We start from the raw sequence: 144179 nt of genomic DNA on the forward strand, positions 1-144179 counted from the left end.
GGAATTGCATTTGCAAGATTGCTGCAACAAGTTTTTTACCTGGCTGTAAATAATAAATGCTCAAGATTGGTTAATATTTATAATTTCATACATACTCAGGAATGGATAGGAAACTAATGGACTTCTGGAATAAAGCAATAGGTTAAAAACAAGGCTAGTATGTAATGTATCACGCCCAACCTTCTTTGTGTTTCCTTAATTATACACTATAGCTAAATTTGCTTTCCTTTGTAAGGCTGTTGTAGAAGATTGGGCTGCTAGTGGCCAGCAGATTGCGGGGGAGAGATGGGCAATCTGGCCAATGGGGCAACAGAAATTCGTTCCGGTCACAGGATTTTTCACATTTTGAAAATCTGTGCATGGCCAGAGAGCATAAAAGCAATCTGTCAGATTCCATGCTGGTTTGCTGTGCTGCCTGCTACTGAATTCCTTGGACATTTCTGGAGGAAACCTCCTTCCTTGGAGGTTTTTAAACAGAGGCTAGATGGCCATCTGACAGCAATGAAGATCCTGTGAATTTAGGGGGAGGTGTTTGTGAGTTTCCTGCATTGTGCAGGAGGTTGGACTAGATGACCCTGGAGATCCCTTCCAACTCTATGATTCTAATATCCTGCTCCCTGACTCCTATCCCTTGCTGGAGGAAGAAGACATCTCCTGGTTTGTCTGACAAAGTTTAAATATATTTTTATCTTAGATTTTTTTTTTTTAAAAAAAATTGCCTACTGGGTTAAAAGAAGGGCTGTTATAGGGGGGCTGCTTTGGGTTGGGGGGCAGGCTGCCTTGCCTAGGTGTTTTTTTTTTTAAAGTTTAATTGCTTTGTTGGGGGGGCCTATTGGGGTTTGTGCTGTTTGTTGTACTTTCTCTGTGCGGGGCCTGGCCTGCCCTGGCCTTCTTGAGCTGGTGCTGTGCTGGTGGAATGCCCTGTGGCTGCCTGCCTTGTTATTGATATTATTGAGATTTTTGCATTTTGTTTTTGGGGTTCTGCCTTGGAATTTCTTAAAAGGTTTGAGACAGCAGTGCTCCTGGTTTTCTGTTTTTTGCTGTGTGGGCTGCCTGCCCAGGTTATGTGTGAAGGTCTTCCTGTCTGCCTTCATAGCACTTGTTCATGTGGTTGGCTTGCTTGACTGAGGCCTGCAGTTAGCCTAGATAACAACAGTTGTTTCACAGATTTTTTAAAAAAAATATCCTGTTGGACTTGGACTGTTTCTGAGTCTTAGGTCTAGTTGTGTAATGGGTGACTATTGTGTTTTTGTGCAGATTTATTCTACTGCACTTCACCAGCTGTGTTAATACACGTTATTGTAAGTTTCTCAGTCCTACAAGGTTGCTTTTTCAGGGGGAGGCCAGTTGTAGATTTCTGCTTAGTGGGTGCTGCTAGAAGAGGTTTTTAAATTTTTGATTTCCAGAAGGTTGCTTTTCAGGGGCAAGAACAGCTGGTTGGTCTGCTGCCTGAGACTGTGTGACTTGCTATTTCAGCAACTGCTCTGTGCTGGACCTGACTGAATGCTGTTTGCCTTTTGTATTACTCTGAGGGCGTTTTCGCACTGACTTTAATCAGAAGCGATGCCCCTCTTCACCGTGCAGGATCGGCGCGGTTTTCGCACTAATTGCCACAGAGCACCCGGAAGAGCCGGAAAGTCCCGCGGCTTTTGCGGCGCAAACGGAAACCGCCAAAAACCAGTTTCCATTTGCGCCGCAAAAGCCGTGGGACTTTCCGGCTCTTCCGGGTGCTCCACGGCAATTAGTGCAAAATCCGCGCCAATCCTGCGCGGTGAAGAGGGGTGTCGCTGCTGATTAAGGTCAGTGCGAAAACACCCTACGTGTTGCTCAGTAGGTGCTTCTGGGTTTTTACAACTTAGTTAGGGCTATTATTAGGCTTTTAAAAATAATTAGGGTCTGAGACAGGAAATCTTTTGAGTAACAGTGTTGGCATAGAGCTTTAGCACTTCCCCCATAAGTAGGCCAAATAAGATCTTAAAAGCAGGAGATCTCCAAGCCCCACCTGGAGGCTGACAACCCTAATTTAAGCAGCTGTTTTCTTCAGGGGAACTGATCTCTGCTACCTGGAGAGCACTCCAGCCCTCACCTGGAGATTGGCAACAATGGTTCCCCAGGAAATCCCTCCTACCCAATTTGATCTTTGTCCTGTTGGGTTTTTTGTTGTTGTTGTTTTTTGGCAATGCCATAGTAGGATTGCCTCTGCTGGGCACATGCACTGGTTCTGCTGCTGACTGGAAAAAAAAAAAACTTTTTTAGGTAAGAGATTCTCTTATTTGACATTAGAACAAAGCAGGAGTCAAGTCTACATTTAAGACCAACCAATTTTTATTCAGAACATAAGCTTTCATGTGCTCTCTAAGCACACTTCATCAGACGAGAGGATCAGGTATGATGAAGTGTGCTTAGAGAGCACACAAAAGTTTACATTCTGAATAAAAATTGGTTGGTCCTAAAGGTGCAACTTGACTCCTGCTTTGTTCTACTGCTTCAGACCAACATGGCTGCCCACTTGGATTTATTTGACCTTAGTCATTTTTCCCCACAATTGAAACCAATGGAATTTTCACAGCCATTGATTTCAATTGGGATAGGGACACCCTCTTTGGGTGCCCACAGGATTGGACCCCCTGGTCCAATGTTTTTGAAACTTGAGGGTTCTTTTGGAGAGAGACCCAGAAAATTTTGTGCCTCTCGCTCAAACCCCTTCCCCCCCAGCCCATGGAATGTACTCTATGGAATTTTTCCATTGTCTAAAATGGCCCATAAAGTATAATGAAGCCAAAAAAAATTGGGAATACTGATTTTTTTTTTTGGTTTTTTTCCTTTACCTAATATGAGATTCAGCTTTCCAAGGGAATAACGATTTTTTTTTTGTTTAATCAACCCAAAACTGAATTTTAACATTTTTTTTCCCTACACACCCCTAGCAAAAAGTGCCAAAGCAGAATTACAGCTGAACATCAGGAAGACAAAATTAATGACTAAAGTTGAGAATGAAGAAACTGAAATTGCTTTTTTAATAACTATTCCTTGACTCAATCATCACCCAAAAGGAAGCTAAAATGACTTAACTAAGGCTATCATAATTTGGTCACATTATGAAGAGACAGTAGCCACTGGAAAAGACAATAATGCCAGGAAATATTGAAGGCAGCAGAAAAAGAGGAAGACTGAACATGAGATGGATTGACTCAATTTAGGAAGCCACGGCCCTCAGATCACAAGACCAGAGCAAAGCTATTTGCAATAGGATTTGGAGGTCCTTAATTCATGGGGTTACCATGAATTGGAAGTGACTTGACAGCACTTACACACACACACAAGCTGCTTAAACTAGTAGGCAAGTAGAAAATGGATGAGGGGAAATTAGGGTTGCCCAAGTCCAATTCACACCTTTTAAATACCTTCCCTCCATTGGTAATAAAGAATGATAGGGGCAGCTTCTTTTGGGACTCATAGAATTGGATCCCCTGGTCCAATCCTTTTGAAACTTGGAGGGTGTTTTGAAGCAAGGTACTGGAAGCTATGCTGAAAATCTGATGCTACTACCTCAAAAAACAATCCTCCTAGAGCCTCAGATAACCGCAGATCAATTCTCCATTATTCCCTATGGGAATTGATCTCAATAAGGAATAATGGAGTGACCAAGAGACATCCCTCCCCCACTTTCTGATGACCCTAAAGTGGGGGAGGGCCTCCAAACCGGGGGATCCCCTGCCCCCACCTGGGGATTGACAACCCTAACTCATTCTCTCTCTCTCTCTCTCTCTCTCTCTCTCTCTCTCTCTCTCTCTCTCTCTCTCTCTCTCTCTCTCTCTCTCACTCACACACACACACACACAGAAAGAGAGAGCAGCCAAAATAAACCATCCACAATCCCACACTTGTGTAGTCTCACTGGGGCAATTTACTCATGAGTTGCTGGAGTTCCAAGTTCTATCACACTAACACAGAGAAAGCAAAGGTTCTAGTCCTCCTTTACTATGCAAACGACTTCTAAAAGGATTGTGAAAAAAACAGAGGGTCTGGACTGCTACAGCTTCTAAACTAACTGGGAGCAGCCATCTTGTTCTACCGGCTCACTTGCCCCCGTTCAGCCTGCCTGGGTCCTAGATTTAAAGGCACAGACACACTATCCAGAAAGAAAGCCTTTTCAAGGTTCCTCTAGTTCTAAAGTGGAAAGGCAGATGGGGGCTGTGGGGGCAGAGCTTCCCCCCACCAGCTAGCTGATGGGGTGGAAAGGAGCCTGCAAAATTGGCAAGCCTAGAGGAAATTGCCAATTTCTTTCTTCCCCTCCCCCAAATCCTAACTTGATTGACTATATGTTTATCTGGAGCTCTTGAATCAGTACAGCAGACAGTTGAAGTGTAAAATTCAAGGGGAACTGTATACGTTTTGTGTTTGGAAAGAAAAGCAAAATAAGAGAAAATACTTTTACCCTTCATCTCTATTCCCCCCTGTATGTGTCATCTAGTTTCACTGACCCAGACCTTGGTATATTAGTGCTGTTGTGTTCCTTCTAGCCAGGCCTTGAATTCAGCAGAAGCTCACAGGAGCACAGCTCCTGAACCTTTCTGAGGGTTCCCCCTCCCCACCCACCTACCTTGTCCATTGAATAGTAGGTGCACCTGCATAACAATCCCTGGATTAGGAGAGTGGGCAGCTCGCCAGCCACCAGGGGCTTTGACACACCTCCTCACTGTTAAGTCTCCTGAGGCACTGGTACTACTGTTGGGGCTCAACTTGTTTCCAGTGTATCTGGCCAAGTACAAGTCTCAGCTCACTTTTCTTTGGTTTAACATCACACCTGCATGTTCACGGGTAGATGTATGGTTTTGTTACCTGGCCAAAAATTATTGGCTCCCTATAATCTACTGTATTTTCATCTACAGTAAGCATTTTAGGGTTGCCAATCCCCACATGGATGAAGATATGCCGTCGAAACACGCCCATTACCGAATGTAAGCCGAAATGCCCTCAAAACGAGGTTGGGGAATTAGTTAGGTGGACACCCGGCTTAATAGGAATCTTTTTACCAAATGTATACCAGGTTCAACCATCCAGATAGTAAATGCTCAATAAAAGGACTCTAATTTAATAAAATCAATTGTAATTTATTTGGAATAATAGTTCTTTCACACAAGATAAAAATACAAAACAATCACACATTCACACAGGTCTAGGAAATATAGATAGATCGATAGGGGTACATATAAGGGTAGACATACAGGGCGATATTACCTCTCGCAGACTCCAAGGAAGACTTCGAAGGCGACAGTTGAGGGAATGGGGGAAGGGCCCGAAACTGATCAGGAATCGGGGATGTATCTACACAGTGGTAAATGGGTTGCTGAATAGAAGCACACCTGTGGGTAGCTAGTCCACAGGTTATAAAGAGTCACCTAAGTCCCGAGGGGATGGGAGGTGACTGGGAGGGGAGATGGGAGGTTCTGCTGATGACCACGAAGGCTGGACATCGGCTGAACCAATGGTGAGTCTTTGGTGACACCTGATTGGGTGTTTGCTTTGACCAATGAACTTCACCTTCGTCCTGGGCATCCTGGAAACTTCCAGGTTGCGACAGGGCCTGAGGCGGCTCCGGTGGTATCAGTATGGAGATGGCTGGGTGCTTGGGATGAGATGGGATTATCTGGGAATGTGACAATAGGGAATCAAATATTGGCCTAGGTATCCCCGGTGTAGACAAAAGGCTTGGATGTGGCAGGAGAGATTCTTCCTCTTTTCTCATCATCTCCTAGGCAAGAGTTATTGTTCAGGATATTGCTGAGCAATTAGGATCAACAGTCGGGCTGTTAATTCATTCATAACACGGATGGGTTGCTTGCGGGCTAGGAATGACTCAGGATGCGTATGTGAGATTCCCCCTAGGAGGGAATGAAGTCCAGCCTGGCAGGAAGATGGCTACAAGTGGTGTTAGCGAAACACAGTGGTTTCCATGCTTAGCGCTTCAACACCGGTCGCCTGGACAGCTCCGTGGCGGCGCAGCTTCTTCCTCACCATGGCGGGCCCGCTCAGTGACGGGGGAAACGTTCATGTATGTTGGCAAGCACTCTGTGCCTGTTTAGAATGCCAGCACACTTATGCTGCTCGTACACATGAGTCTTATTTGGTTCCTGGATGGCTTTACTCGCACTCTCTGGCCAGACGGGTGCAAGCTCACTTCTCCAGGCGCCCTGGCAACTGCGCTTGTGACTATAATATTGGGAAAAGAGGGGTCGTTTCCTCACACGAAAGCGTGTCCAACTTGTAGTTTTTCTGGAGCATATTATTTTGTTACCTTGCCTAATACTGATTTTTGTGAATACACTGGACTTTTAAACTCATGTATAGGCATTGTGGACTTACAAGGTTGCAACTATGTATATGTATTGTACATTTTGTTACACTTACGTATGTTCATAAAGAAGTATTAGCAGCTTGCTGGAATTCATGTTGTATTGTACATAGTATGAATTATTTTATTAAGACTGGTGCATTTTGAACGATAGAAGCACAGTTTTCTCTTGGGGCATTTTCGCACTCACCTTCAGCCAGCGTGACCCCCCTCTTCACCGCGCAGGATCTGCGCGGATTTCGCACTAAATGCCGCGGAGCAGCCAGAAGAGCCGGAAACTCCTGTCGCAAAAGCCGCGCAAACGGAAACTGCTTTTTGGCGGTTTACGTTTGAGCGGCTTTTGCGCCGGGAGCTTCCGGCTCTTCCGGCTGCTCCGCGGCATTTAGTGCGAAATCCGCGCAGATCCTACGCGGTGAAGAGGGGGGTCGCGCCGACTGAAGGTGAGTGCGAAAACGCCCTTGGTGAATCCCTACGTGGAGGCAGGGGATTCCCCCCATTTTGAGGTCCTCCGCCTGCTTCAGAATTATCAGAAAAAGTGGTGTGGGGGGAGGGAAATGTCTGCTGGGCGCTCCATTATTCCCTATAAATACCAATAGGGTATAATGGAGAATTGATCTGTGGGTATCTGGGGGGGCTGTTTTTTGAGGTAGAGGCACCAGATTTGCAGCATAGCCTCTCATCAAAACACCCTCCAAGTTTCAAAAAGATTGGACTAGGGGGTCCAATTCAATGAGCCCCCAAAAGAAGGTGTCGCTATCATTTATTATTTCCAATGAAGGGAAAACATTTAAAGGTATGCGGTCCCTTTAAATGCGATGGCCAGAACTCCCTTTAGAGTTCAATCATGCTTGTCACAATCTTACTCCTGGCTCCACCCCAAAAGTCCCCAGATGTTTCTTGAATTGGAACTGGCAACCCTAAAGCAGCTGTAGTATTTTAGTTTTAAGCTCCATAGTCACAGACTGTGAAAGGTAAAAGACAGGCAAATTATATCAGTAATAGGTTTATCTAATTAATACAAGTGAGCCAGAGTCACATAGCATTTCTTAACTTTCATCTACAATTTAAGTACAACACTTCCTATGGCTTCCGTCATTAGAAGAAAGTTAATATCCTGTCACTGGGGATCAAAATTTGTATCATTCATAAATTAAAGAGCCTTATTGAAAAGAATACTGTTCTGCAATTGCCTGAACCAGGTCGGAATAATGACACTTTTATTCTGTAAAATGAAGGCTGCTGTTGATATCAGGAAGGGAGCTTAATGTGATGGGAATAGTGTGAAGAACATGGGGAGAACAATGGAGACGTGATAATGAAATCCCAAGACTATTGTATGAAGTGGTAAAGAACATTAAAAGCATTGTTTATGAAAACTATGGGTACACTGACAGAGAGAAAGAATCTCAACCTTGGGCTTTTATTTCTCTTTCTGAGAAGAATGAGGTAGGTCATTATATTCAATCTTTCTGCATTAAAAGTATTACAAATATATAGTTGCTGCTTTATCAGCATGAATTTTTGGTTATGAAGAGAATGTTTTAGTTCTTCTGAAGGACATGATGAAAATGCATTTCTCTGCCATCATTATTATATACGAGAGAAAGCAGACACAGATAAACAGATTGTGCTTGATTTAATTTTAAAGAAGGAAGAGGTTGAGGTGCCATTAGAGACATAATTCATCTTTTCAAACAGATACACATACGGAAATTATATATACTGTGTAATAAAACACATTTGTTACAAAATGAAATGCATATATTTTAGAAAGAAACTGTGGATACACAAAATGAAATATGCCTTCTGTAACATATTTATTCAGAAGCATATCAGAGTGGAACAGGCCTCCAATCTTATCCAGACACACCAGTCCAGGATAAAATATCTAATTGGGTAGAAAATGTGTGTCTTTTTTGAAAACAAAAGTGTAATTCATAGCTTAAAATAAAATAGAAGAGGCTACTGTGTTGGATTGACTTTTAAAAAAAAGACCCTATGGAAACCAGCTGGCTCTTATAGGCAAATATATCCATGACCATTTGGACCAGAGATGCTATTGTCCTCCCAGTCCTTTTTAGGGTTGTCCCTGATTGGTGAGGAAAATTAATTACCCATTCTGTAGGAGGAGCATTAAAAGCATTTTCCCTGCTTCCCCATGCAGACATTTGTTATACACTGTTGACCTACCTACCCTTACTAGGAGCAACATGGAACCTGTTGGTCAAATATGGACTGCTCCATCTATAACTAGTGATGATAATAATAATAATAATAATAATAATAATAATAATAATAATAATAATAATAATAATAATAATAATAAATTTTATTTGTACCCCGCCCTCCCCCGCCGAAGCAGGCTCAGGGCGGCTAACAACACAGTGACCAATGGTACATTAATAAATAAAACATTAATAAACAACATAGTAACCAATGGTGCATTAATTAAAACCATTACATTAAGAACATTAAATTAAGCATTAACTTAACCTTAAAAACCAGTAGAACATTAATTAAAACAAACTATAACATTATCATTGACACTATTCTAGTTAGTGCTAATGGCGGATTTTCTTCGTTGTAAAATTGTACTTCAGCTGTTCATAAAAGCTAATTTAAAAAGAGTGGTCTTGCAGGCCCTGCGGAACTGATCAAGGTTCCGCAGGGCCCGCACCTCCTCTGGAAGTTGGTTCCAGAGATATGGGGCCGCAGCCGAGAAGGCCCGTGAGCGGGTGTTCTGTAGTTTAACTTCTCTTGGCCCAGGGGTAGTCAGTCTGTTTTTTCCTACTGACCTCAGTGCTCTCTGGGGCTCAGAATAGAGGGGATGCTAATTATAGGTAGCACAAATCAGTGAATACCCTGAGGCATCATGCTATCATGGGCTGTTCCTGCAACAATTCATCACTGATTGTATGGTGGGATGGGTTGGGAGGGAATACCCTGGGTGCTAAACAGCATCAACCAAAGGAAGAGGATGATGCTTGGCACTACTTGGCACATCTTATACATAGGAGGATAAACAAAGCAATAACAACATGCTATATGAATTTGGAGTCAGGAAGGAATCATTCAAATGATGGTAGGCAGATGTGGGCTGCCTATCACATCCTGACCTAAAATATTCAAAGACATTGACAACAATGGTCTAAATCTGGGGTGTCAAATGTATGGCCCATAGGCCAAAACTGGCCCACCCAGGGATTTAATCTGGTTTGCAACTCTCTTCTCCCCCCTGCCCATTCCCCTGCCTGTCCTTACCCTTCGGAGTTCAAGCTAGAGCTGCTGCTGAGAACAGGAAGCAGAGAGCAGTGCTGCCAACCTTCCTAGCTCCTCTTCACCAGCAGAAGCTCTTCTGGGTTCCTTTGAAATACACTCCAACGCACCAAAAAGGTTGCAAAGAAAATGTGGAATAGATTTTCTATTCCCAGATTAGTCTATCTGGTCCTAGAAAGCTTAATGGAAAATCCATTAAGTTAACCACAGTTAAAATGTAGAGTTCTACAAACTCAAGGAACTCTAGTTTTGCAGAGGAATATTAGTTTTAACACACACCCCTCCAAATGTGGGACTCAAATGCAGAACAAGTGCTGAAGAGGACAACCAAAATTATTATCTCAAACCACGCTACAAAAAAAAAAAACCAAAACAAAACTGTGACCTTGGGACTGCCACTGCAACTTTGAGTAGACCTGGAGAGAGGGAAAAGCTTGCAATGTCCAGCCATTTCATGTTTTCCTAGGCTTAGATCATTCTCTGTCTCTCTCCATCCTGCTGTGATCCTTGTGCTTTTTCTTGATGTTTTATTTTTAAAAATTGCATTTGCAAACCCAACAATTCCCCCAACTTTGTTTTACAGCTTTTCATTTTAGTCAGCCATCTTTTAAGGGTGGTGGGAAAGGTTTAAGAACATAAGAGAAGCCATGTTGGATCAGGCCAATGGCCCATCCAGTCCAACACTCTGTGTCACACAGTGGCAAAAAAATTTATATATACACACACACTGTGGCTAATAGCCACTGATGGACCTGTGCTCCATATTTTTATCTAAACCCCTCTTGAAGGTGGCTATACTTGTGGCCGCCACCACCTCCTGTGGCAGTGAATTCCACATGTTAATCACCCTTTGGGTGAAGAAGTACTTCCTTTTATCCGTTTTAACCTGTCTGCTCAGCAATTTCATCGAATGCCCACGAGTTCTTGTATTGTGAGAAAAGGAGAAAAGTACTTCTTTCTCTACTTTCTCCATCCCATGCATAATCTTGTAAACCTCTATCATGTCACCCTGCAGTCGATGTTTCTCCAAGCTAAAGAGTCCCAAGCGTTTCAACCTTTCTTCATAGGGAAAGTGCTCCAGCCCTTTAATAATTCGTTTGGTAAGTATCAGCTATCAAAGACTGCTAAACAAAATATTGCAAGAGTGTTACTGTTTTAAATATGTTTATATTTTAAAGTTTTTTTAAAAAATATTTAATTGGTTTATCTGTGTCCTTTATAAAGTTTATATCTCTGCTACCAAGCATTACTTTTTATTATACACATGGCCTGGCCAGACAAAGTTTATGTCCGTTCCATCCCTCATAAGAACATAAGAGAAGCCATGTTGGATCAGGCTAATGGCCCATCCCGTCCAACACTCTGGGCGTTTTCGCACTGACCTTCTAGTGGCATGACCACCATCTTCACACCGGAGGATCTGCCTGGATTTCGCACAAGAAGCGCCGGCGCACCCAAAAGAGCCGGCGACTTCCGTCGCGAAACCCGCTCAAACGTTTTCCTGCTTCTTGGCGGTTTCCGTTTGAGCGGGTTTCGCGACGGAAGTCGCCGGCTCTTTTGGGTGTGCCGGCGCTTCTTGTGCGAAATCCGGGCAGATCCTCCGGTGTGAAGAGGGTGGTCGCACCACTAGAAGGTCAGTGCGAAAACGCCCTCTGTGTCACACAGTGGCCAAAAACCACAGTGGCCTCATAACAAATTTATTTATTTATTTATTTATTTAAGATTTATATCCCGCCCTTCCCACAAGTGGCTCAGGGAAGGGAATGGGGCTCAACATCCCTGCTTTAAATACTAGTTTGAAATATTTTATCATTGCAGCTCATAGGTACCCTTATGCAAGATGGAGGTCCAAGTTCTAGGTTTATTTATTTTTTTTTTTTTGTGAACAGCAGTCCAAACTGGATTTAGCTGAAGCACTGGGGAAACCATAGATACTCTTCCCTCTTTCGGAGCTGCTATTTGCCTCAACAGGAGAAGAATGTGTGTGTTATGTTCTCCTGCTTATGGCAAAGAAAAGTTTTGGAAGAAAGCATTTATGTAAAAGAAAATGAGACTGGGAAAGAACACTGTGGAAAGAATATACTTTAACACCTTAATCCATGTAAATATTAGAACCAGTCAATATTTCTGTATACTTTAAAAAAAAAACTTTTGATTAAATTTAATGACCTTTTGGGCATGTATAAAATGTATTCCTTGCTCTTATAGTTTTGAAACTGCCTATAGTTTAAAAGACAATATATTTTAAAAATCAAATTAAATGATAACTTCATGCCAAGAGACCTTAAAAGAGCCATATAATTAATCAGGAGAGAATTAAAGATATTGGCAAGTGAGGATAAGTTACATACCTAAACTTTTCAAATCACAGGCTCGATTATTCTTATGAAGAAACTTTTAATAGAATAAATTTAAGTAAAGTAGAACTAATATTTTGAATTTTAAAAAGTATTTCCAGTTAGACACCAAGGTAAATGAGGAAGCACATGTAGAAGTTTTATACTACTTTACTATTAATATTCTGACAGCGCTACTGAATATAACTTCATAAAAAGGCCCCAGACTCTGATATTATAAAGCCAGCTCTGTCTTCGTATCATCATTCTATAAAATAAATATCCTTAAGGTAAAATACTCTTTTCTTTCTAAAGAGCTAAATTAAGAACTGTAGCCATTCATAATGGCGCCTGTAACTGATCTTTTGGTTTTATGATTGTAATGTGTCTGGAATTTCTGCTGTTTTATTATATTTCACTGTCCTTGGAGTGAAGCTCATTGGGCAGATGGCTTTAAAAGAGACACAGAAAGAAAGAGAGCAAAAGGAAAGAGTGCTCCAACTCCCTTTAGAGATACTGAGAAGTATGGCAATAGTCAACCATTTTTACTGTCATTATGGAGATTTGATAGTTCATTTAGTTGAACGAAGGTGCATATACCCTGGTGCTGTGAATAATAATTCAATTCATTGGTGAACCAAAGGCACTGGACAAGCCTCAGAAATAGAATCTTCATGTGCTTGCCTAGAATGAGATTTTACAGAGTTGGGGTACACAGTTGAAGTACCATCATAATGAATTTAGCACTTCAAAGTGTATCTCCATGCTGGGTGGTGTGGTGGATATGAATCCATCTTTTTACAGGGATTTCATTTGTAATGCTCCTTATTTTCATAACTCTAGCACAATAAGCCTCTAACCCTGGACATACTCAAATGGTTCACTCTATTTCACACATTGTGGAAATACAGAGCCCTTATTTTTTATGAACTTTCTGTCGCTCCCTCTCTTTCCCTGATGGAAGTTTTTCATTTCTTTATTTCTAATCTTGAATTATATTTGTGAAAATCAAACAGGAAAAATTTAAAATCACAGCTTTTCTTATAGAGCTGCAACTGTGATTGTTACAATGACTTATACCTGGCTTTAAAAAGTTCATTGTCTGGGATTTTTAAAACTACCAAACTCAATTTGAAGACTAAGCTTCAATTTTGAAGACTGAGACTAATGACTTACAGAATTTGGATGTATCCATTAGTAAAAAAAAAAATGATCTGATGGAGCCATTTAGACATACTATGAAACAGAGAGATTCAAATTAATTAAATTGGAATCTGCAAATACCCTGAATTCTAATCAGGGATTAGGTTCTGACTCTGGTCAGTGAAGGAAAGCGTTCTTCAAGATCCATTAACTCCTTCAAGTATTTCACAAGAATAAGCTTGTTCAGAAGGAAAAGGCTGGCAGGGAGATATCACTGGAGCACTCTAAGAGGTTCAGGCCTAATTCATAATAAGGCTAGATACCTGAATAGGGATTACATTAGAATACCAAAAACCTATTAGCACTTTTTGTAATACAAAGTTCACAAGGTGGCCACCATTATACAGTAACTGGGTCAGAATACTGATACCATAAGGAAGAAAGTAAACAGGAAGAAGGTAAAACACCTAGAAGACTTCGAAATTCAGCCAGTCAGTCAGTTATCCTTTATTGGCATGTAACAACACCATAAGGAATTGTGCTATAAAGATAAAAGCTAGTTTGCATAACCTAAAAAAAAAAAAAATGCAACAAATCTCCTTTTGATATAAATCAAAAAATCTGCTCTGCTACCTGTGGGCATACTTCTGTATTAAGTATGAAGAACTAACTTTAGTCCTTTATATTGTTAGAAAAATTATATTCCACCTAACTAGGACCTGCTCAAGGCAACACATATAAAAGAGCCCTGTGGAGCAGAGTGGTAAGCTGCAGTACTGCAGTCCAAACTCTGCTCACAACCTTAGTTCAATCCTGGCAGAAGCTGGATTCAGGTAGCCGGCTCAAGGTTGTCTCAGTTTTGCATCCCTACAAGGTCGGTAAAATGAGTACCCAACTTGCTGGGGGGGGGGGCGGGGAGTGTAGATGACTGGGGGAGGCAATGGCAAACCACCCCATTAAAAGTCTGCCTTGAAAATATGAAAGCATTGTCACTCCAGAGTCAGAAATGACTGGTGCTTGCACAGGGGACTACCTTTATCTTTATTATTTTTTATTTATAGCCTGCTATTTCCCAAATGGGCTCTGAGCGGGTACCAACAATCAATAAGGTTAAAATCAAATACATATAATAAAACAGTATACTATCTAAAAACAATATAACAGTCTAAAAACAAATGGGTATCAGGCTAGGACTGGACTGTAATATTTTTTTAAAAAAAAAAATGCAACACCCTAAAAGTTTATGCAGAAATATTTTGTCTTGGCACTTAAAAGACAATTGAGTAGATGTCAGCTGAGCCTCAAGAGGGAAACCATAACACATGTATGGTGCCACCATTGAAAAAGTCATGTCCTTGGTCACTACAAAGCTCACCTTTGCAAGAGGGAGCACAGGAACAAGATCTGTGAGAAGGATCTTAACTGGCAGGCTGGACAATATAGGCCCCAAATTATTTAAGGCCCAAGAAGAATTTTGCCTTGAAACAAATAGGCAGACAGTACAGATCTTTCAGCATAATAATAATGGGATCCCTGTATCTATCTAGCCTCCTCTTTCAAAGTGTTTGGAATTATACCATCTAAAAGAGAGAGCATTTATTACCTCCTGGTCACCCGTGACCCAACCTGTCTTGACAGTATGAAATGCAAGGGTTGAGCATAGAAATTGTGGGCCATACATTTCTAAGCTGTTTGTCCACTTTTTCAGGTCTCACCAACTAGAAGTCACTCATATAATTAGGACCAGACTGCACTCCAATAGCAACCTGAGATTAAACCAAGCTAATCATGGCATTTAGGCCATGGCAGATAGACGTGATTTTATGCACTGCAAAAAGTGTTAAAGTGGATCTGAACATTTTCTAAGTCTATATCTCCAGAGGCACAGGATGAAAGCTCCTCATAACTTGAAAAAAAACTTCACTGGACAGTGTGGTATGGAGATACTCTGTGTTTGGTCACATTCATTTTGAGTTCTCCTGCAGTTGGTCACATTCATTTTGATTTTTTCTTCAGTTGCATTCAAATTTTCTGCCCAAACACTTTATCACCCACAGCTCTTCAGTAAACCTAGATGCATTATTGATTCTGCAAGATGGAAGAGCATACTCTGAAATACCAGAAAATTCCACAGTTAAACAAGGAATGAAACTAGTTAGCCATCCTTACTAACTGAAAAATCATCCAGATCTATCAGCTTCTTGGAGCTGACCATCTATCCAGCCTTACTGGCTCACATCTAATTAAGAAATATGCAGGGCTTTTTTGCAGAAAAACCCAGCAAAACTCATATTGCATATTAGGCCACACCCCTTGACATCACTGTTTCATAAGGAACTTTTTTGTAGAAAAAGTACAGCAGGAACTCATTTGCATATTAGGGCACACCCTCTGACACAAAGGCAGCTGGAACTGCATTCCTGTGTGTTCCTGCTCAAAAAAAGCCCTGGAAATATGTAGTCCACACACATAGTAACACTTGGGAAGGGAGAGCACTGGAGCCTAGGGTTGTCAGTCCCTGGTAACTGGCAGGAGAGCTGTGAATGAGAGGGAACATGGGGTCCCCACAATGCTTGCTGCAGCATCACTTTTGATTTAAAAATTGAAGTAGCTGTAGGAATCACCTAAAACACTATCTGGCAATTCCTAGAGTTACCCTTCAATTTTGCTTCAATTTTTGATTGAAAGTCACATGATGCTGCAGCTGGCATTGCAGGCTTTTTAAAAAAAAAAAAAAATTCTCCCACTGTCACTTTGGGCTGTGGCAGAAAATGGAGGCAGGAGATTTCCTGCCCCAGCTAGGGTCTGGGCAGCCATACTGAAGCCTGGTGGCAATACAAGAATCACATAGGTCAGGGGTGGTCCAGATGTTTTTTGCCTACAACTCCCATCAGCCCCAGCCAGCATGGCCAATGGCTGCGGCTGATGGGAGTTGTAGGCAAAAAACATCTGAAGAGCTACCATTAGCCACCCCTGACATAGGTCAAGGGAGAAACACGCTTAAATTAGGTTGATCTACTACTCCACATATCCCAAGAAAGAAAACAAGAGTTCCTGTACCACCATTATGTTTCAGCATACACATACCACTCTGTCTGCCCCTCTGTCTCTTCAAATCTTGCTACCCCCACCCCAACACACATGTATTCATCTAATCAGAGAGTATGGATCACCTTCTTCAAGTAGCCATAGATACTTAACAGAACTACTAGGGGATAACTGAGAAAATGTATAGAAACATCTGGATAGTATGTTTTTATTTTTATATAAACAATCCAAACATTTAAAAAGGCTAGATAAGACAAATACCACAGAGTTTCATTTATACATAAGCAGTCTTATTTTGGTCGACAAAAGCATACAAAGAGAAAAGCCATCATTTATAATCATCAATACTGTCTAATAAATTGTAACTAATAACATTTTTCTATCCATAAAGTTGTTGAAAAGCTCTTAATTTGTTATGTACAAATTACTTATATACTTTTGGTTTGGTCTGCATACAATTATTCTAACATTTCTGACCTTGGGACATTGTAAGCATAAACATTTTAAACCTATGTTGCTCAATGCTGTCTCTTAATCCTTTTGGACTTTATCCTTCTGGGCTTCTGGGCTTTATCATTTTATTCTTATTTTAATATTTAAAGCTTTCCAACATAATTTTGATCAATATGTGCAAAAAATGCATTTCATTTTTCTTGAAATTTAGATTCCTGTCTGTTGTACAAGTAAGATGTTAGCTTTGCCATTGTCATATAATCAGTTAATTAATTTTTCCAGTCAATCAATTTTGGGTATATTTCAGTTTTCCATTTAGATGCACTCTTGCCTTTGTCACCATGTATTTTAAATAGTTCAGTATTTTTGATACATTAGACAGTAATCTAGTAGCATATTTTTTTGATTCATTGGGAAGTTAACTTTTAATATCTTTTGTATTTCTTTATGGATCTTTAGCCAATATTTTTTGGCTTTGTTGCAAAATCACCACATAAGATAGAATTCGGCCCTACCCAGGCGAGCAGCCAATCGGCTGCCTTAGGCTGGGGGCCGCCCATTGCCTCCCCGGAAGGAGGAGACAGTGGACGGTTCCTTTGGAGGAGGAGGTGTGGGCAGCCTTTTAAGGCCGGCCCCGCCTCTTGTGGCGCAGTTCATGCTTGCGCTCTCGGCCGGTCAGCCGCACATCTGCTGTGCGGTCTGCTGGCCCTGAGCGCGGGTGGGTTTTCGGCGTGTTTTACACGCCAGGGAGTCGTGCGTGCCTGTGCCGCGGTTCGGGAGCCGCGGCCCAGCTGATTTCTCCCCCCCCTTTTGCGGGGGGGTTATCAGCGCTTCGAGGAGCCGCGGCCCAGCGAATTCCGCCCCCCCCTTTTTGTGGGGGTTTATTTCGGCGCGTGGCAGGAGAAGCGGCGTGCTACCGAGGCTCGGTGGAAAGGTTTGCCGGACCTGCAGTCGCTGGTCCGGAAGGTCCAGGACTGCCGTTAATTAGGGGTGGGACATCTGCTTGGTATAGAGAGGGCCAAGGGTTCAGCCCAGGCATCTCTAGTTAAAGTGGGACTGCGGCGTGGAAAGCCGTGAAGCCTGGCCAATTTGAAAGGGGGAGCCTTTAATATACCCCCCCCCCTCAGCTCGTATCAGGCCTTTCCCAGGCAGTGAGGATATCATCGGGGAAGTTCATGGTAGCCTTGTTGGGGCTGAAGCGGCCTCCAAGGAAGGCCAGAGTTATGATGCTGGGGTGGTCCCTGGTGTAGGCGCCGGTTGCTTCCAACTCTGGGGGCGCCGTTGCACCGCGGTGTTTGCACAACATGTTTTAAACAAACAAACAACAACAACAACAACAACAAAACAAAAAACCTTTATTCATGGCCACAAAAGCGTGTTGGGTGTAGGCATAGGGTTTAGAGCACCCCCCCCCCATTTACACCCTATCTATAGTGCCTGCTGGGCATTTATTAGGGGATTGTAGCCATTTTGGTTGAAGATTTAGCATGTACAGGGGGCCTGAGACAGGACGCAGGGCCACCCTAGGCGGGCCCATCCACGTAGCCAACGTGCCTGTGGTGGTGGAGCATCTTGGCAAGCCGAGGGTCAGCCCTAACCTGCATAGCTCTGGAAAGCCTGACCTGGTCAGAATTCAGTGACCGGGTAGGGTCGTTCTTCGGTAAGGTTTGGAAGGGCGACCCCCTGGAACATCAGGCTTGGGAGTGTGTGGCTGGTTTTTATTCGGCACACCGCTGTACATCCTCCATGCTCCCTACAGGGGTCAGTCTCCAGCAGCCGCCATGATTTCCAGACGCATAGACACAACTTGGATGGCCCAAGCTGGCCTGATCTTGGCAGGGTTCAGAAGCTAAGTAGGGTTGGCCTTGGTTAGCAATTGCATGGGAGACCACCAAGAAAGTCCACTGTCGCTATGCAGTGGCGAGCAATGGCAAGCCATCTCTGAACTTCTTTGCGCAAAACACCCGCCTGAGACCCGGAGAGCCACCGCCATCTTCACCTGTGTGATGCAGGCTAGCCTGATCTTGTCTAATCCTGAAAGCTGGGCAGGGCCGGCCTTGGTTGGGACTTGGATGTAGAAGCCACCAGAGTAGTCAAGGGTTTGCGAAGCAGAGGCAGGCTTCTCTGATTGTCTCTGGCCTTGAAAACTCCATGAAAGGCTGCCGAAAGTTAGTTGTGACTTGATGGCATTTGGGGTTTGGCGTCGATGATTGGATGGACCACGGGTCTGATTCAGTATATTGGCAGCTTCATATGTTCATATATTTTGGCCCTTCAGTTATGACACCAAATCAGTTCAGCGGTTCCCCCCCCCTTTTTGTTTGGGACTTGGTGTCAGGTGGAGTTGGGCAGGCCGGTAGCATGCATGGCCGGGCCTTTGGCGGTGGGGAATGGGCTGCTGGGGGGGGGTTGGAAGGCCCCCCCCTTTTGCCTCATGTTTGGCTGCTCAGCAGTGGGGTGCGTGTTCTTGGGAGTTCTCTTCTCCCCCTGGTCCCTTATACGGAGGTGGCTTCTCATGCACTACTCTGCTGGGAGCCAGCTATGCCGACGGGTGATCATCTTATAGTGCTATATGTGGATGTTTTTCACAGCCTTTTACGTTACCTGGATTCTTCACTTATGCATGTGTTATTGCCAGGGCCCTAACTGGGAGGGTCGTCCCCCTCCCCTTTTTTTCTCTAGTATTATAATATTACTTATTGTAGGAGCAGTTCTGTATGTGAGTGGCCATTAATCCTGGTCCCTTGCGGGAGCTGAGTGGGCAGCGGCTGTGGTGGCTCACCGGTTCAGAAGATTGTTATGCTGCAAGCACTCGCAATTTTGCGGGGCAGCCTGTTCAGCCACGGCGGTTTTTTCTTCGGGAGTTCACCTCCCAAGATGTGTGTGGCAGTAAGGACCGCGTGGGCAGGCTTGGAGATCTGTTGCGGGGTAGCTTATATGGCTGGTAATAGTTCCAAGCCATAAGTTGCCAACAAACGGCCGGGGGTGGGCCCAGGCGGTAATCTGAAAAAGGGGCCCAGCCCCATTCAAGTTAAGGTTCCTGGACAGGGGATGTAGGTTTCCATGTGTGGAGATGAGAGGTTAGTTGGGCACGAGTTAAGGAAGGTTGGAATTCCTATCAAGGCCTTGTCCCCCATTTTCGTGTTCAAATTTATAGTCGGTGCGCGATTTTGATAGCAAGTTGGTAGGCCTAAGAAGAGGTGGGAGTGCCCTATGGGGCAAATTCTTGGTCCTTTCACGGCCCCTCTGGTTTCACATTTGCGGGCATCATTCTTGGGGTCGCCCCTATGAAGGCTGTGGGGAGTTTCTGCCACCCACCGTTTATCCTATCTCAGGGGGCGGTTGGTCAACGATGCCATCCCGTCCGAGTTGAGTTCGCTGGGCCCAGCTACAGTGTTGACTCTTTTGGGGATTGAGCGGTACACAGTGAGCCAGCAACCCCAGTTGCCGCTAGATTGGTTGGGGAATCTGCAGGCGGGGGCGACGGCGGTGTTGGTTAAGCGTGGTCACCCTCTTTGAGCTACAGTAGCTAGCGGGCCTCCTAAACTTGGTTGCAAGGCGGCGGCCCTGGTGCGGGCCTCCCTTCTTCAAAAAATAGCAACAATATGGCAGCCACCGCGTTTACCGCATCACTATATCTGAGTGGCCGTGGGTGTGTGCAGTGACCTTATTGTGGGAAACCTCCCGGAGGGTTTTTTAACGGTATTTCCTCGGTAGAGACGTTCTGCAGTTCGAGGCACAGGGCAAATTGTTTGGGAGGTTGTTGGCTCCACTGGCTTTGGCATATTTTTCGGGGGCAGTGGTGCCGAACATCAGCCAGGGGATGGCTGGGCTCTGAGTAGCCACAAGGTGCGTGTTTGGGCGTGACAACGTGGAGGTTGTCCAGGCGTCAACAATCTTGCCTTAGGTTCCCATCTTAATTGTTTTGTTTGGCTAAGCATGTCCTAGGCATTAGTAACGGAGCGGCGGACGCCCCATCCTGCCGACGGACGTGCGTTTTTGTCAACTAACTCGGACTTCTTCCCATGCGCATCCCAGCGGAATTGCGACGGATTGGACGGAGGAAGTAGAAGGGCAATTCACCATGCCATAGTATCTAGCATGAAGAGGTCGTATAGTTGGGGCGGCTAGTAATTTCTGCTTCAGTTTCGTGTTGGCTGATGTGGGCCGGGCCTTTAGGTGGAATCCATCAAGGGCCAGCTTGCCGGGTGCCTTTCCTTGGCAGGGCCTGGAGCTATCAAAAAACTGGAGATTTCCGTATTGTGAAAGGTTGGAAGGCGGTTACGCGTGGCGAGGTGATCGGCGGACGGTCGTCAGTGATTTTTTCCACCTATCCTCTGTGGGCTCCATGCTACCTGGGTCCTGGTTTGTGGCTCTTTGTTAATCGGCGTTTTTTTTCATGCAGCCACCTTGACAGCCTTTTTTCAGGGTTACCTGGTTGTCTGAGCTAGTGGCGCTCTTCCACACTGACCCGGTGGCCTGAACATTCAGGGGGATGTTAAGCTCTCAGAGGGGCAGTTTTCTTTGCTGGGTCATTGATTCAAGTCTGATCAGAGGCAAAAAGGATTCGCACGGCCACAATAGAACCCTGATCAAATGGAGTTGTGTCCGGTGTTGGCCCTTGAACATTAGGTTCCGTTGAAATGGCTGCTGCAGGGTCCATTATTTATCATTACAACCCCAACCACTTGGCTAAGTTTCAGTTTGGTCCATCACTTGATGGGCTTTTGAAAAGTCGGGCCTGGGTGGCGTGAAATTCAGTATTCATTCATTAGGAGTGGGGTAGCATCAGCTGCTACTGCTATGGTTACGAGGGTGATGCCATTCGTATGGTAGGGCGGGGGAGATCTGGTGATTATCGTACCTACATATGGCATTCATGCTCATTGGGTGATTACACGTTTTCACCTGTATACTGCTTAAATTTGCACTGTTGGGAGGTGTCCTAATGGTTTTTCTTTTCTAGGTGCTGTGGCTGGCGTGGAAAAGAGGCGGATCCTCATTGGTGGCCACAGTATCATCTTCTGGACGGCACATCTTGCTCGTTGGGCATCGGTCGGTTCTCAGTGAGGCCAGAGTGAGCGGGCTGTCATTGAGTCGTGGGGCCGACTGGGCATGAGGTGGTCGGGGCCCAGTCCACTTTGGGGAAGGTTGTCCTCCCCGCCACATCAGCGGTGATTCATTTGGGGTAGTATGATTTGGGCTTACTCAAGGGTAAGGCCCCTTTCATTTCAGGCCCAAGATGGTTTCACTGCGATGGGTTATGATGCCTGGGCCTCCTCATCCTGTGGTCGGACATGCTGCCGCGCTGGCTAGGGCGGGCAGCTTGGGGACCCAGCAGGTTTGGAGCAGGCCTGGAGGAAGGCCAGCGGGCCTTGTGGTAGCCCTGCAGGAGGGTTGGGCTTTGTATGTGTTGCACCCATTCATAAAGGCCTGTTGCGTTGTTTTGCACAGGCATGATGGGGTTCAGTTTTTATTAAAGGGCACAAGGCCTTGTGGCTGATGAAGGCAGGGGCTAGAACATGTTCCTGGTAAGGTGGGGGACAGTCGCCTAAGCTGAGGCTTGGCTCTGTCTGTGGCTGTTTATTTTTGGGAACATGTTGTGTGGGGTATTGGTGAGCTCCCGCGGCATTGCACCATTTGGGTGAATGGCGTCCCTGGGGTGACCGTTAAGCTGTACGGCCCAAGGTTGGCTCCAGGGAGCCTTGGGATCCCGTCACTTGGAATTGTCCACATCCAGGGCTGCACGGCTTGGGGGATGGTGGAGCACAGGTGAATGGATCTTCCGCTGGCCGGCCGGGTTTGAGCCGTTGGGTTGGCTCTCACCCGGGGCCTGGGGCTCGCCCAGTTCCAGGTTAAGGAGGTGGTCTGGTTGACTCCTGGCTTAACCTGTCCCCACTGTTTTTCCCTTGCCATTTTAAGGTAATAAAGTTGCCCTTTAATCCATATTTTGTTGTCTGTCTCATTATTCCGACTGGGGTGGCAATGTTGAATCTATATTCTTGCATTTCCAACATCTGGCATTGTAGGTCTTGTTAGCTTTTGCAATTTCTTTGAGTGTGATGTACCATGTAAAGCAGGGGTGGCCAGCGGCAGCTCTCTAGATGTTTTTTGCCTACAACTCCCATCAGCCCCAGCCATTGGCCATGCTGGCTGGAGCTGATGGGAGTTGTAGGCAAAAAACATCTGGAGAGCTACTGTTAGCCACCCCTGATCTAAAGAACATTTTATACCAGTTCTCCCTTAGAGTTTGGGATTCAGTACACTTGATTTCTTTTGTCTATAAATTTTCCCACTAGCTTATGGAAATATCCTCTCCAAAGTTTTTAATCCATTTGATCATACAGTCCTTCACTTGTTCCATTTCTGTTTCATGTTGCAACAACATTTTATATATTTTTCCTAATAGATGTTTTAGGTCACCTGTGATCAATTGTTCATAAGCGTCTTCTGTCTTAGATGGCCTCCTTCTTTGCTATTAATTCTTTGTACTTTGATGCCATTTGATATGTCAACCACTGAATATTTTCCCTTCACTTTCAATATCTTGCCAAGATTTTTATTCTTCCATGTCTTATCCTGGAGTCATAGGTTAAGTGATCTTTTCCCCCCAGGCACTTGCATCACAATAGACATTGATTGGAGATATCAATTGCAAAGTAGGTGGGCTTATTCTGTGGGGGTTTTTTTTTGCTTTTTTTACATTGAAACCATATTCTCAGTAGTCCGTCCACCATAAAGAAGTATCTGCTAGCCATTCTACCTCATCAGAGTAAAAAAGAATAGGTCAGCCAGCACTCACATTAGAACAAATACACTAATGAAATGTAAAATAGTGTTGATATAGAAATCCAAGATACAGGGCTACTTGTAAAGGGGGAAAAACCCCAAGAACAACAGGTGTTAATTTTAGCAGCAACATTTCTATCAAATTTCAGTCACATTTTAAAGTAATTGATATGTAGATTATTGTTCCAATAACATAGAAATCACAAAAGCATAAAGAAACCTCTCAAGCTGAGCCATTTTTGCTTTCATTGCTAAGATACATGCTGCAATAAAGTGTATTTGGATGAAAGTTGTATTTATTGTGAGGCAAATTCATGACAGAATATGCAGATTTACTTCTGACCCAAGGATCATTTTATCTACATAATTTTAGGTTGCTCAGTTTATATATTATGCTGCTGTATGCCCTGGCTGTTTTAATGGCATTGGTCTGGGTTTTTTTAAATGGTTGTGTTTTATAGAATTGCCTCATTTTTTATGGTTGTATTTTAATGGTTTTGTTTTCAATGGGTATGTTTCAGTGTGTCCTTATTATCTTAGCTGCAAGCCCCATAAAGCAGGTCTCTAAAGAAGCATCATATACTTTTTCTAAATAAATAAATTATATCATTTTAGTAAGGACTGGATTCAAGCTTAAGAGGGTGATGAATCACTGGACTAAAAGCATCCCATTAATACTATTGTACATTGTCATTTCTCATTATTTTCCTTTTTGGTTAAATATATTTTCTACATTTAACTTTGCATGATTTTTCTTAGGGACATTGAATAGAAAGTCACTTAGTGGGGATTCTGGAACAATTAACAATACAATCCCTAAACAGAGTTAAATTCTTTTAGTTATTGGAAGACTTCAACTCATTTGAGAGGTTAGAAACATTTACCTTTGCTTAGGATAGCAGTGTTAATTATTTTGGAAGTACACCAACTTTTTTCATTTAGTGTTAACAGATATTTTAAGTAATACTATAGTGACATGGTATCCTATATTTATGACTAGAAGGATTGTTATCCTTACCCATTCCATCATTCCCAATGAACCAGGTTTCAATGCTTTCTCCTGCCACAGTTGGTAGACTAAGGTTTCATACAAATGAAGCTAACAAATTGTTTGGTTTTATACCAATAATATCCTTAGCAAATGTTTGCCAATTACTGACAATATTCATTACAATAAAATATTCTCATATTCAGAAAATATCCATATAACACTAAAACTCTTTGCAGAATGGAATTTTGGAATTAGGTAAATTTATTTCAGCATAATGTGAAGTCTAAACTGATCCCCAGGGGAAAAGGGCATTCCTAACAAAGAAAACTAATGAAGAACACTGGAGAACAGTGGAAACCTAATATATGTTCAGGGGTGGAATTCAAGCAGGAGCTCCTTTGCATATTAGGCCACACACTTCTGATGTAGCCACTCCTCCAAGAGCTTACAAAAGAGCCTTGTAAGATCTTGGAGGATTATCTACATTAGGGGTGTGTGGCTTAATATGCAAATATGATTTGAAAACATGGCGGCGCGGTGAGGAGCCTGAACGCTGAGGCTCCGGGAAAAACAACAACAAACAAGAGAACAAACTACCGCAAACTTTGAAACACCGAAACCACACAACGAGTAAACGGTTGAACTTACTGTTCGGATAAGAAACGGGTCTGGGAGACATTGACGGAGACTGAGTGACGGAGACTGAGGCGTGTGGGACGTGCCGGAGGCTGAGGCCGCTGCAGCCGCGGTCTGCACCGAACGGCTGGCCGGGTGACTGGGACGGTGAGCCGGGAAGTGCAGCTTGCGTGGAGCGGAGGCTGTTGGCGGGCGGTGCAGAAAGGAGGCCGCTGGCGGGCGACGAAGTGCGCGGAGCCGACGGGGAGAGTACTGGTGGCTGGCCGGTTGGAGTGTGCAGCGAGGGACGCGGCTCTCCCCCCGGGTAGGAGATTGTTCGGGGCTGCGGCCGCGGACCGAGGTGGGCGACTCGGCTGGGAAGCCGAGATAAAGAGCTGCGAGGGGGCAGAGGAGCAAAGACTAGACTCGATCGATGAGCCGGTGGATTTAACACCGAGAAGACCCGCACAAGAACCTGAGGCTGGGACGCCTGACCCTGAAGAGGGGCAGAGGCTGACCCAATCCTGCGGTGAACGAGAAGCGGTCAAGAAAGCTACATCAAAGAAATAGATATAAAAAATCCGATGAGCTTGGACCTGCCCCCTGCTACCTCTGCACTACCTCTGTACATCATATTCTGATACCTTTACACTGCACAGTCACTTTATGGAGATCAGGACCAGCGTATGTTAAATAACTGGCCAGTACTCAATGATTTACAACACATTATACTTTCTTTCTGCACTGACATTTTAAAGAGCGCCTTAAGAACTGCAGTATACTATCCAGCACTTTAAGAATTGCAGCATATTAGCACTTTAAATCTGCCTTCCTGCACCTTGAAGAGACCGAGGACACCTAAGGTCAAAACTAGCTAGCACTGTAAGAACTGTAATACTCCAGCACTTTAAAACCTGCCACCCTACGCCTTAAAGAGACTGAGAACTCTCCTTGCAAAGAGACCAAGAACACTCAGTGTCAAAATTATTCAGCATTGGATGAATTGCAGCATACCAGCACTTTAACCTCCCAACAAACAAACTACTAGCTGCAACCAGCAGCCCACCCCACCTATTAATTAGGGTTATTTTTGGGTCTTAAATTGATATAAAATTTGATTGAATAGTTTTATCTGACCTTAAGGGATTATTATCCACTAAATTGAGGTAGGACAGTGGCCAATTAATTAGAAGAGGGTAGGGGGAGGGGGTGATCAATTAATTAGTGGAGAGTAGGGGGAGGGGGTGAAAAAATAAAAAATAAAAATAAAAAAAAATAACTATTATTAAAATTATTATTATTTAATTGGCAGAGATGACTAGTAGTGGTTAGAAATTTTGAGGTAGAGTGGGCAAGTGAACAGAACACGTTGTGTGGTTGCTGACTTAAGACAGAGACCCAGCTTTCGGAAAATCGTGATAAGTGATGTCAGGCCAGGGGATTCCAGTGCTCCTGGGGAGGGGAAAGTACAGCGGTGGGAACAGGCAGAATGTGAACGGAAGGAGTACGAGACACAAGAGGGCTCGCCCCCCTTCCAGCCTGTATCCCATCCCAAGGATGGCAAGTGGGACGGCCAAGTGGAGGCACTCGCCTCCGTCCCTGGTGATGTGCAACGCCAGGTCCATAAACAATAAAACCTCAGTCCTGCAAGAATTTTTCATCAGGCAGGACATGGACCTGGCTTGCGTGACGGAGACCTGGGTGCGGGAGGGGGAGACAGTTGCTCTCTCCCAAGTAGCCCCGCCTGGGTTCTCCGTCCTTCACCAGGCCCGGACTAGCGGGTGGGGGGGAGGGGTGGCCTTTTTCATGCGGGAGGATTGCTCCTTCAGGACTCTTCCGCCGCCGGAGATCAAGGGCGTGGAGTGTGTGGGCCTGGAGTGGGATGTTGGGGAGAGTTTGGCAATCTGGCTGGTGTACCGTCCGCCTAACGCACCGGCCAGTGCCCTGCCGTCCTTGATGGAGGCTGTAACAGGCTGGGCATTGGAGCACCCTCGACTTATAGTCCTGGGTGACTTCAATGTCCATGCTGAGGACGCAGCTTCCACTCGTGCGACGGACCTAGTGCTTTCCATGGCAGCACTGGGACTTTCCCAATATGTAACAGCGCCCACACACCAGGCTGGGCACACACTAGACCTGATCTTCGCGGCGGGAGTAACAATGGGTCAGATATCTGCTGAGGCAGTGCCATGGTCTGACCACCAGGTCCTGAAGGCCCGTGTGGACATACCACCTCTGTCCCGTTTAGGCGGTGAGCAGATTTTGGCTCGCCCGCGTAGTCAGATGGACCCATTGCGGCTTCAGATGGCCATGCGGGACCCTTGGCCTACCGGCGACTCGTTGGATGGGCTGGTGGAGACCTGGAACAACCGGTTCTCCGAGGCCATCGACGAAATCGCCCCCAGACGTCCTCTTCATCCACGATCCGCCCCGTGGTATACCCCGGAGATGCGATCGATGAAACGACGATTAAGACGGCTAGAGAGACAATGGCGTCGCGCTCGTGACGAAGCTACGAGAACATCATATAGGTCATTTATGAGGGCCTATGAGATGGCTATTCGGACTGCAAAGAAGGAACACTTTGCATCCAGAATCGCATCTGCGACCTCGCGCCCAGCACAATTGTTTAGTATAATTCGGTCATTAACAGAACTGCCGCAGGGCAAACAAAATAGTAGAGAATTGGAAATAGGCTGTGAGGCTTTCGCAGATAAGGTCTCGTCACTCCGACACGACCTACCCGCCATAATTAATACAGTAGATGAACTTGGGGCACCGAGCACGTCTTCTAGTTCAATTCTGGATTCTTTCAGTCCACTCAGTCTGGAGGAAGTCGACAGGACCCTTGCAGCTGTACGCCCTACGACCTGTAGGTTAGATCCGTGCCCGTCTTGGCTTATAAAGGCTAGCCAAACGTGGCTACGTGAACCACTACAGGACATCATCAATAGGTCCCTGATTGAAGGGATCTTTCCCACACCTCTTAAAGAGGCAGTGGTCCGTCCCCTTTTAAAAAAACCATCAGCAGACCCGGCCACATTGGCGAACTATCGGCCGGTGTCAAACCTTCCCTTCCTGGGTAAGGTCATAGAGCGGGCGGTGGCGACTCAGCTGCAGGGATTCCTGGAGGACACTTCCGCACTGGATCCATTCCAGTCCGGCTTTTGGCCAGGTCACGGGACGGAGACAGTTCTGGTCGCCCTCATGGATGATCTTATGCGACATCTGGATCAGGGCGGTTCTGCAGTGCTGCTGTTACTAGATCTGTCAGCCGCTTTTGACACGGTTGACCACCAGCTACTGACTGACCGCCTCACCGATGTGGGGATACAGGGATCTGCCTTGCAGTGGCTGACTTCCTTTCTCCAAGATCGGGGACAAAGGGTGGTGATAGGGGAGGAAGCATCCCAGAGGCACCCCCTTAGTTGCGGAGTGCCACAGGGAGCGGTCCTATCCCCGATGTTATTTAATATCTATATGCGCCCCCTTGCCCAGATAGTCAGGAGGTATGGACTGGGTTGCCATCAATATGCGGATGACACCCAGCTCTACCTAATGATGGGTGGCCAGTCTGACTGTACCCCGGAAAATCTAGACCTGGCATTACAAGCCGTGGCCTCCTGGCTCAGACTGAGTCGGCTGAAATTGAATCCGATGAAGACGGAGGTTCTCTACCTGGGTCGGGGCGGTCCGGGGAGAGAGATCCAGCTGCCGGCCCTTGACGGGGTGCCACTAATACCGGTCCCCAAGGTCAAGAGCTTAGGCGTGCTCCTCGAGTCCTCTCTTACAATGGAGACTCAGGTGGCAGCCACTGTTAGATCTGCCTTTTTCCATCTTCGGCAAGCACGGCAGCTGGCCCCTTACCTGGACCGCAGCGACCTAGCGACAGTAATCCATGCTACGGTCACCTCAAGAATAGATCACTGTAATGCTCTCTACATGGGGCTACCCCTGACGCTAACCCGGAGACTACAACTAGTGCAGAACGCTGCGGCACGGCTGTTAATGGGGCTACCACGACGGGAGCACATTCGGCCAGTGCTGAGAGAGCTACACTGGTTGCCTGTTGTGTTCCGAGTTCGCTTCAAGGTGTTGGTATTAACCTTTAAAGCCCTTTATGCTCAGGGACCTGCCTATCTACGGGACCGCCTTTCCCCATATATCCCCCAGAGAGCACTGCGATCAGGGACAAAAAATCTGCTGTCTGCCCCTGGCCCAAAAGAAGCCAGGTTATCCGCAACAAGATCTAGGGCCTTCTCGGTGGCAGCACCAGAACTCTGGAACACCCTCCCAGAAGCTATAAGGGCCCTGCGGGATTTGTCGGCGTTCCGCAGGGCCTGTAAGACCGAACTGTTTAGGCAGGCTTTTCTGGTTGACTGAAAATGGGCTACCACCGGACATCCTACAGAAGCTGGCGGTCATAGTCAGACCCCAATACCGCCAGACTAGACTGAGATAGCGTATTAGTTTTTAACTTGATAAATGTTTTATGGTTTTATATGTTTTATGGAATTGACTGTTTTTATGATACTGTAAGCCGCCCTGAGTCCGCTTGCGGAGAGGGCGGGATATAAATGTAAAGTAATAAATAAATAAATAAATAAAAATAAAATAAAGGAGCTCCTGCTAGAATTCCACCCCTGTGTATGTTGATAAAAATACTTAATCATATTTTAATCCATAGGTATCCAACCTTTTTAGCCTGCGAGGATCTTTAGAATTGTGATACAGAATGGTGGACATAACTATAAAATGACTGTTGCTGGAGGTTTGGCTATCCACAAAATGGCTGCTACAGCAGGTGGAGCCAACCACAAAATTGTATGGCAGTAAACTGGAACAATGAATAAATACCAACAAGATCAAAATAGTTTAATAAGATTTGGAAAATCAGTTTAATGATAAAATGAACATACTTGCTTAAATAGCATCACATTTTGAAGTGAACAAATTCTATAAAAGATTACTTGTATTTTAATGTACCAGAACTTCAAATTTCAAGCTGGAATCCACCCATGTGTGTTCTTTAGTGTTCTATAACTGATCATATGTAACTAATTTTCATAAATTGTTTTGGTTATAAGAAGTTAGCATTAGTTATTTAATAACTATTATGTATATGAAGTTCCACCAAAACTTATGTTTCCATCCTAAGCAAAGTTACATTCTTCTAACTTAGTTGAAATTAATTAGTATAGAAGAGTGTACATCTGCTTAGAATAGTACCACTAGATTTTTTGCAGAGGAGCACTTTCCTGATAATACTTCTCTACCACAATTTTCTTCTTCTCTACATTTTTTGGCCTCTGGCAAAATCTACAAAACAAATGTGTCCATTTCGAAGAAGTCCATAGCAGTGAATTTTTTTTAAAGAGGTCACTTTCATAATAAGAAAAGAAAATCAAATTGAACAAATCTAACTGTAAGAAGCCCTTTAAGAATATCCTTGACATATTAAGTCTTTGACTTGCTGGAATTGACTCCTGTTCCAAATACAAACTCCTCAGCTACTGTATAGTAGCTTCCAAGGTAATGAGGTGGAAATAGAACCTCTCAGGCATGAGAAACTTTTTTACTGAAGAATCCTTATCCTGCTACATGATGAATTTTTCAGAGAGGTGCAGGGATCTTGTAGGGAATTTCACCCCAGTTTTATTTATAGCTCTCAGCATAATAGCATATACTCGCACTAGTTTTGAATAGTCTAAATAACACCAGCAGTAACGTGGAAAGGTTCGCAAAAAATGAGCTTCCTGAATAACAAACCGATATATAAACATAGACTTTTTAAAGCTTCATGTAATACCTTGCTTTCATAAGCAAGCAAATTATGTCTTGCCACAAGGTGCAAGCACAGGCACTGTCAAACCTTACTTCAAATTGTTCCAAGCAAACCTTCATCCCAGTTTCAGTCTGATGAAACCCACATGAAACATCAATTCTGCTTCCCAGCAACAGGGAGGGAGGCTCTGTTAAAACAAAAAACAAACAAAAAACCCCGCAACGCATTTATCCATCTTTCTACCTTCGCTGGTAATTTCATGCTTACCAGAACTCTTTTTGTGACTCAGACAAATTTGCTTTTTCTCTCTGTTTCTAAATGACTGTACATTCTAAATGGCGGTTCCTACATTGGCTGTACTGTTTACCCATGTGATAATTTGAAAGAATTGTACTATTCCTCTGCTTTCCCATATTTCAACTGTGATTATGGATGTGCAATAAAATTCTGTTCATAATGTGGGCAGAATCTACAGATGATCCCAGAACTGCAGTATTGACAATGACAACAGAATTTTATCAGATCTATTTGCATCTGGAAAACATTTCAACTTATGGCCAACCGGTAAATGGTGACAATGATTGTTAGGTGGCAATCCATATTGACCAGTGTTTCTCACTGTTTTGAAACTCCTCATCAGAGGTACATGGCTGTCCATAGAGATGGACACAAACTGGAAAAATGGTGGTTCATGGTTAATTTGGTCACCCAAATTGTTTGTTCATGTTGATTCATCTTTTTCCTATCTCCTGAATAAATTCATGGTTCATTGGTTTGTTTGGTTTGGGAAGAGGCAGAACAGCCCCCATGTGGGTTAGTGATGCCAAACTTCAGCGGACTCTCCTCTACCTCCTCACCAAATTTGATTAGAATTGGATTTCGGGGGGGAGTGGCCCCCTAAGCAGGTGCCCCAGCACAGTTGGTTTTGGTAAACTGATAGAAAGCAAACATTAAAACAAATGCGTATGATTCAATTATAAAGGTGATGCAGTCCAGCCAAGGAAAACATTTCCCATAATGGCTCAGCAAGTTGGTTTTGAAAGCCAAAAAAACAAAAAAACAAAAACAGCCACACTGGCAGAATAACAACCGCCAGCAGAATCACTAAATTTTGACAAAAGGAAGAGAAAAGAAAGCAACATACATGAACCTCTGTAGCTTAGGTCCCTGAAAACCACAGAGGCACAAGGGAGTTGGTTTGTTCTCTGAGATTAAAAGAAATCAAAGCCCACCAAAATAACAAATTAAGATTTGAAGTAAAAATTGCAGAAGTAAGGCAAAAAATAGAGAGGGGTCCCTGAAACCAATAGGGCACAAACAAGTGTGTTTTGCGATTAAGCAAAACCAAGCAATAATAAATAAGTTCGGAGAAAAACAAACAACAACAAAAAACCCAAATCCAACACAAACAGCTTTCCCTTGGGGCTAAGATCCCTTAAACTGCAAAGGAACAATTGGCAACACCTTCCCAGTTGGGAGAGGTGTTTAAATTGTCCCACAATCTGGGGCTGGAGGACAAAAGGAGTTTTTAAAGTTCTTAGCACACAGAAACAACCAAATCAACAAGCGCACAACACAACTCTCATGCAGAAGCTGCTTGCAAAGTGAAAGCCGCTGACAAAGCATGCGGGAATACAAGCTCCATGATGGGGTTTCAGAGCTGCCAATCAAGCTGTGGACAACTGCTATGGGTGTTTCTAGGGCTCCCAGAAGTCCACCTCCAGTGTTGCCTAGGAATTGGTTGCATTGGCGCCAGGCTATTTGTAAAAATGAACTGATAATGAACCAAACGAACCACCTAGGAAAACAGCCAGTTCATTTTCCAGTTTGAGCATGACATGATGAAATGAACCAGTTCGGAATGAAACATGAATTGGCCATTTTGAGTATGAATCACAATTTGTGGTATGTTTTGTGCCCATGCCCAGATGCCAACATTCCCCTATGATTATTGATGGTCCTCAGTGGACTGACAACAATAAGTAAAGAATTATGACTATCCCACAAGGATACATTGCGCTTAAAAAGAGATGCCTAAAGAGGAAACGAGAAATCTGAAGGTAATCCAATTATAATTTTTGAATTTCATGACTTGGCCATAGAAGGAAGATCTGTTTAAACAGTATAGAATGTAGGGGCTTTTTTTCATCCTGCATTCAATATCCCAGTTCTTTAGAAATCATTAATTGACAACACATAGGACAAGGGAGAGTATAATTGAATGTGAACAGACAGAGATTTCTCAGAATGTTTAAAAGTTCACACAGAATTAACATAGCTAGAATTAACTCTGCTCTAATGAAAGTAAGATTTTGACTAAAATAAAGAACTGAAGACTACAAGAACTGCTTTGCTAAGTCACAGTAATATCAATCTGCCCCAGCATTCTATTACAAGCAATATCAGGAGATGAGTTATAAGTATGGAACAGGAGTATTGGCCTATTTTTGTTCCCCAGTCATAATATTTCAGAGATATATTCTATGAACTAGTAAGAGGAATATGCATAATGGGTAGTATAAATCAAAGACAGATACTATAATCCCTTCCTATGTCTTGTATGTACAAAGACACCATGGGAAATGCAATTTGATTATTCCAGAAGGTTCATTGGTCCCAAGAGGTCACAGACAAATGGAACATAAATTAGAAGAATCCTTACTTGCCACCAGAATACATTAATGAACAATTTAATAGCTGTGGCATTTGAGGAATCTGGTTTATACCAGAGCTACCTTTGCCTACAGACATTATCTCCTAATTTTTGGAAGACTGCTGTGAGCAATCTTTGAGATTCTATTCAAGTAGGGATAAGCTCTAAAATGATGCAAGAGATAAAGATGAAGGAACTCAAAATCTGAATCACAAAATGCTGTAGCAAAAAATGATAATGTTTTATGAGGGAGATATCACTACATGGACATCTCATTTTGTTTCCTTTTGTTTTGTTCTTCATTGTCACAGTGCAGCTCTTTGTATTGTTGAAGTTTATATGTGCCAAGGGCAGCAAAAGGATAATTTGAAATCAGGAAACAAAGAAGAATGAAGCCAACTGATTTTGAATACAGAAAAGACGTTATGATCTTCTCTTCAGCATATGTATGACATATCCTGATACATAGATGTAAATATGTCTCTGTATTCAGATAAGTTAATAATCCTTTATCCATCTTTACTTCCTTTCTTCATATTCTGACTGATATGAGATAAAGCAATTAAAAGAGTAGTTGGTAGAGTTTGTTATCAATTGTTTCAATAGATCTTAAAAAGAGATGGAATCTATAGACTGTAATAAGACTTACTGTATTTGTTTGCTTATGTATACATGTGTTGCCTGTTTGGAAACAATGACAATTATAAATCTTTTCCATTCCCACTGTTTTCTATCAAGAAGACTTGTGTCCCTGTGAACATGCATAGACCTAGACCCTAGTTCTCAACAAGATAGCCAGCCAAATATCTGACTGATTTTTCCAGACTGGCTTAACTGAATCTATAAGGCCCTTCCTTGGGTTTTCACATGTCCCCTCTTGTAAAACTAAGCTGTCTATGCTTTAAGTGGTTCTAAGCAGTGTTCAGTAGCAGCAATATACTCCACATAGTTCAAAGTGCAATGATATTGTTCAATTGCATGTCCATAGTGTCAAATATAATTTAGAATGTCCCCAAAATTTATTATGCCCATAACTAGTCCAGGAGAACTCACCCAGGAAATGTGTGTCCCAAATGGGACAGGGAAAACTAAGGGATAAGTTGGCTGGAAGGAAGGGACGAGTCAGCTAGAAAATGGAGGAGGGAGGGTCGAGAAAGGTGATGGTGGGGTGCAATAAATGGGATATGGAGAAGCAGCTGTAGGTTGGCGAAGGAGGCCAAGGTGAGTGAATTTGGAAGGCTGCACCTCGCTAGAGGCAGAGTACAGTCAGCCATAAGCAGTGCAGAGATGGGGAAGGTCTGAGTTGATAACAGGTGGAGTGAGATAGAGAAGGAATGGAAGAACTTAAGTTCATACTCTGCCTATTTTGAATAATAGGCATTAACTCATGTTGGTGATAGAAGAAATTCTAGGGGTGGGGAGACTACTCAAAATATCAGGGGTCAATGGATTTTCCTTTGTAAATTAAATTTGTGGTCCTTCTACCAGTGACAGTGAGACAACACCCAGAATACTTATGTGGTATGCAAAGGAAGCAGGAGATGAGATTGTCCTGACTGAGGATTTGCTTTATTTTATGGGCAATTGGCACTGTGAGAAAGATTTTTTATGGGACTGAAATGCTGTGTTATTGTCCTGAAAACACCAGTTATTTGTCACAAAAGGAAAGGAAGAAAAATCAGATGGATGGAAGACTAGGCAAGTGGAGGGAGTGGAAACCCAACAGAGAGGGAATGATGGAAAAATGGAACAGTATCACATTCTAGTGTATATTTTCTTATGAGTCATGGAATTCAAAGATATTTAGAACAGTTAATGATTTGTTATTACCAGAAAGTTCAGCCTTTAAACTAACCCTCAAGCAATATCTTATAAGTTTCTTTTTGTATAATATTGAATGAACATTGTATCAGTGTTCGTAAGATAATGATTAAATTAATGGAACATTAATGGAATTATCAGAAACATACACCAGCTGATTTTTATAGGGCCAAATCAAGCTAAACTGAGTGACGTACAGTCAGTTACAACTCTACAAGATCTTAATGAAAGGTCCCCCACCCCATTATTTCTGCAATTTAATTTCGACATTTACTTTAAATCTGATTTCAATTCAGTTCCATAGGGCAATGTGAAATACAATGATGATAGTATTAACAGATCTGCATTATTAACAGAATAGTATTAAGAGATCTCCATTATCAAATACCTTGTATCAATTTTTCATACACACCGTAGTAACTAACATAGATTAAAATGGAAATTACACAATGTGCAATATTTGCTAATGGCAATAAACAAACAGGATAATTGATGCTGGGATTTTGGGACCACATATGCATCTCTCTCTCTCTTTTTTCCTGAGGAAATAGCTGCATTTTGTGATGTTTTAGAATCTGTATATTCAGGCTTGCCATATGGCATGCTGGTGCAAACCTGGCTTTTCTACTGACTGAAACCCCTGGGGACACATCATTGTTGCCTAGGTTCTTGTATGTCAAAACAACATTAATTTTAACTGAAGGTGAATGTATGCCCTTGAGCACTGTTTTGCTTAATAATTAAATAACACTTTCTTTGCGTTTGTTTTGTAGTTGGCTCAGCATCCTACTCTAGTTTCTCAACTTTGGGGTGATCCCTTAAAATCTAATTCTCCACTGAAGATTTCCAGATACATTCCCAAATGTAGCTAATTTCTTCAGACACAAAACTTAATATTTTGCAACCTCACACAAAGAATGTTCTTTGTATACTGATGAGGCAGGTCCGGCACATCCATTGAGCCACAGTGGGTGGCTGCCAGGAGTGCCGAGCTTTGAAGAGAGTGCTGGTTTGGGCCCTCCCCCTGCCCGTGCTTCTAAGCAGACTGAAATAGTCTGCTTAGAAGCAATAGCGAGGCTCCCGGCGTCAGTGTGCATGCTGCTGCTGCCCGCCGTCCCTCTGCCTCTCACGTCACAGATGCAAGAAACAGAGAAATGGTGCGCCACGATGGTGCGTATACTAACAGCGGGAACCTCACTGCACCTGCGCTCACCCTTCCCAGTGCTGACGAAGGGGCGGTGACAGTGCCTTGCCTGAGGCGCTGGCCTCGGGCTGGTGTCCTAGTACTGCCACTGTGATTAGGGTGTTAATATTTAGCAAAATCCATGATGGGGTTTTCAGAATGAACTCTCTAGCACAAGGGTGGCCAACGGTAGCTCTCCAGATGTTTTTTGCTTACAACTCCCATCAGCCCCAGCTGTTGACCATGCTGGCTGGGGCTGATGGGAGTTATAGACAAAAAACATTTGGAGAGCCACCATTGGCCACCCCTGCCTAGCACATTTTAATCCTATCATCCCATCAAGAAGCTGAGGGTAGTGTACATGGTTCTTTTGCTCTTTCTAGTTTACCTTTACAGTAGTCCTATGAGATAGATCAGAATAAGACTACATGGCAAAAGGTACTGAGCTCCGTGGCTCAGTAAGGATCTGAACCTCTCCAGGTATAAACCAAATCACAATTCACATCTTATTAGGACCAACCAAAATGAGACAAAACATTGTGCAAGCTTTTGAGTTCTCCAGAAATCAGGCTGGATGTTACAAAACAAAAAGAGGAGGTAGTGGAAGAAAATGAGATGTTTCAGGCTACGATTGTAAAAGCCAGGTGTTTTTTTTGTAGTAGGAACTCCTTTGCATATTAGGCCACACACCCCTAATGTAGTCAATCCTCTAAAAGCTTACAGTAGGCCCTGTACTAGGAGCCCTGTAAGCTCTTGGAGGATTGGCTACATCAGGGGTGTGTGGCCTAATATGCAAAGGAGTTCCTGTTACAAAAAAAGCGCTGGTAAAAGCCATATCTCATCAGCATCCCTGTGCCTAATACTGATGATTTTAGTGTAGGGTTGCCAATCCCCAGGTGGGAGCAGGGGATCCCTTGGTTTGTAGGCCCTCCCCCTGCTTCAGTGTCATCAGAAAGTGGGGGTGGGGAATGTCTGCTGGGCACTCCATTGTTCCCTATGCAAACCGATTCCCATAGGATATAATGGTAATTCTTCCCTCCTAGCAATTTGCATAAATTCATTGTGGATACTAATAAAATAGTATCAATTTTTTTCCTGTATCAGGACCCTATGATTAACTGATCAACTAAGCATTTAGCTAAACATCTTGCCTATCTTCTGAGTAGACATTACACTACAAGTGATCTGAAAAATGTAGAACATATCCTTTTGCATGCAGAGTGGTTTTTGCTGCATTTTTATTACCATAGAATTTCTTCATTAATATTAGCTAATCAGAGCTGACTGAAGAGGTATATAATTATTCCAGTAAAATTCTCTTGAATTAATAAAAATCTAGTGATGGCTGATGTTCCTATAAAAAGGCGGCACAGTGTAAGAATAATTGCTAAAGGCAGGTCTCAGACCCTTATTGGTTTTAGTTCACCTCTACCCCTGGAAAAATATAAAAGATAAAAATCAGGTGCAGAATCAATCAGCTAAACTGCAAGCAAAAGTGCAATCAAAAACAGATAACTTTCCTTATGAGTCAGTTGAAAACAATCTGTTATCTTTCTTTGGTGTGCTTCCCACTGAAAAACAGAATATACTTATCTCTTGCCTACATCAACTACTCCAGAAATTAGTTAATATTAGCTTTGGACATAATATGAAGATTCATTTAGATCCTGTTGAACAAATTTGCACATTTCTCCTTTCATATCATTCTAATTCTAAATTTGTCTGGGAAGAAACACCCATAGAATATCACCAGCACAGAGTTTAAAGAGATTATAAATCTAGACAATGATAATATGGAGTGTGCTAATACTGCAATCCCTAAAAATCAGCCTAAAATTAGGTGTAGCCCTCTTGGCAGGCAGTGCTATGGACCTTGCACAATAACGACCTCCCTGATTCCTGGTCGGTAGAATAATGTCATTCTTCCTTTGAACATCCCTGCCCACCTTGACAAAGATCTTTTAGGCACTGAAGGTCAATATAGCCAACTAGGGTTTTCTTTGTAGAAAAAGCCCAGCAGGAACTCATTTGCATATTAGGCCACACTCCCTGACATCACCATTGTTCCACACGGGGCTTTTTTGTAGAAAAAGCCCAGCAGGAACTTATTTGCATATTAAGCCACATCCCTTGACACCAAGCCAGCCGGAACTGCGTTCCTGCTCCAAAAAAAGCCCTGTAGCCATCCATTCTAATGCCTTTATAGACCTCCTACACTCCTGCTGGTTTCCAATCAGGAAAATGACTCAATACTTCAAAAATCTTGTCTTGGATTGACTGGTGGGAAAGAAAGATTCAGCCTGGGGTTGTCAAGTGCTTCATGGCTAAATATATGTTGGTACTACAGGAGACCTGGGCGATTGATAAACTAACTTTCCCAGAATATATGTCTTTTTCACTCCCTGCCATAAGAAGTAATGGGTGGCTGCCCATCATCTGGGCTATAAATCTTTGAGTGACAATCACTGAGCTCCCCTGTGAACCCCAGCTAGCCATGGTTTTCCTATTAGAATTTGAGAAAAGTAATCTCTTAGTCATCAATGCCTATATCCCTCCAGAACAAAGTTTTTGAGTCCAGTGGCATCTTCAAGATCGACAAAGTTTAATTCTGGATGTAAGCTTTTGTGTGTATGCACAGTTCATCAGATACCTTCAGTTACATGAGATTCAGTTTGCTTTCAAATCTGGAAATCATTCAAACTGTTAATCCAGTGAACTGTTCAACTTTCTCCTGCAATACCAGTCTGATAGCAGGAGATTTTAGTGCCTGCCCAAGATATAGTAACGAATGCTTATATACTAAAGTTTATAGAACTGAGCCACCAGAGAGCCTGTTGGGGCATGTTATAGTATTTAGAAGGTCACAAGATGCTAAAATAAATCTGGTAAGAAATAAATTGTTTAATGTGGTATTTGATAATGGGCTGGTGATTCTCAGTGAATGCCCCATTTTTTTGAAAATGGAAGGGACTTTATTTGTGTTAATGCTGAAGGAGCAAGTATTATTGATTATTTTATTGTCTCTTCAGAGTTCCATCAGAAAGTGAACTCCCTTCAAGTAGGAAGCTACCAGGGGAGTTATCATCTACCCCGTTCTATAACAATTGAAGAGGGTAGTAAATTAATGTCATCCTCCCTGTCTGGTAGCTATGCTCAGAGGGGAAAAATTCTAAGGCCAATTAGATGGTAATAAGCTATCTGAGGCTTGAAATAAGGCTCGAAAACAGATAAATAGGAAGACAACTAAGCTGCTGAATGAGGGGTCAGAGCAAGAGAAAGCCATGGAAAACTGATACCATTGGGGGCCATTCACAAAAAGAATCAGTGTTGTGGCTAGTATGTACTGGTGTCAATTAGGGGTGTGCAAAAAATTTTTTGGATGTAATCGGATTCGGAAATATACGGGGCCAAAATATTTGGAATACCATATATTTCTGAATACCAGTATTCGGAATAGCCATATATACTGAAGATATTTCCAAATATACGGCCCCATTATACCCTATGGGCCATTGAAATCAATGGCAAAATAGCGTATATTGGAAGCCGCCTGAAGGGGAGGGGGTTGAAGGAGAGCCCCCAGATTTGCAGGGGGCCTGCAGGAGACTCTCCCCTATGAAGCCCCCAAGTCCCAAAAAGATTGGGCAGGGCTTCCCTGTCTTTGGGCTCCCCAAAAGGCCCATTGCCACCAATGCTGGGGAAAGCCCAATTAGCCACTTCCTCCACTATAATTGCTGTGGGAAAAATGGCTAGAGGGGGGTTTGAGGGAGAGGCCCCAAAACTGCAGGGCAGCTTCAGGGGACTACCCACATGCAACCCCTCTGGCCCAAAAAGACTGCACCCATCTGTGGGCACCCCAAAAGCAACACTGTTCCCAATGGTGAGAAAAAAAACAATTAGAGTCACTTCCCCCACTGTAATTATCATGGGAAAAGTGGTTTTGGGGAGCAGGGGGTTTTGAGGAGAGCCCCCCAAAATTGCTGTGCAGCTTCAAGGCACTGTCCCACACAAAACCCACAAGGCCAAAAAAAAAAATTGGACCAGGGGGTCCAATTCCTAAGGCACCCAAAGCCAAACCTAACCACATCAGAGAATCTCTATAGGACCCAAATGCACTACATCCATCTATCTACTCTATGAACCCTGCTGACCTGGAACCAATATAAACCCAGTTGCCAACATCACTGCCACACAAAACACAATCTGCTCAAGGTCTGCTCTGCAGACCTGGCTACAGCAAACCCAGATGCCAGCTCTCCAATTCTGCCCCAAACAACGCAGGGAGAGCGTTGCACACTGAAAATGGAAGCCCATGGGTGAACCAACCTGGCAAGGTTCCAGGCGATCACCCTCCTGCCGTACCTGATTCCCCCTCTTGACACACAGGTGCCAACCCCACCAAACATCCCAGGCAGAGATGCCTGGTGTCCCTGCCCTGTCGTGGAACTCTCCTGGAGAGCTCTGGAGGTAGTCGTGGTGGGAAGGACCTCCTGGCTGGGTGGTGTTGGCCTCTTGGGCACCCCAGCACCAGCCTGCTTCTCCCCCTTAAGAAACACCACCTGGTGGTGCTTCCACAGGTGGTTCCACATCCCCCCCCCCCCAGAGTCAGTTGGGCAGGGTCCCGCCCATGACTGATCCGGGCCCTTCACAGCTGGCACTGAGCATAGTGTGGATCCTCCATAAGTCAGAAATGCTTCCAGACTTCAGAGGTGTATGGATGCCCAAGCTGACTGGCAGCTTGGGTGTCCAGAGCCACCTCCTGTGAGGTGCTCGAGACAGACACATCATGTCTCAGGATGGCAGGAGGGGCTGGCTGCCGGGGGGGGGGGAAGTGGGCAGAGATGGAGGCACCTCATGTGTCTCCATTTCTTCCCCCTCCACCCCATGTGGCCTCCCCTCCTGGTCATCCCCTGAAGGACTGCTGGTGCCCGAAGGAACTGAAGAAGGGGGCTCAACCAGCTTCTCCTCCAGCTCCTGCACGACACTCTGCACCCTCCTTAGGGTGATGGTTTTGGCAGAAAAAGCTCATCTCCAAAGAGAGCTGCTCTTGCTGCCCCTCCTCTGGCTGCTGAGGCCAAGCGACATCAGCTGCAGAAGAGACTGCCCAAGCAGCAGATCCCTGCTCAGTGCCAGCACCTAATGGCACCTCTGCTTGGGGCGCCCCAGCAGCAGCCTCGATGAAGGACTCAAGGCGGGACTTCTTCATCACACTCCGGCCAGAGGTCGGAGTGCTGGAAGGCGGCTGCGGAGTGGCCCTACACACAGGTTGGGGGGGACTGGGTCCTCCCCCTCCCCTCCACCCCTCTAGTCTTCTCCTTGGCCTTGCCCCCAGGGCCCCTCTTCTGCTGCCTGTCACTCATGTCACCCTTGGCCAGTCTCACACAACCTGAACTGAGAGTGGGGTTTTTTACAAACCTAACTCACTACACTATACCCTGAACCAACAAGTGCCCTGACTTCTTTTTAAAAACCCACCCACCAAAACTTGTTTGGTTTTTTTGGTCCATAACCTTTGGGTTGGTGTAGTAGTAGTCTGGTAAAGTTTAAGAGACTAGGTGATCCTGCCTCTACCTGGCTACAGTTTTTAAAAGGCTACCTTGAGATGAAGGCAATCTTTGTTAAATCCTCCTAGTTAAATTTCTCCTAACCAGATCCTGGGACATACCGGATTTCCTTGCAAACTAGAAATCAGGTGACCCCTATAACTAGAGAGAAGCTGTGGTTTACCCTATGGAAATCTAAGGATGCACTGGCTTTCAGTGGCTGAAAGCAAGATGCACTGCAACCCTAGTCTCTTTAAAAGGGAGCCTGATGTGGCCTAGTAGTCACGCTGCCTTTTATAAGAAACCTAAAATCTTTTTAAATTGTCCCTATCTGGCCTAGTCGAATTTTGAAAGAAGATAAAGCCCTAAACTGGATTATTTTTTTTTAATTTCAAAAAACATAATCCCTAAAACCACCCTTATTAGTGGGGCAGCCTATTTAGTGGCTCTAGCCAAAATGAAAGCACCCTCAAACTCCAAAAATAGCTCTATAAAAACATGAAAGTGACCCAGCCCACACAGCCCACACACCAAACCCCTCACACCAACCAGAGGTAATTAAAAAAAACCAAAATGTGACAGAAAGAAACTTAACTATTAACACACACACACACACAAAAAAAAATCAGGAAAAGGGACAACAGGACAGGATGCAAAACCAGCAGCAACCGATCCAAACAAATCCAACTGGGAAAAGGCCAACAAAATCAACTGTTAAAAAACTGAACTTTTTAACAATAAAAAACCTCAGGTCAAATCAGTCAACACCCCCTCCCCAAAAAAACCAAACACACACCAGAACCAGGAAAAGGGACAACAGGACAGGATGCAAAACCAACAACAACAGATCCAAACAAATCCAACTGAGAAAAATTAGGCCAAACAGCCCCCCCCCGCCAAAAACCAGTACCAGAAGAGAAAAGGAACAACAGCAGCACAACACAGCAGCAACAAATCAAACACAGAATCCTTTTAAAACAGTAAAAAACTTGACTTTTAACAATACTTGTTAAATCTTAAGCAACCCCACCCCCCAAAAAAACCTTCACCCTAACCCCAAGAAATCCAAACCACCCAAATCAGGAAAAGTAAAAAGACACAGCACTTTTAAAAGTCCTCTCACTAAAGTAAGATATAGGCAAATTGGCAACCCCTGCCCCAGGTCCCCACCACCAGCAGAACCCCCCAAACCCTAACCCCAAATAAGCTACCCACCCACCCAAATCTGGATAAGTAAAGGGACTCTGAGTCTTACAAGTCTTTTTACTTTTATCCTAACTAAAATAAAAACAAGAACCCCAAGACTGTCTTACCTTAGATGTCTTCTCCAGGCAGGTCAGGCAAGGCTGAGAGAGAGCAGCAGCAGCTGAGGCCAATGGCCAGCTCAGCACAATCTCTCTCACACACCAACACAGCAGCAATGGAATGGAGTCCAGCCAGGCAGACTACCTTAAACAGGTTCTCTGGCCCTACACAGAGCAGTTTCAAAAAATACCATTGCTCTGTGATTGGCCGGAGAACAGTGTTTACTTGGATACCCAAGTAAACAAAAGAACAACAATGTTGCTGATGGCTGGGGGATTAGCCCAGCCATCAGCTACACAACAGCTACATAATTTGCAAATGCATGCTTTGGATTGGCTGCTGGGGCTCCTCTCCCCCTCCCTCCCTGATCTCAGGGAGGCTATGGGAGAGGCGGGAAAAGGCTTCCGAAGACGGGAAAGGAGGCAAGCAGCTTCCCTAAGGCTGCAGAAGCTCCTTTCCCACCTTTTACATTGAGTTCCATATACTTCCAAATATTGATTTGGACGTATAAGGGGAGCTGTATAAAGCTCCCGTATAATGCCTTCCAATTGGATTCAGAAGTATACGGCGCTATATTTTTCTGGATCAGGACATTCGTCGGTCTATTCGGTTCAGCTGAACCGAATGCACACCCCTAGTGGCAATGCCAAAAATGGCAAGCATAAGAAAAATGGTAGTTGCTGTGGGTGCTGTGGCTGGTCTCGGACACTTGTTATCCATGCCAGGGCCCTCAGAGCTAGAGGCACACACCCTTTCTGCACAGGATGGCACCATGGAGGAATCGGCTATCCACAGAGATGACCAAGTCCTTTCATGTACCAGTGCGGCTGGACACTCAGAAAGAATTCTGTCTCTGCTGATGTCTTCTACTAGCAGAAATAAATCCACAGCCTGCTCTTGCAGGATAGCTTAGGGGCACAGAAATGTGGGAATTCCAGGCTGTAACGTCAATGTCACCCTTCTCCTTTTCAGGGAAAACCCAAATAGTTTTAAAAAAAAAGAAAAATTCAAACCCCTAGAATGATCAATGGAAGGCACTGCTCTCTGGTGGTTGTGTTTCACTGCCCATTGCTAGCACTCCTCTGTGCCAGATGCCTTAAGGTGGCATAAAGTTGCACGGGGACTTTTTCTTGGCCACTGCTGCAGCTTGTTTTTTCATCACCCCAAGGCCATGCCCATGTGTGTGGGGCCAGGTACACTGGTGGCAAACTAGGGGAACATTCATGATGCTCCCACCCCAGAATGTGGCTACTCTGTTGATGTGGTGGATATTCTATCTCTTTGGCTACAGCAAGACATCTGGTGGGACAATGCTTGCCAGGGGAGGACCCCAATGGACAAGAGAATGACAGTGAGGCCACTGTATGCCAGGTGAGCATCCTTGCCCAGGGGCTCCTGAGGTCTAGAACCCCCAAAGGCAGTCTGGATGGCACAACCCTTTGGAAGGATCTGGTGGCCAGGAACCTGAGGGACGGCAGGTTCTTTTGAAGGATATGGATGGTGTGCAGGGAGGAACTTGGCCCTGGAGGGCTGGCCCAACTCCTTGCACAGGTTCTCAATGGCTGCCCTGTACAAACAGAAATTATCCAGACAAAGGCTCCCTGACAGAGCATACTGACATAGAGCACTAGACATACCTAGACATAGAGCACTGGCAGCAAGTGGATGTGTTGAACACCTAGCAGAGGTGGCAGACACAGAAGGGGACACAATATCAGGGCAGGCTGGCTAGGGCCTGCTGAGAGAGGGGGCTGCATTCAATATAGTGAAAGGTTAGTGGCAATTTAAGCCAGAAATAGTTTTATTGAATATTTTTCCTAGTAATTATACAAAGGAAACAAACATTTGATGGCACATATTATTACAACAACAAGGATCTTAGTTGCGCAAAGTTGGATGTAGGAATGATCACTCGACACGTGTTTCGAGAGAAAAAGCCTGCTCAGAGGAGAAGAAGCTTCTCTTCCCTCTCAGCAAGATTCCTTTTATTTTTAAACATGCTGCAATCACACTGAAGTCACTCAAACAGGAAACATCTGCCCAGTTACCAGGAGGTCGTGTCTTCATAATTTATAGAAACTAATACAAACTCAGCAATTATCAGGAATAGATTTATCTAAGGGAGCAGACATAAAGTTGAACATGGATGTAAGGATTTTGTGCTCTTGTGTCTGCAGATGTTGCAGAATATAGCAGAACCAGGTGGCATGCTGAACACATGATCCTCCCACAGTTGGAAACTTCAAGAAACACATAAAAAGCAAAAACTAATTGAGAAAATACTAGAAACAGAAGAACTGGACTTGCTTTCATCATTATTGAAAGGACAGACCCTTCAAGATACAAGACATCTTTGGAATCCTTTTTATATGTGGCTTGGTACACTGATCTAATCATATGCTTTGTATGGGATATAAGTAGAAGGGAGTTATCTATTTCTGAATATTTTAGGTTTTGAAATGTCAACTTTAGGCCATAAGGTATGGTATTGTATGACTTACAGATTTCATTTACTTTTTATGCACAATAGATTCTTTCTTTGTGATGCATATTCATAATACATAATGTAGATACATGACAATTCCCCTTATCCCGTTCTGATTCCTTTGAAAGTCTTATAAAATTCTAGGGTCAGACCATTAAGACCCAGCACTTTATTAGCTTTTGGTAGCTTAATAGACTACCACTACAATGGAAATTTGACTTGTTGGATTCCATTAGGGATATTAATTTTCTCTAGATAGTACTTGCCTTACCTAAACCATATAACCCAGGGGTGGCCAAACTGTGGCTTGGGAGCCACATGTGGCTCTTTCACACATATTGTGTGGCTCTTGAAGTCCCCATCACCCTGTCAGCCGGTTTGAAGAAGGCAGCCAGTGGCTTGGAGAATGCATTTAAAATGATCCACGCTACGGTCACCTCGAGGTTGGATTACTGCAATGCCCTCTACATGGGGCTGCCCCTGTGCCAGGCCCGGAAATTGCATCTGGTGAGAATGCCGCGGCCCGGCTGTTATTGGGCCTCCCAAGGTGGGGGCACATTCGGCCGGGTCTCCGGGCTCTGCACTGGCTCCCAATAACATACCGAGTCCGGTACAAGGTGCTGGTCATTACCTTTAAAGCCCTATATGGCCTGGGACCTGCCTACCTGAAGGACCGTCTCTCCCCACACGTTCCCCAGAGAGTACTGAGGTCTGGGACTCAAAACCTTCTCACCATCCCCGGGCCTAAGGAAGTCCGTCTCAAGACAACCAGAGACAGGGCCTTTTCCACAATGGCCCCTACATGGTGGAACCAGCTGCCAGAAGAGGTGAGGGCCCTGCGGGACCTTGCTCAGTTCCGCAGGGCCTGTAAGACAACCCTCTCCCGGTTAGCCTACGCCTGACTGGGAAATAAATGTAGCTTATTAGACTTCTGTGACTCATATGGTATAGATTTAATGTTAAAATTTTAAGGTTTTTAGGTTTTTAAATGTTTTAACTTTTAAATGTAATAATTCTGAACTCTGTTTTATTGTTTTACTGTTGTTGTGAGCCGCCCTGAGCCACTTTGTGGGAAGGGCGGGATATAAGTTATAGAATAAATAAATAAATAAATAAATAAAATTGCTTTCTTTCCACCTTTCCTTCCGCATCTGTTAGCTTTCTTTCCACCTTCCTTTCAGTCCTTCCTTTCAATCCTTCCTTTCAATCTAACCTTCCTTTCAATCCTTCCTTCCTTCCTATGCTCAAACATCTGATATTCATGTCTTGTGGCTCTCAAACAACTGACATTTTATTCTAGGTGGCTCTTACGTTAAACAAGTTCGGCCACCCCTGATATAACCACTCAAGGAATATTTTAAATTATTCCAGTATCTCCTTAGTTAAAATGAATTTCCTTTAGCAAATTCTCACAGATGTAATAAGATTTCCTCTTCTTTCTTTCTGGCTATCAGGGAATGGAAAAATCTCAGTATTGCTGAGCCAGTTTGGTATAATGATTAAGAGCAGCAGACTCTGAAGGTTCTGGGTTTGATTCCCCACTCCTCCGCATGCATCTGCTAAGTGACCTTGGGTCAGTCACAGTTCTTGAAAGAGCTGCTTTCTCAAGAACAGTTCTAGAAAGAATTCTCAGCCTCAACTACCTCACAGGGTGTCTATTGTAGGGAGAGGAAGGGAAAGGAGATTGTAAACCATTCTGTGACTCCAAGTGAAGGGTGGGATATAAATTCAATCTCCTCCTTCTCCTTTCTGGGTTCAAAACACTGGTTTGGTATTCAGATCTGGGTTTTATTTGAGATTGCAGTACTATTTGGCTTCATTATTCCCTAATGAAAATTTTTTTGAAGGGCTGCTTTTGACCAGATTGCACCAAAATTGCAACAAACCTGCTGTTGCCTGCTCTTCAATAACCCCCAAATTTCAAGTAAATTAGACCAAGAAGTCCAGTTCTCTGGACCTCATAACAATGCACCCCCAGCCATGCTCCAATGTTTTCTTTGTGGGAAAACATCCCATGCTTTTTATGAGTGAAGAGTAGCCAAAGACACAAGACCAAGCAAAGCAACTACTGGCCAATAGACTCTTGAAGGAGGTTGAACCAATGCAGGACGAGGGAAGCATGGGGCAACATGACAAGCCTAATACAACAAATGTACTACCCAAGAATCTGACCCCATGTCAAACCAGAGAATCCTCCAAACCAGACCAAATAGGAATGGTCTTGCAAGCCCAACAAATGTAAGATCAGTGAATCCAAGCTAATGCAAAGCCCAGGGCTTTTTTATAGCAGGAAAATTCAAGAAAAAATAATAATCCTGGATGACTGGCTCCAGATATTCCAAATTCCTGGCATCATGGAAAATTCCAGGTACCGTCTGGATATACATTTAGACTGGATATATACATTGCTAGTCAGGTGAGAACGAAAAGCCTGTGAGTGGCCCCCTTCCTTGGCTTTTGCCCAGGGCCCCAGAATTACTAAGAACACCTCTGACTTCATTAGATTTTGCTGAAACCCAGCCTCTGTCCACAGCACTTTCCATGAGGCCAACTAGAACGTTTCTGTGGACTGGAATATGCATATGAACCACCAGTTGCCATTCCCCATTTTATATGCTACCTGTTCTGGGCTCATAGCTTGCAGCAATATACAGTATACAGATATACCAGAGTTTCAAGTGATTTTCATTGCTTATCTTTTCATTTGCATTTCTTTCCTTCAGTGTTAAAATGATTGCAATGGCATCTGAATTTTCTGATTTGCTTGCAGGAGCCATTCCTAAATGCACAAAAAGTTCTACATCAGCTGCAGCTGGTGGTATCATCTAGTGAAAGACATGAACAGCCTCTGAGGCTTTTTGGATGTCAACTGAATTTACAAGGACAGAATAATATTGAGCTGTCATGATGGTTGAGGAAAGCAGGATGAAGTTTCTGCTACTGTACCCTTTAAATTAGCTAGGAGCCATTTTTAAAAAAAAAAATACACATGGAAAACACTTGAACAGTATTTTGTGCATCAATATTCCTGCAAGCCAGTGAGCCTGAAGTCTTTACTACCTCCACCAGTGAATTCATTTTCAACCCTTTTATGCTGTCAAGCAAGCACTTACAATTTCACTTTCCTGGAATACGAACAACAGCAAATGATACATGGTAAAACACTATAGATTTTTGCACTTTCCTTTTAATGGCAAATATTATTGATATGCTGATGGTGCTACATTTATTCACTATAATTCGTGTACACAACATAATAACAGATTCAACCCAGCTAATTACTTGCATGATATACAGCTTCGAATTGAATAGATATTCCACACTTTCCTCTGTAAAAGTATGTGTAGGGTTATCAGGTGGTACTACAATTGGTTTACACAGAGAAATGTCCCAATAAATATTTTTTTAAGCTCACAAGCTGTGAAGTGCATTAAGCAATATAAAAATATGGAAATAGTTTCTTGGGATAAAAATATGTAAGTAATAAGTATTTCATTTTCAGTGGCATGTTTAAAATTAAAGCTCCACTTCATGTAGATTAGAATAATTTTCCCCACTAGCTGCTTCTATCTCTACTACGTTATTTTAAAATAGCATTGTTACAGATAATAGAATTTATTTTTAAAAATTCACCTTAAAGGTATAGCCATTGATTTTGCTTTTTTTTCTCTCCCAAAAGAAGACCTTCTTTTCTCTTTGTTTTCTCTTTGTAGTTTTCTGTTGCGCCCTGTTACAAGTTCAGCCCTTGCAGATATTCTAAATTAAAACCCATAGCAGGGTTGCAAAGTTTGGGAAGGTTGTCTGCCTCTGAGAATCTGTAGAATGAAATTCTGAAATTTTGTAGAATATCCCTTTCTGCCCCTTTTTTCTTTGAATTTTACTATTGATCAAAATCAATTGAAACAGACTCCACATTCCTAAAAAGGACAAAAGAAACAGATTGTTTAATTGCAGGGGAAAGTTGTGCAAAGGGGAATTATAAGATTTCCTCTTAATTGTTCAATTTTAAATCATATGCACCAATCCATCTGTAAGGGGGGACCTGAAAAGCATGAAGACAGTCAGTAGCTGCAAATCACAACTGTGGTAATTCAAGCCGCAACAATCTGTGTCTCTTTGTCAAGGCTGCCCCAACTTGCTTGGAGTGAATTGTTTCCCTGATCTCAAGCTCAAGAAACTTGAACAAGATCCTCCTTTCCGAATGTAACTGCAGTTACCCTGGGTAAGGGACTGATCAACTCACAGCAGCAAACATCATTGGGTAGTGAAGGGCAGTAAATCCAATCTCCTCTTCTTCTTCTTCTTCTGTGTAATAAGCTTTATTATAAAGAAAATGAAAAAAAGGTTTAAAAACTGTACAGTTCCAGAGAGGGTGCACAATACATTAAAAAACAAAGCTAACTTGCTATATATACCTACTGAAGGTTCTTGCAGTATGGATGTTAAGTTCTTGGAGCACTGACAGATACAATTCACATTCAAGCAGCATAATCCAAAGTGGAAGCAATGGCAAGATAAAAGCAGAGGCAAAAACACAGGTGTTGAAGGAAAAGGACATTGAAAAAGGAAAAAGTGAAAGTGACACCTAGCAAAATAGTCTACATTTATAGAAACTTAGACGACTGACTTCCTACAACCAATCAAGACACAGTCCAGAGAAAGCTTGCTGAAAGATGAGCAAAATTTCTTCCTCCCAACCTGTACAGGTATAATTATTGAATTAATTAGCAGGGCTGCTGGATGTCTGCACCAGGTGAGCTGCTCTCACCAGTTGCTGACACCTGTTATTCACTGAGCTGAAAGGGGAGGGGGGGAAGCAGATGGACTTTTACTTTTTAAAAAAGTTCATTCCCTTGGCAGCCCCAAGTTCTCATGCTATCAGCGTTAGCAGTACAATCTTAGAGTTATTCCCCTCTAAGCCCATTGAATGTAATGTAATGGAAGAGGAAGAGGAGGAGGAGGAGATTGGATTTATACCCTACCCTTCACTACCTGAAGGAGTCTCAGAGTGGCTTACAATCTCCTTTCCCTTCCCCTCCCCACAATAGACGCCCTGTGAGGTAGGTGGAGCTGAGAGAGCTCTCCCATAGCTGCTCTTGAGAGGAATAACTCTGCAGGAACTTGTGACTGACTCAGGGTCACATCAGCTAGCACAGGTGGAGAAGTGGGGAATCAAACCTGGTTCTCCCAGATAAGAGTCTGCAGATTTAACCACTACATCACACTGGCTATCTCGCCCACAAGTGTAGCTCTGCTTAGGACGGCAGTGTAGATTTATCATTTGGTGTTCAGCCCTGTCCAAAACAGGGAATTTTGTGGTTCTTCCTGATATCAATTTATTTGATTTGCTACTGGTTCTGTATTGGGGTGGCTATTGTTGAAACTATTTTTATATGTGGCTGTTTTTAATCACAGTTGAATATCACTTCAGGTGCCATTTTGATTATGATAATATGTAAACTTGGAGGAGTTGAGGGTAAAACCAAACAAAAAGATTCTGGTAAGGTTTAGAAAATACTAAAAATACTAAGTTAACATTAAAAAGGCATTGCAGAACTGGTATTAAAGAAAAGCAAAAAATGATAGTTCAGTTTGCATTTACAAAAGGTAGCTAATCACATAGTAGAAGAAGATATTGGATTTATATCCCGCCCTATACTCTGTATCTCAGAGTTTCAGAGTGGTCACAATCTCCTTTACCTCCCCCCCCAACATCAGACACCGTGTGAGGTAGGTGGGGCTGAGAGAGCTCTCAGAACAGCTGCCCTTTCAAGGACAACTCCTATGAGAGCTATGGCTGACCCAAGGCCATTCCAGCAGCTGCAAGTGGAGGAGTGGGGAATCAAATGCAGTTGTCCCAGATAAGAGTCCGCACTTAACCACTACACCAAACTAGCAGTCTATGTGCATATGTGCTGGTCTAACATGATTATAATTTCATCAGTTTGGTAAAATCAGTCCAATTAAATGATAACACAGCAAGAACTTGTGACTGACTCGGGGTCACATCAGCAAGTGCAGAATTTTCAAAACAAAATGTTTAGGGATTTCATTTGAAATGCAGTTACATGGACATAGATTCATACAGCAAGTTCCATGGAATGGATTTCTGTAGGGTTCCAGCAACTTCAACTGCACCAGTGCTATCCATCCACTTTTGGGAGGGCAAAGGGTAATGCAAATCCTGTGTGCATATGGCTTGCTCATACATGTTGCTCACAACATTGTAAATGTGGTAGGGGTGCATGAGAAACCAAGTTTATCCAAAGTTACTATATAGAAGCCATAATAGAATATATATAATAGAATAGGCCAGGGGTGTCAAACATCTGGCCTGGGAGCCAAATCAGGCCCTCGGAGGGCTGCTATCAGGCCCCTGAGCAACTGGCTGTCATCTGCTTTCTTCTCCTTCTCTCTTGCTTCCTTGTGTAACAGCTTGTTTTGCAAGGCTTGCTCAATCACACAGGAGCTACAGAGCAAAACCTCTATTTTCTCCATTGGCTGAGGCTCTTCCCTTTGGGGAGGAAAGCCGGGGGAGGAAGAGCTTGCTTTACCAGACTATTACAACCACACAGCAGAGTTACTGAGCCAACCCTTTCTTCCTTCTATTGGCTGAGGCTCCTCACCCTCCTGGTACCCTGGGGAAGGAAGGAAAGAGCCAGAGCTTCCTTTGCCCAGTTCCCTGGATCCCATGGAGAAATACAAAGAAAACACCTTTAAGACCAATGAGCGCTAATGTTTTAAGCATGTTTTAATTGTTTTTTTTAAAAAACTTTAATTGTGTTTGTGTCCCTTATAAAGTTTATATCTCTGCTATCTAATCTTAAATAGGTACACATATGGCCCAGCCCAACATGGCCTGGCCCGACAAGGTCTCATTTATGCCATATCCAGCCCTCATGACAAATGAGTTTGACACCCCTGGAACAGACTATATAGCATAGACTATATAATAGAATAGACTATATAGAAGCCATAATAGGAGACCATATCATCTACCAGGCTATTGTCTCACTTGTATGCTCAAATCGAGTAGTTTAGCCACAATCAAAGGCTACTTGTTTACCTGTTAAGATTTTGATTTTCTCATCTAGGTTTTGTCGCTGAAAACCAAGTAGCAAGACCTTGGTTAAAGAAATCCCTAGGACAAGCTAGAAATGCAGTGGGGGTATGTGTGTACATGTATGTGTACACACATCTGTGTGAATGGAACAAAGATTGGTTTCCACATCACTAGGAAACATTTTCAAGCGTCTTTTGAAAAGGGACGGTATCAAATTACTGGATGGGCAGGAAAAGTCCATGCTACCCAACCAATCAAGAGTGCACTTGATGCTGTCTGATTACAGTAAGCACACTGTCACCTTCCTGTCTTTTGGTGGAAGAGTTGCTCTCATCTCCCTTGTTTTAAATGCAGCATGGGATTAGCTGATTTATTCTGGATCAAACAGGATTTTTGGGGATTTGTCTCTGATTGACCTTGAGTTAGTCCTTTATTGCTGGCTTCATAGTGTTTATAATTAAATAGTTCAGAGGAGTTTAGAATAAAATAGGCTTGGCCATTGACTGGTAAGACCCAAACTAAGGTGACAAGCTTACTGCAGGCACATTGTGTAATGCTTAATTATATTTGCATGTGCCCTCCCTCAGTATCAAGGGTGAATTGAACATTCATGTTGACTGGTGTAGGAATGCCCTTGATTGGAAGTAGCTCTCTGTACCGTTTTGATGTCAAAGCACGGACAAATGAATGGCAACCAGGTAGCACTTAGGGATTGCCAACAGCTTTCAGTTCCTGAGGATTTGAGGTGGCTCCTGCAGAGGGTGGAGTTTGGGGAGGAAAAGGAGCTCAGCAGGGAAGTAATGCTGTAGAATCCACTTTTTATATGGATTTTCTCCAGGGAAAGAGATCTATGTGGTCTAGAGATACTTATCATTCCAGGATATTACTACATGCCACTTGGAAGTTGGCTAACGTAGTAGCACTCTGGACTTGGAGCCAAAGTGGGATTACCCAAGTGCTGGTGAACCCATCAGGTTGCCTGAATTAATAGGGTAAATAATTTACCTGTTGTAGTTTGCCCTTTTAAATAATGAGGTCTTAGTTTAATCCAGCTGAAGTTTGTGCCTTCGTTTTTGGGTGGATGACTGTGACAGGCCTTATCAACAGGGCTTTTTTTTTTTTTGAGCAGAAATGCACAGGAACACAGTTCTGGCTGGCTTGGTATCAAGGGGTGTGGCCTAACATGCAAATGAGTTCCTGCTGGGCTTTTTTCTACCCAAAAAAGCCTTATGTGAAACAATGGTGAAACCAGGGAGTATGGCCTAATATGCAAATGAGCTCCTGTTGTTTTTTTTCTACAAAAAAGCCCTGCTTATCTACAAACTGGGGGACCAACCCACATAGTCTCCAATAGCTTTTGGCAAACCAGGTTTTTAAAAAACTATAAACCTTCCCCTTAGTTACCAGGTGTTCTAAAGGTAGGCGTTGGGTTTCCTGCTATTACATAAGTTTTATGGTGAGTAAATAGAATATGGAGATCACTGAGGCAGGAATGGTATATAAACAACAGAGAAGATTGATTTATTTATCAGCTGGTTTTAAAAAAACATATCAGCAGCATAGGTCTCTAGGTAGACAAAGGAGAAACCTGGCTGGGGCACATAAATTTAAACTAGTTATGGCTTCAGTTAATAGACTGACCTTTCTCTAATGCTTCAAGGCACAAACAGGCTTTTATTGATCAGCCCCAAGGATTCCATCCCACCAGCCTGCTCTTTCTCAAGAGTCAGACTGAATAGTACAAGGTCTGCTCATTACCAGAAACCAGCCTAACAATCAGGCACTCTGTTCTCTCTCAGAGGTAGAGCTAAACCATGCTGGCACACTACCAAGAAGAGCTACCCTTCACTCCTCAATAAGAAGAAATGTTCAGAGAAGAACAAACACTAAACATAAAAGAGGTCCTGCCTGTAAATTTACCATCTAAAGTTGTACACACATCCATTAAAGCTTTTCAGAAAATATAATAAATATTTGTTCACTCTATGGTAGAGAAGCTCACAGGAAATTTCAGTTTTATGGGTATTTTATTTGTTTTTCACAAGCACTGAACAAATGGTAACCACCATCTCCAATACAACTATCAGCTGAGCTAATCTTCTGAGCTAATTTGACAAATCTTTGCACATCACCCTCATATCAGGTGGTACCAAAAAGATAGATGTGAACAAATATTTCTGTGGCTGTTCAAAATTAATTTTTTATTATAATAGAATTTGGTCAAGCATGAGTCTCCAGAAGACAATGCCATTCAATAATTAAATGGAGGGCACAGAGATACAATGGTGACCAGATGAGACAGATTCTCATAAGGGAATATTTTGGGTAAAATCTCCTTTAGAAAGGAAAAATTGCCTGTTGAAATTGTTCCTCTTGAGCAAATAACTTTGAGTACAAAACAGCACAAACTCTTCAGGCCATTATCACAGTCTTGGGCAGAATTATTTATTTATTATTCCTACAGCAGAGTTACACACGGGAAGCCTATAATAATATAACATACATAACCAAGTTGATACAATGGGTATGTGGACTGATCGGGCCAATCCTCCTAAATACTAATATCTAAATTTTCAATCCACTCAGTCACAGCTGGGGAGACTTCAAAGAGCTCCATAATATCATGACGGTCACATTCCTGTGACAGATTGAAAATAGCTCAGCAGGCTGCACCACAATCACATTCAGGACCTAGTATTTTGTCCCATTTAAACAACAGGTCTGCACAACTGGCAAAGCCTGTTCATATTCTATTAGCCATCTTCCATGTTTTATGTGGCAAGTCAAATCAAGTGTATGGTTGTGTGCAAATCAGGTGTCATTAAGGTAGACATTCAGGCAGGGCCAGACCTAGACTGTTTGGCACCCTTGGCAAGGCTAACGATTTGTGCCCCACCAGCATTAATAATCAATCCTATTCTATCCCCCCCACATGCACTGATAACCAATTCTATCCTTTGAGGAAGGGTTTTAAACTTTAAACTCCTTCTCTAGGATCATGCTGCAATAGTGGCCTGATCTCTACATTCTATCCTATGGACCATAGGATAGAACATAAGAACATAAGAGAAGCCATGTTGGATCAGGCCAATGGCCCATCCAGTCCAACACTGTGTCACACAGTGGCCCCAAAATTTATATATATATATATATACATACATACACACACACACATACATACACATACACACACACACACACATATATATACATATACATACACGCACACACAGTGGCTAATAGCCACAGATGGACCTCTTCTCCATACTTTTATCTAACCCCCTCCTGAAGCTGGCTATGCTTGTAGCCGCCACCATCTCCTGTGGCAGTGAATTCCACATGTTAATCACCCTTTGGGTGAAGAAGTACTTCGTTTTATCCGTTTTAACACGACTGCTCAGCAATTTCATCGAATGCCCACAAGTTCTTGTATTGTGAGAAAGGGAGAAAAGTATTTCTTTCTCTACTTTCTCCATCCCATGCATTATCTTGTAAATCTCTATCATGTCATCCCGCAGTCGACGTTTCTCCAAGCTAAAGAGCCCCAAGCGTTTTAACCTTTCTTCAAAGGAAAAGTGTTCCAAACCTTTAATCATTCTAGTTGCCCTTTTCTGGACTTTTTCCAATGCTATAATATCCTTTTTGAGGTGCGGTGACCAGAATTGTACACAGTATTCCAAATGAGACCGCACCATCGATTTATACAGGGACATTATGATACTGGCTGATTTGTTGTCAATTTCCTTCCTAATAATTCCCAGCATGGCGTTAGCCTTTTTTATTGCAATCGCACACTGTCTTAACATTTTCAGTGAGTTATCTACTACAACCCTAAGATCTCTCTCTTGGTCAGTCTCTGCCAGTTCACACCCTATCAACTGGTATTTGTAGCTGGGATTCTTGGCCCCAATGTGCATAACTTTGCACTTGGCCACATTGAACTTCATCTGCCACATTGACGTCCACTCACCCAGCCTCAACAGATCCCTTTGGAGTGCCTCACAATCCTCTCTGGTTCTCACCACCCTGAACAATTTAATGTCATCTGCAAACTTGGCCACTTCACTGCTTACTCCCAACTCCAAATCATTTATGAACAAGTTAAAGAGCGTGGGACCCAGTACTGAGCCCTGCGGCACCCCACTGCTTACCGTCCTCCACTGCAAAGACTGCCCATTTATACTCACTGACCGTTTTCACACACAGCTCACCTCGCAGTCACAATCCTGTTCACTCCGCAGCGTCTGGTCGGATTTCCCACCATCTGCGCTGAAGTTACAGGAAGTGCCGCAGCTTCTGCGTAGCAAACATAAACTGGGTTTTAGCAGTTTACATTTGCTATGCAAAAGCTGCGGCACTTCCTGTAACTCCGCCGCAGATGGTGGGAAATCCGACAGACGCTGTGGAGGGAACAGGATTGTGACTGTGAGGTAAGCTGTGTGCGAAAACGGTCACTTTCTGCTTCCTATTAATTAGCCAGTTTTTGATCCACAAGAGGACCTGTCCTTTTACTCCAAGACTCTCGAGCTTACTAAGGAGAAATCAGGCTGCTGCTGTGGTCTGAACCCAGAGAAGGGGTTGCGCCTCTCAGAGACACTGAGAGGTATGTTGGGGGGGGGGGGGAGAGATCTTTTCCCCAGGGTGCAAAAGCAAGATGAAAGCCCCAGCACTCGTGCCTCTTGGAGACCCCAAGAGGTGCAGGGGGGAATCCTTGCTGCCCATGCCTCATGGAGACTCAAAGTGGGAGAAAAAAAATCTTTTTCCTGCTTTTGTATCCCGAGCTGCAAAAGCAGGAAAAAAGCCCCACCGATCCAGGAAGTCCAATTTTTCACCCCTGAGCCAGCAGTGCCCTAGGCAATAGCCCAAGTCTCCTCATGGGAGGTCTGACCCTGTATTCAGTTCACAGTTGGCAAGATTGTTATTGAGATGGAAACAGAAGGATTCTGTTTTTCCTGGACTTGGAATAAGCCACCATTTATGGTAGTAATCAGTCAAAATTTTGAGGTCCCTAGTCAGTATTTCCTCAGTCCTTTTAATTGATTTCTGCCTCATTGCAATCACAATGTCATTGGCATAAGCAAACTTCCTGGATACTGTCTTGGGAACATCAAAGATGCATAAATTGAAAAAAAAGAACTGGAGCAAGGGCCAAGACCTGGAGTAGACCATTAATCAGTTTCTTCTGCTTGCTGATTGACTGGCCTATGATTACTTGCAAAGTTGTATTGCTCACCATGTTATTTAGGAGTCAAAATAATGTTCTGCAGGGGAAAATGTGTACATCACTCCAGACTGTGCCATAAGTGGCAGTCAGATCAACCAAAACTGCTGTTAAGCTGAGAACCTCATCTTCATAACTATGACAGGGTCTAAATCCTGCTTACTCTATAGGAACCTGTTTGCTAATTATCAGTGACTAGGAGTAAGGCCTGTTGTGAAGAAAAAATACAATGGGCTCTAGATGGAGGGTCTGGGCAACCAATTAACTGCATTCTATCTAATTAAGTAATGATTTACACATGTGAGAATGACAGAGCTATGCTGCAGATAACTTCATCATTTCCTTCTATTCCAACCCCTTCTTTTAGGTCACATGGTTAGCAACAGGGTCAATTCATCAATTGACATCACAAGCTAGGATATTATTGGTCTAAGGGATTTTCCCCAATTTGGATTTTCAGTGATTAAAAAGTTAGCTTTTGTAACCTGAAGTGTAGCCTTTGGATAACTCTTGTGTGTGGCTCTCCTTTTGGAAGCTATCATGCTTTGGTTCCTGGTTGCAACATCAGAACCATCTTGAATGGTTGCTTGCTTGTTGAGGGTTTGGCACTCTGCTTGTCGTATGCTTACTTTAGACAAAGTGGACTTTTGAGTGCTGAATGTCTTCAGCTGAGAAGGGTAACATCCAGGGCTTTTTTGGTAGAAAAAGTCCAACAGGAACTCATTTGCATATTAGGCCACACACCCTGATGCCAAGCCAGCCAGAACTGCATTCCTGCTTAAAAAACACACACACACAAAACAAACAAAAAACCAAAAAAACCTGGTGACATCTGGTACTTTTGAACCAATGTCTTAGTGTGTAGTTTGTCTCTTGAATTTAGTTTTGTTGTTTTAATTCTTCACTGCTAATTTTTCTTTTGAAATATTCTTGCCTACTTTAATGAATCCATTTTAATCAGATTTTGGGTGTTTTGTTATTCAGGTGGCTTAAATCCTAACTCCAGCACCTAGACCAAGAGTTCACCTACCTGGTGAATTGTTTTGTGAACACTCATTGTGCAAGTGACCTATCTTGCAGGGCTGGCATTCTTGTTTAATTCCAGAAGGGTCAGAAGCTTGCCCCTTGGCTTCTGGCTCTTGGGATAATCAAAGGGGTTGGTGACAGCTACTAAGACTGGTGTACAAGAGGATTCACACACCCAGGGTTTTGTGATTTTGTGTTCTGTGGCCTCATCCTGGCAATCTCTTGGACTAGGGGGTTGTTGACACATGGAACCTGGTGCAGCCCAACCAATGAGAATGGGAATTAGAGACCAGCTATGTAAACTGCTTCCCCCCCACTATTCAGGGTCAAACAGGCATTTGGGGGACATCCTTCAGACTAGGTTGGAAGGGAACCTTTCTTGTAGCCTTTACAATGTTTCTAGGTATGTATGCATCAATTAGGCTCTGAACTTAGAGATAGGTTAGGTCCCAACTAGGGATGACAGGAATAGTGTGGGTTGCTAATGCATAGGTAGAGATACTTTGTAAGCATTCTAAGACATCTAATGATGAAGAGGGGCTTCCAAGTCACTAGTCCAGTGGTTTTTTATGATCACGGTATTGGAGAGGTCCTTAATTCATGCTGAGCTGCTCAGTGAACCTGTTTAGGCAGTATACTGGAAAAGGGGATGATACTTGATAACTTCTGATACAGCTTGTCTAGTTGTTAGTAGAAACCAGGACTTTTTTTTTCTGGGGGAACATGGTGCTACTGAGTTCTGAAACCTCTTGGTGGAAAGAAAATTCTCCAAAAAAAAAATGTTTAAAAGTTCATGAGGGGCATCCATGTGTTTCTCCTTCATTTCCATTTCTGAGAGTTCCAGCACCCCTTTTTCCAGAAAAAAAGCCCTGGTGGTAACTATGCTAACAGGGGAAGGAAGTGTTTAAAATTATTTATTTATTGTGGCTTATATCCTGCCCTACCCTGCAAGTGGGCTCAGGATGGCTCACATCATATCACAGCATAGCAGCATTTTAAAACATTAAATAATCATTTAAAAAGTAAAATATTAAATAAATAAAACATTAAGTAATCTACACAATAATCTGAGTTTCTTAACCAACAGTTTAGCAATTGATTATAACTAATGTACACTTACCCCATGATAGAAGGGGTGATGGATCAAGATGGATCAGGTTGGCCATTCCTGGCAACAGTTTATATATGAACGCCATGGGCAGTCGATGCAGAGGAGTCCAATGTTATTGGACATCTGTTGCCTCAACCAAAGGCCTGGCAGAACAGCTTCATTTTACAGGCCCTGCAGAATTGTAACAGGTCCCAAAGGGACCTGATCTCATTTGGGAGTGTAGCAGCAACCTTAGCTGCTGGTGGTCAGGCAGAAATGAGGCCACAGACGAAATCAGGAAGAAACAGCCATTTATTTAATGTGTACACAGACCCCAGACCAGACTCATGTCTAAACGAATCTGGGAGCCCCGATTTCAGGAAGGTCTACAGTTTTATAGTCAGACAATCATTTCCAGTAAACACTTGCTCAGTTACAGGAAAGGACCACACCATATCCCATACATCATTACAAGCGTCACATTACTAAAGGAACAAGGAGGAGACAGGGAGGGTCTTTCCATACATGGTGTAGAGGAACGCCATCTTAGTTAATGTTGGTGCTTCATTGGAAGGGAACATTAAACTACTAAAGCAGGCTTTGGCCTAGCCTCCCTTCATCCCCTCCTCCCTTCCAGAGTTAACCCAGTGCCTCTAGGGGGAAAGCCTCCTAGAGGGGCAGGAAGTTCTTTAGCCTTCCCCATTGCCTCCCCCCTTCTGGAGTTAAGCCAGCAACTCTAGGGGGAAAGCCTCCTAGAGGGGCAGGAAGTTCTTTTGTTTTATTTATTTGAGTTAGGCGGGAAAAGGCCAGTTCTCAGCTGACGCTCAGGGAGATAGGTTGCCAGCCTGTGGGCTCCTGCCCGTGGGAGAGGCGGAGTGGCCCCCAGGCAGTAATTCACAAGGTAGGGCTAGTTTACACCAGGGATGAGAGGATGCGTTTAAATCCACCTTTTATTTGTCCTTCTTGTTGCTGTTCAGGTGCTGTGCTAAACTTTTACATGTAACTGTTTTTGTTTTTATTTTTTTTCTCTTCTTATTAAACATTTTTACTGTTTTGAATGCTGGCAGTCAAACTCTGTACCACATAGATCCCCAACCGCTTAGTCCACGCTGCTTTATGAAGGGGGCCCTGGGGAAGGGGGAAGGCATGCAGTTGGATAAGGTGCCAATCCTCCAGGGGTTCCCCAAAGAAGTGCTGTGGTCTCTGTGATACCTAAGTACAGGGTGGCAGAGGACCTTGAGGCCTGGCCTCATAGCTGGAGAGGGGGGTTGGGAGTCCTGTTCCTCTCAATCTGAACCCCTAGACTGAGCAGGTGGTGGCAGCGAGCCCAGGTGGCCGGAGGGGAAATAACTCCCTCCAGGAGTTGGCGGTGGGATAAGAACAAACAGAGAACTTGATTGGCCAGGCATTTTTTTTTAAGTTGGCATTTTGAATTTGAGACGTGCAAGCACCCAGAGGAAGCAACAGAGGTTTTGTTTTATTTTGGGGTCAACTGGAGTAGGAAAAGTTTCGTTTAGTTAGGATGGAGCGTGCCCAGAGATGGGACATCCTGAAGATGACAAAGCCACAGCTCCAGGAAGAGTGTGCAAAGCAAAAGCTGGAGTGTGACAACATGACTGTAGCAGATATGCAAGACCTCCTGTTGGAGCATAATCAGCATGCAGGGGCACCTGCAGAAGTGCACCCCACCCAGTCAGAAGCAACCTTACGGCTACAATTGGAACTGGAGAGAATGCGTATCAAGGCGGACCGAGACCGCAGACGGGAGGAAAGAGAGAGGGAAAGAGAGAGGGATGAAAGACAGGCAGAGATCCGCAGCCGGGAGGAAAGAGAGAGGGATGAAAGACAAGCTGAGATCCGTAGACGGGAGCAGAAAGAGCAACGTCACCATGAGCTTGAGGTGCTACGTCTGAAAGCTGAACAAAGCAAAAAGATCAAAGTCACCCCCAAAGACTTTGCAGTGTACAAAGAGGGAGAAGACCCCTCCATATACCTCTCCAACTTTGAAAAGGCAGCCAAACAGTGGGGAATTGCAGAGGAAGACTATATGTCTTACCTCTGTAGCATCCTGACTGGAGAACTTGCAGCCATCTTTAACAGCATGCCTATGGAAGATGGGGGGATAACTTTTGCAACCTATAAAGCCACTGTCTTTAAAAGGTTTAGACTGGGGGCAGACCACTTCCGAAAGCAGTTCAGGGGTTTAGCCCCACCAGAATTTAAATCCTATTCTGAATTTGGGGTAAAGCTGGGTGATCTTGGGAAGAGATGGGTAGAGGAAGAAAAAGCCCAGGATTTTAAGGCTTTGTTTCAGTTGTTGATTTTAGACCAGTTCTACTTAAGACTTCCCAAAGAGTTGAAATGCCTGGTAAAAGATAGGAAACCTAAAACCATTACAGAGGCCTCAGAACTGGCGGACGAGCTGGTGCAGAACAGAGAGGGATTGGATTGGATCCCTTCCCAGTTGGGTGGGAAGGAACACCCGGCACCCAAAAGGGAAGGGAAACCTGCCCAGGAAGAGGGTAGGAAATCCCCTGATTTGACTAATCAGGATCGGCCCCAGATTCGAACGTGCCACAACTGTAGGAAGGCTGGACACCTACGGTCAGTCTGCCCAGAGTTGCAAGCTGAACCCCCCAAACCCACAACAAAAGCACCAGTCACTCCAAAGGTGAAGGAGGAGAATGTGGCCGTGGTAAGCCATGAATGTCTTTTCACCAGAATGGAGCCTGCAGAGGCCTGGAGTGATTTTGTTGAACCAGTAAGGCTTAAGGACCGGTTGGTTTTGGGATATGCTGACACTGGCTCTTCAGTCACCCTTGTGAGGGCAGATCTGGTGTCAGAAGCTGACATTGTCCCTGATATGGCATTCAGAATCAAGGGGGTTCTGGGACCACCCGCCAAGATTCCTGTGGCCCGGATGCCAGTGGAATGGCGAGGATCAGCAGGTCTTATGGAGGTTGGGGTAATGAAGGAACAGACAGTTCCAGTGTTATTGGGCCAGGATTTGTTGGTTGGCCAGTACTCTATCAATGCTGTAACCCGCAGCCAAACCCTCAAAGGAAAGTGGGAGGAGGAAGGCAACTTTAGGGAAGCCACCTCACCACCAGCCAGGGAGGGGGAAATAGCCCAGGTTACTGAAGACGAAGAGAGGTCAGTCACCCAGGAGGGGGAGGACCAGCCTGTCTCAAGCCCTGGAGGAGGCTGTTCCCAAGGGGAAGAGGGGTGTAGCTTTCCCCAAGTGCAGCAAGAGGCTGTAGATGTTCCTAGCGAGGAAAGGAACCTGTCTAGTGTAAAGGATGTGCATGCTGAAGAGACAGAGGTGAAGAGTGGAGATTTCACAGGAGGTTCTGAGAGCAGCAAGGCTAATGTGGGCTCAGAGGAGCACATAGCTGAAGGCTTGGGGGAATGGGAGTGGTTCCAGAAGGAGGTCCTGAGTGACCTTAGGTTGGAACCAGTTCACCAAGTAGCTGTGGATAAGGAAGTGGGATCTTCCGAGACTCTCTCAGAACAGGTTGTCTTGAAGCAGGGCAGACAGGAGTCCTGGGAAGCTGTGGGACCTTCCAGGCAGGAAGGGGGTCAGTTGGGTAGTGCTGAAAAACCAACCGAGGGGACTGAGAACCCAAGCCAAACCTTTGCTGAGGATTCTGGAAACAGTGGGACTAGGGGTGGCTTGAAGGAAGAGATGATGGAAAGTCTGGGGGAGCCAGAAATGTTCCTGTCTGAGGTTCAAAGTGACCCTAGGCTGGAACCACTGTGTGAGGTGGCAAGGGACCAGAAAGTGGAGTTCTCAAAAGCTGAGACAGGGGATAGGGTGATGGTTTTCCTACCACTTTATACTGATGAACGGAAAGCGGAATGGGAGGGACCCCATGTGCTTGTGGATGACCTGAACGATGCTACTTATGTGGTGGCTATGGAGAAGACTGGAAAGACAGTTAAAGTGGTGCAGGTGAATATACCACAGCCATTCTCTGCGAGGTCCATGGTGTTGCATATAAGTAGGAAGGAAGGAGACAAAAAGAAGCCAGAACAACAATTGTTTGGAGCACCAGAGGTGGTTTTCTGGGAGGACAGAGTGGACAGAGGGAACATTCCACCAATGAGGGATAAAGAAGCAACTGTGTGGGGACTGGGCAGTTTCCAACCTCATATGTGGGGCCAGGAATTTCCTCCTTTGATGGACCACTCATCCCAGCAACAGCAGCAACTGAGGGAGAGCACCAAACTCCAGAGGTGGTCCTGGGAGATGGAGGAGTACATCTTAAAGACTAGACATTCCTTCCGAATGCAGCAATGCGACTTTTTGTCCAGAAAGGACATGGACACCTAGGGTGGTGGACTTTGTGTATTGTTGGGAAAATTCCTAATCTTGGTATATTTTTTGTTTTGATTAATGGGTTTCTCCCTGGTTTGTTTGGATTCTGCTACGGGGTCACCTCTGTCGGAGGCAACCCCTCCGGCTCAGAATTTAAGGAGGGGGACGTGTGGAGGAAAGCCATCTTAGTTAATGTTGGTGCTTCGTTGGAAGGGAACATTAAACTACTAAAGCAGGCTTTGGCCTAGCCTCCCTTCATCCCCTCCTCCCTTCCAGAGTTAAACCAGTGCCTCTAGGGGGAAAGCCTCCTAGAGGGGCAGGAAGTTCTTTAGTCTTCCTCTCATTGCCTCCCCCCTTCTGGAGTTAAACCAGCAACTCTACGGGAAAGCCTCCTAGAGGGGCAGGAAGTTCTTTTGTTTTATTTATTTGAGTTAGGCGAGAAAAGGCCAGTTCTCAGCTGGCGCTCAGGGAGAGAGGTTGCCAACCTGTGAGCTCCTGCCTGTGGGAGAGGCGGAGTGGCCCCCAGGCAGTAATTCACAAGGTAGGGCTAGTTTACACCAGGGACAAGAGGATGCGTTTAAATCCACCTTTTATTTGTCCTTCCTGTTGCTGTTCAGGTGCTGTGCTAAACTTTTACATGTAACTGTTTTTGTTTTTATTTTTTTTCTCTTCTTATTAAACATTTTTACTGTTTTGAATGCTGGCAGTCAAACTCTGTACCACATAGATCCCCAACCGCTTAGACCACGCTGCTTTATGAAGGGGGCCCTGGGGAAGGGGGAAGGCATGCAGTTGGATAAGGTGCCAATCCTCCAGGGGTTCCCCAAAGAAGTGCTGTGGTCTCTGTGATACCCAAGTACAGGGTGGCAGAGGACCTTGAGGCTTGGCCTCATAGCTGGAGAGGGGGGTTGAGAGTCCTGTTCCTCTCAATCTGAACCCCCAAACTGAGCAGGTGGTGGCAGCGAGCCCAGGTGGCCGGAGGGGAAATAGCTCCCTCCAGGAGTTGGCGACTCAATAGGGAGTTGACGGGGCCGGGTCTGAAGGCAGAATCGGGCCGGTTCCATCACACATGGCATTGATGTTGCTAACACTCTTGCAGCAATATCCTTCATAAAAAACATATTTGCACCTTTGACCTGCTCCCAAGACATTTTCCAAGGTATATTGCTCAATGCTTATTCCAGCCAGTTTCTAGTTCCTCTTTTCGGCAGGTGCGGCAAAGCCAGTGGATGAAAGATTAACTTCCTGTTTTCCTTACTTTCACAATTTAGAAGGATTATTTCACAGAGGCACCTAGCAAGCACTTTTAAAATCTCTTTGACCTTTTGTTTCCTTGCCCTTGTGCCTAATTAATGGCTTTCAATTTACCTAATTTAATATCTTTTTATTTCAGCCCTGCTTCAATCCCCCCTTCCAAACTCGCATAAATACTTACTGCGCAGCTTGGCTTTCCTTATACCTTTGTCGGTTCGTCAGCATCACCTCATACACAGGGTCTTGGGCCACCGGTTCTTCCTTTAAGGCCCTGAGGGATCCAAGATGTTCCATACATGCAAGAAGGCAATGAATGCAACAACATAGCAAGATGCATAGCAGTATTAAAACCCATGATTACAACAAAACCCTTTCACAGCCAGCTAAACTAGGAAGCCAGCTTGTTAACCACTTGAATAAATTTCCACCAGAGTTAAACTCTGTGTCATCTGCCTCAGCTCTCTTCACCAAGCTTCTCAACATTTTTACTCCAGTCAAAATCTGACCAGACTCATCTGGAATCTACGTTCTCTCTTATACAATCTCCCACACAGAGTAATATAGCAAATATCAAACAACTGATTGCTCCTCCAACCAGCTACATACACAACAACACCTACAGCAGACATCTGTTAATTCTACACTCCCAGCACAAGTTATTCCATTGAGGGGGACTTCCTCACATTATCTAGGTCTGGGCGGGGCAACCTTCTCTTTTGCCTTAAAACCCACCAGAGTTTCCACTTGCTTCTTGTACCTATATCGTGGATACTTTTGGCTATATAACAGCAACACAGCTGTGGCAGGTGCTCTATAACCCCAAACCTGCACACAATAATGGGGACAAAGTTGTTCCTGACTTTCTAAAACCAAAAGGTCTGTGTTTGACGAGGCCCTAGGTGTATTTAGCCAAGGCCTACTCAGAGTATTGAATCAGGGTTCATGATCCCATTCCTCATCATCTTTTACGAAAAGTTTATAAGACAATGACATTTCCCATTCACTCCAGTTCACGGGGGTCTAACTCAGCCAATGGGCTTTCCAAATCCTGATTGCTAAAATACTTTTCCCTTAACCTCTAACCACAATCCCAATTATTCAAATTTGGGACAGCAATATTTACAGACAAATCCTGTGTTTTCCCAAAACTCTTAGCTTTCATTTAAGTGTGGCCAAATCGCAGAATCCAGCTCCAGTATCTGCCTAAACACAAGTAAAGAATAAAAAACCCACAAAACATTGACTAGGGCTTATTATAGGTCTACAGCTTGATCAGCTAGTTGCTCCTTTGATGGCTTTTTCCTCCTGAGCGTTGAGCATCTCAGCTAGCGTGACGGCAGCTAGGGGTCATCTAGTTGCCTGTGAACCCCACCATTGCCGGTAAGTGGGGCCCAGAGGTCGGTGGTCGGGTACGTTTTAGGCCCAGGAACAGACTGTATCTGGGGAAGGTCATTTAAGATGAGTCCAGGTTGGAATTCATGCATAGGATGGTGCACCTGGAGAGGGAGAGTTTCTAACACATATTTAGACACATAATTCATAGATCTTCCTAACGACTGAATCTCTTGAAACCACACAAGAGTCCCTACTTGAGCCAGATCTCCCTTACTCCCTGTTATACTAGGAGGGGCCTTCCATGAATAATCTCTTAAAGAACTTAATTTCCAGCCCTTTTCTGGGTAAGCATTTCAGTTTGAACAAGGCAATGGGCAATGTGTCAGGTTACTTAAAGCTAGTCCTCTGACACATTTTAGCTACTTAATTCTTCCAATGAACAAATGTGCTCTCTCACCTTCCTCTGGGGCCGATAGAGGCCTTCTTGGTTCTGATGGGAAAGGCCTTATTCCAATTGGAGTAAACACACAAAGACTACTGAGTACTTAGTGATCTGGGCAGCTCAGTGAAATTGACTATCATAAACTTAAATGGGGTAGTTTCTACATGCTGCACCCCTGGGGCTAATTTAGGCCCTGTCTTGGATTATTTCTGGTTGCAGCTGTAGCACACAGTCCACAACACCTGTCTATCTAGTAGCCTTGCTATGGCAGAGTCTCCTATAATGTGCTCTTATAAGTTTGCTGCACTAGGGCCAAGCTGTAGCTTTGAGGACAAATAAGCTTGTTATCAGATAGCTGTCCTTGATCATGATCGGTAGGTGCTCCCTGGGCTTTCTCTCCTTCTTCTTGGGTATAATGGTGAAACTACTCAGATGGCTTGACTTGAAACACTGGGCAGACAAGTTTTCTGCTGCTGCTGTTGAATGGCTTTGATGTGCTGTACAGTACAGCTTCCAAAAGTCTCAGGATCTTGGGGCTATATTCGGTAATCTCTTCTGCTGTGTGAATTAATTTCTTCTCATTAGATAGGGTTTCATAGGCATAGAGGGTCAAAACATATATGTTAAATTGGTGCAGATGCTTGCTCTGGCTTCAGCTGCTAATTCAAGTGTTCTGGTCAGGGCAATTGGCTCTGCCTTCGCAGGATGATCACAGCATATTCTGCCTGGCACACTCCATTTGGTACAGAACTCCAACTGCATCCCATATCTTTCAGGAATGAGGAGGGTGGCAGCCTTGCTGACATCAGGTAGCCCTAGGGTTTTAACAACAGCCTTTTAACTTCTTTAAGGTTTGATGTTACTTAGTGTCTCACTTTAAAGGGTGTTCGCTCACCCTTTGTAACTTCACGCAAGGGTTTGGCAGTTGGGGCTTACTTTTCCTTGGGGAGGCTCCTGTAGGTGCACACCATGCCCTGGCACTGGGCCAGCTGCTTCTTCTGTGCCTCTACTGTTTTCTTGGCCATCTCTCTCTGGTGCAATTTTGGCTTCAGCCTTCAGGCACGAGGCTTTATTGATGGCAGCCAGTTTCCCTTTGAGAATCTGCTTCGTCTTCTGCTTGCTGCCAAGCAGCTTTCCCTTCACCAGCTGCTTGGCCTTTTCGCAGATGCCCAGGAGCTCAGACACCTCATATATCGGGACCTCCAGGTCGATGACCCTCTGCTTCTCCATCTGGACCTGCACCTCTGCAGCAACTGGGGTATCTCTGCAGCAACTGGGGTAGGAAAATGCTATTGAGGGAAGCACTTCAGCCCACAGCTTCCTCTGCAGTTCTTCTGCTTCTTGGGCCAGCTGCTTGGCTTGACGCCCATAGCCTTCCATCTGACTGGCTGAACAGCACCCCTCTAGTTTCCTTCAGGCTCAACTCAGCCTCCTGCCACCTTTGCCTGATATTTGGAGCTGACTGAGCCACAAAGGCACCACTCACCATCTTCTGAGCACCTGCGACTTCGTGGTTGGTGGGCGAATAGATTCTGTGGGCTTCGCATAGGCGCTCCAAAAAGGCATCTGGTTTCTGGAGGACTTCTGCTACCTCACACATATTAATGGGTTTCGTGGCCACCTCCTTCATGCCTGCTGGTAGTGCCTGCCAATATTGGCTTAATAGGCAGATGGGAGCCTCCCTGTTGGCATCCCACTTGAGGTCAGTTCCAGAGAAATGAATTGTAGCCCTTAATGGCACATTATTCCCTTCCTCCTTCAGTTACATCATGACCCAGGAATTGGGAAGCCTGGATCTGCTGGAGAGAGATCACATGGCTGACGAGGACTTCTTCTGAGGTGGCAAGCTGGCCAGAGGCAGGGGGCTTGCTTCTGGAGACTTTCTCTCTGGGGGAGCCCATAGATCTGGAGTTCTTTGGTCTTAACCGATGAAGGGGGCGAGGGTGAAGTCTAAGTGGCAAAGCAGAAAGACTGGGAGCTTTGTGTTGGGCTTGAAGGACCGGCTCCCTGCAAGGGGCAACAGAGACACTGCCCTATGTCCTAATATCTCATTCTTGGGGGTGTTTTGGCATAGATTGCCTTGGCCTGAGACTGAGATGCCTGTCCAAGAGTAGTGTATCTTGCAACTACGTAGTTGATTTAAAACCAAACTATACTAAGAAACAATATACAAGGACTTGTCTAAGTGGTCTGGGTAACTCATAACCTTTGTCACATGAACCCTCAGATGACTGAACAACACCAAATTTAGGTCATTCTAGAATCATAGAATCATAGGCCTGGAAGGGACCTCCAGGGCCACCCAATCCAACCCTCTGCACAATGTAGGAATACACAAATACCTCCCCCCCAAATTCACAGGATCTCCATTGCTGTCAGCTGGCCATCTAGCCTCTGTTTAAAACCTTCTCGTTCACAAAATGTTACAAACACTTCAGGAGCCCTATCTATACCATAGGCTCCACTAAAACCTACGTCAGAATTGCAATCATGCAGTCTAAGGGCGTCCCCTAGACTGTGATCCTCCCATGGTTAACCAGACAGATGAGACATTCTTAGACACAGAAGGGAAAAGGGGGTGGGTGAGAGAGTGGTCTTGACACAGGAAACACACGTCACTTTGTAATGGCTGCTGCCTTCAGCAAATGTCACATCTCATTCACACACAATCTCACCACAAGCCCCTTCCCAGTTCCAGTACTAGGCTAGCACAGCTTCAAGGGTGCTGGTGGTGAGAACTACTTCCCCTTTCTTCAGCAAGCTTTACAAGTGTGCAGCCGAGGGGTGAGCAAGCCCTTCTTCCCTCCGAGACGGGCTGAGGCCAAGCAGTCTCTTATGGAGAGGTTCTATCTACTAAACCACATTCTCATACTCACCTGCGCAGGTCTTCTTACTAGGGCTGGTTCCTGAATGCCTTTCTGTGGTCCGTTTGGTGACCCGTCCAGCCAGGCCAGGCAGAGGCAGACAGAATCCAAGCAGCTGAAATCAGCTGGGAGCTCCTTCCCGGGCCTGAGGCTGGTTTGACCATGGCCCCCGGCTGGTCTGGGGGCCAAAAGGTGGGGCCCAAATCCCCCCTTTCGACTGACCCAATGCACCAGAAAAATGTAGCAGCAACCTTAGCTGCTGGTGGTCAGGCAGAAACGAGGCCACAGGCGAAATCAGGAAGAAACAGCCATTTATTTAACATGTACACAGACCCCAGACCAGACTCATGTCTAAACGAATCTGGGAGCCCTGATTTCAGGAAGGTCTACAGTTTTATAGTCACAGACAATCATTTCCAGTAAACACTTGCACAATTACAGGAAAGGACCACCCCATATCCCATACATCATTACAAGTGTCATATTACTAAAGGAACAAGGAGGAGAAAGGGAGGGTCTTTCCATACATGGCATTGATGTTGCTAACACTCTTGCAGCAATATCCTTCATAAAAAACATATTTGCACCTTTGACCTGCTCCCAAGACATTTTCCAAGGTATATTGCTCAATGCTTATTCCAGCCAGTTTCTAGTTCCTCTTTTCGGCAGGTGCGGCAAAGCCAGTGGATGAAAGATTAGCTTCCTGTTTTCCTTACTTTCACAATTTAGAAGGATTATTTCACAGAGGCACCTAGCAAGCACTTTTAAAATCTCTTTGACCTTTTGTTTCCTTGCCCTTGTGCCTAATTAATGGCTTTCAATTTACCTTATTTAATATCTTTTTATTTCAGCCCTGCTTCAGGAGCATGTTGCACCAGGCTGGGGTCAAGGCCAAAAAAGCCCTGGTTGAAGCCAGATAGACATCTCTTGGGCCAGGGACTGCCAGCTAGTGCTGATCAGCAGAGTACAAGGCTCTGTGGGGCACATATGAGGAGATATGGTCCCACAGGTATGCTGGTTGCTGACTGCTGAGGACTTTGAACCTGATCTAGTATTCGATTGACAACCAATGTAGATGGCACAGTACCGGCTGAATGTACACTTGCACAGGTGTCCCAGACAGCAGACTCACTGCTGCATTTTGTACCAGCTGGAGTTTCTGGATCGAGTTCATGGGTAGGCCTTCATAGAGCAAATTACAGTAATCAAGCCCGGAAGTGACTATTGCATGGATCACCATTGCCAAGCCATACAAGGAAACATAGGGAACTCAGATGATAAATAGATGCTGATCAGCTATCAATAAAAAATGTCTATCTATCCCATAAATGTGTTTCTTGTGTGCTCATTTCTGAGAACAGAGAGAAATGACAATTGGAACAAGCTTTTTGATGGGAAGATTGTCTGTTATGGTTGGATGATGTCCATACTAGTCAATTATTTATTGAGTCACTTTCTACCCTCACTACTCTTTCCACTCTCTACCTTCCCACCTTGCAAAAATGTGACCAAGCAAGGCACTGTAACAACTGTCAAACTGAAAGATTTACGAGCAATTCTAATTGGATTTGGAGTAGTTCCTGCATTTATAAATGGAGATGGTTCAAGCTGATCACCAAGGATCAAACTGCACATCTCCACTAGGGATGGCATATGCTTCCTAATGGTTGGTAGAAGAAAGCAGACCATTCAGTAACACTTGTTAAGTGGGGGGAAAGTAAGGTTCTAAATGCTTTTTGTAGGGTTCTTTGTTTAAATAGTGTGCAAGCTGAACTGGTTCCTGAAATAAGGCAATGGGCAGGAAAGTTGCCCACAGTGCTAAATGGAGCATGAAAAATTCTTTAGTAGTGATAGCTTTGCTAGTTTGCCAGAGGAGTTATTTTGAATGGGATACCTAATTATTTGAACAGTATTAACCCGATTACATTTTTAATGCTATTCCCAGTGAAATCAAGTCTATGTTCAAAGGCAAAATATTTTTGTGTCCCCTGTGGAGGTGTATGGTTAAGCTGTGCTCCTTGGGTCTATGTAATCATCAATGAAGCCATTGTGAGCTTTATTATGTATGTGAGGGTAGAATATGTCCCTTTGTGACTTTAAAAAGCAGTGGATGTAGGTGGTGTTCAGCAGGCATTTGAAATGTCAGCAAGAAAAGGAACAAAAGAACACAGTGACAGCTAGTCTGGCTAGAAGGTTATACTTCAGACATTGTCATTTTCCTTGTCACTGGCTGCTATTTTTGTAAATCTTTCATAAGTAAAGTAGCCTCCAAGCAAAATGCTTCTACAGAGAGCAAAAATTCAATTATTTCCTGCATTTAAAAGACCTCACTTGGATACATGGACCAATTTAATAATATAAAAAAAGAAGTCTGACCTTAACTTGGTTGAATGGGCCTTGGGACAATCAAAAAAATGCCTGGATAGAGCTTCGGCCCAGGGCTCCCACCTATCCTCCAGTTTCCTGCCGCCCTTAATGAGGTCATTGTATGGAGGGCAGTAAGGATCCAGGCAGAATGCAGGTCCAATTGAGAGAAAACTTTTTTGATTTCCAGCTGGAATTGATGAGGCTACCAGAGGAAAAGCAACTCAGAACCCAAGTCTGCATGGAACAGTTTTAGTAATCTGGATTGCCTATTTAATCCCTCTGAGCAACACTGGGAGCCAGTTTTTGTCTGAAAAGAGGGATTAAAAAATAAAATAAATAGCAAGAAAATGATATTGAGTGATTTATCATTCCCCAGCTGACAGAGATTTTGATTGCTATTATTCTATTTAGGAAGAATTCCAGAGGATATTTAAATAAGTAACAAGGGTCTTGTGATGCTTTGATGACTAATAGTTTTACTGAGGCATAAACCTGAGTCAGCCAGTCACACTTTATCAGATGCATTCTGTTTGCACTGAAATTTATACTCAGGCTAAGGTTGCCAACTTGGCTTGGGAAATTCCTGGAATTTTGAGGGTGGTACCTAAGAAGGAGAGGATTTGGGAAGAGAGCTCAGCAAGGATACGATGCCAAACAAGCAAAAAACAAAAACCTGACCTGCAGGTAACATACAATTGAATTTTTAAAAAGGACAACCTCACTTCACAGATATGCAACTTTGCCTCAAATTAGAACCTTTATTTAGTTGTTTACATTATTTATAGTCTGCTTTTCTTGCTGTGACTCAAGGTGAATTACACAATGCAAATCAATGCAATCAATAGGATGATACATCTAATGAGCAACTAAATAGGACTTGGAATTGCTGATATTTTAAATGGAGCTGTCATCTGAACAATGCATAAACTTTAAACATGACATGTTAAACAATGTAGTACATGGTGGTAGGCATTGTGGTAGAAACAGAATGCATGTTCATGGGCCAGTCTCTTATGATGTAGCTCCCCCTCCTTTATAAAATTGTTCTCCTAAACAAAGTTTAAGAAATGCCAGTAGCATGGCCTGCGTAAAAACCCAAATGTCACTCCCAAGTTCTGAATGCCATCCAAGATATATAGATGACCTTTGTGGGGAATATATGGCCTCAGTCAGGGGTCGTTTTGTAGAAAAAATAGGTGGTGGAGTTCATCCAGGATTGTTATGTAGCTGCACCTACTATTCAATGGACAAGGTGGAAGGAGGAGGTGGAACTCTCAGAAAGGTTCAGGAGTTGCACTCCTGTGAGTTCTCGTTGAATCCGAGGCCTAGTTAAGAATCACTGAATGTGCATGAATCAATAAGAGGAAACAATTATTTTCAGTAATGAGTTAACCATCCCAAATCTCTACTGAGACCAAGTCCAGCAGGATCAAATCTGCATATGAATTCCAGTTCAACTATTTCTCCACTGAGTCTCCCTTTTCCAAAGTTCTGCTAAAGTACTGCAGCCGTTTTATTGGATGTCCAGGGAAGTTTCAAAGAGTTTGCAGGGAGAAATAGTCTGTGACAAGGGACTTAAAAGACAAGAGTTAACAGACATTCATTTTCTGGTACAGAATTCCAGGCATAAGGGACAAGGACGAAGGAGAGAAAGCTGAGTGACAGGCACAAGGGCCTCATGTATGCGGCGACAACAGTAAAAACTGAAGTGAGATAACCATGACGTGCCTTTAAAGCAAAGAGAAAGACATAAAAGGAGAAGGGGGATTAGCAGGAGGGGAAACTTGGAAAATCGGAGGCAAGATTACCAGTTTCAAATGTAAAGTGATAAGCAATGCAGCCAATGACATGACAGGCGACCCCAGAGGAACTAAAGAAGCCTGCCATTATTTTATTGCTCAGAATTTTGCAGGAGAATCAGATGATATGGCTGGCTAGCAAGGTATCTTCAGCTGATATTATTTTGGATGATACCGCTTAGTTGAAGAAAGAAAAGAAACATCTCCACTTCCCCTTAAAATGTATTTATGTTTGAACAGATGGATGGAGTGGGCAAACTATTTGTTAGAAATTTGATGCTGCATTCTTAACATTACTGTACTTTGGTGACAAGTTTTAGACTAAAATCTAAAAAATGTTTTCTGACATTTCTTCTCTTTATAATAGGCAAGGTGACTGTGTTTTGTAAACACTGCTGACATTTATTTATAAGTGCATAGAGAGAACTGTTATTTTTGAAAATAATAACAAGAATGATATTTAGTAAAAAAATACATATATTAGGTCATATTTGAAAAGAAATTAGTATAGCTCCATTATTACTCATTTTTATATTATTATTTTTATGCACCACAATATTATATTACAAAAAAGGCTGGTACCACAGTTCCTTTGAAAATGTTACTTTTTTATGGGTAACTACAGACCATTTTAGTACCTCTAAAAGAGTCTGGTAAATATTAATGATGGACAAGAGATCATATTTTGAAAATTCATTGGAAGGGAAGTCTAATTAAATGCCCACCTGTACTGGAAAATTAGCTCCATGCCCCTGCACCCTGGATTACTGTTTAAGAAGCAATCTGAAGAACAGATGACAATGTAAACTGGGTTCCATGACATCAAAAACAATAGAAACACTTAAATAGCAAATCTCAACTCAAAAATCTGAGAGTGATTGATTTTCTTTTGATGGTATGCCTTTTAGTAAATGGAGATGATGGCAGATATGTTGATAATGTTGATGATGTTAAAAAAAACAATTTTGTTACAATTTCAGAGTGAAAGTCTTCCTATTACTTTTGGATGATGATGCCATAAAAATATATATAAAGGACTGCCCCCTTGTAAAGGTAAAAGTAATCCCCTGTGTAAGCACCATTTGTTTCCAATTCTGGGTGTCGTGCCTGCCCCAGACCCAGCCCTTGCTAACTCAGAGCAGGAGCCACCTGAAACTGATCAGGCCACACCGGGCCCTAGCTCAGCCCCCGCCCTTGCTAACTCAGAGCAGGAGCCACCTGAAACTGATCAGGCCACACCAGGCCCTAGTGCATCCCCTCCTGAATCACCACCTCCTGTAAGCCGGCTACGTGAGAGGAGGCGACAGGAGTTCAGAAACAGACGGAGAGATGCACGCATGCATGGGAGGAGAGATCTCAGCCCGGAGTACTAACAAGTTAACAAGCCAGCACAGTATATCTGTAACCCTGACCTCAAGGCAAACTGTGCTGGCAACGAATGACCCTCCTGGGACGTGACTACGCTCTGCACCCTCTTGCTTGCTGCGAGAACCCGTGTAACTCCTGACCCGGCCTGAACCTTGGACTTGAACTTCTGGACTCTGACTTTGCTTTGTGGACTGACCTAGGTAATTGGCGTTGTTTTCTCTGGCTTTCGACCCCCCTGCATTCCTGTGACCAAGCTTTCTGTCTCCTCCTTCGGCCGGACTGATTTACGGTGTTGAAATAATTGGACTGTTTAACGACCACCCCTGCGCTCCTCCCCAGCCGGCTGACAGAGTTCTGGCCAGCTGCCGGACGTTGGCAGCCGTCGTTCCTTATCAGCCACCCGGGCTTTGACAGCTTGCCAGCACCCATATAACTCACCCGGCTCCCCCATGACTGACCAAGCGGCAGGAGGCGTGGACCCCCTGTCGGGGCTTCTCGACCAAGTGCAACAGCTGACGCAGGATGTAATTACACTCCAGCAGCAGACTGCTTCCAATGCTACAGCTCTGGCTGCTGCGGCCGCGCCTCGCGCCCGCTGCCCGGTGAGTGTCCCTGACAAGTTTGAAGGAAGCCTGGAAGCGTTCCCTGCCTTCCTTGCTCAATGTGAACTGTACATGGAGATAAGGCAGGGCGACTTCCCTACAGACAAGACCAAGGTCTGTTTTGTTTTGAGCCTGCTTAAAGGGCAAGCGGCCAAATGGGCCACTCCCCTACTGCTGGAATCTTCACCGCTGTTAGCAGATTACCCCCGCTTCAAGGCACATTTCACGGCTGCCTATGCCAACCCTGTGCGAGCTGAGACGGCCAACCGCAAGATACGAACTTTGCAACAAGGCCAAAACTCTGTCTCCCACTACACCACCGAATTCCAGTTGTTGGCTCAGGACCTGGCCTGGAATGAAGCTGCCCTGGTGGACCAGTATACGGAGGGGCTCTCCGATGCCATCCTGGACGAACTGGCCCGCAGCGACCGACCAGCCGCCCTACAAGACCTGATCCGGTTGTGCATGCGCATTGATGGGTGGCTACAGAGCCGCCGCCAGAAGCAGAAAGGAGGCCACGCCCCAGCAAGGGTCCCCACAGCCGCTCCACCGCCAGGTTCTCCGGCTCTCCCCCCCGCTGCAGAACCCATGCAGCTGGGCATCGCCCACCCTCGCCTGACTCCCGAGGAGAAGACCCGTCGACGCGCCCACAACCTGTGCCTGTATTGTGGCGGAGCTGGACACTTTGCAAGTACCTGTCCAGCCAAAGCACAGCGCCCTGCAAGCTCCGCTGGCCCGGTAAAAGACCAGCCCCAGGTTTAGTTGGAGCCCCTGACCTGGGGCATTTCTTGAGGGCCTCCAGCTCCGTCGACCCCCCACCTACCCCGTTCCTGGTCCCGATTCGTCTGCAGCTCCCTGACGGCTGGTGGATCTTCGTGCACGCCATGTTGGACTCAGGGGCCGCCTGCTGCTACATGGACCACCTCTTCACCAAGAAACATGGCATCCCCATCCGGGAAAAGAAGACCCCTACCCTGGTCAAGGTTGTGGACGGTCGCCTGCTGCGCTCTGGGCCCGTCCGCCATGAGACCCAACCACTCGCCCTATGGGTCCAGCAACACCAAGGGGAACAAACCTTTGACCTTTCCCGCATGCCACGCTTCCCCGTCATCCTAGGCCTGTCCTGGCTCCAGGCCCACAACCCTCATGTGGACTGGGTGCAACGAGAACTGCAATTTACCGGTGCCCCTGCGCCATGCTCCACGCTACAACCAGACCCGGCTCTGGTGTCTCCTGATGCTCGACCCAGCTCCCTGCTCCCCACCAGCCTCCTGGGGGCCGCCACCACACCCCCAGCTCCCTACCAGGAGTTTGCAGACGTCTTCGATGAGAAGGAAGCAGACCAGTTTCCCCCACATCGGCCCTATGATTGTGCCATTGACCTAATGCCCGGCGCCCCGCTACCCGCTGGCCGCCTCTACCCCATGGCGGACCCGGAGCTGGCTGCCCTACGGGAGTATTTGGAGAAGAACTTGGCCCGAGGGTTCATCCGACCCTCCACCTCGCCCGTGTCCTCGCCCGTCCTGTTCGTAAAGAAGAAAACCGGGGACTTGAGGCTCTGCAATGATTACCGGGCACTCAACAAAATTACCATCCGGAACCGTTACCCGCTTCCACTGATTCCGGAGCTCCTCGACCGTGTGAAGGGGGCCACCATCTACACCAAGCTCGACCTTCGAGGGGCCTACAACATGGTTCGCATCAAAGCCGGAGACGAGTGGAAGACCGCTTTTGGCACCAGGTATGGTCAGTACGAACACCTGGTCATGCCATTTGGACTCACCAATGCCCCCGCCGTGTTCCAACGGTTCATGAATGACGTGTTCCGCGACCTGCTGGACCGGTTCCTGATCATTTACCTGGATGACATTCTGGTCTACTCCACCTCTGAGCAGGAGCACGTCCAACATGTCCGACAGGTGCTACAGCGGCTCAGAGCTCACCGCCTGTACGCTAAACTAGAGAAATGAGCCTTCCACCTCCCGTCAGTCGATTTCTTGGGGCACATCATCTCCCCCCAAGGAACTCAGATGGATCCAACGAAGGTTGACGCCATCCTCCAGTGGCAGGCCCCTCGCAATCGGAAGGACATCCAGCGCCTCCTGGGCTTTGCCAATTACTACCGGCAGTTCATCGCTGGCTACGCCGATCTAACTAAGCCCTTGACTCGGCTCCTCCGCCCCAAGGAACCCTTCCAGTGGACCCCGGAAGCTGACCAGGCTTTTCACGACCTCAAGCGCAGCTTCTCCTCCAGTCCCCTCTTGCGGTACCCTGATCCCCGCTTGCCTTTCATGGTGGAAGCAGACGCCTCCAAAGTGGCCATCGGAGCCGTGCTCTCCCAGCGGGACGACCCCAGTCAGCCCTGGCAGCCCTGCGCTTACTATTCCCGGCAGCTCTCCGCCGCCGAACGCAACTACACCATATGGGAGAGAGAACTCTTGGCAATCAAGGTGGCGTTCGAGGTGTGGCGGCACCACCTTGAAGGAGCAAGGCACCCGGTCCAAGTACTCACAGACCACCGGAACTTGGAACACTTACAGACCACTCGCCGGCTGAACCAGCGACAGATCCGATGGTCCCTGTTCTTTTCACGTTTTAACTTCACCATCTCCTACATCCCGCACACCCAAAACCAGAAAGCCGACGCTCTGTCCCGCCGGCCAGACCATGACACCCCTGGTGCTACTGAAGCCCCCAAGGCTAGCATCCTGCCACCCACGGTCTTCGCCGCCGCCCTGACTGCACCCGCCTTGGTGGCCGAAATACAGGCCAGTCAGGCCACCGACCCCTGGGCCCAGAAGCACCTGCAAGACCCGCAGCAAGACCCTGCCGGGAAACTGATCACCCGGGATGGGCTGCTCTACCATCGGGAGCAGTTGTACGTCCCTCCAGGACCTCTCCGATCCCGCATCCTCCGCCTCACCCACGATGCACCACCGGCCGGCCACTTCGGGCAACACAAAACCGCCCATCTGCTGACCCGTGACTTTTGGTGGCCTCGCGTCCGAGCAGACGTCAGTCGGTACGTGGCGTCATGTGAGGTCTGCCGCCGCGCCAAAAACGTACCCGCCAAGCCCTCCGGTCTCCTGCAGCCACTCCCCACTCCCGCTGGGCCCTGGGACGTGGTGTCCATGGACTTCATTGTCGACCTACCTCGGTCCCAGGGCCACACCTGTATTTTCGTGGTGGTGGACCTGTTCACCAAGATGGCCCACTTTGTCCCCTGCGCCAAGGTGCCGTCCGGGCCGGAAACCGCCCAGCTCTACCTGAACCACGTCTTCCGCCTGCACGGGTTACCCAAGCGGATTGTCTCGGATCGGGGCCCGCAATTCACCTCGCGCTTTTGGCAGGCGTTCCAGCAAGGCTTGGGGACGGAGCTTCACTTATCGTCCGCCTACCATCCCCAGACCGACGGCCAGACCGAGCGCACCAACGCTACCCTGGAGCAGTACTTGCGCTGCTATACCAGTTATCAGCAGGATAACTGGGCCTCCCTGTTACCCCTGGCCGAGTTCGCGTACAACAATGCGGCCCACAGCTCCACGCAGACCACACCGTTTGCGGACAACTACGGACTGCACCCCCGGTTCTTCCCTCCGCTCGGCCCGTCCGCCGATGTTCCCACAGCGGACAACCGGATCGAAGAGCTCCACGCGCTCCACGACCTCCTGCGCGCCCAGCTCCAGCGCGCCAAGGACGCCTATAAACTGGCCGCAGATCGGCATCGCCAGGAGGGAGCCCCCCTCAAGGTCGGGGATTCCATCTGGCTCTCTACCCGATATCTCCGGACCCCTGGCCGGTCTTCCAAGTTGACCGCTCGCTTCGTTGGCCCATTCCCCATCGAGGCACAAATCAACCCGGTGGCGTTCCGCCTGCGCCTCCCCGCCCACCTCCAAATCCACCCGGTTTTCCATCGCTCCCTCCTCCAACCCGCAGCCGCGCCAGACCCGAACAGGGACGTCCCACCGCCGCCTCCGCCACCGGTTTTAGTGGATGATGATGAGGAGTATGAGGTCGATCAGATCCTGGACTCCCGGCTGCACCGAGGACAGCTCCAGTACCTAGTGGACTGGGAGGGCTACCCCCCCGAAGATCGTTCCTGGGAACCAGCTACCCACCTGCACGCCCCTGACCTGCTCCGGCAATTCCATGCGGCCTACCCAGATAAGCCAGGCGGCTTGGATGAGGGGGGGCCTGAGGGGGGGATAGTGTCGTGCCTGCCCCAGACCCAGCCCTTGCTAACTCAGAGCAGGAGCCACCTGAAACTGATCAGGCCACACCGGGCCCTAGCTCAGCCCCCGCCCTTGCTAACTCAGAGCAGGAGCCACCTGAAACTGATCAGGCCACACCAGGCCCTAGTGCATCCCCTCCTGAATCACCACCTCCTGTAAGCCGGCTACGTGAGAGGAGGCGACAGGAGTTCAGAAACAGACGGAGAGATGCACGCATGCGTGGGAGGAGAGATCTCAGCCCGGAGTACTAACAAGTTAACAAGCCAGCACAGTATATCTGTAACCCTGACCTCAAGGCAAACTGTGCTGGCAACGAATGACCCTCCTGGGACGTGACTACGCTCTGCACCCTCTTGCTTGCTGCGAGAACCCGTGTAACTCCTGACCCGGCCTGAACCTTGGACTTGAACTTCTGGACTCTGACTTTGCTTTGTGGACTGACCTAGGTAATTGGCGTTGTTTTCTCTGGCTTCCGACCCCCCTGTATTCCTGTGACCAAGCTTTCTGTCTCCTCCTTCGGCCGGACTGATTTACGGTGTTGAAATAATTGGACTGTTTAACGACCACCCCTGCGCTCCTCCCCAGCCGGCTGACAGAGTTCTGGCCAGCTGCCGGACGTTGGCAGCCGTCGTTCCTTATCAGCCACCCGGGCTTTGACACTGGGGTGATGTCGCATGACAACATTTTCACAGCAGACTTTTTACAGGGTGGTTTGCCATTGCCTTCCCCAGTCATCTCCACTCCCCCCCCCACCCCCAAGCAAGCTGGGCACTCATTTTACTGACCTAGGAAGGATGGAAGGCTGAGTCAACCCTGAGCCAGCTACCTGAACCTAACTTCCACCAGGATCGGACTCAGGTCATGAGCAGAGAGTTTGACTGCAGTACTGCAGCTTTACCACTCTGTGCCATGGGGCTCTCTGCCCCCTTGTACAGCCTACTATTAATATCATCCTCCCAAACCCTAGTTCAAGTGGTAACCAGAAACAAGGCTTTTTCACTGATGGTGTTTCTCCTCTGGATAGTTTTCCCTCTTGGCTGTCACCTGGCATTTAAGTACCAGTCCAAAACATTTTTCTTTCCCCAGAATTTTAACTGAATCAGTTGCATTTTATAGTCTATTATAATTTTTTATTATTATTTGTTTATTTATATTCCACCCATTCCCTCATTTGAGGGTATTTCATGAATACTAGTTTGCTGAATAGTGTCTTTTATGTTGATTTTATCCCCCTGACCAGCCACTGGTTTATTTTATGCCTCCCCTCAAACACACATACATGATATGCATTCACCCAACCCTCAGGACCAAATTCCAGGGATAACAGGCGATGCTGCTGAAAGAAGAAAGTGGGAAGTCCTTTTAAAAAAAATAGAAACCTACTCATGGTTCCTTAGAGTTCCTCTCCCTCTCCCTCTTGTAAGCCAAAATGCCCTCAAAACCAAGGTGTTTGGTCCCCACCCCTTGAATGAAACCCCAGATGTGAACTAGGCTTTATGAATAGCAAGGTAATAGAACTTCCCTCCTCACTTGATGAAGATTATCTCCTAACTGGCAGCCTCTACCACTCAGTTACTAGCATTTGAACAACAGTATCCTGGTTCCAAACTCAGCTGCAATTGGAAGTATCTGCAGGCAGATTATGTTCTTTGTCAGATTATCTCATTGTTGACAAAAATGAAAATAACAAGATTATGATCAGTGGAATATATTTGAGCCTCTGCAAAACTGCAATGAGCTGACTCATTTTGCCCAAGAATATCTAAACTCTATCCCATCAGCCCTTTAGTCCTACAATTAAAGCCTTTGTCACTGGATTCCCAGTCGGCGCAGTCCCAGTTGCTGGTTGTTAGTTCATTATCTTCAAGACAGGTATAAACAGTTGAAAAATGGGTGATAAACAAAACCATTAGGCCAATTTTGCCATTTACTTTGAGGTTTCTGTGACAGATGTTGCAAAGCAAACTTCATTAAACAGCTGTTTGCTTCATTTCAACCTGCTATGTGTACGGCAGTGATTCATCTTGGTGTGAGCATGATAAGGGTGAGCAATTTGTTGTTATAATTTGCAGTCTTATTTTTGAAAAACTCAGCCCAGAAAGCATTGAGCAACATATGCGTTACAGTGTGGGAAATGTCATGAGCATATCTTCACACAATTTAGTGCTGTGGGGGAAACAAAACAAAACCTTTTTTCCCTGCCACTTTGCCTCTTATATGGTAGCATATATGCACAATTCTTCAATACCGCTTCTGTCAGTTTTAGGTAAATTGGCTGCAGACTCAAAAAATGGATCTCATTTGCTATTGATTTACCTTAGAGGAAAGAAATTATTACAAAAAGTAGGCAATATGGCTGTTTCAGTTGCCTACAGTTTATCAGGATGTGTGTGTATATATATATATATGTGTGTGTGTGTGTGTGTGTATTTGTAAACTGCCAGATTGAGTTGCAGGTAGTTATGAATAAACAAATCTTCCTGGAGCATTGTGATAGGACTTGAAATGTCACAGATATTTAGCCTGGAGGGGAATATTTGGCTTGAATATTTCAATGGAAACTCTTCATATATTAAGAACTATAAAATCACTGAAATGAAGGCAAGGGGTTTAAAGTTGTTCAGTTGTTCAGACATTGTTCACTTGGATGAGCATTTTGTGAATGTGAGCAATTGTGATCCATGACAAGCAGATTCTGTTCACAGGCCAAAAACAAAGCAATTTCATGGAGACACCCAATTAATAAAATGAATTTGTTAACCCAAAAGCAACAAATTATTATCTGCATATTAAACAAATAAAGGATGAAATGCAGAAAATGGATGACAAGCCTTTTCTCTTCAAGCTTTCCAACTTGCAGCTCGTTAATATACCCTCTCAGGATTTCTTATTATGACTATCCCATGTTTTTTTCAGATCAAATTCATTTGAAGCCTGTGGAAATAATGAATATAATATGTTATACAATCTTTTTTTTTCTTGAGATGTAATTGTATCAGCTTCTCTACATTCACCAAACCCCCTGGAATTTATTTATAGGAAGAGGGAATTATGGGATGTTTCCACAGTCCTGTTATTTTCAACTCTATAGTTCCCAAATGGGATGCCTTCCTAGTTCTCACCTGTCATTGCTGTAACTCCATCCACCAGTATAAGCATACAGTATTTTGTCATCATTCTTTGTAGATGCTCCTACCAACACCAAACCACTAAAACTGAAATTTAATTTACTTATCTGTGAGATCAAAACTGAACTATTGCACTTGAATCAGAATTAGGTAATTCAAGATTCACAATGATAAAACGTGAAAAACTACAGCAGATTCTCACCAAATTTTACAAATGCTCAATAACTTAAAGTCAGTGTAGTAGTTATCAGCACAGCAGAAAGTTCAGCAAACTTCCCTGTGTTTGAAAAGTTCATTTATGTACAACCATTCAAGTATTGTGAATGTACTACTTTCCCACAGCTTTCCTGTTTCTGCTGCTTTCCATTGCTGTTACCAAAATTAGTGCCAGGTCCAAGTATGCATGTATGAGCATCCTCAAAATTAGTTTCCATGGGTCTGCACATGTTCAGTATTCCATAAGGCAGTGTTTCCTAGCCTTTATGGTTCAGTGACCTACAAGTACAAATTTACTTTGTATGGTGATCCATCTAGGGTTGGGCAAAAGTTTTCAGGAGCCCTAGGCAAATTAGGACTTTGGCACCCATATATTCCAGCATTTCATATTCTATAGTGCCCATCCAGATATTTTTGAGAAATATCACACAAAGGGTTCAGCTGGTCCTACTATAAAACCCAAGCAAGTGGGAGTTCATCTCTACCTCCTCTTCGGCCAGGGCCAGAATTTTAAGAAGTGTATTTGAAGGGCATTGGGTTGAGGGGATATGTGAAGATGGTGGAGGAGGACGAGGGTGGTGGCAGCAAGGAGATTGGTGCAGGAGCTAGGTAAGAGGTTGGACTGCTGAAGGAGTAGAACCAAGATAGAAGTCATGCATGCACATGCCTCTTTCTATCCTCCTCTGGCTTTCCCATGGTATTCAAAACAGCTCTTACCTAATCTCCTCTCCACCCCCCCTTTCAGATACTGCTGTGAAGTTATTGCCTGACTGCTTTTCGCTTTTCATTGTCATAAAGAGAGTGGAAGAGATGAGAATGTGAGGAGATGAGGAGGAGGAGGAAAGAAAGAGAAGGATGCAAAAGACCAGAGTGGCCATTAGGGAGGGATGACCTGCAACCCACTTTTAGAGGCTTCATGACCCACTTTTGAGTTCCAGCCCAGAGGCTGAAAAATGTTGCCTTAATTCTATGTTCAATATAGCTCCAGCCAAGGGTAAAAGGAGATAAGAAAGATGCTTAAACAAAGTTTATTGTCCTAACCACTGAAGGAAATCTAGGCAGTTCTCATTAAAACAAAGAAGCAGTTTCCTTATGGCAATCCAGCAAAAAGTAAAATCACTTCACAAAGGCTAAAAGTTCAGTATGGATCCAACACAGTGTGTTCTCACATTGCTATCTCAGAGAAGCAACCTACCAAGGGAGGGATGTCTTTCTAGGGAGGGAAGAGATGAAGGAAGGGAATCCCTAACAAGATAAGTGGGACTGGCATACACATGGACCCATGATTTGTGAAGTCATCTCCTTGCTAGCATAGAGCAAACATGTATATTTTGGGTACTTCAATACTTGAGATGTAGCTCATCTCAAGGTCCAGATTCAGACCAACACTCAAAAGAACAAGGAGGAATAAGCTTCTTAAACAGAAATAATTTTTATTCAATGAGCAAAAAAAAGACCAAATTAAGCTAAGAAATTTGCAAATTAAAAGTGGAATTGCAGAAAAGAAAATGCACAGTGACAGATACAATGCAAACCCTTTCCCTAGAAAACCTGCCTACCACCTTGAAGAATAAAACTAAAAGTGGAGGGGAACATGACTGTGATGGACTTCGCTTTTAAAAGCTTAGAAGTGCTAGGCAAACAGCTGAATGACTATGAAGGGCTAATTCATTACAGAGTCAGAGAGCCTTGAGTGATAGGCTGTTCCAAGCAACCTGATAGGTTAGCATCAGTTGAGCAAAGAAAGACTTGAGAGCTGCATGCTGAGAAGACAGTCAGTCAGATTTTGTGTGTTTGTGTGTATTCAAAAGGATAGAATACAGAAAGAATATAAGGAAATTTAAAATTATGTATTTAAAATTTTGTATTACAGGGATAATCAAAAATCTTAGTGAATATATAACATTTAAAATGCTTTTTTTAAAAAACAAATCAAATATACTTTCTATCAATCTCAATACACCTTTAACTGTTGCAATTATATCAACCAAGTGTTTAGGAATAAAAAGGGATTGAAAGGACCATTTCATATAAGCATTTGGCACAAAATTATTACCACATTTAACATTAAATCCCACCATAGCAATATATTGATTTTTACATAATAATTAAGATATTAGCACATCTTACTAATTATATTTAATATATTACCTAGTTGATCTGAATTTAAAGCTTAAACAAGAAAAAATATAGATCATTTCAATAACTACAAGACAAAACCAAGAGTTATTTATGCTACTTCTCTTTATCTATAGTAAGCATACTAGATTTTCCACTAGTCAGTCAGATTGATGGAGTTGAGTACTAACAGCCAGGTTTCTGCCTTAACTGAATTCAGTTTGATTTCAGCCTTAGCTGAGAGCAGTTTATCACAAACAAAAGAACTGGGGAAAATTGTCAAGGTAGTTTGGGAAGCAGATGAAGGGGGGAAGGAGATGGGGTAAGGAGATACAGAGACAGGTCCATAAAGTGGAAAAGGAAAGGAAAGGAAAAGAAAGGTCCCCTGTGCAAGCACCAGTCGTTTCCGACTCTGGAGTGATGTTGCTTTCATAACGTTTTCACGAAAGGCTTTTTATGGGGTGGTTTGCCATTGCCTTTCCCAGTCATCTACACTTTCCCCCCAGCAAGCTGGGTACTCATTTTACCGATCTCAGAATGATGGAAGGCTGAGTCAACCTCAAGCCGGCTACCTGAAAACCCAACTTCCGCTGGGGATCAAACTCAGATCATGAGCAGAGCTTAGGACTGCAGTACGGCAGCTTTAACATTCTGCACCACGGGGCTCTTAAAGTGGAAAAACAAGAGATCAAAGGAGATCCTTCGGTAACAAAATGCATTTTGAACTGGCTACAAAAGTTGGGGCTGAGGAGTAATTATTTATACCTTTTTGCTCAGAATGAGGAGGGAAGGGGTGTAGGTTTTGGAAATTTGGACTAATAAAAGCTTAATCTTTCAAGGATGAACTATCCTGAAAGGAAATCCTTTGTTTGTAAAATGGAGGGGAGTTTACCCATTATTTTCCAAATTTCTCACAGGAACACTTTTGATGCTCTCAAGTATATTATCTGGGAAGAGGCTCTGAGTGTCAGACACTGGAATATAACTACAGTAAACGCTTAGCATCACTGACTCTATTTTCTTAGCATTGATACTAACCATGAGAAAGCTTGCTGCATATCAAAGTAGAGGTCACAGAATGTTACTAATAGTTGGTGTGAACACTCCTTTCCCTGCAAACTAACGAAAGATACTTTCCTTTAAAGATAAGTGCCTCAGGGCTGGCAATTCGGCCATCCCTGTGAAGCAGCTAAACAAAGAGATAAGAGGAAGTACCTGTGTGAAAATTAGCACCCCGACCTAGCAATGTTTAGATGTGTGGGGTTTTGCATGGCAAGCTTTGATGTAGAATTCTTTAAGATATGTGCTCATGTGCAACAATGTATCAGTTCCAATCTCTCTCACATCTGGATCGAGGTGGTGTGGTGGTATTGCTGTTGCTAGACCTATCGGCGGCGTTCGATATGGTCGATCACCAGCTGCTGACCCGCCGCCTCGCCGACGGAGGGATTCAGGGGTTAGCCTTGCAGTGGCTTTCCTCTTTCCTTGAAGGTCGGGGACAAAGGGTGGCAATTGGGGGAGAGCTGTCTCAGAGGCACCCACTTAATTGTGGGGTGCCTCAGGGGGCAGTCCTCTCTCCAATGCTATTTAACATCTTTATGCGCCCCCTTGCCCAGATCGCCCGGGGACATGGGCTGGGTTGCCATCAGTATGCTGATGACACCCAGCTCTACCTATTGATGGGAGGCCGGGCCGCTGATGCCCCTATAGATCTGGACCGGGCACTGCAAGCCGTTGCTGATTGGATCAAGCTGAGTGGGCTGAAATTGAATCCAGCGAAGACAGAGGTCCTTTGCCTAGGTCGCAGCACCCCGGAAGGAGGGATTCCCCTCCCAGCTTTTGACGGGATGCCATTGGCACCAGTGCGTGAAGTCAGGAGCTTGGGAGTGCTATTGGAGTCCTCCTTGACAATGGAGGCCCAGATAGCGGCCACTGCCAAATCCACCTTTTTTCATCTTAGACGGGCAAGGCAGTTGGCCCCCTTCTTGGAGCGAGGTGACCTGGCAACAGTGATCCATGCAACGGTCACCTCGAGATTAGACTACTGTAATGCCCTCTACATGGGGCTGCCCTTGTACCGAACGCGGAAACTACAGCTGGTGCAGAACGCAGCAGCCAGGCTGCTAGTGGGACTACCTCGGTGGGAACACGTGTGGCCTAGGCTGCGGGAACTGCACTGGCTGCCAATTGTGTACCGGGTTCGTTACAAGGTGCTGATTATCACCTATAAAGCCCTATATGGCCAAGGACCTGCCTACCTCAGGGACCGCCTCTCTCCATATGTTCCCCAGAGGGCACTGCGTTCCAGTTCACAAAATCTTTTGGAAATCCCTGGGCCTAAGGAGGCCAAACTTAAAACAACTAGGGAGCTGGCCTTCTCCATAAAAGCGCCCCAATGGTGGAATCAGCTACCGGAGGAGGTGCGGGCCCTGTGGGACCTCAACCAGTTCCGCAGGGCCTGCAAAACCGTCCTCTTCCAAGAAGCCTTCAAGACGTGACCAGACTGAATATTACGCTGCCTGTATAAATAGAGACTGTAGCACCACCATATAGTTTTTAGCTTTTTAATACTAATTTATATTTGTATCTGTATTTGTATTTATATTGTGAATTGATTTTACCTGTATTGTCATATCATGATACTATATCATGACAGATTGTAAGCCGCCCTGAGCCTGCCCCGGCGGGGAGGGCAGGGTATAAATAAAACTTATTATTATTATTTGTTCAGATGCTATGGGTTCTCTAATAAAACCTATACTTTGTATCAAATCGAAGTCTGGTTGATTTGAAGTTCCATTGTCTGACACTGAGGTCCTTAGAGAAATTACCCTTGACTGAATTTGCATGACTGATAGAGGAGTTGCCTTGCCTTGAACCCTAGCATGATTCACTGCCATTTCGATATTAGTTTAATTCAGATTCCTTCAGTTCTAGGCCCACACTGAGATGTGCATGTTAACAAAAGCCTTGTCATCAATGGGACTCCCCAAGGAGTGAGGGCCTCAGGAGCATCACAGGGCCAATCAGGAAAAAAAATATCACATTCTACTGGTTAACTCCTTACAACAGCAAAACAAAATCAAAACACAGATATTGAACCAGCAAGCCTGAAAAGTTCTATTTCCTATTCTCAGGAGATTTTGAACATTACTCTATCTCTCTCTTTTTTTAAAAAAAAAAAAAGTTAACCTAGTCCACTTCATTTAAGCCTATAATGACCTTTAACTGTTGAAGCCAAAGTGATACTTGCTAATAGCTTTCTGGCTTCCCAGGGTACTGCCAAATACAATCTGGCAAGAGATGGCTTTCTGTCTTAGCTTTCAAGATGCCAGCAATTTTATGCAGCATGGCTCCCAAGTAGTAACATGACCATGCTCACTATGCCTACTAACAAAGTATCTCTAATTTATTCCCACGTGGCTGGCAGTAGTAATTGGCATAAATGGAAATTGCTTCTGCTTTAAATGTCAGATGAGAAGAGTTTTAGAGGGAAATAGTACGCCATTGCAGTGCTAGAAACATGGAAGCTACAAGCACATATCTGATACTGAGGGAAGAAAAGAGTTCATTTTTAATTAGCATCTCATGGAAGCAATTAGAATTGCCTGTCAGCAAAAAAATATATGAAGCTTTCTTTTGCTGTTTACTTTCTTTGTGTGTGTATTCTTTATAACAATGATTACGCAAAACGTTCAGCACATATTGAAATTCTTGAGGAGGGGGGCAACCTGTCAGAATTTTTCTCAATTTAAAGCACAAAATAATAGAACTTGTAAAGAAATACCATAACTTCCAGAAGAAATTAAAATGGCAGCCAACCCATATGAGTGCATGAGGTAAACATAAATGTGTTAAACACACTATCACTCAAAGGAAAGTATTCTCTCAAAGGCTTCTCCCAACTAATACAACTCTTTTTGTAGCATGTACAGAACATTAATGGCAACATTTAAATAATGGGAGAAACACCAAAGCGATAAATAGAGCTAGCCTCTATATTTGCTGTTATATCCCCATATAGCACAATACTTTATGAAAAGCAGTATTACTCTTTTATTAAAAGAAATGCATTTAGTGAAAAAAACACAGATTCAGAATCTATTTGCTGATTTAATTGGTCTTCTATTAGTCAGTCTGCAATTGTCAAATCTTATACCAAAGTGAAGATGAACATGACATAAAAAGCTTGTCATCACCAAAACGGAGCCATGGGAAAATATTTTCCTCCCATGTTTGATATCATGTTTGATATCTGATGTCTGCAGATTATATGAAATCAGTCTTTCATCTCTTATAGGTAAAAGGACAATCTTCAGGAACAAAGATGCACTCAGTACTGGGCATAGCTTCCCTTAATACAAAATTTTCCCAATTCTATCCAAATCTTATCCAATGATGTGCCTGGTTCCTGCAGGAAATGAATTTGCTATCACTCCATCTGTGATGATGTAGATGACAGCCATTAGTGTGGTGAGGTATTGGCTGGTTGTCTCATGGAACCTCTGCCAAAGCTTTGCTTATGCAAGGCAATTCCAGCAAGTGCAAATGGAGGAGTGGGGAATCAAACCCAGTTCTCCCAGATAGGAGTCCACGCACTTAACCACTATACCAAACTGGGACGTGGCTATGACTGGACACCGGCCAGTAGCCATTATCCACTTCTTGCCATCTGGCTGCTCTTATTTTATTATTTGAGAGCCAGTTTGCCAGTTTGGTTAAGTGTGTGCAGGGATCATTTTGTAGAAAAATAGGTGGTGGAGTTCATCCAGGGATTGTTATGCAGCTGCACATACTATTCAATGGACGATGAGGTGGAACTCACAGAAGGAGGAGGTGGAACTCTCAGAAGGAGGAGGTGGAACTCTCAGAAAGGTCCTGTGAGCTCCTACTGAAACTAAGGTGTGAGTGTGTGGACTCTTATCTGAGAAAACAGGGTTTGATTCCCCACTCTTCCACTTGCAGCTGTTGGAATAGCCTTGGGTTAGCTATAGCTCTGGCAGAGGTTGTCTTTGAAAGGGCAGGTGCTGTGAAAGCCCTCTCAGCCCCACCTACCTCACAGGGTGTCTGTTGTGGGGGAGAAAATATAGGAGATTGTAAGCCACTCTGAGTCTCTGATTCAAAGAGAAGGTGGGATATAAATCCGCAGTCGTCGTCTTCTTCTACTTATTATTGCCTTTCTGAAATTAACCTTGAGATTTCAAAAGCATGCCTCCTAAACAAGATAAGAAGGGAAAGCAGAAGGCTAACAAAAATCCAAAATTACGCTGTCCTTGACAAAGTTTTTTTGATATAACAAAGGCTGGAAGCTCCTCTGCAGCAGTTTCAGAACTGCTGAAATGCCAAGAGAGACTATGCTCATATCTAACTTCTTATTGGGAGCCCTATCTAAACAGTGACAGGAGTTAAGAGGTGATATTGTTGAGATGTTAAAGCTAGCATTCCAGTAGATGGATGAAACTGAAGAGAATTTAAATCAACTAATCAGACTGTAGATAATGTTTTAGAAGAAAGTGAATGCTCTTGAGAAGCAAATTGACTCTAAAACACTGTATTATTGTATGGTATTATTGCTATACAGCACCTCTATATTTTATTTTTTTTCTCATGTTTCATGGGTTTTTTTTACATTTTCTTACTTTATTAAAGCAAGAATTTAAAAATTAACAACTCCAACAAAATCTTTTACACTATACAAACTTAATATCACGTAAACATTATATCTTCATGTTTTCTTCATCTTTTTCCTTCATTCATCTCTCAAAGATTAAATAATAAGATTTATAAAATTCACTAGCTAATCTTAGCTCATTATATTAGCTTTACTTTATATATTTCAAATCAAGTTTGAGCTAAGTTATTCTACAAATAATATAATATAGCCCAGCCCTGGGAGACCTTAAAAATTAAGGACTGGTGGAGAACAAAACTCCACCTTCCATGGGCTGATTATACTTTGGGGGAACATACCCAGACACTTACAACAGTCCCACCACTCCCTAATATCAGAGAGTTATCTTCCATTATAAATAGTATCCAAAATCTCATTTTTAAAAAGGAGTCAACACCCTCCTCAAAATCTCCCTGATCTTCAGAAATGCATATACAACTTGCTTTAACTGGAGTAGGAGGAGTGCGCTCCTTCCTCTTGTTTGCTCTCGATGCGGGGGGGGGGGGGGGAGAATTTAAAGCAGCCAGCAATAATTCACCAGAGGCAGTATAATAAGTTGAACCTTGTTGGACACAAAGTTAGTCTTCCTGGACCATCCCCCCGAATTTTTGAAGACCAAAAGGGACTTGAAAGCAACTGCAGCCAAACACTATGAACTAGGTATTAAGTATCAGTGGCTCAACTCAGGAAAGCTCTGCATGGAGCACAGGCAGGAGATTTATACTGCATTTGATTACTCATCTGGTGAACTGCCACTTTTGGCTTTAAATTTATCACCACCAGAGCAGTCTGGGAATACAAACAACAAAAGGAAAGAAAGGTTGCCTTTGACCCCTGCTAAGGCAACTAGAATCTGTTTGTCCAAGGACTGTGAAGATCTTGAAGAAAATATGGACTCATTTTAAATAGCAGGTATAAGGCTTCTTTTTTCTTCTTTGATCTGTCTTTGAAATATTTGTAGAGATCAGCCAGGTAGTGGTTTGAGTGTGGATATGTCTCCCCCCTTATGCATTAGGGGGAGCCAGTTTGGTGTAGTGGTTAAGTGGACTCTTATCTGGGAGAACCGGGTTTGATTCCCCACTCCTCCACTTGCACCTGCTGGAATGGCCTTGGGTCAGCCATAGCTCTGGCAGAGGTTGTCGTTGAAAGGGCAGCTGCTGTGAGAGCCCTCTCCAGCCCCACCCACCTCACAGGGTGTCTGTTGTGGGGGAGGAAGGTAAAGGAGATTGTGAGCCGCTCTGAGACTCTTCGGAGTGGAGGGCGGGATATAAATCCAATATCTTATTCTTAGTTCTCATGGAAAAGGCACAGTCCTTTTGGCTTTTGAAGCCTCATCTGGACTAAAGTCAAGTTTGACCATTACCATTTGAAGACATATTGAGGTAAACTAATGAACTTGAAAATTTTGTTATATTTTGTTGTAAGTATATAATTTAATATTTACTAAGAAGAAAGAAGAACTGAAGAGAAGAAAAAGATCCCAGTTATATTAGTATTATACTAAACTATTAAGTTTAATTAAGTTTAATTTTAACTCGTTTATATGGCGTATTGGAGTATGGAGTCATGGAGTAAAAGGACAGGTCCTCTTGCAGATCAAAAACTGGCTAATTAATAGGAAACAAAGGGCGTTTTCGCACTGACCTTAATTGGCAGCGACGTCCCTCTTCACCGCACAGGATCTGTGCGGATTTCGCACTAATTGCTGCGGAGCACCCGGAAGAGCTGCAAAGTCCCTCGGGTTTTGCGGCGCAAATGGAAACTGGTTTTTGGCGGTTTCCATTTGCGCCGCAAAAGCCGCGGGACTTTGCGGCTCTTCTGGGTGCTCCACAGCAATTGGTGCGAAATCCACGCAGATCCTGTGCGGTGAAGAGGGACGTTGCTGCCGATTATGGTCCGTGCGAAAATGGCCAGAGAGTGAGTATAAATGGGCAGTCTTCGCAGTGGAGAACAATAAGCAGTGGGGTGCCGCAGGGCTCAGTACTGGGACCCATGCTCTTTAACTTGTTCATAAATGATTTCGAGTTGGGAGTGAGCAATGAAGTGGCCAAGTTTGCAGATGACACTAAATTGTTCAGGGTGGTGAGAACCAGAGAGGATTGTGAGGCACTCCAAAGGGATCTGTTGAGGCTGGGTGAGTGGGCATCAACATGGCAGATGAGGTTCAATGTGGCCAAGTGCAAAGTAATACACATTGGAGCCAAGAATCCCAGCTACAAATACAAGTTGATGGGGTGTGAACTGGCAGAGACTGACCAAGAGAGAGATCTTGGGGTCATGGTAGATAACTCACTGAAAATGTCAAGACAGTGTGCGACTGCAATAAAAAAGGCCAACGCCATGCTGGAAATTATTAGGAAGGGAATTGAAAACAAATCAGCCAGTATCATAATGCCCCTGTATAAATCGATGGTGCGGTCTCATTTGGAATAATGTGTGCAATTCTGGCCACCTCACCTCAAAAAGGATATTATAGCATTGGAAAAAATGCAGAAAAGGGCAACTAGAATGATTAAAGGGTTGGAACACGTTCCCTATGAAGAAAGGTTAAAACATTTGGGGCTCTTTAGCTTGGAGAAACGTCAACTGCGGGTGACATGATAGAGGTTTACAAGATTATGCATGGGATGGAGAAAGAAGTACTTTTCTCCCTTTCTCACAATACAAGAACTCGTGGGCATTCGATGAAATTGCTGAGCAGTCAGGTTAAAATGGATAAAAGGAGGTACTTCTTCACCCAAAGGGTGATTAACATGGAATTCACTGCCACAGGAGGAGGTGGCGGCTGCAAGCATAGACAGCTTCAAGAGGGGGTTAGATAAAAATATGGAGCAGAGGGGACTAAGGAGGGGACTCTGATGGTGCTAGGCATCATCATTGGATGTTCCATGTTGCCTGGCATAGAGGTTACTGTTGATGAGTAACATGTTTTGGCATAATTTAATGGGGTAAAGAAATGCTCACTTGTACATGGACAGCAAGGTAGTTCTTGGAATCTGAGCACTAATGGGGTAAAATTGAAATAGTGTTTTTAGGTCACAAAGAACATATGACAGTAAAGAATTTTCAGTCCTTGAATAGAGTCCAAAACCTTTCACCTGAGGCAATATCCCATTCTGCCTCATGCAGAACCATCCATATACTGAAACCAGACTCAATTCTTTCTCTCAAAGCCACAGAATGGTGAGTACCGCTGTTTTACCATTAGCTTCCTATTTTTGACAGAGTGTAGTAATCTTTCTAAATTATTTGCTTGTTTGGTCCAAGAAATACATGCGGAAGCAGGTGGAAATTAACCAGGCTGGGCCTTGGGAATGCATTATTTCAGCCTAAAAACACATTGCACCTATTTAGTCTGCCCCTGCATTAATTGCTCAGCCTTCTACTTCTCAGCAGGGCCACACAGTTCTTTAAAATTTCTGTTTAGTACAATCCATTCAAGGAATGGCAAAAGCATCCAGGAACAGGTTGAGAATCCAAAGCTCCATCGCCTACTTTTTTGACTTTCTGTTATACGGAACTTTTGGCATGTATCATGTCATAGAACACTAATGAATGTCTCTACTTGTGATATTCTGATAATAGAATAGAACAGATTGGCTTTAAAAGGTTCACATGTTATACAAAAATTACTAACAAGAGCACTAAACACAAAAAAGAATAGTAAACATCAGTGACTTAGAATGTCTAAGAAAGATTTCATTCTATTATTCAGTTATGATTGCTACAAAGCATCTCAAGTAAGTAAAATGCCAGACGTAATTGCAAATAATTTATAGAGCTAGGTTATATTTCACAAGCATATAAAACTGAAAGGAGGAAAGACCATAAAGGCCAAGTAACTGACCAGTAGAACTATACACTCTTTCAAATTCCAGTCTTTAATGGTTCAGATCATCCACAATTCACTTGCAACTTAGTCAATAACAATAATGTAGAAACTGGTATGTACACTTTTTTTGGCTACTGTTTACATTTTTTAACAAAAATAGATTTACAAAAAGGAGGAAGTAATGTCCATTATTACCAATCACACTAAAGTGAACAATCTGCCAAATCCTGGTCCAATTAAGTCCCATTGGAATCAAATGGATTTCTTCTTCTTCTTTTTCTTCCATGGAGAATGATGAAAATATTTATTTATTTATTTATTTATTTATTTATTTATTTATTTATATTAAGATTTATACCCCGCCCTTCTCACCTAGGTGTCTCAGGGCGGCTTACAACAGACAGATAAACACCTGAAGCATAGCACCTCTGATATCACAATTGTGGGGGTGGGGGGGAATGAGAAATAAGGTTTGGATCATTAACACTGCAATCCCAGGAGACACAGAATAGAAAAGGAAGAGCAGGAGAAGACCATGAAATGCCAAGACCTATGAATATATTTAGAGTGCCTATGGGAGATGACCATTGTGTAAGTCATCATTGTCTTCGAGCAATGCCTAGAAGTCTCAGGAAACACCAGGACATTCTGGGCATTGAACAAATAACACCAAGTCAGTTCCCAAAGATAGTGTTAATTGAAACACCAATATTTTTTAGAAGATACAACTGGAGTCCCCAAGAATTTGGCTAGATCGTGAATTGTAGAATACCATATCATCTATCAGTCAAATATCAGACTGTGACAATATAACAACAACCTCACTTATAGCTCACCTTTCTCATTACTACATTATAAAATATGAAAAGTAATCCAATCAGATGGCAAAAACTTCCAATAAACAATGCAGTAGGACTAAATTTACAAAACTCAAAAACCATGGAAATGAAAAATTGTTTAAGTTTGACGGGAATTCATAATAGGGATGGGCACAAACCAGCTGACAAACTAAAGTTCTTCACAAATTTTAGCCAGTTTGTAATTTATGAAATTAAAGCGTAAAAAATCAAAGCGTAAAAAATTATAAATCAACAATAAATACATGTATGTTGATTTATAATTTTTTACACTTTTTTAATGTTTGGCCCTTTAATTGCATATTAACCTTTTAGGTTTCTTACTCCAGTTTTTGGGTTAAGTTTCTTTCCTTTCTTTGTTTTTCTTTTGTAATTTATGAAGCAATGTTCATGAACTGAAGAACTTCCATGAACTTTCACAGTTTTTGATGTAATTCGTGGCAGTTTGTGAAGAGCAAAATTTTGATGTAATTCATTTGGTGTAGTGGTTAAGAGTGTGGACTCAAATCTGGGAAAACTGGGCTTGATTCCTCAGTCCTCCACATGCAGCTGCTGGAGTGACCCTGGGTCAGCCACAAGTTCTCACAGAGCTGTTGTCAAAAGAGCTCTCTCAGCCCCACCTACCTCACAGGGTGCCTGTTGCAGGGAGGGGAAAGGAAGGAGACTTTAAGCCACTCTGAGTGAAGGATAGGGTATAAATCTAAACTCCTCCTCTTACTTCATAAAGAACAGCTCAGCTGTTTAGTTTAAATGGCTCCAAGCCTGGAACAGGCTGCCCAAGAAAGCCTCTTTAAACAGCTTATCTGCTGGAACAGTTTTTTCTATGCAGCTCAAATGTTTAAAGGGGCTTTCTTGGGCTGCATTGTCTGATCAAGAAAGCTGCTTTAAACAGCTGAGCTGCTGGAGCAGGCTGTCTCTCAGGCTCAGTTGTTTAGATTGGAAGTAGCAGTGTTCTGGGGGCACTTGCTCCCAAAGCTAAGCTGTTTAGAGCCTGAAACAACTGAGCCATGAAAACAGTTTGGCCCCACACCTCTTGGACCAATATTAGAGCTAACTGATTTTGTGAGATTCATGGTTTGGTTCATGGTTCATCCACAAACCATGAACTGAACCACATTTTTTTAGTCTGTGCCCATCCCTACTTTATTAGCCATGAAATAACATAATGGAGTTACAAAGACAAATGAACCTGTTTCTTTGCCAAGGCCAAATACCTATTCAGGGCAATACTTCCTAAAGAGATGAAACATTTTGATGCCTTTCTCAGAAAATATTGGAAATGGGATGCCACTTTTTTCTTTTCTTTTTTTTTTTAAATTAAACTTTTGTTCTAGTTGAACTTTACCCAACACCACATTTTCTTTAATAGTTCATCAATACAAGAGATGCCAGCTTGATGTTATGCTGCAAAGGCTCGTCTATCTTTTCCTTTTTGCATCCCAAAGTTTCAGTGAGCTTTGTACAATCTTGTTTGGGAATAAGAGTTTATGTCTCTTTGAAGGAGTGTTCCAAAACTATTCAGACAAGGAGTATGGATAGGTGACTTGGCTCTCAATTTGTTACCACCTCAGAGCAATGTCCGAGCATAGGATTGTAACAATATTGACCAAGTTAGCTGCCTCATAGTATAACACTTTGTCTGGCAGATCAAGACCACTTTTTGAAGCTGGTTGATGTAGGATAGAAAATGGGGATGCCACTTTTCAAGCATGATGATGATGTTCATGAAACACACACACACTTTCTGTTCTGCCTTAATTGCAGCTAACTTTTGTTGGATTGTGTCCCTAGAGTTTCACACACTGAACACTCCTATATTTTAGACATCTAATTAGTTATTTCTGTATGCATATCCTGTCAGAACGCTACTTGACTAAATTACTTTTACTCACACATATTGTCAGCAGATGAGTCATAAAGAATACTACCAATCCCTTGAATTATCTGAATTTAATATGTCACCAGTGAACAAGAATTTTCTGCAACACTTCTTCCAGTGTCATTTTTTCCACCTTTCATAAAATGTGCTTTGATAAAAATAAAATTGAGAATACTCTTGTTTGCCCATGTCTACTCTGTGAGCATACACTGGGGATTTAATTACATGCACCATTTAATCAAGGGAATTTTCATTTTATCAGCATGGTGTAGTGGTTAATAGTGGCAGAGTCTAATATGGTTTGATTCCCCAGTCCTCCATATGAAGCCTACTGAGTGATCTTGGGCCAGAACTTCTCCCAGAACTCTCTCCACTCCACCTACCTCAAAAGGTGCCTGTTGTGGGAAGAGGAAGGGAAAGGTGATTGCAGGACTTTTTTTGTAGCAGGAATTTCTTTGCAAATTAGGCCATCGCCTCCTGATGTAGCCAATCCTCCTGGAGTTTACAGTAAGCCCTGTACTAAGAGCCCTGTAAGCTCCTGGAGGATTGGCTACATCAGGGGTTTGTGCAAAGGAGTTCCTGCTACAAAAAAGCCCTGGGTGATTGTAAGCCACTTTGAGACTCTTTAAGGCAGAGAAAAGCAGCCAGGGCATTTTATTTATTTATTTAGAATTTATATCCCGCCCTTCCCACGAATGGCTCAGGGCGGCTTCCAATAAACCCTACTCTTCTTCTTCAATCCTGAAGTTATTTCCTATCTCATTGGACAGATCTTACATTTTTGGTATGGCTATAAAACACCTGACTGTTTTATAAGAATGCAAGAGTAGCCATGTTGGATAAGACAAATAATCTATCTCAGCCAGCCTTTTTTTCCCCTATAGTGGCCAATCAGAAGGTTTATAAGCAGGGCATAGAGGGCAAAGTCTCAACCTATTTTTGCTTGTCATGTATTAGTATTCTCAGTATTTCTGAATCTGAAATTGAAGGTTTATTTAGTCATCTTGACAAATAATTATTGTATCTGTCTAATCCCCCTTTAAAGCCTGATAAATTAATGACCATATATATATCTTGTGACAATAATTTCCATGTTAGTCACTCTTTGAATGAAGAAGTACTTTCTTTTGTCTGTCTTGAATTGACTGCCCATCTTGTTATTTAGGTAACCATAATTTCTATCCACCTTGTCCACTTTCTAGGGCATAATTTTATCTGTTTTTTCATGTCCCCCCTCCCCTTAGCTATGCTTTCTCAAAGTTGAAAAGCTCCAATGGTGATGATAGCTGTATATATCCTTATCCAAATCACTTGGTGATATGGTAGAGGTCCTAAATGCTGCCTGACTATGATGGCTAACTGGCTAAAAGTGACCAAATTGCAACTAAAACCTGAAAAGACAGAGGTAATGTCAATTGAGAATGAGGAGGTCTTGAAGGACATAGTACTCCTTGCTTTAGATGGAGTTTAAGTGACCCTTGCACACTCAATAAAAAGCCATGAGGTCATACTAGATCTAGCATGATTACTAGAGAAAAAAGTTAATGCAGCTGCAAAAAAGGCTTTCTACCAATGCATCCTAGTCTGTAAAATGGTCCCTTACCTTGATACAACTGACTTGGCCACCATGCCATTGTAACATCAAGCCTGGACTACTGTAATGCACTGTATATTAGTTTTCTCTCAAAATCAACTTGGAAACTCCAGCTAGTACAGATTGTCACAGTTATTAATTAGAACTAGATATAACATGCATATTTCTCCCATTCCACAGATGCTCCATTGGCTGCCCATCTGTTACTAGGCTCCCTTTAAGATATTGGCTATCACACACAAAGCCCTTCATGGCCTTGGACCCTCTTATTTGCAGAGCCACCTCTTTGCCAATGTTCTGTCATGACAACTTTGCTCAAGTCAGCAGGGACTTCTGCAGGTGCCAACCTCCAAATGGACAAAATCAACAACTGCTTGTATACATGCTTTCTCCATTGTGCTCCCTGCCTTGTGGAATGACCTGTCCAAGGTGGTCAGAAAAGTTTCCACTCTTTGTGGCTTTCCACAAACTATGTAAAACTGAACTATTCAAGAAGGCTTTTCTGCACAGGTAATAGGATTGCACACTACAAAATGGCTTTACAAACTTGTTTGCATAAATGGTTAGGGATTATGGGTTATACTGTTGTGTCTAGCTAGCGTGGTGTAGGGGTTAACAGCAAGTGACTGTAATTTGGAAAACCAAGTTTGATTCCCCATTCCTCCATATGAAGCCTGCTGGGAGACCTTGGACCAGTCACAGTTCTCTCAGAACTTTCTCAGTCCCACCTGTCCGACAAGGTGCCTGTTGTGGGAAGTGCAATGGAAAGTGATTGAAAGCCACTTTGAGACTCCTTTGAGTAGAGAAAAGTGGGATATAAAAACCAACTCTTCTTTTCTTATTGTAAGTAGGATTTTATTTATGCAATTTCTGTGCTGCTTGTGTGTCATGTGAATACTTGTGCTTTGCTTCAGTTCTTTCTGGAGATTCCAGACTTCTAAAATCCTCATGCACAGGTTTTTGGATGTCCCATTTTGTCAGTTGTACTATGAGTACTCTGCCTTGAGTCCCTGTGAGAATTATAAATATGTTTTTAAAATAAAATGATTAGCTTTTCCTTGCTAGAAAAGTACTTCATCCTCTTGGTAAATTTGGGTGCCTTTTCTGTGCCTTTTCCAATGCTACAATACCCATGATATACACAGGTCATCAAATGCAATCACCCCAGGGAGCTATGATACTGACCATTTTCTTTTCAATTTCTTTTCTAACAATCCCAAGCATTTTATCTTTTTCTCTGCTGCCTCATACTGAGTTGATATTTTCATTGACAACCCCAACAATACTATCACAACTCCAACATCTCTTCCCTGATGATCAGTCACTAGCACTTCAATTCTTATTGGCATATATTCCAAGTTAGGATCCCCAACCTGTGTGTACTTAGCCTCATTTGTCACAGTGTTCCTCACTCACCTAATTTACGGAAAATCATTTAGAAGATCTTCTCAGTCGAATATGTTTCTCATCCCAGTTGATAAAACTCTTGCAAACTTATCCAGATGATAAATAGGTGACTATAGAATCTGCCTATGCTTCACCTTTTCCAATGCCAGGAACAATATGATCAAAACCAAATTTTAGATTCATACAGTTGCTACAAACTCAGTTTTGAGTAATGCTCTTAAAATCTGGGACAGACTCGGGAAAAGATTAACTTCCCCACTTTCTCCTGTTTCAAGTGTTTTAAATCTACATTGGTAGATGTACCAATCTACATTGGTAGAGCCAGCTTGGTGTAGTGGTTAAGTGTGCGGACTCTTATCTGGGAGAACCGGGTTTGATTCCCCACTCCTCCACTTGCACCTGCTAGAATGGCCTTGGGTCAGCCATAGCTCTGGCAGAGGTTGTTTTTGAAAGGGCAGCTGCTGTGAGAGCCCTCTCAGCCCCACCCACCTCACAGGGTGTCTGTTGTGGGGGGAGAAGATACAGGAGATTGTAAGCTGCTCTGAGTCTCTGATTCAGAGAGAAGGGCGGGGTATAAATCTGCAGTTCTTCTTCTTCTTCTTTCCTCATGGTAGTGATTTTAAGTCTCTCTTATCATGGCAACGGCAGGTCTTGATAAACCTATTCAGTGGTTTAAAGCTAAAGCAGTGTTAACTAAGGAAGTGGTGGAATCAAAATTACAAAAGCCGGTTCATTGGTTTCAATATCTTCAAATTCATAATATCATGCTAGAAATTAATCCCAGGAAACTCACCCTTAAACCTTTGACTGCTTTCAAGACCATTATAAATAATTACAGTTCAAAAACAAGAGGTCTCCTCTCTTGCATCTATAAAATTCTTTTAGACACTTATCTGTCATCTCCTTCATCATATGTAAGTAAATAGGCAAAAATCCTCCCATCAGAATTGTCTTTAGATGACTGGGACAACATATGGAGGTGTCCGCCTAATTTATTTTCAATCTTTAGTACCAAAACTCAATTTTTTAAACTTATAGCAAATTGTTATATGATACCCAGCTGACTTCATTGGATTGATACAAAGCATTCCCCTTATTTTTGGAAAAAATATGGTCAGTTGGGAGTGTACTTTCATCTGTGGTGGGAGTGTCAGGAGGTGGTGCCTTTTTGGTCAAAAGTCAGGATTCGAATTTTGGAGTGGACAGGGGTGAACATCTCTTTCAGTCCTGAATTTCTGCTTTTAGATCACTGGCCAGATATCTCAATGCTAAAATCCAAGAGAGATTTTATTTCCCAGCTACTAGCAGCTGCCAGAGATACCATTGCCTCCTGCTGGAAAGATTCATCTAAACTTACACTCGAAAAAAGGTATGGTAGAATTTGGGAAACTTTCATTATGTCTGAAATTACTCAAAATTTAAATTTATGTATAACCTATTGTATGGATTGATATGTTGTTAGCTGCCCTGAGCCTGCTTCTGCGGGGAGGGCAGGATATAAATAAAATGTTGTTGTTGTTGTTGTTGTTATTATTATAAAATGTATTCTTTTTAGGAGACTCTTTATTATCAAAAACTAATTATATGCAATACTATCAGGATCCAGTTATTGGTTATCTTAAATCCAACAATGTTCTACCAAATCAATCAGATTATAATATGTAGTTGTTTACATAAATATTTTTATTCTATTCCTTATCAGTATTACATAAATGTGTTTATTCTATCCTTTATCAGTGTTTTGAATATTGATATTAGATTAATGATCATTAGCTTTTCATTAACTATTCAGGAAACCTCAAATGTAAATTGGAGTCATCAATATATTAATATGTAACTTCCTTTGTAACTTTGTTTGAATGTTGGTTTATGGATACATATGTTGATTTCACATACTAATTGTTTGTAATGCTAGGAATGAAACCCCTATGTTCATTATGTCAGTTAAGTTTAAAAAATTCAATAAAATTTAAACTGGAAGAAAACCCCTAATATGTTTCTCACTCTTGAATAATTTGGTATCAATCATGTGAGATCAGGTTTGCCTGTGCTACCCAGGTAAGAGCCTCTAGTTAGCTATATAATGAACTCATCCAAATTGTCTATAAATTTTGCCTTTTTCTTATGACATGAGCAGAATTGACTCTGTGAATGTGAGAATAGTTGAAGTCACCCAGCATCCTAAATGTCGACTGCAAAACCTTAGGAAAAATACCACAATGTATAAGAAAAGTGACTACTGTGAAAAGAGAAGCTAGACTCTTTGATCCAAGACATGCCTTTGTCATAGATTGACCATTACTAGGTAAAGTTTATATTCATGGATGCTTGGAAACCCCAAAAGTATGGGAGACCAGAAAGGATAGTGAATCCCAGAAGACTGATGAATAAGGATGTTTTCTAAGGTCTCTTTGTGATTTTCTGGTCAACAAGTGCTAGAAGCCCTGGTTGATCTCTAGAATATGGAGATGACCCAGGCTGTGGACACAATCACTTCAACCCTTTTGTCACCCAACCAGGAATGCTCCATGGTTTATCAAGGGTCTTGGAGGGATGAAGTGACTGGGCAGAAAATTGGAGTGCAAGTGTAAGAAAGCTCAAAGTGAATGTGACTGAATATAGGTAAGATAGTGCCTACTTTATGGCAGTAAAGGCAGTGAAGACACAAGTCAAGCATCAGCTTGTCTCTGTAATACAATTCCCTGGAACTTTACTGATCCGTGAGGGGATTTTATCTCAGGACTGCTATGCCACTTTTGCAATGCATTTTGTGGATAAAATTGCTCACATTTACCACAACTTAGGATGCAATCACATAATGGATTTGATCTGCCACCCCCACCCCTGGATTTAAAATGTGCTTGCAGATGCACTCATCTGTCCCCCACAATGGGCTGCTCCTTATCCAGTTGTAGAACGAATTGCCACTGTATTAAAGAAACACTGGGAACTTCCTGGTACACTGGCAAAATTCCTGGTACACTTCAGTGATGCATTCCTGGCCATCTGATTGGCTGGGGCATGCCATGGACTCACCACACACGCACAGGAGTATTGTGAATGTTCCTTTCAGCAGATGATTATGCCTGATGAAGTGAACAAGCTGCTTAGGAGTGTGTGGTCCACCACATTTTGACTTGATCTTCTTCATTGTGGGTGTTGGTATTAAACAAGGCTGGATTGGTTAAATGAATCCAGAAGATCTGCAAGAGCATGTAAAAAGTGTTAATTAAACAGTTAGTCTCCTATTTAATTGCCCCCTCCTTCCCTTCCCATCGCTTCCCCCCCTCCCCGTGTGATCAGAGTGTGCCATGCCTGGGCCGTATTGGCTGCAACGTGGCATGTATCTTATCTTTTGAAGAATGTGCTGGAGGTTTCTCCCCCTCCTTTCCAAAACCAGAAGGGAGGAGGAGCCAAGCCTTCTCCAGCATGTCCTTCAAAAGATAAGGGCCCAGACATGGCATGCTCTGATTGTGCTTGGGGGGAGGTGAAGAGAAGGGAAAGAAGGGGCGGGCAGTGGTGGCAGGTGGGCAGAGGAGGCAGGCAAATGAGACGCTTGCCTGGGGCATTGGGAGGGGGGAGCCCAATTTGGTGCCCCCACCCTCCTGGCGCCCTAGGCAACCCTCTAGTTTGCCTAGTGGGCGAGCCAGCTCTGGCATTTATAATACTTGAGATGATATTGATTGAAGAGTGTTTATGTTTTTCTAACTATAAATGGCCCCTCAACGAAAAGAACAGTGAACAAAAGAGGTGGTTGTGAAACCTCTACTGTAAAAAGGCATTCCTGATCAGACTGACCTAAACAAAACCCTTCCTTTTTTGATCATGTTTCTTAGGTGAGTGGTGGCTATGCAGCTTCAGGCAATCTTGGAGATGACAGAGTATCTAAATGTATTTCAATCTGGGTACAGGACCAAGTTTGTGATAGAAATGGCCTTAATTGTCCTGACTGATGATCTTCACTGGGAAAGTAACAGAGGACTGCACCCCTGTTGATTCTGCTTGACTTCTTAGGAGCCTTAAGTACCATCAACCATAGTATTCTTTTGGAGAGGCTGATGGGGTTTGGAACAAGCAGTACTGTGGTGGTTCTGCTCTGATTTGACTGGCTAAATCCAGAAGGTAGAGCAAGGAGACTTCTGCTCAGCCACTTGGAATTTCTTCTATGCTCATTAAAATTTACATGAAATCAGGCAATTAGGTGCCACTAATATGCAGATGACAGAACCAGTTCTATTTCTCCTTAATAGCTGAGTCAGGTGGATCTGTGGAAGTCCTAAACAGATACTAGGAAAAAGTAATGGGGTGGGTGAGGGCCAGTAAACTGAAACTCATTTTAGACAAGACTGAAGTGCTATTGATCATTGACAAAACTGCTTGACAATTGAGGAATCAGCCTGTCCTGAGCTCCTCCAAAAGAGCAGGTTTATAGCTTGAGGGTGCTCTTAGACCTGGCCTATGGTTGGACTGCCTCATACCAGCTTCAGCTGATACATCAGCTATGCCCATTCTTTGAAAAGTGTGATCTGGCCACAGTGATCCATGTTCTGTTTATATTCAGGTTTCATTACTGTAATGTGCCATATGTGGACTGCCTTTGAAAATGGTTCAGAAATGTCAGGTGGTCTAAAATATAATACCCACATAACTCTAAGAGCTGCTATACAGGAACTGTATTACATTGGTTCTTGAAAGATCTGCACTGGCTGAAATGATGGCCCTGTCTACTTCCCTTCCTCAGAGGGAAGATTTGCCCTTCATTGTTCTTTTTCTTCTGTGACTGAGTTGCCCTAGTTATCTATTTCTTCTTTCCTGGAGAATTCTGGCTGTTCTACCCTGTCACAGTATAATATTTCGGCTGTTGGCTCAGCTCAGGAACCTGAGAAAAGGATCAAAAGGCTGCTTTAACAACTTTAATGGCACTCGAGGCATTTTATATTTCAAATTAACAAAATACTTTATTTAACATAGAGGGAAAAGATCAGGTGAAATCAGGGGTTGAAATTTCTGAGATAAAACCAGTATAGGCACAGACTTTAGTTCCTATGTTTCATACTAATGAGAGTTTCTTAAGCTATTCAGAGTTACTCAAAATCTTTATGTTGAGAGGCTTTTGTTCCAGTGTTTTCCACAACACTTTCTTTGAGTATCCTCAAACTCTTTCTCATCTTGAGTTTTTAACTGACTCTTAAAGTTTCTAAAAGTAGTTTTTGGTGGTTAAAATATTTTTATTTGGTAACATATGGTAACAAATTATATTTCTTGCATCATTAATAACTTCTTTTATCTATCCCATATATTACTCTCTACCCACCCCTCTCACCATTATTTGACCCCCACCGGTGTTATTTACTTAAAGTACTAATGTTTAAAGGTACCCTTAACTAATAAAAGCAAAAAATAATATTCTTCTTTTTTTCTAAATCTTAATCATTATCAAAAATTGTCCAATGTCTTTTTATTTTCCACTCTTTTTCTACATATCTTCTGAACTTTTTCCACTCCATCTTAAAAACTTCTAAATCATAGTGTCTTAAAATTCTTGTTAATTTGTCTATTTCACTCCATGTCATAACTTTTACAATCCAATCCCATTTCTCTGGTATTTTTTCTTGCTTCCACAACTGCGCATATAATGTCCTAGCAGCTAAAAGCAAGTACCAAATTATAGTTCTATCTTCTTTTGGAAATTTTTCTATTTAAGTTTCTAAAAGCAGTTTTTAACCACACCAGAGCAGGGATCTCTGTCCTCTTCAGAGCTAACTCTTTGTTTGACTGGGTAGGGAAATTCTCCTCTCACTAGAAGATCTAACCCCTTTCTTTAACCCAAATGGAAGTCTTCATCTATCTATCCACTCATCCTTGCCAGCTTTCCCCAGTTTTTCTCTCTGTGTTAAACTGCCCTTAGTCAGAGTTGAATTCCAAAACTATCAATAATCAACTCTTCTTAAGGCTGAAATCAGACTGAATTCTCCTCAGCATCCAGTTCAGAAGTCTTTCACTCCTCAGCTGATGCTAACCAATCAGATCTCTTGGAACAGCCTGTCACTCAAGGTTCTCTGGATCTGTAAAGAATTAACCCTTCACAGTCCTTTGTACAGTTCTTCTAAGTTTTTAAAAATGTAATCCATCACAGCTGCTGAGCTCCCAGGACTTCTTGGAGAAGATAAGGATAAAAATGTGGGAGATAGAATTCTATAATTTTCATTGATTCTGGTTTTGCAATCAGATTAAACAACTTGGGTGCAAAAAAAATGTCCTTGGTATAAGTAGCTTTGAGAGAAACTGGAAGAAAAAGAAGGGGAGAGGAGGAAGATGCAGACTTTTATCGGTGCTGATATTTGTGTTTGTCAGTTGTGCATCCACATGTGAAATAAAAATTTATTCCTGAAATATTGTAGGCTGACTGACACATGGAGCACCTTTTGTATGTGATTGCTTTCTTAATTTGTAGTTTAACAACCGTTATGAATCATTTATACAGTGCTATAAATGTGCACGGCTATATACAGTGACAACTCAGTGCCAAAGAGATAACACATCCCTCCTTTGAATGTCTTGCAGTCAAAAGGTATAAATAATGTCAAATAATATTACACAAGATGGAACACTTATACCAAAGAGAGCAGCATTTAAGGGGCAGATGTTAATGTGAAGCATGATATTAAGGGGAAAGAATACTTGGTGTTGGCAGAGGTAAGAGCAGTACATATAAATAAGCATTTGTTTTCTTGAGCATGGAGGACCCACTGCACACACTGGTGAATGCAATGTAATAGAATCAATTGAGATGCTGTGTGATTCTAAGGTTAAAAGTATGAAAGTAACAGCTACAAGTTGTGTTTCTTTGTTTAGCTTTTGACTTGAGCACATGAATCCCTTTTGATTTCTCAGCAACTGGTGATTTAAGTTTGATGACTGGCACCTAAACTAATTCCATGGAGAAACACATGTGAAGTTGCATGAACATTCAATCAATCTATGTTATTCTATGTGATTATCTATCCTCACCTGCAAGTCACCACTGACTTGCACATGTGAACAAGATTTTAATGAGGAAAGAAGGTAAGCATCTCATTTTCTGCCTGTAATGAAGTAGATCAAATATGACAACAGTACTTCAGTTGCTAGGGATGATATCAGCTACGTAGCTATTCTTGCTGATTAGCTGGTAAATGGGATGAAGCTTTGATGATAATCAAGAGACATTCGGGACTAGATTAGACGGAACCAGAACTGGGGCTTCTTTAAGATGCCACGAATTCTTTCGGCCAATGTAAAGGATAACAGGGAGCCTTAACCATCCTGCCATTCAGATTGTAGTGTGGTATTTTGTATTGTTCAAAACTTTCTAACATTGGATTACATTCTTTGTGCACATGTATTGTCACTAATTTCCCTATCCATGCTCCTAATACATTATTTTTGTTATGTTATAAAATGGAATGATGTTGGCATCTTTAGGTCCCCACCGGGTAGAAAAGTGAGGTATAATGATGATGATGATTGATTATTGATGATGATGATGATGATAAGTTGACATTCTGGGCACTGAGCAAAGAACACCAGCTCAACTCCAGAAAATAGTGTTTGCCCCCCCAGACAGAAGGAAGAGTCGGACACAAGGGTTTGGGTAACTAAAGGGCCACTTTCTTTCTTTATTACATTAACACAAGGGCTATAACATAACAGGCAGCATGGCAGGGCCAGGGGACGAAATACCCTTCCCCTGCTGCATGACGGGCGAGCCACCCTGCCCCTAGGTCTGGTCAAAATACATGGCTCGTACCCAGGCGGCCTAGCAAAGGTTATGCCCTGCAGTTCCAACCCCCAGCTGCATGGCTAATGGGCGAATCAATCCATTCAAACCCAAGGCAGTCCGCTTCATCACTCAACCATCCTGCACGGTCCAGGAATGATTTAGTGAGACCCCGTACCCCAAAACTGGGGTGCTACAGGTGCTCACTGAGCTGCATAACAGAAGTTTTGGCCAAAACACAGCCACTGCAAGGCCAAGCCTTGGCAGCTCAAGCCTTAGGCAGCTCTGCCCACTAAACGCCTAACACTTCCTGAAGCCCAAGTTTCAAATCCTCTAAAAAGGCGTCATTACCCTTGTCCGACAGATGTACGCCATCACTCCTGTATAAATCCGCACAATCAGCTCAGATCCAAGGGTGAGGAAGAAAGTGGCCCAAACCCCCCCTCGAGGGCTCTTTTAAGTTCTAAATTGGCTTTGCAGCGAGCTTTCTCAATTGCTCATGGGTCCCAAGCTGCACGCCATACTTGGTGTGGGATCATGGCTGACCACACGATCAAAGTCTGCAGCCAACGCCTCTTGATAACTCTAAAGTTATCTTTGGCTTGCAACACAAGGGCTTTTCCCTTGAGCAGGACTAAATCATTACCACCCAGATGTATCACCACAACATGTGGCAGCAACACATGCACATCTTCAAACAAGAGGGGCAATAGGCCTGACCAATGGAGACCCCACCTTCCACGCCATTCAATGGTGGCCCACTTGCTGAACCCCAGCTGTGACCCGGCCGAAGTCCTCCTGGCCCAATGGGCAACCCAAAACACGAAGCTGTGTCCACATATGAGGATGTGTCGTCTCTCTCCACGGACCACATTACCTGAGAAAAGAAGAAACAATGAATAACATGGCCCCTTAATAACATGGTGCCAATTACTGCAGTGCAAGAGGGTGAACATAGGCCTTATAGGCCGAGGAACGCAACCTACCCAGCTTCTGAATGGAAGGCGGGTAATACCCTGGGGCAGCCGCAGTAGATGCTGCTCCTATACGGAAGGAATGGGTGCCAAACTTAATCCCTGACAGGCCCAGCATAGCAAGGACCTTGCACGTCACAGTCCAAAACTGATGCTTCGTCAAGGGATTGTAGCGCGTTAAGCCACTACAGGACAGATCTCAACATCAGAACAGGAACCCAAACTAAAAGTATCCCCCCGTTGCAACTGATCGGTCTTGGAACGATGAACTGTAACATATACAGATCCGCCAGCCAGACGAATGTCATGGGCCATCAAGGCCCTCCCCAACATGACCCTTTTGGACTGAGCCACCCACTCACTCACCCAAAGAGCCCCGAAAAATGGCAGCGTGAAAGAGCAGGTTTTCATACTCCGACACGCACACCTGGTCCCAGACCGATCATAAACCTCTAAAAACTGCAGGAGAATAATGGTTGCCGAGAATCCTGACAGGGCCCAACTTCTCTAGACCAACCTTCCAACCTTTTCTTAATGTGGAAGTCACTGGTATTCTCCTGGAAACCCAAAGCCGCACTAGCGAAGGCCAATGCATTTGATTAAGGATTTCCTCCTGAAAGCGCTTTTTGGCAGCCCACTTATCTGCCTTAGAAGCCTGACCACCCAATACAACCATCTTCCTCCTACACGAACCCTCCAAGGCGATTATTCTGTCTAAAACAGACTGCTCGAAAAGAGCCATCGTCCTCGTCAGACAATGAAGGCAAAGGTGCTGAGCGCTTAGGAACAGGCCGCTGCGGTCTTGGTGCAGGGCCTTTGCCCTTGGATTTGCCCTGTCCTTTAGGCATGGCTACTCAAAAATGCTGTAATCTTCATCCAATGACGAGGGCTGTGGCGCAGGGTGCTTAGGAGGTGCAGGCCGCCTGGGCTGTTTAGGAGCAGGGGCCTTGCCCCTTGGCTTTCCTTGCCCTTTAGACATGTTTAACAATACACAAATAAAAGTCCTTAAAATTGCCACCTACAATAAAATTACAAAAATGGCTGGTTTTCTGCCCTAGCAACAGTGGGCAGAAGAGCTACCAAGTACAGAAAAAGCCTTCAAAATGGCCACCTACAAGAAAATTACAAAAATGACTGATTTCCTGCCCTAGCAACAGTGGGCGGAAGAGCTAATAAGCACAGAAATAGCCTTCAAAATGGCTGCCTGCAAGAAAACTACAAAGATGACTGATTTTCTGCCCTAGCAACAGTGGGCAGAAGAGCTAACAAGCATAGAAAAAGCCTTTACAAGGGCTACCTGCAAGTTCCACAAAATAGCCACCAATCAGCTCCAGCAACAGCCGGCGGAAAGACAGATAGCGAGGAGGGGGAGTGGAGGGGAGAGCGTGGAAAAGATGGTAACTCTCAGCAAAAACCTAAAGCAGCAGCCCCCTAAAAAAGCCCCCTCCACGCAAAGTAATAAGATGTGTGGAGGGAAGGGGTCCCAAGGAGCACTTTCAATCTGCGCCACAAAGCGCAGTGTCGCCTTTACCTAAACCCTTCCACAAAAAAGGGAGGAGGAAAACACCGGTCACGCAAAACTGCAGAGGCTGGCTGCAAACCACTGCATATCAGTGACACTCTGCCATCCATGCCGAGGTCCCCCGATGCTCCACACGTCGCTATACGTCCACGGCTCCCGTGCTGCTATGACTGCAAGCGAGGAACAAGGGCAGGTGATCCACAGCCTCTAGCTGGGAAGAAGCTGCAATGAGCTCCTTCCAACCCAAGCATGAGGCGAAGACTGAGAGGAGGGAGCTGAGCCTGCCTCTAGGCGTGCCTGCTCCGCCCCCACCACTGATGCTGCCCTGTCCATTCCTCCTCCTTGCAAGGAGGCAAAACAGCCCCCAGAAGCAAGGCTGTGCAGCCTGCTTCTGGATGGGAGCCGCATTCTTGAAACAACAAGAATCCCATGAAGTTACATCTGCAATGCCCATGAACTTGGCTAGGTGTTGAACTTGGCTAGGTGTTGAACTGCAGAATGCTATCTACCTGTCAAATAACTGACTGTGATAATTAACAATAACAACAATGAACACCTAATGACAACACCAAGAAAAGTAAAGGGAAGCTTTTAGTTGAAGGGTACAAGGCTGACTTATTTAAGGTTACAGAAACAAAAGGAGATTACAAAAAGATTGAAATCAAAACTCACTTTGACAGCTAGAAGGAAAAGCACGGCATGGCAATATTATCCACGTAACACATGTAACAATGACAACAACAAAATAAGTGCTTTCCCTGGTTATCTCAATCCTACTTGGGGGTGAGGGGCTATATCATTTGCCTCTTTAATGTTTAATGTCATTGTTCTTGCCTCCCCAAAACCCAAAGCAAAGCCTTTTCATTTGCATCAATTGGATTGAAAATATTTCATGTATATGTTTCCTGGGAATGCTGTTGATTTTTTGTTGAGGACAAATTATCAACATGAACATAAGAGGTGTTTGATTTGATTGAAAAAGAGAATTATGAATATGGTAAGAGATGTGCATTTCTTATTGTTTTATGATTTACAAATGTATGTGAAGAATTGACTCTTCTCCTAAGAACCAATTTTGTCTAAATGCTTCACACACACACACACACACAGAGTTATTTTACTGGATTGGTCAACTAAAATGTTTTTGTTTTAGGCTATTTTTATATTAGCCATTTGACAGCATTGGGCACTTTAAGGGGCCAAAATGCTGAGTCAAAGTTATGTAACTCCAGCTATACAGGATAATGAATAACATGTGAGTAGCATGTGCAGCTAGTTAACTAATCAAGGCATATGATTGGCTAGCTGCACTATAACAACAGAAGCCAAACTCTCAGTCTCTTGTGGGCCGATAGGAGAGGAGGACGGTGTGTAGGAGAGGAGAGATATTTGGATCAAGACTGTTACTCTGTTGGACTGGATAACGATATTGATGTACGGACTGGTATGTGTTGACTACTCTACTGGATTCTGATTCTGTACTGTTGACTTGGCTGGACTGATTATCTGTATACTGACCATTGGACTGACTATACCTACCTCTATTGCCTTAATCCCAAATATATCTGTTGAAACAGCTTTGTTTGGAGTTTGTCTTCATAGCTGGGGCTACACTTATCAGAGTACTCAAACCGAAGAACTTCCCACGCACACTGTCACCATTTATAACATCTAGTGCTTTCCCTATTGGTTGTAAAGTCTCCTGATGTGCAAATATGATCAGCAAATTATGCAGATGACAATACACTAGAGGACAGAAATTCCAAGATGACTGCAAACTGATTCCTTTAAAGCAATAAATAAATAAATAAAAATCCCCTGCTGAATCCCTGTGGCTTCCAGCTCTTATCTCATAATTTTGAACCTTTTAGTAAGCATCAACAAATCATTCTAGGTCACCAGCATAACAAAAGAATGTTCAGTCAGCAGAGGCACATGTTTTTTTTAAAAATAAAAATCTCTTAATCCCCAAACCTTGAACAACAGCATGTACATTTTTTCTTTTGAAATTCATGTGCATGTCAAACACATTCAGCTGTCTTAATTTCAGACTCAAGTTGAAAGAATCTACTTTCTCCATCAAAGTCTGAGACAAATCTGTGAATGTAAGAAAGTATTTTACATAGATGGAAAGAAAAGATAAAACATTCTTTAATGCTGAAGGTGATCCCTATATTATAAAGGAATAGAATTCCCAGCATTAAAGCTGGGGAGCAGTTTGGTCTGGCACACTGGGAATTCAAAGGAGGCATGATGTTTAAAAGAATATTGGGTGTTTTTTAAAAAAATTGGCAGCCAAGAGGCAGATGTAGCAATCTAGGTTATATTCTAGCTGCACCTCCCCTGAGTAGACTTTTGGTGTTGGCTTCTGAGAAGGACAGCAGTGCTGCTGTTCTGAGGCTGCAGTCTGGTGGACCATAGCTTTACTGGTTTGGGTAGTGTGAGTCATTAACTTCAGAGTAAAAGGGAGTGTGTGACAATTGTTTGAGTGTTCTGCTATGTGTGTTTTTGTGTGTAGAAATGAGAGGGAGTTTGGTTGGTGTACAAAGGTGGGGTTCCCTCTACTCCCTCCCGGGGGCAGTTGTATTTTTTTGAAAAGAGAAATAGAGAGCTCTTTCTGGGGAGCGAAGGTTGGGGGAGACCCAAAAAAGTTGGGTGTACTGGAATGTCAAGGCCTTTCTCACTTTGTGTGGATTGTGTGGCAGCCTTGGACTCAGATATATGATAACATGCCTTTCTTGCCTTGTGCCTTTCTTGCTCTTTCTGCAGCATTTCGGCCCTTTCCCAGCCGGGCGGTCCATCGACCGCTGAGGCTGGGGGCCGCCCATTGCCTCCCCGTGCGGATGAGAGGCAATGGTTTGTTCCAAGGGTGGGGGCGAGGAGCGGCCTTAAAAGGCTGCTCCCGCCCCCCAAAACCCAGTTGCATTGGGTTGTCGGCTTGGCGCACTCAGCGTTGCGCCGTTTGCCGAGGGGAGCGAGGCCGCATGGCTTTTTTGAGCCCGGGAGGCTCCCGAAGAGCGGGTGTTGCTGCGCGTCGTCAGAGGAGCTGGTTTCGCCTGAGGATTCTGATGCCTGGTCGGGGCGTTTGCGGCGCACACAGCTGTCTATCGGGTTGGGCGCCTGAGCAGCTCCGCGTTTTGGTGGTCGGGAGGCCACGAGGCTTTGCGGCGCCCCCCCCCTTCGTTGCAATTAAGCCCAGCGGGCCGCGTTTTGGGCGGGCGGCTGGGCAGGAGGCTCCCCAGTAGGCCTGGTCAGGCCGCAGTGGGTGCTTTGCGTTGGGCCAGCTGGCCAGGGGTGATTTTTACGCCCCCCCCTCCTTTCACGAGTTTGGTGCCTGGAAGGCCAGTAGCTGGGCGGGCAGGCGTGCTTTTTCCTGGGGTGGCCTAGGTGTGTGCTGGGGTGGGGCCTGATCCAGGGAGGCAGGCCCCCCTCTTTCTGCCTTATTGGTTTGGGGGGGATTGTGTTTGTGCACTCCCCCCCTTTTTTCTTCAAAAAAAAAAACTGAAGAAGAGAGAGACACTCAGTCACCCACCTAATTGAGTTGGGCAGGGTGGGGGCTTTATAGGTTTATATAAAAAAAAACCCAATGGGGCCTAAGAAGGGCCAAGGGAATAAAAAGGGCAAGCAGCCCGCCAAGCGCCCTCCAAAACGACCCCACCCAGAACCGCCTCCGCCCGAGGAGACGGAGGAAGCAAGGACCAGGCAGGCCATTATTGATCAATTGGCTGCCCTAGAAGAAGCTATGGGTTTGCCTGGTCCTTCTCGTAGGGTTACTGGCTTGTTGGGCTCTGGTAGGGCTGCTACCATGTCTTTTCAAAAGGAGGTGCTTGCCAGACTGTCTGTGTTGCAGGGTGCGGAGGGAAGCAGTGCTGCGGTGAACCCAGGACTCCCCCCCCAGGACGAGCCGCGAGAGGAACCCGAGGCTGTCGTGGTGGTGCCGCCGGTTAGTGATGGTAAGTTACCTGCTACACAACAGGGTGTGGCTTGGCCATGGGACCCGTGGGGGCCCAGTTTAGCATTAGGTTCCAAGCCAGGGGGTGATCCTCAAGTGTTTGGTTCTAATTATTCGTGTTCATCGCCCTTCATGGGGCAGCAGGCAGCACAAAGTTCCCTTGCTCAGGCCGGTACTTCTTCCTCGACGTTGGTTCCTGGAGGTTCCTGGGCTCCCTGGGGTGTAGCCCCCGGGAACAGTGGTTTTGGAGCCAGCTTAGGGGCCGCTGGCCTGGGGCCGGCGGGGGTTGTTTTGCCCTGGGGATGGCAGCAGTCCTCTTCCACGCTGTTGTCGTGGGCTGGGCAGCAGGCTGGTTTCTGGGGGTTCCCACCCCACCCACCAGTTCCTTACAGCGCATTGGAGTTTCACGCTGTGCCATTTGGGGACCCTGCCATGCCCTTGGGCGATCACCTTACCGCCGCTACTAGGGAGAAAATCCTTAAAGGCGAATACGTTGATGTATTTAGCCTACTGTATAGGGAATTGGAGAAGAAATCTAAAGATGGCCTTGACGAAAAAGACAAAGAGAAGCTCAAGCGCCGTAAAATGGATAGAACCTGGGCTAATTGGCTGCCCGGTTTCCTTATTTATGCCGGCGTTATCGCTAGGGCCCAACCATGGAGAGCCGCGCCACTGTTCCAGTATTGCGACATTATATACCGGGCATATAATGACTTCGCTGGGGGCGCTTGGCTCCAGTACAACGAACAGTTTCGTATGCGGGCAGCGGTTAATCCTTGTCTTCAGTGGAATCAGATTAACCAGCAGCTTTGGCTGCAGCTTATGGCCCCTGCAAAACCAAACGCTGGGGAACGATCTGATAGCGGCCATTTGGTCCTGAAGACATCGGCTACATCCTTTACTGGTGCCCGCGCCGCCGCGGGGCAGTCGGTTCAGCCACGGCTGCTTTGCTGGGAGTTCACCTCCCAAGGCTCGTGCGCCAGGAAGGGCTGTAAATATAAACACGAGTGCCCGATCTGTGGAGGCCCTCACGCTTTCACCGCCTGCACCAGGTCCAAGCAGCAGTGACCCGGCAAGCGGACGGGTGGTGGGCCCGGGCAGCCCCCTGGAAAAGGGTCCCAGCCCCATTCGGGTGACGGTTCTTAGGCAGTTGTTGAGCTTGTATCCCCTTTCCTGCGATGCGCGTTACCTGTTCAAGGGATTCTCCTCTGGTTTCAGAATTCCATATCAGGGCCCCCGGACACCGTTTTTTGCTGCCAATTTGCATTCGGTTAAGGGTTTTGAGTGTATTGTGAGGGAGAAGATCAAGAAAGAGTGTGCCGAGGGTTGGGTTTTAGGCCCGTTCAAGTCCCCCCCCTGCCTAACCTGAGGGTATCCCCCCTGGGGGTTGTCCCCAAGAAGGCTGTAGGTGAATTTAGGTTAATTCACCACCTTTCTTACCCCAGGGGTAGTTCGGTAAATGATGCAATTCCCCTGGAGCTTTGTTCGGTTAAGTATACTTCCTTCGACCGTGCAGTGCAAATTGTCCGGCGGTGTGGCAGGGGCGTGGAGTTGGCGAAGTGCAATATAAAATAAGCTTTCCGCCTTCTCCCGGTTCACCCCAAGGACTTTGATCTTCTAGGTTTTGCTTTCGAAGGTAGTTATTATGTTGATAGGGCTCTGCCTATGGGTTGTTCAGTTTCTTGCGCCGCGTTTGAGCGTTTTAGTACTTTTTTAGAATGGGCCTTGCGTTTTAGAACGGGCTTACGCAACACGGCTCATTACTTAGATGATTTTCTTTTCGTGGGCCCCGCTGGTTCTGGGCAGTGCCTTTCGTTGTTGACCGCCTTCGTGGAGTTAGCCGAAGAGCTGGGAGTTCCGTTGGCTGCAGAAAAAACCGAGGGTCCAACTACGGTTCTCACCTTTTTAGGCATCGAGTTGGACACGGTGCGCCAGTTTTCTAGACTGCCCGAAGACAAGAGGGTTAGTTTGCTTGCTCGAGTGCGAGCGGTGTCAGGTAAGCGCAAGGTCACCTTGCTTGAGTTACAACAGTTGGTGGGTCATTTGAATTTCGCCTGTAAGGTGGTGGCCCCGAGCAGAGCCTTTTTGAGGCAATTCTGCGATGGGATGGCTAACCTGCGTTCACCGCATCATTTCACCCGAGTTACGAGGGAGATGCAAGAGGACCTTGCTGTTTGGGAAACATTTTTAAGGGACTTTAACGGCATTTCTTTCTGGCGGGTTGATATGCAGCTTGAGGCTGAGTTACAGATAGTCTCTGACGCCGCCGGTAACATCGGTTTTGGGGTCTATTTTCGCGGGCACTGGTTAGGTTCCGAGTTGTGCCGGAATTTGACTTTCCTCGAATTCTTCCCAATCGTTGTTGCCGTTTTTCTGTGAGGAGAGGCTTTGGCCAATTGTTTGGTTCACTTCTGGTGCGACAACATGGCGGTTGTTCATGTTGTTAATAGTTTGACCTCCAAGTCCCCTGCTGTTATGTGGCTCGTCAGGGCGTTCACGTTACATTGTTTACAATTGAACATCTTGTTTTTGGCTAAGCATGTTCCCGGCATCTGTAACGGGGTGGCGGACGCTCTGTCTCGCCAACAGATGGACCGTTTCCGTCAATTAGCCCCGGAGGCCAACCTGTTGCCAGAGCGCATCCCGGTGGAACTTTGGCTGATTGGAAGGAAGAAGTAAGCCGGGCAATCCATCTGGCGATTGCGCCCAGCACTCAAAGGTCGTATGACCGGGCTGCTTGCCAATTTGTAGTTTTTAGAAAAGGGGCCGGTTTACCTGAGGTTTGGCCCATTCCTGTTGACCAGTTTTTACAGTTCTGCGTGCATCAGAGGCATAGGGGCCTATCGGTGAAATCTATTCGGGGCCAGCTCGCGGGACTGGCTTTCATGTGCAAGGCCAGGGGGCATCGAGATGCTACCAAGGATTTCCGCATACAGAAAATGCTGGAGGGTTGGTCCCGTGAGTCCGGACCCCGTGTTGATTGCCGGCAACCTATTTCGCCTTCCATCCTTAAGGGGCTTCATGCCTCCTGGGCCCTGGTTTGTGGTTCCCCTTACGAGGAGGCTCTTTTTCACAGTGCCGCATTGACGGCCTTTTTTGGGGCTTTTAGAGTATCGGAGCTTGTAACACACTCCCGCAACGACGTTTCTGCCAGGGCCCTGCAGTTTAGGGACGTTTGTTTATTTAGCGACCACGTGTCGTTCCGGGTCCGTCGTTCGAAGACAGATCAGAAGCAGCATGGCTGCACTGTGACGGTGGGTTCGTGCGCGGAACGCGAGTTATGCCCTGTTGCCGCTATCAGGTATTATATTGAATTGCGAGGGTCATCGGACGGCCCCCCTCTTCCGCCACGCCAACAAGGCCCCCTTGATGAAGTACCAGTTTTGGGCCATCACAAGTAGGGCTCTGCAACATTTGGGCCTCGGGGGGCGCAAATTTGGTACCCATGCATTTAGAATTGGGGCAGCCTCTACTGCCGCAGCATTAGGCTATGGGGGCGAGGACATTCGGCGAGTGGGGCGTTGGAAGTCTGGGGCATACCGTTCCTATATCCAGCCTTTGCGGTCTTAGGATGTTTTTCCCATTGACCCAAGCGATATGTTTCAAGTTGGTTGTTTCACCCCCCTTTTCTGCAGTCTAATAGTTTTTTCTTCTAGGCGCTGTGGCTGGTGACCAGAGGAAAAGGATCCTTATATGCGGCCACAGCATTGTTTTTTGGGCGGCGCATCAGGCCCGAAGGACTCCGATCGGTTCACAGCTGGGCCTGAGCGACAGAGCTGTCATCACTTGGCAGGGCCGCCGTGGTATGAGATGGCCTGGTCTTCTCCCCCTTTTGTTTAGGGACCTAAGTGCCCCCCCCGCAGATTTTGGTAATTCATTTGGGGGAGAACGATTTGGGTCTGATTAAAGGGAAGGCCCTTTCGATTCAGGCCCAGACGGATTTAGCCTTAATAAGCAGGAGGTGGCCGGGTGTCCTTATTTTATGGTCGGCCATGCTGCCGTGCCGTGTTTGGCGGACGGCTTGGGACCCTACTGGATTGGAGCGCGCCCGGATTAAGGCCAATAGGGCCTTGCGCAAAGCCCTTGGTGCGGGTCTTGGGGTTTATGTGCCCCATCCTTTGATTTTATCTGACATCCCGGAATTATATAGGGATGACGGTGTTCATCTGTCTTCGAAGGGCAACGAGCTATTTTTAGCCGACTTACGGCAAGGGCTTCTTCGTGTTTTGTAGTTTGGGGTGCAGCGGCCTAAGCAGAGGCTTGGGGCTGTCCATGGCAGTTTGTGTTGGGATTATGTTTTGGGGATTGGTGAGCTCCCGTTGCATCGCGCCGTTTTGGTGCATGGTTTCCCTGGGGAACTGCAAGCTGTACGGCCCAAGGTTGCTCCAGGAAGTCTTGGGATCCCGGCACGCGGTGAGTGTCCGCATCCTAGGCTGCAAGGCTGTGGGGATGGCGGAGCTCAGGTGCGGTGATCATGTTGCCGGGCCGGCCGGGTCTGAGCCGTTTGGTTGGCTCATACCCGGGGCTCAGGGGGCTCGCCCAGTTTCAGGTCTAGGAGGTGGTCGCTTTGACCCCTGGCTTGACCTGTTCCCCCATTTTTGCCCTTGCCGTTGAGTTTAATAAAGTGGCCCTTCAATCCAATCTTGTGTATGTCTCGTTATTCCACCTGGGGGGGGGCAATTCGGCCCTTTCCCAGCCGGGCGGTCCATCAACCGCTGAGGCTGGGGGCCGCCCATTGCCTCCCCGTGCGGATGAAAGGCAATGGTTTGTTCCAAGGGTGGGGGTGAGGAGCGGCCTTAAAAGGCTGCTCCTGCCCCCAAAAACGCAGTTGCATTGGGTTGTCGGCCCGCCCGCCCACCCGTCAAGCAGTGCAGGCAGAGGCTGGTCGCTCGTTTTAGGGGGCCGGGTAGGAATTTTTCACCCTCAGACGCATTGGCCTTGTCTGGGGGTGTTTTTGCCTACCTTGCACTGCTGATGTTAGGTGCTGGCAATTGGAATGGCGGAGCCGTTATATAGGTTGGTCACTGGCAGTTTGTGTTGGGATTATGTTTTGGGGATTGGTGAGCTCCCGTTGCATCGCGCCGTTTTGGTGCATGGCTTCCCTGGGGAACTGTAAGCTGTACGGCCCAAGGTTGCTCCAGGAAGTCTTGGGATCCCGGCACGTGGTGAATGTCCACATCCTAGGCTGCAAGGCTGTGGGGATGGTGGAGCTCAGGTGCGGTGATCATGTTGCCGGGCCGGCCGGGTCTGAGCCGTTTGGTTGGCTCATACCCGGGGCTCAGGGGGCTCGCCCAGTTTCAGGTCTAGGAGGTGGTCGCGTTGACCCCTGGCTTGACCTGTTCCCCCATTTTTGCCCTTGCCGTTGAGTTTAATAAAGTGGCCCTTCAATCCAATCTTGTGTATGTCTCGTTATTCCGCCTGGGGGGGCAATTTGTTTCACTCCCCTCACCTTCTATCTTTGGCCTCTGCTTCAGCCACCGACCAGCTGTTTTGCAGCAGTGATTGCCCCTTTTGGACTCTCTGGTGCTTTCCCACTTTGCATTCTTTTGTTGTGTGCCATTGGCTGTTGAAGGGGCCCTGTTATTGAACCAAGCTTTGGGGGTCCAAGACACAGAAGGATGCAGAAAGAAAGGGGAGATAAGGATAGCAGTGGAGGGAAGCCAGATGAGTTTACTTTGTTTTTTTTTAAAAAGACCCCAACACACACCTGATAGCAGTTCCAGAGGATTGAATTTTGGTTGGAATCAGCCATTTTGTTTTCTGTTTGGTGGGCACTTTAAGAGCCACATGCAGTAACTGGTGGTTTATACACACACACACACACACACATATACATAAACAGGAACATAGTTCTGGCTGTCTTGGTGTGTGGCCTAATATGCAAATAAGTTCCTGCTGGGCTTTTGCTACCAAAAAACCCCTGAATGTAGTTAAAATGCAAAATATAGATTGCTAGGAGGAGTTAGGTTGGTAATCAAATCAAGTCAAAGAGATTGCAGTGCCAGTTGCTAAGGGCACTGTTTTATGCTTTGAAACTTGCCTGTTCATTTTTCCTTGAGTGGTTACCTATTGGGAAAGTAAATTTTATCATCATCAGCAGCACTGACTTCCCTCCATCACAGCTAATTATTAGAATGGAATCTGGAAAACCCATGTTTTGGGCTGCTCTCCGAGCACATTTTATGCAGAAGTGTTTTTGCAGAACTATGGCACAAAAGAAAGCCCAGGAGAAAAGGGAGAATGTCTCTAAATGCCCCCATAAGTAGCTTCTGGTGCGGTTGTTGTCTGACAAGAAGGAGGAACCCAATGTTGCCAAACTGATTGCTTGGATCAAGGCATTGGAGTGAGTGGCATAGCAGCCAAAAGTTTCAGTTGGCCAAACATTGAACGTGTAGTGAGGTCACACAAAATGTCTTGGCAAGCAATTTTCTTGCCTCTTCTCATTTATTTGCTAAGACAGAAGCGCTGGTGATGAAACTTATTACTGTGGAGGTAAGCACATCTGAAGCAGAGGCACTGGCATCTAGGGCTGGCTTCTGGACAGAGGCAGCAGAGCATCTCTGGATCAAGTGAGTGCATGGTGGCAGCTGCTGGAAGGACAGGCAGAGGTGAATGAGTGGCTGGGTTGCTCAAAGCTGATTAGGTGGTAAGTGACCATGCAGCAATTGGCACAGCTGTATATGACATGGGCTAGGATACTAGAGAGTCTGGAACAGCTGATGGATGGCTGAGCTCCGGGCCTTTTCCACCCTGGATCCAGAATATGTGGTCTTGCTACCAGCTAGTGGTAGCTGAGGGGGCTAGTGAGGATGTGTTGGATAGGTTACTAGAAAGTCTAGTCCCCAACACTCCACTGTTAGGAACAGTGTTTATTGCCAAGTCTGTTAGCAAGACTTGTGTGTCAGTTTGTCCCTTATGCAGAGCAATCCTTACAGGATAATTTCCTGCCAGTGACTAAGGTGACAATAGAGAGAATATGTTGACCTTCTTTCAATATTATTCAGAGAGCTGGAGGTCAAATCAAAAGGTAAGGAGGAAAACAAAGAGTGGGGTGAAATTAGGGGGGGAAACCCATCGATAGAACAAGGGACAATTGGTGTCCAGCATACACTATCTATATGGCAGTAGTAATTCAAGTTCACCTTATAGGGGCTTCATCCATGATCAAATATTTAGGTATTATTCACAGGGCATATACTGAGTATGCTGTACCAGCATGGCTTAGATGATATGACACCTTCCATATGTATGTTGCTCTGGACCCTGAATAAGCTTGGGACAAGAAGAACCAGCAACTTTGGTCTCAGTGCTTAGGCCCAGCATGCCCTTTGGCTGGAAGATACTTGGACAGTGGTCATCTTATTTCCATTGAAGCACATGTGCCATATACAATTGGCAGAAGAAAACAACCCTGGCAGCTTTGCTATGAATTTAATAGTGCAGGAGATTGCAGCAAGAAGCTATGTAGGTTTTGACATGCCTATAACTAGTGTAAGGGTACCTATCCAGAGTCTGCATGTCCTAGATTCAGGGGTTGCTATAGGTGTGGAAACCTTAGAAGAGGCAGAAGAGGGGGAGTAGGGGAAAGCCTTTCTAAAGGCATCCAGCCAAAAATAGGTTGAAGTACTTATGTACTGATTGGAGCGCTATCCCCAAATCGGGGTGGGATGGAGTGGAATGCTGAGTATATAGCTGTTTCTAGGTTTTCAAATCCCATATACTCAAGTCCAACATATTTTTATATGGCCAGGAATTTAAGGTCAGTTCTAGACACAGAGCATGTAGTAAAGGGGAAATTAAAGACTGGAAGGAGGGAAGAACAATTGGGCCATTTTTAACAGTTTCATTGTGGAATCTCTTAGTATCTCCTTTGAGTGGTGTCCCAAAGAAGATCCCCAGGAAGTATGAGATCATCTTCTGTCCTACTCTAGGGGTGAGTCAATCAGTGATGGGATACTTTAGGAGCTATGCTTAGTCTGGTATACTTTATTTAATGTGGCCATAACCATGGTGAGGTCATGTGGTAACAGTGCATTGTGAGCAAAGTGTGACATAGAAATATTCCTCTTCTGCTGCACCCAAAGGATTTTGAACTATTCAGTTTGAGGGAAAGTACTATTTTGATGAAGACTTACTAATGGGATGTTCCATATCCTGTTCTGCCTTGGAGCAGATGCTTGAGTGGGAATTTAGACAGAAGGTGGTGCCAGATAAAGTGATGCATTACTTAGATGATTTTCTGTTTATACACAAGCCATGGCTACCTTTTATAGTTTGACTTTGGAACTGGCAATCCCACTAGCAGAGGAAAATATGGAAGGCCCTCATGGTGTCTTGTATTTTGGAGAATAGAAATTGGTACTGAGGTAGAGCTATGTCACTTGCTGACTGACAAATTGCATAGATACAGGGTTCTGCTGGATGAGTTGTGTAATAGTAGAAGGTGCAGATGCAGGTAGAGTTAGATCAGGCGAAATTTGCCTGTAGAGTGATAGGCTCAGGGAAGACCTTTTTATAGCATATGGGCAATTTAACTAATAATGTCAAGCTGGCTCATCATAAGATTAGGGTTTCAGGACAAATAAAGGCTCTGTTAGATTTACTGCTGAATTTTAATGGATAGCAGAATTTTCAGGTTCAATCTGATGCAGCATGGTTGTGTTATCTATTTTCAGGGTCATTGGTGCACCTGACATTGACCTGAAACCTGGGAGCAGGAGGAGGTGCTTAGTGACCTCATCTTTCTAGAGCTGTTCCCAAACGTGATTGCTGTACATATTCTGGCAGATATCCTGAAAAACTCAGTAGTCTTGTTTTGGAGTGATAACAGTGCTGTGATACAAGTGTTGAATATGCAGATTTCTAAGAATACTTGCAGCTTTTAAGAGGTTTTGTATTGCATTGTGTTAGGCACAATATTTGGTTTAAACCTGGCTAGGCCATGATAATAAGGCAGTGTGTGTGGCAGTTTTTGGATGGATGTGGGGTATATGCACAGCACAATTCCATCAGATACAATACAGTGCACATTTACAGAGAGAACAGTGTGCATCTCTCTCCTAAGGGTTGCAATGCCTATCTGGCAGATTGGCATTAAGGCCTGCAGGATGTTAAAGTCAGCAGGTTGAGCAAGGGGTGTTAAATTCAGGCATTGCCAGTTGAATTATGGGCAATTTTATCACCAGATTAATGAAGCTGTGATTCTTTTTAAAGAATGTATGCAAATTCAGGTTAAAGCTTACCTTTAGAAATGCTTGTGGGGACTGATTTAATATAGGTTTTAAAGAAAAGTTTAAAGATCCCTTTGGGTAGAGCTATACAGATGGACTAAAATAAAACCATTGAACTTGTTGCCCTTAACTTATCCTTTGATAACTATAAAATGAGGAGTATAATGATGTCTTGTAGAATTCAGATCAGGAATATTCACATTTTTGATACTTTACACACCAAACTTTGGCCTTCACATCTTTTTTTTTCCACTGAAGTTATTTTTGTCCAGGCTATTTTCTCATTCTGTCACTATGTAAGAAAGAGAAGGCAGGAGGAATGAAGAAGGGATTCATATATATTTATATATTCCAAGCATACTGTTTCAAGGAGAACAGACATTTTATTTTTCACCTGACAGCAGTTATGCCCAGTTGCAAAAAATGAACCATTTCCAAATTGGGAACATAGGTAAGTCTCATTATAGAAGGATTGGCTTGACAATCTTGAAATAATTCTGCACTCTGTTCTCATACAAAGAAGGATCTGAAGTTACAGAGATGACAACAAAAATTCCTGGAGTGATTCTGCATGAGAAGGAAAAAACCCTTCTCATTAAGTTTTTGGGTAACTCCTACAAGCTAAAAAATGAAAAGGGTTTTTTTTAATACAATATAACAAGGTATACAAATTTGCAAGACATTTTACTTAATTTTTCTTAAGTCAAGCAAAACAAATGTTGTTCCATATAAATAACTGATAACTACCAATCTTGTGCATTGCTCCCAACTGTCGTAGATAAAATAATGTGTTGATCTGTACAACTGCAATAAAACATAGTCTGTGGAGAAAATACTCATTTTCTCCTTGCTCGGGATCCATGTCCATGCATCCATACTTTTCATTGTGTCAGCACCAAGGAAGAAGTCTTATTTGGCACAGTTCTACTCAATACTTTGCCTAATCTGATGAGGGAAAGATGTTAGAGGACTTGAATGAAGTTTAGCATTCTTTATTTTTAATTTTAATTGAGAATTTAAAAAAAACATTCTCAAGCAAAACCAAACTTCAAAAAATAAATAAAAACATATTAATGAATTAAGAGTTACCATTAAATTAAAATTAAAATTACAGGAATAACAGGGTGTACTGTAATTCTAAACCAGTAATAATAGCAAGTCAAATATAACTCCTTAAAAAAGGATCATGTTGCAACTGGACATTTGGACACATTATTGTAACGGAATTATCATATGCTCTTTCAGACTATGGTTGCATAGAACAGATTACTATTTTGTCCATAATAAAATGTGACCAAATGCGATGCAACCAGTTATCTGTAGGAGGAAGTATAAGTTTCTTCCAGTAGGCTGCAACCATTGTTCTAGCTATTGATTCTAAAATGGAGATGAATTCACAGTGATTCTTTGTTCCCCATGAAGCAACCCAGAAATCTAACAGAAAAGCCTCTGGCAGAAACAGAAGTGATCGACCTGTAATATGGACAATCATTTGTCTTATTTGCTTCCAAAACAGTACTATCACTGGACAAGACCACCATACATGTAAATAGTCTCCTATGTAGCCACATTTTCTATTACAGAATGAAGAATTAATGAGGAAAACCTATAGAGTAACTGGGGAAAAATACCACTGGATTGTTATTTTGAGAGACTGAAATTTAATATTAAAAATAGAGAACCTAAAGGAATGAGAATTCCAGATAACTTGCTGGCCTTCAGGGTGTAATCTACCTATACAATCCTGTTGCCAAGCTTTTTGAAAAACAAGTATGTTCTCAGTCATTCTGATTTATTATTTTATAGAGGTGATCTCAGCAGATCAAACTATTTTAGGTAAGGGTTTCACAACTGTATTATTTAAGAAGGAAAATCCATCTACAGTGGCATGCTCAGGGCAAGGTAGTGGGAGCAGTCTGCCCCAGGTGTAGGCAATATGCATCACCTCCCATCCTCTGGCCTCACTCCTCTTGCTCAGCCCACCTGGAAAAAGGAGTCTGTGCAAAGGGGAAAAAACCCTCCCCCATTCCCAGAAGCGAGCAAGAGCCTCACAAAGAGGAGGGGAGAACAGGCGGAGAGGAAGAGTGAGGAGGAAAGGTGAAAAGGAGAAGGAGGGGTTAGAAGCTGAAGGTTAGAAGCGGGAGGGTGGGTATGCCATGGTTGCTGGTGGAGGAAAAATAAGTCAAGAGGACAAGTAGGCAGAAGATATCCCCTTTCTCCAAAGAGGGTAACCACATTCAGTAGCAGCACCTCATCCTCACCAGGCACAATCATATCCCCCAGCACCTCTCTCTCTCTCCACTCCCTAGTGCAGGCAAGTTAGGCAGTTGACTTCAAGCTCCTTCTGCCACTAACTATTGGAAAAGGGAAGGAAAGGAGACCTGGGCAGCAAGGCCATATTAGCAATTTGGAGTCCTTGTCCCAGACCCTCAAATTTCTACGCAGAACAGTCCTGTGTGGGCAGGAGTGAATAAACCACTTTCCCCCTCTCTTGCACAGCTTCACTCTTAAGCTGTTTCACTTTAAGTGAGTATCTTGGTGGAACATGGCAGTATTGTTACTGGCCCATTTCTTTGTTTTACTGAGCTCAGAAGTGTGCTTACATGTAAAGTAAATCAAAGGGGGTTGAATGCTCCCCCTGAATCTCAGGAATTTCCCTTCATTTGCATAGCAAACCATCTTCAGTTAGGTAACAGCAATTATAGCACAGAGAAAACTATTGCTCGCTGGGCCTTTGGCACACCCTCTTCCTACTTGTGCTGTTGTGATGATGTTGCGAGAGAGTCTCTAGCAATACAAGGAGGTGGAAAAGTGGATCAGTGGTGTTTGAATACTTTGAAGACTTATTAGTAATTTTGGTTATGATGCTATGTACTGTAATTTGCCAGGTACTTGTCAATGGTCTTCCCCTATCTGCAGTTTCAAATAGCAGACAGAACCCTTTCCTTGCTGGCTTGTATTACATGTAAATATTTGTACCCTACCTTTTCCCTTAAAACATTGTTCTCTTCTGTTTTATTCTCACAACAGCAACTCTCAATGGTAGGTTAGGTTGAGAGTGGTTGACTGGTTAAAAGTCATTCAGTGAGCTTCCATGGCAGAATGCAGATTCACATCCGGGTTTCCCAGATCCTACTCCAGCATTCAACTATACTATGTTGGCTCTCACCCACATACATGCACAGGTCCATAACACTGTGAAGTCCTTGCCCATAATATATAAATAATGCATATATGTTAACATAGAAGAAGAAAAAGAGAGGATAGAAAATGTAAATTTTCTAAAACCTAATGAGGGGTCTGTTGTGCTTCCATAATGGGGTTTAGTCACCTTGTTCATCACAGGTCTCTTGACTCCCAGGCCAATCATACTTACAATTGAAAACTGTAGTGTGGGAAGTTTCTGAAGATTTAGGAGTGGTGACTGGTGATGGTGGAGTTTGGGCAGGGGAGGGAGCTCAGCAGAGATGTGATGCCATAGCATGTGCCCTCTAAAGTTGACATTTCCTCCAGGGGAATTTCTCTTTGTAGACTGAAGATAAGTTGTAATTTTGGGAGAATTCCAGGCCATACCTTGAGGCTGGAAAGCCTAGTCATGCTCCCTCTAAGCTGTGGAGTCTCGTGAGCAAAAATTCTACTTGGTGAGTTACTGGCATTAAAGTTGTGAACTACTGCATAAATCAGTTTGTTCTTGGGCCATTTTTTCCTGAGCTAAGACAAAAATATAAGAGCCAGAGGCTAAAAAACTGTGAGCTAGCTCACACTAACTCAGCTTTGAGAGAACATTGCTTGGAACATTTGTTTATGTGACTTTGAGTGAAAGCATGGCGGTATGGTTAGGTCAAGACAATAATCTCTGATCAATTATTTTAAATCATAGAAATATGTTTTCTGTTTAATACAGATCTGCTATTGGATAAATACTCCTCTCTTTGTTTATCTGCTCAAGTCCAAGCTATTTAGTAATGCTTTTTTGAAAAAGAAATTTCTGAGGTCTCTTGTATCATTAAAAAAAAGCTATATTTTCTAGCTATTTCAAAGTTTCTTTTACACAAAATAGTGATCTATTTTAAGCTGCTTAATTAAAATTAGAAAAAAGGAAGTAAAATTCAATGCAAGGTTTTAGAGTTATGATACATCATAATTAGCTGCAAAATTAATGCTATTCTTTGCTGGCAAAAAAGGAAAGGAGAACTATGGTCTCTATTAAATGGAGCTGATTAATTTCAACTTTGACTAATATATTTAAATATTCTACATAAAGTTTGCATGTAATTACTTCTAAGTGAGAATTTGCTTCCTGAAAGATCATTATAGTGTGATTTCTTGTCAACTTGGTAAATCACTGTTTGTTTTGTTACCTGATTTATGTCAAATGAAATTATTTATTCCTTCTTCTCATTAGTTTAATACATTCACACTCAAAAAGGTTATGCAGATATAAATGCAACTTTGTTTTTATGCTGTATGGTGAACACAATGGTGTGACCTGTCAAATCCTACTTATGTGCTGACAGATTATATATATGGATGGGGAAGAACTCCTATGGTGCCTGAATTTCAAGGGTATACTCTGGCCAACAGTGCTGTCTCTTGGTAGATGCTGTTTTTGCAGCAAAGGTTTCCTAAAGTGATTTAAGCTGACCTAACATTTTAGATTCTTCATAAATGAGTCCTTAGAAACCTGTCATTGGTGGCATGGAAATCCAGAAACATTTATTCCGAAGATACTATTTAAAACCATTGCGATAACATATCAGCACTGTCCTCTTAATTACTTCCAATTTCCAGCTCAGTTTGAGCTGCGGTTCTTAGACCTAAAAAGGGTTCAGGAAATTATGGCCTTCTTAGTCCTTTGCATTACTCAGCCTTTAGCCTGTTATTTAGAAAAAAAAAATGTGCACCTCACAGTTCTTTGTGAGACTATTGGGACTCCTCAGTGAATTTTTTTTGTCAACAAGAAAAGGCTGTGGTGTTGTTATCTTGCTCTCACAAGTCCCCAAAGGTAGTGGTGGTATGTGTGTGTGTAAAATCTCATGATGCTTTCTCTCTGCAATGGATTTTTTCCCCTCTGTCACTTGGGGAAAGTCTTCTTTTGTTCCAATTCAAAATAATGTTTTCTGAATGAGCAGCTGTGGCTAGGGATGGGCTCACATGGGATCTCACTAAAAGAAAAGGATATCTACAGTTGAGGTGTTTTTTTTTTTTTTAATCTCCATGTTTTAGCTCTTAATCTCCTTCATGTTTATATATGTCTATCTGTCCTCAAACCATACTAATAGCATTAGCTTCTTAGTTTTCCTTTCTCTCTGGACATGCCACTTCTTCTTTGCTTTCATAAAATAATGCTTCAGATGAAAGTTAATTATTATTTATAACAGCTACATTACAAAATAACAACGAATGAAAACACAACTGATCTATCACAGATTGAATTAGAATGATTATTTGCCTGGTCGGGTTGTTCCAGCATTGCTACCCATTCTATTAATGCTGGAAATTAGCTTCTTTTGGCAGCCTGTACCCAGTGTGGTGGACCAGCCTCACTCTGACCTTCAGGCCCTATGCCACCATGCCCTCCTGAGGTATCTGGGCACCAGTGGCTATTTAATCTCTCTCTCCATTCAACCACTGCCACCACCTGTCCTTTGCAAGAATTGACCACTGAGGTGACCATGGCTTCCAACTTCATTTCCATGTTCTGAGGTCTTGCTTCTGTTCCTCCCACTGTCCAGTGTCTGTTTACCGAAGGGACAACTTATTGCCTCATTTACCTCTCAGGGAGTAACCACTTGCCATCAGACTGATCCCCCCCTTCTTCCTGGTGCTCCCTTTAAAAATAGGAACAATGGTAGTCTAATGTAGTGCAGACTACTTCTACCAGCATTTAAAGTTATACCAGCATTCTACCAGCATTTATTAAAAATAAAAAGTCCACACAACTACTCTCAGCAGAGCCACAGATTGAGCACAGGAACCACAAGTAAAATGTACAACACAGTTCCTCTGTCTCTCCATCTTAACATGCCCCAGCGGATGTTAACATGAGGCAGGCTTGGTAGCTTAAAAGGTTGCAGGTGTTCTAAAGCAGTAATTCCCAAATTTTTGGGCCACTGTCCTCTTGTTTCTATAATAGGGTTGCCAAGTCCCCACAGGCTGCCAGCAGGGGACTTTCATAATGATATCACACATAAGTGATGTATCGTGCTGGGCATGTCACGCAGGGACAATCTAGCAATACGGGGTAAAACGCTATGGTTTTGAATGGGGATGCTCTAGCAATTTTGGGGGGAACTCTATGTCACCATAGAGTTTCCCCCAAATTGTTAGAATGTCCCCATGCAAAACCATAGAGTTTCCCCTGAATTGCTACAGCATCCCTGCACTATGTGCCTGGCACAGTACATCACTTCTGGGTGACATCATCACACCACATGCCACCATGCATGATGGGGCTTTTGGGGGGTGAAGATTCTCCTCCAACTCACTCCATGCTGGTGGGTTGGAGGCCCTGAAACCAGGGGCAACCCTGCCCACAGAGGGAGCTTAGGAAGCCTATTCTATAAACTCACCCCAGTGTCCCTTACCCTATGCCCTGGAAAGAATTATTCAGAATAGCAGTTTGCAGCCCACTAAGGAAAATAATAACAATGATATTCAAAGTGCTAACAATTAATTGTAAATTTATTCAAAATCCAATTAAAATATTTAATAACTACTTCACTGATCAGTAAATTTTTAATGTGATGGATGGACTTGATGAATTGATAGCAGTTTCTCAGTGTCTGGTTACAGTCACTCAACAGGAGTCTTAAATTACCATTTTTGTAATCTGGAGTTGATTTTTTTTTTTTTTTTTTGCTGTTAGAGAAGTCGGATGATTACAATAAAACTGTGTCCCACCAAATATGATGCTGGAAATGTAACAAGGAGCTTCATACACATAGTTCATAGTGCAGGATAGTGATCAGAACCAAAACTCTCAGTACAGTTTCATAAGTTTCAACTGGTTTTAGCTCAATGTTGTTTTATAGCTTAGATAATTCTTTCTCCATGACCCCAGCCTCCTCACTATTTGAAAACTGATTTATCACCCAATCTGAAATATCCAAATGTTCACAAAAACTTGCAGATCATCATATTGTATTCCATTTCTCTTCTAGCTCAGGTAAACTTGGAAACTGATAAAACTTGCTATGTCCACTGCTTACATTTGAACAGTTATCTTCTAAATTAATATAGAGAAAACAGATATGGCCTTAATAAGATTAAGCTCATTTCCTTGAAACTGCAAATTAATTTCATTGGACTTTGCAAATATTTCTGATAAATAAGCAGTGTCATGCCTGATCTCTTTGAGTTCATCACAGAACTAAGCATTCATGTCTATAATATAATTTATTTAGGGTAATTAGGTCTCTTACCTCCCTTTTGGAAAGAACCCAGAATGATAGAAATTTGATCATAAGCTGTGAAGCATTGCAAGCTTTTCTACAGATAAAGTCTTGTCACTCTGCTGTGACCTTCCTGCTGATGTTGATACTGTATGAAAACTAGGGGTATCTTGGCCATTCCTGGATTCAGTCTTTGATACCTTCAATTGGCTCTCTGGATTCGGGGTGCTGTTAAGTTGACCACTTGCCTTCTGCATCCATGTCTCTTGTGCCAGGGCTCCCTGGAAGATTTTATCAATCTGTCCCTGGGCTCGGGTTTCTTCACAGAGGGGCTGAAGGAGGTGTTGGTTGTCTTGCTCTTGAAAAAATCAAATTTAGATCCCTTGGATCTGACCAATTACCACCTAGTCTTGAATCTTTCATTTTTGGGCAAAGTAATTGAAAGGGCAGTAGCAGAACAACTCCGGAAATTCCTGGATGACACACTGGTGTCAAAACCATTCCAATTCAGCTTCTGCCCTGGCTATGGGGTGGAGACGGCACTGGTCACCCTCATGGATGATCTCTGCAGGCAGCTGGATCAAGGTGGGTCTGAGCTGCTGATATTACTTGATCTTACAGCAGCATTCAACACAGTTGACCATGACCTACTGACTCGCTCACTGCCTTGCTGAAGCTAGAATCCTTGGAGTAGCCTTACCTCATTCCTCTACAGTCATTCCTCCCCCCTTCCTGGATCATGTGGGAAGGAAGGGGGGAGGAGGCAGCAGCCATTGCCACTCTTTTGGCGGCTCACTCATCCTTCCTGCTGCTACTGCTCCCAGGCTCAACCCTGCACTGATCATGAGCACGCCAGAGGGCCAGCATAGGAGCCGTGAGCCTCCAGCGCCCTTAAAGCCTTTAAAGAGCCCAGGAAATGCAGCACTCAACCGCCCCTTCCTGAGTATTGAAATGGTGGGGAAGGGAGGGAGGAGGAGGCACGGTAGCGGGGGGTAGTGGAGAAAAGAAGGCATTTGCCTAGGGGGAGGGGAGAGGGCCAAATTTGGTGCCCCCATCCTGCTAGTGCCCTAGGCAAATGCCTAATTTGCCTAGTGGGCAGGCTAGCCCTCACCAGATCAGGTTCAAGGTTTTGGTTTTGACTTTCAAGGCCCTTAGCAGTCACTAACCCACATACCTCTGGGACCACCTCTCTGGAAGAGCATTTAGCTCTGGGAACAAGAACCTCCTGGCAGTCCCCAACCCAAAAGAGATCTGGCCTCTACCTAGTGGAACTCTTTGCCAGAAAAAAAATCATGCCCTACAGCTAACAGTAGAATTTACATTGATTGAATTGGTAGTTACCCACCATTACTAACGCAACTTACTGTTAGATCAAAGAGCACCTACCATTGTTCTATGAAAGTGTTTCCCATTTGCAGGGTCATGACCCGGTACCAGGCCACGGAAGCCTCACTATCAGGTCACAAGAAAAGCCAAAGCTAGCCCCACAACATCTCTGTGTTGTGCAGAGAGGAGCTGGGCTGCCTCTCCTTCCTTCTCCCCTGCTCCCAGTGTTTGAAAGAAAAGCTAGCATCCACTGGCACTTTAGACCCATGAAGTGTTCTTCAAGGTATGAGTTTTCATGTGCCTTGCAGTATGTTGTTTTGGGGAGATTTCCCCAGGAGGCCTGGGTGGCAAGGAAGGGTGTGTGTTCAGTCGGGAGGGGCAGGGAGTGGGCATTCCAGTAGCTATTTTTTTAACCAAATGACCCCTGGGCAGAATTTTTGCTGGCTGGGGTCATCTGATGGCGAGGAAGGCTTTTCTTTCTTTCTTTCTTTCTTTCTTTCTTTCTTTCTTTCTTTCTTTCTTTCTTTCTTTCTTTCTTTCTTTCTTTCTTTCTTTCTTTCTTTCTTTCTTTCTTTCTTTCTCTCTCTCTCTCTCTCTCTCTCTCTCTCTCTCTCTCTCTCTCTCTCTCTCTCTCTCTCTCTCTCTCCAAGTGATGCTCTGTCTGTCCTCTGGTGCTGGGGAGGGGAAAGCAACAGTGGGAGGGCTTCTAGTGCCCTGGCCCTACTGGTGGACATTCTGGTGCTTTTTGGGCATTGTATGAGGGAATTTTGGACTGGATAGTCCACTGGCCTGATCCAACATGGCTCCTCTTATGTTTATGTTCTTTCTTTCCATGTCTTTCTTTTCTTTTCCTTTCCTTCCATTTCATTCTTTCCCTTTCTCTTTCTTTCCCTCCATTTTTACTGGATGAAACTTTTCTGTTCATCATACTGTTGTTGCGGACATAGGAGCTCTGCTAATGAAAAGTTGGCACCCCCAGTTGTAGCCAGGTGGACTTCTGTGAGATTTCTGTGTGAGTGAGTGAGAGTAAGAGGTGTGGGGCGGAAGGAGAAGTGTAAAAATAACTGGGCCATGGGAAAGAAAAGTTTGGGAAACCCTGTTCTATGATATTGTTTAATATGTTTTTATCTATTATGTATTTTATATTTTTTATGTTACGGCTTACTAATACTGGTTTTTATGACCTTTCAATACAAACTGCCCTGAGCCTGCTTCAGCGAGGAGGGCTGGATATAAGTTGAATTAACAAATAAAATAAATAAAATTTTCTCCAGAGCATGTGAAGCAGAGGTGTTCTGCCAGGCATTTGACTGAGGTCAGCAACGCACAGCACAAAATCTGGCACTCTCATACACACTCTCTATAACCCCCTAAAAAAGTAAAGGTAGTCCCCTGTGCAAGCACCAGTCATTTCCAACTCTGGGGTGGCATTGCTTTCACAATGTTTTCACAGCAGACTTTTTATGGGGTGGTTTGCCATTGCCTTCTCCAGTCATCTACACTTTCCCCCTAGCAAGCTGGGTACTCATTTTACCGATCTCGGAAGGATGGAAGGCTGAGTCAACCTGGAGCTGGCTACCTGAATCAGCTTCCGCTGGGATCGAACTCAGGTTGTGAGCAGAGGGCTCTGACTGCAGTACTGCAGCTTTACCACTCTGCACCATGGGGCTCTCTATAACCCTCTTAGGGGAAATCTATAGAAGCTGATTTTTTTCACCATCTGGCAGTATGTTTTATTTGTTGATGGTTTTAGAGTTTTAATGTTGGTCTTAGTTTAAACTATTTATTGTATCTCTTTTTGTTGTATGCCTCCATGAGCCCTGCTTGTAGGGAAGGGTGACCTAATAAATTCAAAATAACAATAATACAAATACTAATATTTTAAAAATTACAACAGCTTTGAAAAGGTTAAAAATGCATGCCTTTTGATAGCCATCTATTGCAACCAACTTCAGTATGAAGCAGCAAACATTCAAGATTTTTCATAATTCTAAACACAGAGATCCTAGAATAGTCACTCATTGAGAGGTTTTAATTTTATTCACTGCAGTAATGGCAGTGTGTAATGACTTAAGCAGGTGATCATTGAAGGGTTTTTTTGCAACTAGATGTTGGTGATGACTGACACATCTCTCTGTCTCCTCCTCTGGTCAGGTCAGGCCAAGTCAAAGAAGCTTTTTCTGGCTATACTATGCCAAGTGAAAGGAAAATTTTTGAGAACTCAAGGAGAAAGGTTTTGTTCAGTTCAAATCTCCAGAGAAAAATGCATTTTTCCACACTCCACATAAAGCTATAGGAATAATAAGGCTATTTCAGAGTGCCTGGACCTTGTCAGTTGTATTGGTGCCCAAACCAGGTGTCAAGGTTCACTTTGGTGTGCATCAAGGCTTAGTTAAGTACAAGTCAGCTAGCTATCTCCCACTTTACCTCACCAGAAAGAAGGCTATCTAAAGGGTTTCAATAAGATGATAAATGTCAAAACTGGAAAAGTTCAGAAAAGGATTTTTTTTTTTTTGCTATAATATGTACCCTGGGAAAGGTTCTACCCTACTTATGAAGCCAGAGGTTCCTGCTCCAGATTGGCCATTCTCTTCTTAAGTGGCTACAAACAGCTAAACTCACCAGCAGCTTAGCCATGTAGGATTTTGATTTTGAAATATTTTTGAGATCAAAGAATATGGTGGCTGATGTTCTGTCTTATGTGGCTTGTGAGAAATAATCAATGCCAATATGTGTAAGTTATATTATATTATATTATATTATATTATATTATATTATATTATATTATATTATATTATATTATATTATATTATATTATATTATCTCAAAATTCTGAATACTTGGGCTGGAGATTCTTTTGTATGCCTGTGACTAAATGTACTATTACCATACATGGAATGAGAAATGCCAGAAGTTCAACTGGATTCAGAAAAGGAAGAGGCACTAGAGATTGTATTGCAAATTTATGTTGGTTACTGGACTATACAAGAGAATTCCAGAAGAAAATCAGCTTGTGTTTCATAGATTACAGCAGAACTTTTGACTGTACAGCTAATAAAAGGCTATGTTTGGTTTTGAAAGAAATGGGTGTGCCAGAGCATCTGACCATTTTGATGCACAACCTGTACTTTGGACAAGAGGCCACTGTTAGAACAGAATATGGAAGAACAGAATGGTTTTCAATTGACAAAAGTGTCAGAAAAGGATACATTTGATCTCCCCATCTCTTTAATTGGTATGCCAAACGGATCATAACGAAAGATAGATTATATTTAGAAGAAGGTGGAGTGAAAATTGGTGGAAAGTGACACAATCCCATCCTGGGTCTGTGTGTTCTCATATGCATGTGGTGTGTTTACCTGCATGCACAAGTGTTTTCCCTCTTCCTGCAAAGCTTCCCAATCCCCAGGTCCCAGCGGGGGATCCCCCATTTTTACAGGCTTCCCCCCACCCCCAGCTATCTGGCCCCTGGGGAAAGCCCCGCCCCCACAGTCATCATGTAGTCTTAGAGCTCCTACAGGTCTAGAAACCTGCAGACAGGTCCGTTTTTAAAATGTGTGCCTTTAAGGCTGAGCAGGAAGCAGGAAACTGGAAGGGCTTCACGGGAAATGGTCAGTAACAGTTTCATCGGAGAACGGCCCCTCCCTTTCTTTTGCTTTCATTTTCAGAGCAAGTAAAGTTCTGCAGGAACAAGACCCAGTAAGTATTTGTGTGTGGGAGAGAGGGAGGGGGGCAGGGGATTCCCTGGTTTGGAGGCCCTCCCCCTGCTTTAGAAAACGTGGGGGGGGGGAGGGAAATGTCTACTGGGCACTCTATTATTCCCTATGGAGAACGATTTCCATAGGGAATAATGGGGAATTGATCCGCGGGTATTGGGGGCTCTGGGGGGGCTATTTTTTGAGGTAGAGGTACCAATGGTTTTGTATAGCATCTAGTGCCTCTCCCCAAAGTACCCCTCAAGTTTCAAAATGATTGGACCAGGGGGTCTAATTCTATGAGCCCCAAAAGATGGTGCCCCTATCCATTATTTCCTATGGAAGAAAGGCATTTAAAAATGTGTGCTGTCCCTTTAAATGTGATGGCCAGAACTCCCTTGGAGTTCAATTATGCTTGTCACACCCTTGTTCCTGGCTCCACCCCCAATGTCTCCTGGCTCCACTCCCAAAGTCTCCTGGCTCCGCCTCCAAAGTCCCCAGATATTTCTTGAATTGGACTTGGCAACCCTACTTCCTGCCATCAACTCAAGGTATAAAAACCACTTAAATCTCTTAAGTAACCAGCACCTTGGGGTAAATCTCTTAAGTAACCGGCACCTTGAGGTACCATGGTAAGGCTACCTCGGAACAAGTACAAAAGGCAGAGCCTCTAATTGCTTTAGTTCCCCCCATGTGTGCATGTAAGAACAGTCTTCAGCATGTGGGTGGGATTTCATGTGTGGTCTGCTTTCTTACGGAGTAAAGAAGCATTGTTATTAAAGATTAAACTAAAGCATACATGGAAATAGCGATTGTAGTAGAATACAGATTTAAGAAAATAAAAGGAAAACAACAACGTTACGTAACTAAGTTGCATTACAAGACAGTTACCTTAGATAGAGCAAACACCGCCCCCATCCTCCTTGTTGTCTTGCTGACAGAGGAGGAGAGGCATCTGGGTGAAGTGTTTGAAGACAGAACAAAGGAAGATTTCACCTTTTAAAACTTTTTCCTTCTTAGATGAACCCTCACCCCCTCTTGAAATCCAGAGTTAAGAATCCTGCCATTCATGAGAGATGATCAGCATTTTTCCAGTGAGACTCTGTTAGGTAGCCCTCATCCCTCTCTCCCTGATCTTCCCTTTTATGATGCCCAGCCACTTGGGCAGGTAGGCACAAATGGATTGGTTTTCCCACTGAGCCCAAGTGCTTGTTTTTCTAATTCTTCCCTCTTTTTTTGGGGGGGGGGGGGGAACAGTTCCCATAGGTTCAGGAAGCCCAATCATAACAGAAAATAAAATTAAGATATAATGTACATTTTCAATCTTTTAACCAAATCTTCAGAATAAGATATTATTAAGTTAACCCCTTGGCACATTTCTACCCTCAAGTTTATCAAGTGTTCAACAATCCCTGTCTTTGCACCTTAGGAGAGGGAGGGGGGAATAGAGAGTTTATCAAACTCCCATGAGCCACCATATATTTTGGTAGGCTAGAGACAAGCTAATTCTATAGGCCTGTTATAAATGACTAGTAGATGGAAATCACTCAACTCAAAAAGCCCTTTGCATTACTGTCTTGATTTGGCATGGGATCTAATGACAAGAGTGGTGAAACAGATCTTTTCCTGCCTTTGTCTTCCATAAGCAGTAATCTGTTTATCCCCAAACTCCTCTCTATTAGAAAAGATCTGCAAGCAAAATGAGCCCCAGGATAGGGGAATCAAGGGAAAAAAAACACTTCTTTTTCTGTTTTCTACTCAAAGCTTGCATCAGTAGAAGAGGGTAAAGAGGGTAATCTTTCCTGGTATCTCACTGTTGTGGTTTCCTGTCCTTTGGTATCTTTTGTTTCCAAGGCTCTCCTGATTCACAGGGAGGAGTTTGGGGGGAAAAAATAACAGGATGCTTGAGGAAGGGGAAAGATCCTCTCTACCAAATCCTTCCATGGAATGCTTTAGTTGGGTCCAGTTCTCCATTTGCAGCTTCAGTTATGGTTTTGGAGATAACCCATAAGCTTTAGTCAAGAAAGCAGTCCATGTGATTTTGTATAACTGTATTGTGCTCATCAATCATTGTTTACCACTCTATTTATTTTTGTCCAGTCTCTACACTTTTTCATCAATCATTATGCTTTCTTTCAGGGCACTGAACAAAATACTAAAGATATTCAATATCTGGCACTAGAACTAATCTTAGTGTTTCAGTACAAAATATCTTCCACAATCCATACAGTATTTAAGGGAAATTAACTATCTTACTTTTATTTGTTGAAATGTTCCTTAGCAGAAAAAAAGGCTAAGGGTATTCAGAATGTTATGAGCGACCCTATGAGCTGCTGCTAGCACATGAGTCAGCTCACCCCTAAGTTACAGGGGCTGAAACCTGACTTGTATTATATACTGAAACCAAGTAACATTAGTACTACTATACATATGCTTCCCTCTAATCTCTATACCACAGACTTGTGCCAAGCAGTAACAGATTGCACTGCATGGTTGACTGGTGGCATATCTCTTTCTAAAAATGTAAGCTGATGATTCAGCAGAAAGCATGAATTGGCTCTTGTTTTTTTTTTTTTAAGATCAGGCTTCACAACATTTACCTTTAATATGGATATTCCGCATAGAATGAAACAGGATTTACGAATCTTCACACAGTTTTCTGTTGTTCAGCTATCACAAGCTTGAACACTAAAGAAGCTGGCATGTTTCGAAGGCTGCAGAATGAAGATGCATGTGGCTGAAGCCTCTTAGAGCTCCTAGTAATCTCAGATGGTGTGAACGATAGTATCATCAATAAAGGGAATGAGCCTTTCCTTACGACGAATACTTGGTGTTTGACAGGATAACAAAGAACAAGCAGCAGAAGTCATAGGAAAAATATTATAAATTGATGGGAAAATACCAGAAAACACTGTTATGATACAATGATTCATCTGACATGAATAGGTTCGTAAGTAAAGATGTCAGATAAGACCTTTTGTTAACCCACTGGATTCACTCTTTCCTGATAAAAAAGCAAAGAACAGTTTCACCTAGAATAGCCTGAATGACAGTAGGATAAACTCATAGTGTGGGCCTATACTTGATGAGTTTAATCTTGGGTGTGCAGCCAGTCTATGCCTTAGGGGGAAGAAAAGATTAGAGAACTGGTTTTGTTACAGTATTGGAGGAAATATAATTCTCACATCATTGCAGATATAGGAGAATTATTTTCATTTGTTTCTAAGGAATGATGTACATCTCAGACTTCCATATTACCTGAAAACCAAGCAAAGCATATACATCACAGTTTTTGAAACGACTGATCTGCTTTTCTTCTATTTGATTCTCATCTTCTCATATCTCCTATGTTAGCACTCAAGGTTAATTCAAAAGCTCTCCTTCAAGAGAATATTATACTGGTGTTATGATTACTGATGGAGGAAAGGCAGCATGGTATAGCTGGATCTCATCAGATCTTATAAACTAAGCAGGGTCAATCCTAGTTAGTAGTTGGATGGGAGATTTTCAAGGAAGACCACAGAAGAAGGCAATGACAAATCACCTGTGCTTCTCATTTGCCTTGAAAGCACCTTAAAGCTGTGACTTAATGGGACTTTACACACACACATGGTTACTGACAGGTAAAAACTTCATGGCTCATCACTTCCATGCAATCACATCCACAACCATGTAATGCCATCATTTCACTTCCAGTCTCATACCCACCCCAGGAATGTCTCAGATCAAGATTTGAGAACTTCCTTGACCATCTCACAATGCCATGACATCACTTTGGAGCATGTAAAAAGAGATTGTCTCGTGACACTACATTTTACAGTCACTACCCCACCCCAGTAGTCTGAGATTTCCAGCCATTGGCTGGCAACCCTCTTTTCCTTCCTTGGTGAAGTCACCTGGTTCTCCTGGGGAGGGCAATGGCAAACCACCCCGTAAAAAGTCTGCCAAGAAAATGATGTGACGTCACCCCATCGGTCGGTAACGACTCAGTGCTTGCACTGGAGACTACCTTTACCTTTATACCTTTATTAAAAGGACAGAACATTTTATCTCCAGTCAGCTGGCAAACATATCCCCAACCCCATAATCAATATTTTGAAGGTCTCATGAGGCTGTTAGGGGAAGAGGGACAATAGAAAGAGGGATCATATTACAAGTGTTCTGACATGCACATTCCATATAATCCAAGCCAGTTAGCAATTTGGGTTTGTGAAATTAAAATGGCAAAGCAAAATAAAAAAAATCACATTTTTTTGTTTCAAACACAAGTTTTGTAAATTGTTCTAATTGTTCAGCTTGCTCATTTACAGACAAGCAATCACAGGGCCCCATTGCACTAGTATCCCCAAAGTGCAATTGATACCTTGTAACTCTCCAGCTATCATGAATGAAGCCCATGATAGCACACTTTCCTATTACCATTCCATTTTACAAAGGAAGCCACTTATAAATGGAAATTGGTACTGTTAAATATTCTACTTTGCAGAATGTAGCAATATAATTCTAAGAACATTTTCTTGCGAGTGAGCCCCATTGAATAGACCTGAGTAGACCTGTTTACGATTGCTCTCTAAATGACCCAAAGAGGTAAAGATTAATTTCGCACTTGACAACAGAAAACAAACAAACCTGCATTTAGCCAAATGCATGACTGTATTACCTGTATGAAAGACAAATTTGACTTTATGCAAGAAAAAAAAAGTCAACCCAAAAGCTGATGGTCTGAAAAAAAGTTCAAATGGAAAGGAGAATTCGCTCTCTTTAAAGTAAAAGTATTTAAGAGAAACATTTTAGAGAAAAGAAACATCCAGCCTGCAGCTGTTGGATTTGTTCTGTTGGAAAGCAATGGGGCCATCAAAAACAATAATTATTGTCATTCTTCTTCACACAGAATACCAATGGCACAATGGGATTCAGAGTGAGCTCTGTCAGCTACAATTGATTTAATGGGAACAATACCAATAAAAGACATTACATCCACATCACTTCGCTAGGTGACAGTCTCCAGAGAAAACTGACAGGGCCTAACTTGATAAATATTTCAAAATCTCCTTTACCCAGGCATTCTTTAACTTCCCAAGCAACAATATCAAGGGCTGCTGAGATATGCTCTGCATATCAGATATTGGCATGCCATTATACAGGGCTCTTTGAAGGATAATGTGTCTTAATTTAAGAGACAGCAGATAGGAAAATACAGCTGCACTCGTCAGCTTGTTTGAGATTCTTACTTTTGCAGGAAAAAAAACCCCTTGTGATTGGTGTTATGCTGATGCTGCAACATTACTTTTGCTGTGAACCCAGATATAATGTTAGCACATCAGAGAATACTCTAGGATTCACCCAAAACACAGAGTTTTGGGTGAATTTTAAAGCATTACCACAATGCAGTGATGCCACTTCTGGGTTCACATTGGACATTATGTAATTGTGCAATTCCAATCCCCACATTTTGCTCCCACTTCAGTTGGTGTGATGCCGCCCCCTCCATTTTGTTCCACTGTTCCACAGAACAACAGGGGGGGCGGCTGCCAGGTGGGAGATGCTGCTTTACCCTACAATAGCTATATAGTATCCAAAGGAGGACAACATTTGGGAAGATGCCACCAGGTCTTCAGCTTCTACAAGTGTGTAAGTGGCATGGGAAATTTTTGCTAAAAACTTTAGATGTTTTTGGTTTTGATAACCATTTTGTCAGTTCAGCAGAAATAATCTACTCATTATCTAAAGTCAGAATTCATAATGAATTATTCTTTCTGGTTTTAGTAGATAGAGGGGTAAAACTAGGATATCCATTATTGGCACTGCTTTTAAACATCTGTCTTGAACCCCAGGCAGTAATGATTAGAGCAGAGGTATCAAACTCATTTACTATGAGAGACGGATCTGACATTAATGTGACTTAAACTGGGCCATGTGTGCCACAAGGACATATCAGGTAATATCAGGTCCTGGAGTCAGAGATAAAAAGCTTTATAAAGGACATCAGATGGTGAGCTCCAAGTTTGTGTGTCTTCAATGCAAGGGTTGGGGTGTGTGTGTAGAGAACCAGTAATAAGTGCTGGGCAGATGCTCCGGTGCCGCCTGGAGGGGGGGGACCCCTACTCCAGCCCACTCTTACTAACAATGCTGTAAGCCTGGGCCCTAGGGGGGGGGGAAGTAGCTGATGTTGTGAGCTCCTCCTGCCCCTGAGCCAACATGGAAGAGAAGTTTAATTAACACTTTTACCTGCAGAAATGGGGTGGTGGTCCAGGCCTGAGGCCATGTACATGGCAGGGCCCAGGACAAGTAAAGCCCAATAAGCCAGAGATGCTCATGTGGCAGTGGTCGACTCCAGCCAAGGCTGCCAGGAGATCCATGGTGGAGCAATGCTAGGGGTTCAAGCCAGAAATCATCAGCAAGATGCACCATTCCCATGCAGCAGCAGCAGTGGCCTCAGGCTAAAGGCCACTGGATCATCCAGTGGGGAGCAGGCATCACACGCAAAAGACCATGCATGTGGCAGAAGCCCTGGGCCACCCAGTTCAGAGTATAATTAAAGATCTGAATACTTCAAACAAGTGATCACCAGTACAAATCTCATTTTAAATACCCCTACTATTTAAGCTGTGATCATTGCTACTAACTAGGAATACTTTCAACTCCAAAAGAGGACATTTTTGTCATTTTTTAAGCCTCAAAGAGAATGGACACCAAAAAAGAAAAGCAAAGAAAAGCCCCAAAGAGAATGGACACCAAAAAAAGAAAAGTAAGTACATGGCCTCTAAAAAGAGGACTTCTGGTAATAGTATGCATGTTCACTATAGTTTAGGGTTGCCAAGTCCAATTCAAGAAATATCTGTGGACTTTGGGGTGGAGCCATA

This window comes from Heteronotia binoei, chromosome 1 (genome assembly GCF_032191835.1).
Source record: "Heteronotia binoei isolate CCM8104 ecotype False Entrance Well chromosome 1, APGP_CSIRO_Hbin_v1, whole genome shotgun sequence".
Classification (NCBI taxonomy): Eukaryota; Metazoa; Chordata; class Lepidosauria; order Squamata; family Gekkonidae; genus Heteronotia; species Heteronotia binoei.